Here is a 144,179-nt window from a genome sequence, read left to right as displayed (position 1 = left end):
CTTGCACAAATCATTGCTGAGAAAAAAATAGGTGTTTTTTTGCCACTGCCCAATGGAGCCATGTGTACTTGAATTATGAAATGTTGCCAGTTGAGCTGCATCGTTCTACAACTACTGCTGCATAGCTATAAACAATGTAAAAATGTACAGAAATGCAGAGAAACGGGACCCTGGAGTCATTCTGCAGCTAAGCGTAAATGAAAAATATGTAAGTGTCTTAAACATGGGGTTGATCAGGGATAAAATGATAGCTTGGGTTTTGCTTGCAGGTTTTTGTGTTCTGGTTAACCCTAAGACATCTAAGCACTTTTTTTCTTTCGTCACATTAATCTTTACTTCAAATGACCAGAAGCCCCACTTTGCTTTGTAAATAAACAGAATCCTACCTTTGAAAACAAGAGCAATGATGACAAAACTGTAGGCCTTACAGATAAGAGACTGGTTTTTTGCAGAGCAAAGTAACAATAGCAGGCTTTTGTCCATTTGAAGTAAAAATTGATGTTGTTATGCATGTGCTCATTGACCACATAAATCTGGGCAGAAGTAAGTCTTTACGTTGCAGATCACAGCTGCTGACTGCTCCTATGTTTCCTTCTGAAGCATTCAGATTTGTAATGGTGTTGTGACTACCTTGTTCTGCTATTGCTTGTGCCAAGACCTGAGTATAACACCAAGTAGAAGGTGATGAGACCAAAAAAACCCCAACCCTCAGAAAAAAATCAAAGCTTGCACTGTTGATAAATCTTATCAGTGATGTGGGTCAGGCTTGCTTGCATATCAAGTTGATTAAACAACTTATGTTTGAAGCACCATCTTAAAGTAAATGTGAATAAAAGGGAGAACGTTTTAAGCCCTGGATAGACTGAATTTGCTTTTGGGTCTGTAGATAAACTAATTGATTTTATGTAGATAGCATTTATCTAGAATGTTTTTTTTCCCCCGCTATCTGGTGGGAGTTGCTGTACAATGAGAAACCAGTTCCTTGGACTGGGCCAGCTCCTAGGATACTGGAATGCGCAATCTTGTGGTTCTTTACCAGAAATTTCACTCTGCATCCAAGAAATGTTACAGTTGTGATTTAGGCAGACAGATGCTTTCTTTGTGAAAGGTCTGTTTTAATGTATTTATTTACTCTTTTAAGTTCCATCTACCCAGAAAAAAGGTTATTGATGTTCAGACAGCTCATCAACAGGAAATATGGTCAAGGAACTGTTTTTGCTTATTTTCATGTTACTCGTACTACAGGAAATGAATGTGTCATCATTTGCACCTTTCTGTGAGGTGATGTCATGACCACTTTCATTGCTGTCGTGTTTAGTTTTTTTTATTTGTGGAATTTAAAGGTGAAATTCTTATTAGAATTAGTCAGACTCAGATTGACCACAAGTCAAAGTCTGCTGAGTGATCTTTTTTATGACATGCAAGTTACACAGTGTAGTGATAGGTAGGGAAAAAAACCCCGTAAATTCCATTATTGACCAAGATTGGAGAACTCAGACCAGAGGGCCCCAAGAGTGGGTGAAGTCCTGGCTGAGGAGCAAGGGCTTTATATTTGGATATGTCTAACCACGCTCTTTAGTTTTCTAACCAGTCCCTCTGGGTTAAAATTGTTCATACAATAGAAACAATAGTTCCCTAGGTGCATCCTGTCCTTCAGCTCTGTGGGGTAAGGAATAGAGAGGGAGTTTCCTTGGGGATGGGAGAAGGGCTTTGATCACTTGTGATTGAGGACAAACCATCCCTGTGCTGTACTGAATTGGGCCTGTGGGTGTGTCTTTTCAACAACACAAGCTCTGATGGAGGGATGTAAAATGCTCTACATTATCTTACCTACTTTTCAGTGAGCCAGAGCACTCAAGCTGTGGGCCAGATTTACAAGACAGCCAGCTGAGCATGGCAGATGAAAGGCTGGTGCCCAGCTGTGCAGCCGCATGTGTACACAGCTAAAATAAACCCTAGTCTGCTGTAATTGTCAAAAAGTGTAATTTATTATTGTCGTCAAAGCAGCCAAGAAAGTGCCTTTTGCCTTTTTGGGAATTATGTTCTGCACTGCAATGCTGATGACTGTGTCAGAAATGTTGCTTTTGTTTGATTGTCTTTCTCTAGAGCTTTTTGGAGATTTTCTTTTTTTCCCCCAGAAAAAGTGTATGCTTTACAAGTGAAGCAGTGGTCTGTGTTTGTTGGAGCTACTTATGGCTCCAATCAGTCATCTAGCTTACAGAATCAGTAGTCTTTGGTAGACACTCATGAGCCACAGGGGAGGCAGGTGGTAGGAGTTGTATGTCTGAACTGTAACCACTTGGGTTTGTCCTTGGAGGAAGCAGATTTAGACCAACCCTAAGAGGTATGTGGGGACAGGCTTTATCCAGTTCCTAAGGCTTCTTACAGTTCCTCACCTTCAGCAATATAGTATAACTTCCTGGCACTTCCTCAGACTCTGTTGAGCTCATTCTGCAGTAACGTGAATGCCAGGTAATAGCGGCACTCTGATTAGACAAAGAAATTTGGGCTGATTTTGTGCAATGCATGCGCTAACTTCAATTTAATCATAAAATAGACCACTTTTTCTCCATTTGCTGTACAAGGTGCTTGATGTGTCTTCTACTTAGTCCTAGTCATCAATCAGTACCCAACTCAATCTTTTTTTCAAAACCAAACCTCAATGCAGAATGCTATGCTAAGGTTGTCATTAATGCAAAAAATTAAGCCATGTATTTCAGTGAGTGTTGAGCAGTTTGAAAATTGTTGCAGTCTTCACTTTCCAGAAATATCAGCTGAATCATGGACAACTAGGATTAAACAGCTCAAGAGCTGCATATAAAACAAACAAACAAAAGAGCTGCGTATTAAACAGCTCAAGAGCTGCCATATGCAGTAGCTAGAGATAACTATCCTTTTCAGGCCAGAAAGCTGACAGGAGGTTAGGCAAAGACTGAGAGCAGCTCATACTGCAAAATGGCTCTTTATACCTGTTGGTACAAAGAATAAGACAATTGAGTTCATGGTTGAGAGCTGAAGAAGAAATGATCATTTATCATCAGAAGAAATTCTTATGTTCAGAAAGTTGCCTGTCCACTCTCACTCCTTATTACAGCCTAGGTAATGCAAGGAAAAGGTATGTTTCTTATGTTCTACAGTTACTGTAAAAGGAAAGAGTTGATTATAAAACTTTGTGCCTCAGTGAAATTTAACATCAAAAAATGCCCTCTTCCAGGATGGGCAAACAGTTCCATCTCTGCTCTGCAGGTATGTAGCAATCCATGTTTTCATGTGGATAAGTTGAATTCTTGCAGACTACAAAATTTTGGATCTCTATAGCAGGACCACAACTGCACTAGCAATGAATTAATTTATTATAAAGAAAAAAACAATAAATATTTCATAACTATTACAGCTTTCTAAAAATATACATCTGCTTTTAATATTCTCAAAAATTAGTTCTGAGTTATACAATTATAGACAAAATATACAAAGTTTTTGATAACTGACACTTTACCCTTTAGAGTCTACATTAATACAGCGATTAATTAATGCCCAATTAACAATATCCTGCTAGAGATTTTTGCAGTATTTAAACAGAAATAAACTGAAAATAAAACAAATAATTTACTACTATTTAACAAATGGCCATTCTCCACAGAACTAGCTCTATCCCTATTTTAACAGCTAAGTTTTGGCTACTATTATGAAGAGTCATGTGAGATATGAAGGGCCTCTGCAAAGCTTTCCTCAAGATCATCAAGTTCCTTGTTGGCTTCCAAAACACTGTCACAAGCAATCAAGTTTAAAGTTGCCTCACATGAGGGTGAAGTGTCTGGGTCTTCTTCAGATTTCACACAAGAATCAGACCCTGGCCTAGCATTCATCATTTCAGTGACATCTGAAAAGTCATCCTTGCTCTGTGTCTCCTTTGAATCTCTGCATACTGGTGATTCACATTTGTTTGGTTCCTTTAATAAGTCCATGGTCCCAAAGAATTCTTCACTTTTTGTAGCTTTTCTTTGCCTCTGACTTTTACTGGTAAACTTATGCTCTTCCATCATATCAAACTCTTGCAAATCGAGTGAGTCAGAGGCTTCCCAGCCCGCATGGATTTGCTCCGCACTGCTGCCCGAGCTGCAGCCGAGGTCTGCTTTCAGTACATCCAAGAAGTGACGCATTTTGCTCTAGGGGGTGAAGGAAGAAAGGGGTGACACTTCTCCAGCCCCGTGGCACCTATCTGCCCAGAACCCAGGGCTTAGTCCTGACATAAGGAAAGGGAGGCTGCTTGTAATCAAGTGACTAAATTATACAGCAAGGGTAACCAAACTGAGTTGACTATCGTCCCTTTTTTGTGACTGTGCCATGACTCCTGATCTACCATGATTCATGACTCTGTAAATCTCATTTATGGAGAGAGATGCTCCCTACGGAGCATCCCGGTTACCTTTACCTGCAAGTATACCAGTGCATTTCCACTGTACTTTGGAAACATTGCTGAAGGCATATGCAGAGAGGGAGAATATTATAGAGGCAGCACCTACCTCATCCAAACGGTTCTTATTTTCTTGTATGTGACACTCAAACAGTTGTTCCAGAACTCTACAAATGAACAATTAAATGAATTCACAGGGAGAAAACCAACTTTTAACATATCTACATAAATTAAGTACTTTGGCTTTTCATTTTCATTTCTTGGCTGGATGGGACCACTAAAATTTCTGCCTGGTGGAAAAGGCCCTGGGAGTGCTGGTCGACCGCTGGCTGAATAGGAGCCAGCAGTGTGCCCAGATGGCCAAGAAGGCCAATAGCATCCTGGCTTGTATCAGGAATAGCGTGGCCAGCAGGACGAGGGAAGTGATAATTCCCCTGTACTTGGCACTGGTGAGGCTGCACCTCAAATACTGTCTTCAGTTTTGGGCCCCTCACTACAAGACAGACATTGAGGTGCTGGAGTGCGTCCAGAGAAGGGCAGTGAAGCTGGTGAAGGATCTAGAGCACAAGTCTTGTGAGGAGCAGCTGAGAGAACTGGGGTTGTTTAGCCTGGAGAAAAGGAGGCTCTCTACAACTACCTGAAAGGAGGTTGTAGGGAGGTGGGTATCCGTCTCTTCTCCCAGGTAACAAGTGATAGGACAAGAGGAAATGGCCTTAAGTTGCATCAGGGGAGGTTTAGACTAGATATTAGGAAAAATTCCTCAACGGAGAAGGGGTTGTCAAGCATTGGAACAGGCTGCCCAGGGAAGTGGTTGAGTCACCATTCCCAGAGGTATTTAAAAATCATATAGATGTGGTGCTTAGGGACATGGTTTAGTGGTGGACTTGATAGTGCTACGTTAATGGTTGGACTCGATGATCTTAAAGGTCTTTTCCAACCTAAATGATTCTGTGATCCTAAGATTGTTTCAATTATGCTTTGTCACAAAGAGGGCTACCCCAAGTCAGTATCCCCCTGGACACGTGCTCAGCAAGCAGAGCCAGCTTTGGGCAGCAGATGATAACCATGAGGTGATTGGTAGCACAACTCCAGGTGTGTTTTGCCTGTTGAGTCTATGTGGTGGGAGAAACCAACAATCCAGTGGTGGTTCTACTGACATGCTGAAGTATCCAAAATCTCTTAGGTGCACCATAGTGGCTGATATGCACAAGTGTAAATAAAGTGAAGGAATAAAATCCAGCTTCAGAAAAAAATCCACAGATGTTCTCAGTCATGAGAACTCTCTTCCATTCTTAAGCAGGATGAGAAAAAATTTCAGCACAGAGGAAGTGTTCTGTGACAACTAAGGTACACAGTCACTGGAATAGATTTCCAGAAAGTTGAGTAAATTTAATCTAGCTTACATGAGAAATTATTAAAAAAAGAAAAAAAAACTTAGTACAAGAAGGGTTTTGAGAGAAGACAACATTATTGGTTCTTTTTTACAGAGGGAGACTGCTCTTGAAATTTCTCAAAGATTAATTTTTTGATTTAGTGTGTTTAACATTTTCACTGATAGCCTTGACATGAAAAAAAAATGAGTGCACAGAACAGAAAAACAGCTGGAACATTATCAACCAAGGGGAAGATCAGAATATTATGCTGAAATTAGACTGCCTTGAAAATGGAATTACAAAAATGGGTAAAAATTCTGTATCAGAAATACTGCAGGGGTTTTTTTTTTACTATAAACTGAGAGTTCTTTATCAGAAAGAACTGGTATGGAAAAGAATTTGGGAGTACTACTCAAATACATTAATTGTATCATAACTCAGTGTTTAATTATTGAAAAAATCTGATTTAGCAACTGGTGAACCCTTATCTGAAACAGTATGTAATCCTGACAACTCATGTTGAAGATAGAAATCATAACTGGAGCAGGAACAAGGACAGAAGAGAGATGGAGGATCTACTGTGTGAAAGATTAGTAACTTGGTTTATTTAGCAAAACAGCTGTTGCAGAGTAAAATTATTTCTTCTCAGCATTACTCCACCTAGGGTTCCAGGTCAGTTTCTAACAGAGACTTTACCTCATGGTATAGCAGCAGATCAAAGTAGATGACTCACAGGTCTTTCCTAGTTCCCCTTTCTTACATAAAGCAAAAAAGAAAAGGAAACAAAACAAAAGCAACAGGTAACTGTGTATCTAGATACTCCTAAAGGCAAAGAAATGATTGCTAAACACTACTTCCCTTTCTTACAGAGTCCATGTGTTTCTGACACAGCATTACAAATTTCAAAACAATCCTAACCTACCTGTTAGAAAACAGCCCGAGGCTAAGAATTTCATTTGTTACATCTTCAATGAAAGCTAAATATAAAATCTCTTCTTCTCTGCAGGTAGAACAGAAAATATTTTAAAATAGAGACACCTATTACACAGTGCAGTAGGTCCAATCACCTTAATGGCATTTCCCATAAAGAAGATTGTACAGTTCTTGACACCAGCTGCTATTTTTCAAAAATGTAATTCTATCAGGACAAAGTAAGCCTTTCATTCAATTTGAATAATAATAAAAAAACCTGTGTAAAGTATCAGACTGTTAAAAAGGTCACTATGGTGCTTTGTGTCTATGCTAACTTTCTGTTGTGGTATAAATTAGCAGAGATATTCTGAGTGGGGAATCAGCAAATCTTGGAAAGCATTCAGAACCTGCTTTGCACTCAAGAAGAAAGGGGTGCTAACTGGGAAGAAAGTGTAAATTTTCAGTTTGACGCTCTGAGTAAAGGCTTCCAAAGTTGCTTCTGGAGAATCTGACTACAGCTGAAAATTGCTAGTCCTCAATGGAAGCTCAGAAAAATCTAAGTGCTTATTTGACAGCCTCCATTTCTTTCAAACAACAACTCTTTGATGTACAAAATCCCTGTTAGTGTGAGATGTGGCTTTCATCTCTTTGGTCAAATTTATATCTTCTTGATACCAGTTGCTCTAAATGGGAGACTCTCCCAGTTTGGAGTTCCATTTGGAAAAAAAGAAAGAAAACCCCAGAAGAAAATATTTCAGTGCTGTTTCTCTTGCATAGCATCTTTCTAAATATCCCAAAGTATCCCGTCAAGCTCTATCAAACCATCCTTCAGTCTTAATAAACAGAAAATAAAAAATGGGATACATCTTGCATGACTTTCATTATGTAAAATTTTTCATCCAGCCTGAAGATTGTAATTTTGGTTTCCTCTATAGTCAAGAAAGATATCTATAGCTGATCTTTGATACCTATATTACATCCTTAAAGTTAGCCAAGAACAAGCCTGTCCTAAAGCACAGAGAATTAAATGGCTTTCTCAAGGTCACCCAGTTCAGTGTTTCTGAATATAACGCAAACCTCTTCCAATTCTCATCAAATTTCAGAGCAGGTATGTGGTAAGAATGCCCTTCAACTTGATATTTTATTTTGCCAACATTTGCTTCAGAGATTACAGACAAAAAAAAAAAAAGAAATATTTGAAGTATAGCCACTAGACAAGAAGAGAAGTCTATCTTTCTTCCAAAGTTATAATGAATTTTCTTCACATTTAGATTCACCTGGAAATTTTTAAGTATTATACAACAATTCATAGTCACGTCAATTCTACTATAAATTGTGAACAAGTTTATTCTGAGTCCTCGTTTACTGTTTCAAGTTCATCAGTTTTGAGGAAGAGTTTCTAGTTTAACGTTGCAAACTTACAGAAAAATGGTTTAAGCATACTTACTCAGCCTTGATAGTCCTCCTTGCTGAAGACTGATGAGAATACGTTGATGTGTCTCTAATCAGAAAATCAGAGGGTAAGAAGGAGAGCAACATACTAAAACCCCTTTTTACTACCTTGCATCTCATTTTCTTCTGGGGCCATGCTGTACCATTATCCCACTTCCTCTTGGAAAAAACCCATCAGAACACCCCCAAACCCTGCTCCAATAGCAAAATCCACTGTTTACATTGAAGCCTGAAAGACTATGGTTCAAGAGTATTGTAACACCTAACTAGATGCACTACTCTAATTCCTCAAAGGATCTCAGATGCTATACAGACCTCCACTATCCATAAAGAGTGCTTTTTTTTTCCCTCAGGTAAAAATGCCTTTGTATGAAAAGGCCAGAGAGCAAATCAGCAAGTCATGCATGATACTTAGGTCAGCAATGAGGAGAATCAGCTGGGAGCCCTTGGGTTCTGGCCTGATTTCCAACACTGTTATTGTATTGTAGACAATATTCTAAATCTCAGTGTTACATTTTCAGAAGAAGATGTGGGAAATGCCTCTGGTCTGCAATCCTTGCAGATCAGAGATTCAAAAGTCTGGATGCCTGGAGACCTTTTTTCCTTAAAGAAAATATCAATTGGAATACCAATCCAGTATTTAGTTGTAGTACTGTATAAGAAATACATAGTCTGTAAGCTCAGGTGTATGCTTGGATGTACAGAACTAACAGTTGTATTAATGCGTCATCATTCTTAATCCTGACAAAAATACTCACATATTTCAGAGCTCTCTTTCTTAATTGGTTTCCTAGTAGAACTTTATCATAAGAAAGTAATGAATTTTGAAGTTGGGAAAGGCCATTGATGTAAAAAACCCAACCAAACAAAAGTCCTGTGAGGAGACTTATAAAGAGAAATGGTAGTGAAGGCTTATGGCCTAAGAAGCAGCTGTACAGAAAGCAGAAAGGAATGCTTCAAATACTCCTTTCTGCTGTAAATCAGGCACCTTAGGAAGGAGTATGGAAAAGCAGCTATTCCTCTCTCAGGCTCCGCCACAGTATATCTTCTATCTTCAGCCTACAACACACAGAGAAAATCTTTACTATCAGTGCAAATACAGAGCAAATTTTACCATTAAAATGCACTTCATAACTATCTGTGATTAAGCAGCCCTACAAATTTTATGTATTTTCTCAGAACATTTGGGTAAAGTGAGACATATGGCAGTAAAGGGTAATCAGCTTTGAGATCCAAAATTTTAGTCAGGGGCAACATGAAATGTGAAACATTTCTCCCCTGCCACGTATGTCAAAGATGAATTCTCTAAAAGCTAGAGGGGATCAATGTCACCAACAGGAGTAAAATTTGGTATGCAAAACCAGGAACCAGCACTCTAAATCACATCTCTTGAGCTGCTTGCACAAAACTGACGGAAGGTGAAGTTTCTAACTACCTGCATTTTAAATGATAATAATCTGAAAGTGCCACTGTAAAGCTACATGACTTACTGTTGTCACTTTTACAACAGCCAATGAATAAGTGAGATAAGACAGTCTGAAAATTAAATCAGAAGTTCTTCATGGAACTAGAGTGAAACCTTCAGAATAACCATTTAACCTTTTCTTAACAAGGTCAGCTGCAGATTAATTCAGGTGGTCTCTCCTCTATTTTCAGTAAAGCTATAAATATATATTCTTTCTCATCCCTCTTCTCCAATGAGTAAAGCATAATTATTTGCCCTATTAAGCTAGAGACATGACAAGTCTGACCCTGTAGCCTTAATTCAGGAAGAAAGTCCACAGTTATTCAAGTACTTATGTTTGACAGGGCAGGCTGTTTAAGGACTTGTCTGTATAGTGGCTACAAGATAAAGCACAAAGTAAGAACCTAACTTCTGATCAAACTCTTCCATCCAAATATTAGTACAAATTAAGACAAAATAACTTCAGATTTGAAGTCTTAAGAAATATTTCAGGTCTTTTTCCTGCTTCCCTCTGCCTCCCAAAGATGCTGGTATTCCATTTCATCTTTAAAATGTAATAATCTTAAACCACCACCCACAAAGGCAATTTCTGAAAGATCAAATAATCAAAAAATTAAGTTCAACTGTCACAAACACCTAGCATTTGAAATCAAAATGATGGATGCAAACATTTCTGTGACTATGACAAAAAAATACTAGGAGCTGGTAGAATTTGAAGTGGTGTGATTTTTCATTAAAGCATTCCAGATACATTCAGCAAGACAGAAAGCAAACAGTATCAAGGAAAACTTCACCACCCGCTGGTTTGGGTGCTTCCTCATAGAGGAAGGGATTCCTTAGTTCCAGTTGTTCTATTGAGGTCTTTTTGGAATATGTTGTCCAATGCAAAAATGAAGAAAAAAAAAAATCCTTGCAAAAAAGGTACCTTCTTCTGCTGAAAAATCATGTACCAATTATCTATGTCCTTAACAAATATTTACATGATAGTGCACTTGTAAAAACTGTTGAAGGAAGAAAAAATTAAAATTTTCTAATATCCTAAGATCTCTTCACATGCCTCAATATTTTTTCTTATTGTTTCCACTCATTCTTCTGAAACTCTCTCTCCTCTACCGAAGTAATTAATCTTATGACAGTGAAGAAAATGAAACTTAAATCAGTTGTATACTGCTGTGGCAGAGACGAAGTATATATCCAAAATTATGGTGAAGGGTGTAGTAAGAGTACCCAAATGACTGATAGATGTATTACCTTCAATGTGATCTTCTGCTGTTCAGTCACATCTTTTCTCTCAGACACTTTGTCTGCAGATGGAAAGCTACAAAATTTAGAGATGTATTAGATTTCCAAGAAGTCTACCTTCAAAATATGCAGGATGAGGATACCAGTGCCACAGTGAAAACTTCCCATCAATCTGAACAGGACCTAGTACTAAGATGTCTCTGACAGTTTAGAAAATTTCTGCCAAACTTCCACTCACATAGTAAAACTAAGTTATAGTTCATTTTGAAGGATCACAACAGTCATACATAGGTGATCCAAAATAATTGTTCAGAATTGAGAATGGAGATGATCCTACATATTAAAAGTGCATGAGGAAAACACGTGACCCACATCCAGAAAATCAACAGTTGCAATATGGAGCTGAAACTATCATAATTCCAGCCTTATGAAATTCCTACTTCGTTCTAGGACAGGGAAAAAAAAAAAAAAAAAAAAATAAAAAGGAGAGTTAGACATGCAGGCACTGAGGACACAAAAGAGAAAAAGTTTCTCTATGAGGTAGTATCAGTAAGAACAAAGCTAAATCAAAACTGTTTAAGGAGGAGTTCAATGCAAGAGAAGGACATTAATTTTGTATAAAATATTTCATATAGCATACATCTGAAGGCTTTTAAATTAAAATAATAAGAAGACAAGTGCTGCATTCAAGACTTCTTAAAAAAAAAAAAAGGGGATCGACTATAGGGGCAACAGTGGGGAACTACTTGCATCTTATAGTGGTTAATTCTTTAGAAGACAGAAAGCACAACTATACACCAGAGAGAGCAAAGAAAAGATAGAGAGAATGACTACCCCCAGCAGAGGTGAGATCCCACAGTCTGGATTTAGTGGCAGTTTGTATCCAATTTGTATAGATGAAACCAGTTGCTCCCAAGAGAAGACAACAAAATATGCCAGTGAAAAAATGAAAATCCCATTCTCTTCTAGCTTTTACTAAGGCATAGACAGAATTATTCCACAATAATTATTCTGGTTTTATACAAAAGTAAATGAGAGCAAAACATGTTGCTTTTATGAAGATACTGCTATAATAACATCTAAATTCCATAGGTTCAAAATAAAGTTTTAATCTCTGTACCTGATCACATCAGTCTGCGTTTGAGCTTCCACATGCTGCTTGCAGTGATTTTTCCTTTTCCTTCGAGCAGGAGTGTAATACCTGTACTCTGACAGGAAAGATTTAGCATCTGATATTAAGGTGCGTGGAGTAAAAGGTTTTCGTCTATCAGTAAAGAATTCAGAGTGCGTGTTTAGAAGATCCCCACTGCATACTTTGGAGTTGCTCCCTTGACACCTCTGGGAGTGACTAATGCTCACAAAACTCTCAGTGGAGCAACTGCAGGAAAGTCCAGAGCGTTTTCTTGGTGTACTTGATGCACTGACACTTGAGTTTGAGTTAGATGCGTTCCGAGAATTTTTTCTGGCATATTTTACTGGACTGGCACAACCTAAGCCATGCTTGCCATAAGGAGACAGCGCTCTTGATAGGTACGGTGCCTGTCGAGCACAGGTGGAGAGACTCTCTTTGTCTTCTGCCTCCAAGAAACTCTAGAAAAAATTAAAACAAGATTTGATTGCTTTGCAAGTTAGCAGCTTTGCTCAAGTTGGTACTCCCAGCTATTATTGTTACCAACTTGGAGGTATCTTCTATGTAAAAACTTTCAATTTTTGTAAAATCAAACTGGTTTCAGAGTAGTCCCAATGCTAACAGATTTTAAAACCTAGTCATTGGAAATAAGAGATAGTAAGAAAATGGTTTGCTTCAGTAATAATATACTGGTGCTTTGTTACAGAATGTTGATGGCTACATCAAACCAAGAGTTTTAATCATTTTAGTCGAAAGGCTCAATACATTTTTAAGAGTCAAGGAATCATTGCATTGAGGCAAATTATTTTATCTGGGTATGCTCTGTTCGTACCATCTGGGCAAGGTAAGGTAGACATTGTCCATAATTATCTTACTGACTAGTTCATAATATGTATTCTCTTCAAGTGTGGAGTTGTTGCCTCTCTCGACAAATCCTATTAGCTTCAAAGTGTATCATATGCCGGCGATCTTTGTAAGATGTATATTCTCTAAGGGGCACTGCTCACTGATTCAGCTTAGACCAACATGGAAAATACTGTAATGTGGTTTAGACACCGAATAAGAAGAAAACTATATCTAACTGTGTGACTCTTTTCTTCCTGTAGGTGGGAGATACACATCTTTGGTAGGGCTGTACAAACACATGATGTTCCCTTCTGTAATGGTACCCTGCTCCACGAGAAATGTCCTAATTGCTATGATAATACAAACATTCATAATGTCCTCCAGTAGACACAGTCAAGCTTCTATCCTGTTCTCCTTTGGGTTTCTCAACCCAGCAGGTACATAGGCAGCTGTGAAACTTCCCCTCTAACACTACAGAAAGGCAACACTGCAAGTATACTACAGTTAAACAGGACAAATAACAACATGCTGTGTTTATGAATAGATATGAATATGATTATGAATAGATTTCAGGTGATGGCAGAGAAATGGTATTACTGCTCCTGCTTCTTAACTGTTCAACACATTAGAGTTTAAAAATGTACTTCCATTCTCAGAAGCAAACTCATATTCAATGTTACTTTAAAAGGATACAGTTACAAGGCTACTAGTTAGACAACAACCAAGAGACAAATCAGTAGTACATGGTGGTATGGCTAAGGTAAGATGTAGGCAGTGTGGGGTCAGCTAACTCACTCCTCACCAAAAGCACAATATAAGACTATTTTATATGCAGGTTGCAGTCCAGGCGTCAACTTTAGTTAGTAAGAATGCCTAATTGCTGTTTTCAGTAACCATCTATTTTGTACAGAATCTAGCCAAACAAATCTCATTGAAGACAATCAAAACAAAATGGGAAATCTTACAGCAAAAGCTCATCTATGCATCTTCTTTTTGAGATCTGTAAGGTTATTTTTAAGTCTTGAGTAAGTTAAAAAGTTAGTGAAGCACTGCAACAAATACTAAGAGTAGTTAATAAGGAGGAAGCCAAGTACACCAGAAACTATTGATGACCATGAACATAAATCTGTCCTGTGGAAGGTGATGGGGAATTTTCCAACACATTTAGTTTTAGAAGGGCTGACTCTTATCCGAAACATGATTTTAATGCCAGGGATAAGAAAACAGTTGGTAACCTATAATCAAAATCTGAAAACTAAGTCTATCATTGAGAAAGGTTAAAGAATGAATTATTTAGAAAGACCGTACTATTTTTTCTGCTTTCTGAAAAAAAAACGACTTAATGCTTAAAAATTCAACATTATTCCTGAATTGTATTATGACACTGTGGCAAAAACAAGTGAGACAACTAAATCTAAGTGACATCTTAAGTTATTGTTTGTTTTTTTTTCCAAATGAGAAAGAACAATTCAATACAAATTTTATTTCTGTTATAGAAAGGATTTTGAAAAATTTGCAAACTGGACAGGGTATGTGCACTAGTAAATGTGCTTTACAGTGTGTCTGAAAAGTTAGGAAGCATCTTAGCAAGACAGCGGTTGTACCTTCTTTTCCTGCCTAGGATACAGCCACCCACTGAATATTCTGTCAGACAGTGAAAAGTATGTGCAACTTTTCACAATCTCCAAGGACAGCCACATTGCGGAATTAGAAGATTAAACCAGAAGCCTAACAGCAATCAAATTTTCTATAAACTAACTTATTTCATCCACATGTATAACTATTTATGCAATTCAAGTTCTGTTACACACAACCATACGATGGAGAAGAGATGACCCACACTGTGTGTACTCAGACTACCTTGCAGTACAACTCCCAGAGACAGTGCTTGCACCTAGGTCCTAAAACAGTGAGAAAGACAAGCTGAGGACAGTGTTATTCTGTAAAATCTCATTGCCATACCATGCAATCAGTATAATACAAAGCAAAATAACAGCTAAAACAAAATGACATCTGAGAAAACCCAATTCAAAATCAACAGCTAACAAGCCCAAATTAATTCAGTTTTAACTAACTACCCAGATTAAAAATATTTTACTTTCCTTACACTCAGTTCATAAAGCTCCACATCAACAGCAACTAAACTACAAGACTGAAGAGAATATATACAAGCAGAGGTGTTTCCTAAGAAGAAAATTCAATTTCTAAGGTCAATTAAGAACTAGATTTTTAACAGACCTGAAGTTTAGGTTCAGATAGGCTAACACAGAGATTAACTTCTTGATGTACCTCCACCACCCGAACAAATAACAGGAAGATAAGGAGAAATCTGTACAGGCCATAAAACTCTGCAGTGAAAAAAGGGAGAAAGGGAAGTTGATTTCCATATGTGTTCCATTATCTCTATTATGCTTCTATCAAACAAGTAAAAACTATTACGTAGAAGCATTACATTACTGAAGTCACTGAAGGAATAGCTCCCCTATAGAAAGCCTGAGGAAGAGTGGACTCAGTATGATATGACTTAAACATACGTTGTGATATGCATTTATTTATGACATACAAGCCTAACTGCCAGTTGAGAAGATTCACGGATTCATCCAGAAACCCATCCTCATAATTAACCCAAGTGGAAATTATTTTGAGAGACTAACACTGAAGCGTGCTGCTTCATTGCCTGAGCACAATAGAAACCTGGAGAAAATCCTCAAGAAAGCTTCACTTTTTGAAAATAATCAGATGATTAAGATGTGGACTGAAGGCTGGATGTGTGATTTTCCCCACCAGTAAGTGGCAATGGAATGAATGCCAACAAAAGCAGCAAAATCAACTGTAAAAGAAAGTACCTGTGTCAATTCTTCAAGATACTCATTGTGAAACTTTTGAAGTCTCCTACTGGGGGAGGTAGGGAGGGTGAAAAAAAGAATTGTAAATCCTTATACATTTGTTGAAAATTCATAACATTATAGCCTACTAATGTATAGTATAGTCATATATTACTAGTAATATATAGTATAGCATATTAACCTATGTAATCCATAGTATAGTTTGTAAATATACACAGATTTTCTATTCTATCATTCAAATCCTAAAAAGGCATTCTTAAAAGTTCTAAGCAATATGACTCTTACCGTATAAATGCTGCATTTTCTCATAACACTGCTACTGTTTTGAATCTACACTATTCCATTTTTTCCCTTTCAGACCCACTAATATTTTAAATTAAGACTCAAGGTGATGAATATACATTTTGTGGCATGTAGTAAATGCTATTTAGAGGAATATTAAAAAATGCAGATAGTTTACCATCAAAATTAACTCACAGATCACACTGCTGTTCTACCATATATTTCCTTCACAACAATTCCACACAACCGTTTTCTCCCACATCAGTATGTATCTTACCACATAAAGACCTCTCTATGCTATTCTAGTACTCTAAAATGTCCATAGTTGCTGATGCCTAATGCAAAGAGTTTATTTTTTTTCAGTTAGCTGAGCCAAAATAAGCCCTTCTTGATGGTGTCTCATGTGAGCCAACTGATTTTACTACTACAGCATAATTAAATGCTGAACTGATAACATGCAGTAACAATGCCAAACAAATGCCTGTGTTAGCAAGCAGTATAATGCGGCTTACTGTGGTGGGTTGACCCTGGCTGGATGCCAGGTGCCCACCAAAGCTGCTCTATCACTCCCCTCCTCAGCTGGACAGGGGAGAGAAAATAAAACGAAAGGCTCATGGCTTGAGATAAGGACAGGGAGATCACTCAGCAGTTACTGCCATGGGCAAAACAGACTCGGCTCGGGGAAATTAGTTTAATTTATTACCAATCAAATCAGAGTAGGATAATGAGAAATAAAACCAAATCTTAAAACACCTTCTCCCACCCCTCCCTTCTTCCTGGGCTTAACTTTACTCCTGATTTTCTCACTAGCAGCACAGGGGCATGGGGAATGGGGGTTATGGTCAGCTCATCACAGATTGTCTCTGCTGCTCCTTCCTCTTCAGGGGGAGGACTCCTCACACTCCTCTCCTGCTCCACTGTGGAGCCTCTTGCAGTCTTCCATGAACTCTAAAATGAGTCCTTCCCACAGGCTGCAGCTCTTCACAAACTGCTCCAGCATGGGTCCCTCCCTTCCATGAAGTGCAGTCCTTTGGGAACAGATGGCTCCAGCGTGGGCCCCCCATGGGGTCACAAGTCCTGCCAGAAAACCTGCTCCAGCATGGGCTCCTCTCTCCATAGGTCCACAGGTCCTGCCAGGAGCCTGCTCCAGTGTAAGCTTCCCACGGGGTCACAGCTTCCTTCAGGAGCACCCACCTGCTCCATTGTGGGGTCCTCCCCGGGCTGCAGCTGGAGATCTGCTCCACCGTGGACCTCCATGGGCTGCAGGTGGATCTCTGTTCCACCGTTAACTGACATAGGCTGTGGGGGCACAGCCTGCCTCACCACAGGCTTCACCCCGGGCTGCAGGGGAATCTATGCTCTGGTGTCTGGAGCACCTCCTCCCCCTCCTTGTTCACTACTTGGTGTCTGCAGAGTTGTTTCTCTCCCATATTCTCACTCTTCTCTTTGGCTGCAGTTGCAGTTTGTTTTTTTTTCCCCCATTCTTAAATATGTTATCCCAGAGGCACTACCACTGTCACCGATGGGCTCAGCCTTGGCCAGCAGTGGGTCTGTCTTGGAGCCGGCTGGCATTGGCTCTATCGGACACAGGGGAAGCTTCTAGCAGCTTCTCACAGAAGCCACCCCTGTAGCCCCCTGTCATGGTTTAACCTGGCAGGCAGCTAAACACCACACAGTCATCTGCTCACTACCCCCTGGAGTGGGATGGGGGAGAGAATAAGAAAAAAAAAAGGAAAATTTATGGGTTGAGATAAAGACAGTTTAACAGGACAGAAAAGGAAGGGAAAATAATAATCTATAATAATTATAATAATAATTATATTATCATAATTATATAAATATTGTATTCAAAATAATTATAACTCGAATATACAAAACAAGTGATGCACAACGCAATTGCTTACCGACTGCCGACTGATGTGCAGCCAATTCCCGAGCAGCAGTCCCCAGCCAGCTCTCCCCCTAGCTTATATATTGAGCATGACACCATATGGTATGGAATATCCCTTTGGCCTGTTTGGGTCAGCTGTCCTGGCTGTGTCTCCTTACAACTTCTTGTGCCCCCCAGTTTACTCACTGGCAAGGCAGTATCAGATGCTGAAGAGTCCTTGACCACTGCTTAGCAACAACTAAGACATCAGTGTGTTATCAACAGTATTCTCATCCTAAATTCAAAACACAGCACCATACCAGCTACTAGGAAGAAAATTACCTCTATCCCAGCCAAAACCAGGACATCACCCTGCTACCAAAACCTTGCCATGCAAACCCAATACACTTACCAGTGTGATTATTTGCATAAAAAGTACTTGCAGTGGTAGCTCAGCACTACAGAAAACAGGTAAGACTGAAAAGTTTCAGAATACATCTATGTAGGTGGCTAATTCCATACCCTTCAGTATGTATTATAAACAGCTTAATTTTTCTTGTATACTTTTTACTCTCAGTTCAGTGATTAAAACAGTTCACATAGCTGCAATATAAATCAGATTGTAGAAGCATTTGTGAACATATGATGACTGGTGCCCTGCAATATACCAAATTATAGTAAAAGAAAATATTAAGTGATATTAGCCAATTACATAACTATACCTCATGAAAGCCACTTGTTCTATTCCTTGGAAACGGTTGAGGTAATCCTAAAACAAGACAAAGGTACAGGGTAAATGTGGCAATATCCTAAATTTAAGCATTCCTTATTTATGAGGAAGCTTAGGGCAGTTTGTTCTTCTCCTCAAATGTATCATAAGTAGAACAGACCAAGTAGCTAAGGTGACTAGATAGAACTGCAAACCAAGCCATATTTGTGTCAGTCTTGAGAAGTACTCATTCAAGTACTGAGAAAGAATGTCTTTTGAGGCCCTTATCCTGGGGCAAACCTTTACTGCCCAAATAGGTAGGCAGTTCAGCCTTTGGATATACAAAGAAACAATATCAGGAACAAGGAACTATGTTGGTGGCCTCAAAAGGATTTTAAGGAATGTCAGAGAATGCCGTTTGTCTGCAATTTGTCACCAAGGTTTCAGAAAATTATTTGTACACCTGTGTTGGTATAGGCAAGTTAACTGTAAGCAAGCATGTTCATTTTCTTCTCTAATCTCTATCTATAAAAACATCAGATGTTTAGCTAGGGAAAAAAAAAGAAGACAAAAACATGCCTACAAATATGCAGTGTATATTCCCTGCCCTTCTACTTGACCGTGAGAGATAAACTACTGTCCTTGAAGTAATTTAATTGCTAACAATCCCATCCAAAGACTGCTCCATTGTCCCATTTGAAAATGAGCCTGCTCCTTAGCTTCTTTCTTAGGTTTTCTGCTAAAAGTAGAGGAATGCATGACACCATAAACATCTATCACATCTTCACTCATGGCTCTCTTTGCTTAAAATCACTGATTATTTCAAAAAGTCAGTAATGAAATCTAGGTAACCACAACAGAAATAACTTTCTCAGCTCATTATGTATCATAGCAGATTCTCACATTACAGTAAATTAAAATTTATAAATAGATATAGCAGATAAAGAATTCACTGTTCTTGTGCATTTAAACTCTTGTACAGAACAGTCAAAGAGCAAGTCAGTCAGGTTCAAGACACATTATAGTTATTCAGTTTCATAGTTGGCTCAGTGTATAATAAAATACACTGACTAAATCACAGAGGTTTTAAGAAACGTGTAACACGTATTATATAATTTAAAAGAATTATTTTTACTTCTTTCTGGTTTTACCACGCACAAAGCACAGTCTCAATTGAAAACAGTTACTGTGCTCTATTGCAGCATTAAATAATAATAAACGCAGCTATGTGAAAAATGAAAATTATGAAATAAAGGCACCAGACTTAGCAGAATGCATAAAAAGTGAATGCTAATGAATGAAGCCTTTTGAAAATAGAAAGTCAGGTGCACATATCAAAAGCTGGTTAGCATGTATTGAGCCTATAATCTAGCCAGACATTGACCTTGTCAGAGTTACAAGGGTTATTATATTTTTATATATATATATATATATGTATGTATGTTACTCTTAAATTGATATATATTTTACAAGAGACACATTTTATAGGCAAGAAATTACCCACTATAAAAGTAATTTCTTTAACTTTTGTATTCTTACATTTGAATGTAACAGTGGCAAAGCCAGGAGAATTCTAGTTGTCCCTCTTTCTTACACTCCTTCTGTAATGCTGTAAGATGCTTATTAAGCACAGACCACATTCTACTCTTGCCATTACCTCCTTGGAAACCTTGAGTATTCCAAGGCTGACTGCTTCAAATTTGTTCTGAATCTCATCCCAACCCATGAATTTCCTAATAATTCAACAAAACTATTTTTGGAGCAGTTCCACAAACCGAAGATTTATAATCAGCTTTTTCCTAATGGCAACAGTGACAGCAATAATATGATTACTGTGTGGCAAAAATCCTCTACATTATCACATGCTTTAATAGGCATCCTTAGAATTTGTTTTCCAGCTGTCACCTACTGATATATCCTGATGGCTAGAGAAATACGATTAGAATGGCTAACTCATCCTCACAATGCATTAGAGGACATCCAATCACTGAAGTAGAATTCTCCCTTGGTGTATAAACAAGCATAGGAAATCAATGTATATTGTGGCAAATGAAGTAAAGTTTAAATAGGGCTTTATTTTTAGCACAAAAATATGACAGCCCAATTACTCCAGTGCCTACCCTTCTAACAGAAGGCTCACTTACAGATTTTCACTTTTTACAGACTCATTGGTGCTCATTTATACTACAGTGAAACATATTTTGTAAGTCCAGCAATCAATAATTTGATTAACAAAATGCCAAATAGTATTTTAGTGAAGATTACTCTTTACATTTGTAAAGTTAAAAAAAAACACCTAGAGGCAAAAAAAGCATTCTATCCAAAAATTACTTTTTATGTGCAGTTAAACATTCATTTGGCAACTCTCCCAACATCACTTCCTAAAATATACTTTTCAGTTGATAACTTGAAATTCAGATTCAGACAGTTTGTTGGATTATACCCTGAGGCTGACAAACATAAGGAAAGCTGCAGTTTCTGTTGGCATGATACAGACTACACTTTCAAGACAAATGTTGGTGGGAGCTGATTAGAAGAACTGGGACAGATTATTATTTTAGGAAGACCTTGTTTTGCAAACGATTAAAACAAAGGAAAAAAGCAACAGTCTGTTATTATATTAAAGACCAGAAATGCATCCTTTCATTTTAAAACTGAGAATTTATGCAATGATTAGAGGTACATTTTAAGCACACTTTACTTGGTTTTGCGAGGAAATAATTTAAGGAACTTCTTCTGCCCCCAGTTTGCAGAAAATAACATGGAAGGAAAAAAAAGGTATTCATAAAAACCAAAATTTGGATTTTAAATATATTTCCCCCCTTTCTTATGCATGTCTGCGCTTTCATCCATAACTAAAAGCCATGTGCTGAATTTCAAAGCATTATTTCTCTACACTGCAATAATGTCACACTCAGACTGCCTGCTGCAAAAACCAGTCGCACAGAAAGAAACTAATGGTGAGCTTTCTGTACTACTTGGAAATGTTCTCCAGCTCAACAGATATTTAAACAACATATGAAGTATTTGCTGTTAAAATCAACAGAGTTAAAACATCATTCTCCTTTAAGTTGCAACTGCTCCTTTACAGTGATGAGCAAGAGAATGTAATTTATTAGGCTATTTATTTATTATTTGGAAATATACACCACATATGTAGATGAAATGCCAGCCAAAATAAGTGAACCTATGTATATAGACAGAAAAGCACCTGTTTTGATGGCTTAAGTACTATTTTCACTATCAGTAACTGCAATTTGAGCATGTAGCATATTGCTAGCTATGAAATGTATTTCCAAAGTAGAATTTTGGATACAGGAAAAAAAAAAAATAGAAGATTCTCAATTCTTCCGCTAGGAAGATTAATGGTAACTAGAGTTCTGCCTTAGGAAAGGGTAGAAAGCTCTGGAGTGACAGAGAGGACATGGGAATTTCAGCTGAGATGAAAGTGAGAGAATTCAAGGGTAACTAGAACTTGAATGTACCACAAGCACTCTTCATCCAGATACCTGCCATCTTTGTCAGAAGGCTGAGACATGCATTTGGTGTTGGGCACATGCCAGGAAGACCCTTGTCTATTTTCTGCTGCTTGAAATATGCCAGCCCTCCCTCCAGAGCTGCTGCACAGCAGTGATCAGCTGTTATTACGCTGAGGCAAGTAGACTATGATATCTACTAAACAAAATTAAAATATCTACCTTTCCAAAAGAGGATGGCAGCAGCCTTCCACTCTCTCTTGAGCTGGATCGGGAGGCAGTTTTCCCCACACTCATTTCCTCTTCACACCTGGCTATCTTCTTTTCAAGTTTCTCTCTTCTTTGCTGGTCAGCAACTTAGGAAAGAGACAAAGTTTGTCAGATCCAAACAGAAATATTATTCTTTTTTTGTCCTAAGTGATTTGAAAATGTTATAGGGGTTTCCAACTGCTCAGCAAAGTTCCACTTCCAACACACAGCAATTAAAAAAAAAAAAATCTCTATTCTTACAAGAAAAATATTAAGACTATGCTGTTAGCTGAAGCGGTATCTTAGCTGAAGCTGTTCCTTAGCTTCCCTGAAGTATTCTCATCTTACAACTAATACACCACTATGCAGGGATTCCAGGATCAGTACTGCTAACAGAGCACTCTGCTCAAAAACTCACACATTTGCTCTTAATTTTTTACAGATAGAACTCCTTTGACTGTAGTCTCATCCAGTATTTCAGCAAAAATATGTTTTTACTGTTAGTAAATTTGACATGTAAAAAATCCATGCTCACACCATGGAAAAATAGCAAGTAGTCCCCAAGTACAGAAATTCATGGCAAAACAAGTAGTTCATGTCAAGAATATAAAAAATGAAGGCAGATGCTTTGAAAGGGCCACTGTCAGATTGGGAGGGGAAACTGTCATCAGTCTACATTGGTCTGCAGTCCAAGACCTTGCTCACAGTGTACATGCAGCACAGAAGATGCGTTAGGTATCTATGCCATCAGACAGAGAGGAGCCCAAAACATGGGTAAATTTTCAGTGTTCCAGTTTGCTATCAGTCACCTACATCTGATATCTTGCATAATACAGTCCAAAGAATCATGAGCACCCAGGTGCCACAGATGAAGTTCACAAAGTTGAAAAATCCAGGTGAAGCTGATGAAAAACATTTCCCATTTAGTTTCCAAAAGGGAAAGAAGAGGGTTTATATAAGCAAGCACACTTTTGCAATCTGTGTACACAGTGAAACCTGTTTTAACTCTTGACTGCATTTCTCATTCACTTAACACAGACCCAAGTGTACGAATGGTTTGTTTGATACAGGCACATAGACAGAAAGGCCTTTGGGGATTTCTTCTTCGGTTTCATAACGTATTTGTATCATAGTCTGGCAGACCCCAATCTTGACACACATGACTATACTTAACACATGGAAATATAAAGAACTTCGTGGATTGGTGTGGTACATTCTTCTAGACAGCTGAGAACTACAGCAATTTGAAGACATTTAATCAACCTTTAAAATACATTAATCTGTGTACAGTAACCCTACATACATATTAATTTCTAGGAATTATTTAAGTACATGTATTATTTAAGTACATGTATTCATCTTATTAAACATCTTAGTTCCCCTTTAAACTAGAAATTATTCTTTCAGATGCAAAATCCTTGCTCTTATTCCTAAGGGAAATCCCTCTTTCTCTTTCTTTCAATTCTTACAATTTATATGTAAAATACAAAGTAATTTCTTTTATGGCTGCTGATTTATCCAGCATATTCCATTAGAGTACTTACAACATGAAGTTGCTTTTATTACTGGAAAAAACTAGCTGAAGTTAAGATATGCTAAATTCAACAACTTTGAATTAAAAATATGCCTTGTAACAGGAGGAAAAAATACACTGTACCATTAAATAATTAAAACTCAATATTTTTCTTCCTATGCTATATTACTATTACACGGCTATTCTAAATTAATATTATGTCTAATTGTGTTTGTCTTAAAAGATACAGATGAGCACTCGGAAATTAGATACAGGTCAGAAGTCTTACTTGTTTGAGATAAATAATTACTCATGCTGGGCCAACAGTGTGTGAGTGTGTGCATATGCACGGAAGCTGTGAAAACTCAAGTCTTGCCTACTGCTCAGGTAAAATGGTGATGGCTGAAATGAGTGTTGAATAGATATCTAGGGAAACAATGAATGAATGAGAGATCTACAAAGAAAAGAATGCAAATCATACAGAAGTATGGGTGTCTCATTTTTTAAGGGTGAGTAGATGCCTGAAACTGAAATTTCCTTACACTCAAGTGCTTAGGTGGAAGGTGGGTTTGTTTAAGACAAGACAGGCTTAATAACTTTACTGCATGTTCTACCTGCATGCCATGGCTTAACAGGAGTTTCCAGGCAAAGTGCAAAGCAGTGTGAATAGTATTGCAAAACTGAGTTCTCATGTTGTCCTTATTCTGTCTGCTCTTTACAGGGTACAGTCTGAGATTTAACATATGTGGACAGACTCTGCCTTTACTACTGTCATTGAAAGCTCTAAAAGCCAACTACTACAAACCTCCTCGAGGACTGTGTGCTACAACGCTTCTCAGCCAAAGCACGGCTCGTGCCCATGAGTAAAGAAAGAAAGAATAGTAAGTATGCCAGCTAAGGCTATCTTTGGATGTCAGAATGACCCACTGGGACTACTGTCACCTGCACAGGAAATGTAAAGTCTTTGCCTCGCACCAGTCATATAGTGAGCTTAGCTCAGCTAATCCATTAAGTGCGTTCCAAAAGCTATAAAGTCACTCATGCGTACTGAAAGGCAGAGCAGGCATATGCAAAACAGAAAATCACAGCAGTGTACCCATCCTGTTGCCAAAGTAGGGAATCTTCAGGCTAGATTGGCTGTAAAAGCTTGGAACTGTGAAACCAGCAAAGCAAGAGATATAGAAATCCTTCTTGAAAAGAGTTAATGTAGATGTAAACAGACAGCTAGATGTAAGTTAAGATAACCCTGAGGCAATCAGCAAGTAACACAGAGAAGGGTATGGGTACAGACACAAAAACATGCATGCTGGTTACCTCCCTTTACTTCACATATCCTTTCCCCAAGCAGGGACTGGAGAATCCAGTCTTTCCATTTGACTTTTAGACAGACAGAAAATGGTATCATATAAACGGCCTGAACATTTGAGGCACTAATTATAATATTACAACTGATAAGAGCTGAAGATACTTAAGGCTGCCATACATAACCACTTGTTCTGCAGCTGTGAATGTATTAAATGCAAAAAGAGTGAGACCAGCATTCAGGAAGAAACATGCAGTTTTAAAAGGCAGATTTATCTGTTAATCAGAAAGGTTGCTCACTGCTGAAGATACCTCCTGCTTCAGATCAATCACAGATATAGCTTTGTTAGTTTTCAGTGAGTTTAATAAACTAAATTTGACAAGAGTACCCTTGGCATACTATCATAGACTAGTGGGAAGTAAACATCAACTACATTTGTTAACATATACTTAATAATTTCACTGCTAGTAGCTTTTACTGTACATTGGCTCCAGAAAATACCACATTTGTACAGTTAAATATGGGAAAAGTTCAAGGCAGTAAGTACCTTGTGACAAATAAAAGAAAAAATAAACCACTGGTCTCTTTAAAAAGGGAAAACTAAATGTTTAGGAATCAAAAAAATACAGTCCATAGATCCAAATGACATGAGTTCCTTTTAAAGCTTCATTAGAAACTTTGAGATTAATTATATCTCATTAACTGCTGTGCTCAAAACCACCACAAAGATTTATAGTAAAGAGAAAATTTATTAGAATATAAACAAAGTAGTGATTTTTGTATATCAGATAAATCAGATAAATTGTGAAACTGAATTCCGTAACTTATTGCACCCACCCCATGAATCTGTTCTCTTAATTCTATTGTCAACGAGACGAAGCACAAGAAAGACCATGAATTTTAGAAGTTAAACTGTAGCATTCTCTATAACCAGCTACCTACAAAACTCTGATCAACTTGTCATAGAAGTAACACTTTTGCCTAGGCAAATACCCTTTTCGCAAAGAGTACACCACACTTCCAAAACAGAGATCACATTGTTACATTTCCCTGTTAGAATACTCCCTCTGTAGGCTTGATTCTTTTTTCCTTAAGCCTAGGCTGCACCAGTATTTCAAGACACATGCTTAAAGCTATAAAACAAATGTCATAAACCTGGAAGAAACAAAATAATCATACATACCACACTTCTCGGCAGCTTGAAAGCCCTGTGCTTATAAGGACAGTACGATCTGGAATGCCAGTGGTTGTCCTTTGCTCTGAATTTCCAATCTCTAAATTTATCATATGTCACATCACAGAACGACTGGCAGTTAATCTTCAAGTTATTTCATTTTTGATATAAATAATCCATGGTAGACAATGAAATATTAAGTTAGATTTAAATTGAGTTCAGCTTGCAGAACAATGTATCTCAAAAGAATTGTCCAACACTGAGCATTTCTCCATTGTGTTTTTATATTATTTTTGCAGTTAACAATTATTTCCCTGAAGAATTCTCTTAGATAAACAATGAAAACATCAACATCATTTCTGCTGAGCTTGAAGTGCCTGCAGTGACCATAATTAAAGTGTTCAGCATACCCATCGGTGATATTACTTCTGCAACCAAGCTCCTTCTTCTGTAAGAATTTTTACTATCAGCATCCCAGCTCTACACAAATCCCCAGTACACCATGATTTAAGCACCTGGGGCGAGATCAAATGCAAATTGAATTTTGCCACTGGGTGTGAAGTTCAGGTTTCTAATAAGTCTGAATCTAAATTTCTTAATACAGAAATTTTAATTTTCATAACTCTAAGAGACGATTCTGCAGTCCTTCACATCCATTATCAGTAGTACTGTTTCATCAAATAAGGGAGGAATCACCATTAAAAAAGGTGGCAAAGGATTTATTAAGGGCTTGATACTACAGCCTTGCTTGTATCAAATAATGTTTGTATCAGAGAATATACTTCAGAAATGTGATACTGCTTGGCAAAGATACTAATGGCAAAATTTGGCTGTTGCTAAAGCTTGGAAATAAAGCCTAACAGTGGGGCATGAATCCTTCAGCAGAATTTCAGGAGAGGCTAGAAGCACAGATTATCCCAAATCCGTCCACCTCTGATCCTCATATGGGGTCCTCATCTGACAGACATCTCTTAGATACTTCTGTCAGCTGTATGAAGAATACAGCAGCCTGTGCACAGCCTACTACACAGAGATGCTGCACCAACGCTGAAGAAAACTTCTGAGCTTTCTCAGGTAAACCTCCATCCATCTACCCTACAGAGAGGTTCATCTGACTTCTAGGTGGGCTTGGACAGTGGATTTTGTCTCAAGGTACCACTGGGGCAGCCCCCAAGGGCAATTTAGACATATCGTACTGAGCTAATGCTGAGAATAAGTGGAAAGCATAATTTTATATTCCCGTTCTCTGGTATGCTATAGCTATTTTGTGATCCTCAGTAACAGTAGAAAATAGTATAAAAAAACCTCACCCCCCCCAGGGGACAGATGGTAAAGCTGGTTAAATTCAATTAAAAATCAGGGACACATTTTCAGTAATAATGATGATTAACTACTGAAACAACTACAAAAGGAAATTATGCTTTCTCTGTTTCTTGACCTTTATAGGTCAAGACTGCAGGCTTTTCTTGTTCAGGTACCTTATTTACCATATTCAGTATGGTTGCTGAGTTCCATATCAGCACAACTGGATGAAATTTTTGGTCTACTTAACTCATTATTTCAGACTAGATGATCTAATGTCTTTTCACAACTACAAACTCTGTGAACAATGTATTTCTGATGTACTGAATACGTATCTAAAATGAATTACCTCTCATAAAAAAAAAAAGAAAGAAAACCTTTCTGTAGAAGAAACTTTAACTTACTTCTGCAAAAAGAAAGTTAACTGACTACAGTTAAAAGTATTGTTCATAAAGATTTTTCACACAGTGGGCTTTGCTGCTCTCAAAAAATTCAGACTTAGTAAATATACTAGAACATATTTCCTAAGATATACTTGAACTCTGAAAACATACATGTTAGAATTAGCTGAGCGTTTGACTTTAAAGAAGTTATATTAGTTGTTTATAACTTTCATTTTCAGAAATGCATATGTAAGAACAAGACTCAACAGAAAAGTTAAGAATCAAAGATGGGGAGATATTGTGAAAACTTCCTATAAAACAGCAGCAGCAATAACATAGCTTTTCATAGATCTCTGCTTTTCATAGCATAAAGGGTAGACAGATATAATGTAAAATATGCAATTACATGAAGAATTAAAATTAAAATACAGAATTAGGTAAAGATACATATTTCTTGATATTTCTACTTGAATCTAACCCCCCAAAAAGTAGAACAACATTACCAATCAGACTGAATTGTCCCTCCCCACCTCTCAACCCCACCCCCACCAAGCATTCAAGTTCCATCAGGCTAAAATAGATTTCTGGTGGGTAACTTCTCAGAATACTTTTTTTTTCTTCTTCTTCTTTCCCCCTGCCACCCTTCTCGGTATCAAAGAGCCCTGCATTCCCAAGCACACTAATCACTGGGTTCAGGCTGTACTATCAATATGCCCTGTGGAAAAACCTCTAAACATATGGGTTGAAAAGTTAGTACTGTTAGAAACCAGGCATGTGTAGCAGCAGCTGTCTTATTTGGCATAGCTTTTGTCAAGTTTTCTGGCACAAATTCCACAACCACAGACTTCTAATGGCCACTAGTATCAATCAACATGCTTGGACTAATTCTGAACATAGTAGTTTCACATTTCAAGAAGTTTCACATTTTAACAACTATTTTAAGTCAATAAGGCTGATCTAATATACAAGAACATGCTCACTGCTAGCCCAGTGGCATGGCAGCTTGCCTACTTTGCTGCCAGCTAAGATACCAGGAAAAGAACAGTAGAAACTAAATCCACTTTAAGGACAGAACACATTCAGTTGGCCAGGGAGAATGCCAACTACAGTATCATGTTTAATTCTTAAACACTAATGACTGATTCATGGCAACAACCCCAAAGGGAAATACTCACCTGCTATTTTAGCAGTACATGAAGCATATTTTCAGGGGATTTTTTTTTAACACTATCTGCAGGAATTCTGTTTTGTAACTATGCTATTAATAAATCTTAGCATTTCAAACCGAAAATTTACCCCCCACCCCCCCAATTTCTTTTGAAGTAGGGGTGGAATGGAAACCTTATTTGGGATGCAGTAAGTAATAAGACAAGAAAAAAGTTATAATATGCTTCAGCTGAGGCAGTGACAGGCACAGAACTACTGAAAGAATAGAGCTGTAAACCCCTCAACTACAGAGATTCCCCTGATATTCAGCCATATTGATGTTGCAGCTGTGCCTGGACACATGTGTGAATTCCACCTCCAGCAAGAAAAAAGAAAATGGTTTGAAAATATTCTAAAAATCCTTTTCCTTTATTTTCTTCCTCCGTACATTTTCAATACTCCTACTGCCTGAGCTATTGGCTGTCATCTCCACATAATCTGTTTCATAAAAGACAGGAAGAAAAACTATTCTCCAGTGGATCACCCAGAGACACTACAAATGATACCTTGTACAAAGCTTAACACCTGAACATGTAACACTTGATTGTGCTATGATTACAGTACAGAAACCTGTGGCTCTTGATGAAAAATGCATAAAATAGTTGGAAAAAAACCCAACCACTCTAATTTTAGGTATGAAATGAAATAATTTTCAATTTCATTTTAAACATCTAGAGTTTGTAAGAATAGTGCAGATACTGGACAAGGGATGCCAGAGTAGTCTTAATCTTAAATACCTTGAAGGCAGTGAGACCAATAATGAAGAATTTGAAAGCAGATGTGCCTCATGGAATTATCCCTTTGCTAACCACACAAATCTCAGCCTGTGTGGCAGAGTTTATAATGTTTATAAAGTGATCTCAGAGAGGTGACAAAACATATGAAGAAAACAGGTCAGAAAAAAATATCAGTTACATGCACACATTGAGTATAGATATTAATCATCAAAGATTTTTATTAAGAAAGGATAATCTTAAGAATCTGATACAAATGCCTACATGTAAATCCTGGACCTATTGCAGTTGAGACACTTTTGCTGTTGATCATCGCGAAACAATTTCAACTATGGCATCTAAAACCCTTATATTCCACCATCCAAAATCTGCCTTTTAAAACCAGAATTACCAGGATAAATGCTTTCAAGTAAATTCTGTCCTAATCCTGACAGTGTTTGAATTGGACATGTGGAAAAAATCTTTTAGCTACGTAGATATTGAGACATTGGAACAGGTTACTCAGGTTGCAGAATCTCCATCCCTGGAGGTTTTCAAGACTTGGCTGACTGATTTAGTGTTGGCAGATTCTATCTTGAGCAGGAAGCTCAAGGAGGAGTAAATGACCTCTGAAGGTCCCTTACAACCAACATTTCTGTGATTCCATGAAGGAAGACACGTGACAGAAGTTGAGCTTCCAAAATATTAGGAGAAATGACAATGCAAACAGACAGAGCTGTTGAAGAGAAATCACTAGACAGGAAATCTATCAATCAGTGTGTCTCATCTGTATTGTGTAGAAAGACACTCTTCTGAAGTGGTAAACAGAACCAGCAAGCAAGCTATATAACTTCTAGCCTTGTGTCTGGGGCAAGTGCTGAACTCCAGCAAAATCAGATGTTGAGACGTTTCTCTTGCTCTTGCAGGAAAAGAATGGGGATTCTTCTACTGCAAGAAAAATAAGTGTTTGTACCATTTTATGCAGACAATTTAAGATGAAAATGTAATATGGAACACTTGTCAGCATTGTAAAGTAAAAACACTATGTTGAGGAATATTCTAATAAAAAGATATTGTTTATGTAAGCTTGCTTTATTACTTTGCTTTCTATCTCTCACTTGGTACTCTCATTTTTATTAGAGAACATGAAGCACCTCACAAAATAAAACCTGAAAACTGGGGCAGAGACATAACACTGTCTTGAGAAGCTACTTCCAGGGAAAAAAAAGACAATTATTAATTGCTTTGTTAAACAGATTTTTAAAAATAGCAGATTCGTTGTCATTTTATAATTGCACAATTCCTCTCAGTGCAGAACATCAACCAAACTATATTTTAGAACTTAGCTAAATCTAAGGATAAAAAGCTCTAACCACACTAGATACTCAGCTCTGGGAGATCGAGATGGAAGTCCAACATTTCTTCCAAATGAATCCTGTGCTACTGACAAGGATCCCCATCCTTGAGCTATGATGCTCAGCTTCACTTTACGAGCTAGCTCTATTTTGGGAATATAACAAATTTCAGCTAAGTAACAATTAGCACTCCCAAGTCTTAGGCTAGAATAAAAGTAGGTAAATTGAATTTTTTTTGCAATCAAAGGCTTTATTTTTTTTTCCCCCCAGCTTTAAGTTTTTTTCCTTTCTGAACAGGAAGCATCTTCTAGGGCTGTGTTGGTTGTATGCATGTTCTAGTAAGACAAAACACGCAACAGCTTTTTCCAGCCCAGTTTGGAAACAGGTGAAGGAGCAATTTAGCAAGGATTTAGTGTACCAATTTTATTAAACAGATGGGTAAAACAAAAGCAGCAACAAAGGTGAAATGTTTCCATCACACCCTGTATAGGAGATTAATGTTCTGTCTGTGACCAGGACAGATGTACATAGTCAGACACCAGTCTGAGTAAGATGAATTGAAAGAGAAACATATTGTACAAAGCCTTCCTACCTGAAATGGAAATTTCCTTGAAACAGAGCACACCTGCTAGTGTCATGAAAATTATCTGTTAAAGTTAAAGCACTGTCACTGTCTCCCAAAATTAACTCATTATTCAGGGAAACTCATTTTGCTGTGAAACACGCAAGCTACCAGCTCAGAAGCGTTTTATCTGTAAAGACAGCAGAATCTAAAATAAATGGGCAGTTGTTGGTGTTGAGAAATACCCGAGACCTGAAAAGGTATGGAAGAATAATTGTTAATTAGGGATCTCAAGAAAGATTCTAGCAGATGCAAAAAGAAAAGTTACATGAGGGTTTTATTACACAAAAAAGTAGGTGTAAATTTTCTTCTTACATCAACCCTGTATTTTCATGCTTGTTTCAAAGCAAATCTTGGTAGAGCTGGAGCATGCGAAGGAAGACTTTTTTCAGATGACTTGGCAGAACAGGTGATCTGAAATTCCTACTGCAACCTGCAGACTCTAAGATACCCCTGCCATACTGTTGCTGACTGTGCTGCACCTTTTGAAAGCAGGAAAAGGCAAGCCCACATACATCATCTTTGATCCTGGTGCAGCTTGTTGCTTAATTCAGCCTCAACCCATTATGCAGAAATACTGAAAAAAATTCTAATAAAATTGAGTCTTTCTGCCAAAAGGATGACTGATTTCCTACATCAGCTCTAGTTACTCTGATCATTTTACAAGGCAGTATCACTCTGGTTTGACTGTATTTGAGACTAACCACAAAAATTCTGTCCTCAGAAGATTTATCTTTCCATCCTAAAAGAATACTTTAATTTTTTCCAGTACCTCAGCAGTTGCAACTAAATATTGAATTGGAGAAAAAAAGAACATTCTCTAATTGCATTAGTAAAAAGACAGATAGATAACAGATACACCTCTTATTTTAACAAACCGCTGCTATTTATCCCCTTCGACTAATACACTTCATTTAGTATTCCATAAATCAATAATTTGAAAGTATTGCTCTTCAGCTAACACTATGAAATAAGGCTACAGTACTGATATCTTTAAACAGTGTTAAGAAATGAGACAACTCCCAGAAAAAGTAACTGCAGTTTAATTCAGGCTGTGGGGCTGTGCACTTGTAACTGCCTCTGTCTTCTGTGAAATGGAATGAGAAGTTTCAGTTCCAGTCTCCAGGTGCCCACATTCCCAGAATTCCTCTTGACCTTGCACCAGTAAGCATTCTGCTTGAAAGTTCAAGCTCACATCACATCAGAAAAAAGGAGGAAGAAAACACTGAAATTCTCCTTATGTGCTACATTGACTGTGTGAATGAAAAGAATCCTAAGCAAAATTGTGATCCTAAGCACAACTCATAACAGACCAGGTCCATCTCACTAGCATTACGTTCACTGCAGATTCCTACCAATAGCTGGAGCAGAATGTGAAAAGCTGAAGAAACAAGCAGGTAAATTAATGCTTTATTAAGGGTTATTCTATTGTTACCCTTCTATTCCTCTGGCTCTTTTGTTTTAAGTTCGTTTTACAGAAGCTTTTGCAAAATTAACATCATAGATACTTACATTTGATGCTTGTCAACCTACTTTTGGGCACTGAACAGTCTACAGCTGCTGAAAATAAGAAAGAAATAAATGTGAGTGATTCAATATTTACTTAGTATTTGTGATGGCTAGAAAAAAGTAGCAATAAAACAACACAGAACAAAGACTAATTTAAATAGAACACAGCAATTTTTCTCCATTTTAAAATATGCTAGATACTGTGTATTTAAAGTATTAGATTGATGTTAATACAGTCAGAGAATTTTCAAGATATTAAAGTAAAATATGTATTTGGAGAAAGAATCATTATTTAAATGAAGACTCCTTACAAAAGGTTTCTACACACTTTGTGCTGATGGCATTTAACTGCACACCAGAGGATACTGAGTATGTTACATAGCAGAAAGATGACAGTATATTTGTGAGCATGGACTCTGGCAGAATCTGAAGCCCCAGTGTACTTCTCTTTAAAGCAGACATTAAGAAAAGGAGGAATGATGAAGAGAATCAGCAGAACCACCTCCAAAAAACCTATTTCTGAAGATACCTAGAAAAAGAGTGTACAATGTTTTGGGAGGTGTTCAAAAAACATTTCTCTTGTAACTCATACCCTGCAAACTTTTATGCATTTAATTTAAATATTCAGGACATCCTGCCAAGCCTCAGCATTAATATCTCCAGGACTGAGATCCCTAAGACAAGTTTGTGTCATGAAGAATGAAAATAGGCTATGAACTGTAAACAACATTAACAACTATCCACTAACTTTTCTTAGCTCTGTGCATGATATTAACTTTTTAAACACAGTACTTCATACTCCTTATATGACCTTAAAAAAATAACTTTGGCCATAATACAGTTTGTTTTCAATTGTAGGACCGACAACAGTTACTGTCAGGTACTGTCAGTTCATAGTGGAGTAAACACACATTTCTAAATCTGAAAAATTTTTGATCAGGATCTCACCGTAATTAAGAAACATACAAACATGTACAAGTTCAATGGGCTTTTAAGTTCCAGATTTCACAATATTTGTCTTTTGATAGATGTAAGTACCTTAGATATAAGTACCTTCTAACATTAAACTGTGAAAAAAATCCTATACCTATTTAGTGCTCAACAGTACTGATTAGTAACACAATTTTCTCATTTGCAAACACATGGGGCAATTTGCAAAGTCCTTAAAACTACCTAGTGCCATTGACTGAACTATGAACAAAAGACAATGAACATTTAAAAATTTTAAAAAAAGAAAAAAAGACACAGTGGTCTGAGTTTAACTGAAAATGTTCTGCATTCATTCCTAAAACAAATTCTGTATGCTTGCTGTTGTGACTATCTCCATGATTTTCAGTTCAGCATATTATTTCATCAAAAGCAGAATGAAGAGAATACAGCACAAAGTACCTTAAAATTAAAGTAGTATCTTTGGTAGCACTTACGGAAAATGGTTTTGTACAAAACTTCCCATTCCAATAACACAGAAGTATTATTAAGTAGCAGCCATATCTCCTGGCTGACAACAGTCTGAGTATGAAACAGGAAGAAAACTACACTTTCTACAATCCAATTTATTCCCTCTTGATATATCAGCCTATTTGGAAAGAATGAGCTAAATCTTGGGATAGAAAGTTCATTCATATATGCACATTTTTACCTTTGGCTGAAAGGATTTTGTTATAATGAAACACCATGTGATCTCTGATCAGGTACTGGCTAGTTAGACTTCGGGAGGAGTCAATGCAGAAAGCTGTAAGATTAAAATATATTTAAACATTATAAAGGCAGGCCCTAAAATGCTAAAATTTTAACGGCAATTGAAAGCCACAAACTCTAAACTACTGTGTGCTTAACTTCTTTGCTTAATGAACTCATTTTTCTTTAGCAGCTATCACATGAAATCAACCTGTCTCCTTTGTTTTGTTTTGTTCCCACTGAGCCATTAACTCAGTAAATGGCTACAGAAGTGGCTGCAGTTGGACTATGAAAACATCAGCACGGAAATTTCCTCTTTCTCCATTCTATGCTCTTTTGAAAAAAGCATCCGAGATGGCAGCATGGCACAGAAACATATACTAGCTCATGTAAAGTACTGACTGTAAAGGAATATGTTTAACCTCAAGGGTTCTTTAAAGCAGTAATCATATTTATATTTCAGCTAATATAGATGTGACATCTATATATATTTGGTTATCTTGCTATTTCTAGCTAACAGTACAGTCAAGGCAAAACTCACTCCTTAAACGTATTTTCAGTAACGCATACTAAATGTAAGTACTATTAAACTTCACCAACTGAGCTCAATGCAAAGGTTTTAATTATAAAAACATTTTAGTCGTAAAATCAATGAATTCACATAAAAGGAACCACATCAACCTTCTGATGAAAGCACATGTGTTACTTACCATTACTCTTAATACTCAAGTGTCCTTTAAATGGACTTGCTGGACCACATCTGGGAATGCCAACAGCTGGGTACTCACTCACTTTATTAAAGTGTCAAACAAAACAAAACAAACGTTAGAAAAAAAGAAAGAGTGTCTTTTGACAGATAAGATAAAGCAGAGAATCTTTTTCCAAAGAACTAACAAATGACTGTAGCAGACCTTTTTCATAGAGGAAAAAAATTGTATTTAAACGTTACACTATTACTGAAGTACAACAGTGTAGTCAAGTAAGTTAGTCTAAACATTAAGATAAGATGGTAGTACTTTCACTGGTTCAGGGAGCTAAACAGAAAAGAAACCATTAGATCACTTCAGTCTGAACTTTACACTGGTCATTAAACTGCACAGAGGTATGGCCACAGTTTTGTACCTATGCTAACACCCCATTTGTTTTAAAGTTTTATTGACTGAATTTTATCATTATGTTAAATGACTAATACAAAAAATATCCTGTATGTAGACAATGATTGTGGTTAATATTACACTAAAATGTAAGTTTAATAGATTGAAGGAATCATGCTTGTGTGAAAATCATCCTATCTATGAGAACACACTATTTCAAAAAAATCTATTGTTAATGTAAGAGGAATTTGGTTTGCCATTCAATCTTCTGGCAGATCGATAGACTGCGAACTCTATAGGCAAGTGCAGATGCTGACAAAACTTAAACAACCACTTCTGAAAAATGAAGGAATGTGAATTAAAAGCTCTACATCTCCTGCTTGAAAACAAATGCTGTACTGTCAGGCTCACAACCACTGTCTGTTATGCAGTCTACAATTTAAAAATCTGCACCTGAACTAATTAAGAATCTGCACCATTTTTAGAGCAAATTTTAACAGGAGATATCCTATTACTACAAGTACGAGTGTTTACAAAGCATGCCTTTAAGGTTTTCAAGATCCTCCTTAAAATGTAAAGCAAAACAAACAAGATTTCTTTAACAGAGTAAAATATACCATGCTTTCTTAAATTATAAAACCATGCAGCCAATTTCTACAGATTTATTATTACAATCAAGGTCCATATGGTCTTCCCATTTCCATCCTACTTCTCATCTGTCAGTTCAAGTGTCTGCAATTGCCATGTAAGCATTTCCTAGCAATTGGAGGCACTACAGCTCTACACTTATTGGTCACCTCCAGCTTTCCAGCCTTCATTGGATGAAGCAGCTAGCTGGACCTACCTAAGATGAGTGGGAATCTCTTCTCAGTGGCGTTCAGCTGAGTCAACAAAGGCAGACGTAATTACAAACTGACTGCGGGTGGGGGTGGGGTGTGTGTGTGCAAGAAGCCAAGCCACACAAGCTAAAAGCCCCTTAATTACACCTCTCATGACTTCTTACCTCCTGCATGCCCAGCACCTGGCATTCCAGGCTTTTTTTTTCCTTCTATTTCCCACAGTCAGATAATGACTGTTAAGAGCGCTACTGCAATTACCTACCTAACTACTACATTCTGTAGCTCCACTTTAAGTGCAACAGCATGTTGCAAAAGATGGTTAACACACTGTCTATTAATTAGAAACTGCAGCAAAATAAATCATTCCTTTAATATTTTTTTAATTTAATTTCCCCAGAGGCCTTATAAAAAGACCTTATAAATTTCAAGTGACTAGGATTAGTTGGGGAAGCAACAAAATGTGTCTTAAGAAAACAAATAACATTAAAATCATTAGCATAATGGTAATTTGCAGAGTACTTTCTTGGGACCCCGTTGCAAAATTACACTACATCTGGATCAATAAACTCAATCCCACTCTTACGAAGCCCAACAAATATCAAGGCAATTTTGAATTAGTATGAGGATTTCACACTTCAAAAAGCCAGCCTTTATACAGTATAGGCTTCTGCAGCTTTACAGTATTAGAGGTGGTGTCCGCAATAATAGTGGTCCCACTACTATTTTCTGGGAAGTTGCCAGACCACCAGTAGGAAAGGGACAAGAAAAAAAGAAAAGAATATGCTACTGTAGACTTTTTGAACCCTGTCCTGCAATTGTTTATCTTTATACTGTTTTCCTTAAAGCCAAAGGACAGCATTTCTGCTCATCTGTATCAATTTCAAATGGTTCATTTTAAATTCCCCTCATGGTACAATTCTTCCTAATCTCTATTTGTAATTTAAACATACATAGGGACAAACAACGCTAAATTATTTAAAAAAATATTAAAATTCCAAACATACAGCAAGAATTTATTAAATTTAGAATGACTGCCTCCGCAATGGTTTGAAACCTTTGTCAATAATGGCCTTCTTTCTTGTTTAAGTATTATATTTCTCTACCATGCACTATTACATAGGAGTAGGATTCAGCATCTAGCTGGACACCCACCCTGAAAGTCATGACTTCCTAAAGCTACAATGCTCACGTGTTTAAAGAAAGCAAGTATTTAGGAGGACTTGAATGTTAGATTATAATATTTTAGTAGATAAAAGTTTGTCCTAATGATAACAAAAATAGCATACACCAGAAATCCAGACTACAGCAGAAACTTGAGAATCGGGTTTCATTCACAGTTTTTCAAAATAATCTAAATATTCCAGTACTTTCTGTATTTCAGAGCTAAATTGTAATTCCAGAAGCAGACACAAACTGCTAGATAAATGCTTACAAGACCACCTCTAACTCATTTTTATGTGACAGAATCATAGGCAAGCACGGACATCTCAAAAATGCAGAGACACTGTTATAACTACAGTTGATCCTCTTCAGGTAAGTTAAATGCCTTGGCCCTGAGTTAAAGATGATCAGAGACCTGTTGTTTTTACTGTCTTAAACTGGAGATATGCCTATTCAACACTACAGGAAACCCAGGCAGTTTTGAAATGTTCACTTGCTTTGCATCACCAGCAGATGGCACACGGATAAACTCTAAGGAAAGCACCACCGCGTCCTTTACAATTAATCTCTACCAGGCTTGGGGGTGGGGGGGAAGGGGGAAGAAGAAAAAAAAAAAAAAAATAGTCAGGCCTCCCCCCTCTATATCCTGCATCATTATTATAGGTGAGAAAAATTGTCTACAAAGGGTCAGGAGGGAGAAATATTTTAGAGTTTCCTCTGCCTATTTCGATTATGGACCCACAGACAGTGCAGAAATCACCCCCAATCCATGTAGAAACCCCCAATCTGCAGAAGACCCACCAGAAATTCACCACCATGTGTCAAGAGGTCACAGTCTCTGCACAGGCACCTGCGCTGCCTTCCCAGACCTTGGTTCCTCCTGCATGCTGTAACTCCTATGCCTCAAGAAAAGGTTTCAGGTCCTCAATCCAACCAAACGGATTTCCAATCCAATGCCTGCTAATTGCAGGATAACGACAACACTTAGTCCTTTCACAGTCATCTCTGAACCTCTCTAGGAAATAGCTAGGCCATTATAATATTGAACCACTTTCTGGGAAGTGGAGGACCTTGAATAAAAGTCTTTCTGACTCCTCAGGTTTTAGGATACCCTTGAAATGTCAGGGTTGCAGTCCCACTACCACCTGGACCTGCTGAAAGATTTCATGCCATTAACAAATGACATTTTCTTGCTGTTTAGAACATTTCCTTGCCAGTCAAAAGTTTATGCTGAACAACTCTTTTTTAATAATTAGTTGGATTCTGGGGGGGTCTTATCCTAGCAAACTGTAAATTTTATTACAGCTTCAATTAAAGAATAGAACAGTCTTTAACTTAAATACACTTCCATAAACAGCAGAACTCGTGATGAAGGCTTCCTATGGTCCTCCCATGGTGCTTGCTCCTACACTGACTCTCGTGCCAAAAAAAGGGACCGAGATATTTTTCTAACCTGTTCATCAGTGAGAGCATTTGAGGGTCCCTCTCTGTGAACCACCTGTTTTCGCAAAACATGTAGAAAATTTATCACTTAAAAAGGGTCAAAGGCACTAATTTAGCTGAAATAATGCTTAGGACTACTGAAAACAGAAGAAGCAAAGAATAATAAGTAAACCTTTGTTTTCTTAGGATCCCAGGCTGTTTCACACAGCTGCTCCATCAAACACATTGTTTCTACATCAAATTCAACTTATAATACTCTCCCTATATTTTAGGCCTGAAACTCAAAATCTTTTTATAGTGTCAAATATTTACAATGAAGACGTATGTTGCTAATGTCAGAGGAGAAACTAGAGGATTTGCTGTGTGGAGGATATCTGATGTATTTTACTGTTTCTACGAGGCAACTGAAGTGAGGTAGAAAGTGTTAATATTCAGATGTTTCATGAGTATAATTTCAGGTTGTCTACTGACTTGAACAGGTATTTGTCTAGATTCAGTACATGTTTTCAAAGTTATTTCTACAATAGCAGAAACTAAACTTAAACGGAAGGCTTAGATATGTGAAGAGAATTTTAAAGGAGAAAGGGATTTCCAGCAAATTACATAGTAACCAAATATAAGCCTGACAAAAGGACAATAACTACAAAGCATAATAATTAGAACACCTGGATAGCCACGGGCGTGATGGAAGCTGTACTGGTTTCTCTGTGAGCAGAGTGAAAGTAGTATGCATTTTGGCTACTTTGCCTCTTTTTTTCAAAACCCATGCATGAGAGTGAGAATTTTTTCAGTGAAAAATTTTCTACTGATTTTGATGGTTCTTAAATAATAAATTATTTGGGAATAGGAGCACTTGTCTGAACTGGACTTAGCAGAACTGATCCCAGTATTTGCAGTACTATGGCAGCTTTTGCAATAATTAAGTCTCCTGACCAAAATGCACACTTTCTACTTAGAATAAAAAACTTCCAGTCACAAATTTAAGGTCTCTGTAAACATATTTCCAGAACTGGAAACACTTCAAGATGATTTAATTTCAGTTAAGAAATAATTTTCTGAGGTTTAAACCTCAGAAACTGAGATGTATAATGGACTCCTATCTTTGATATACTATACATGTAAACTATGTGATCTAAACATGCAGATATAAGCAGACTGTACAAACTGAATACAAAACCAGGATTCTCACGCTGTGTGTTCTCCTGAAGTAGAGAGAACAAACAAGTATTTCTAAAAATTAATTAGATCTTTTAGTTCCTTATTAATGCTTCTATGTGCTTGTTGTAGGCTTTCCCTGAAAGTGTGTGACACTACACGACAAAGAAGAGAAAAAATTTAAAAAACCCTTTCTCTCTAATTCTTTCCAGCTGGTATCTGAGGTAAATAATATTATTCCAAAGAGATTTTTAAGATATTTTGTTTAAATTATCTTTTCATTTTAACTTAAAACACATGCTATCTTTATTTCTAATTTTACAGTCTTAAAAATGATGGAAAATGGTGGTTTCTGTTTGTTACTTTGTTTCTTAGTTATTAATGGATATGCAGAATTTATGGAAATTATTTTTCTGCAAAGCCATTTCAGATTTGGAATGTGACCATGTACTGGAAAGAAGCCCAGTCTTTCATTACAGTGTTCTCATAGGAAGGATTTTAAAACAAATATTAGATTTGCTATTTTTACAACAAATCTGCACTTCAGACATTGCAAATCAAAAATACTGAAAAAAATCATTCAGGTTACCCTTAGCCACCAAGACTTGTTATTTAAAAGATAATCCATAAAAAAGTACAGAAACCTTAGGTGTGATGTTGGATATAGGCATCTATATCCAGCACCACAAGCCACAAAACCTCCACTTTGCTGTGTAGAGATCTATGAACACTGTATTTTCCTAAGAGCAGCTCCTAGACCTTAGCTTGGGTTTAAACAACCCTCAGCCCCAGGTGGATGTACACCTCAGGTCTCCCCAGCTGTCCCAGAGGAATGTGCTCATCGGTCAGCCAAGACACCAACCCTTTTGTGCACTGTTTTGTTGGCGCCTCCAGGACTCTTGCATTCTCAGCTGCACAGCGGCCACCTCTCAGCTGAATGTGTAGAAAGCACCTCTGCCTATAATGGACTAGAATTGCAACATCTGCATGAGATGCAAGCATTTGATCTCTCTGAGGCCGATAAGGATACTCAACCCAAGTTAACAAATGCTTTGCAAACACTCTATCCACTGCGTTAATTTATGAAGGTTTGGTGCTGTTGCCTCCTCCACCTCTCACTGCCAGCTCCTTTTCTTCTTCCCTAATCCCTCAATGCTCTAAACTAAAAATAGTTAGAGAGACACCTTTGTCCAAGTGGGTAATTCAGGCAACTACATGCAGAATGGGATTTGTACTGTGAATTTAATATAAATCAAGAATGCTCTATCACTGCCACCTTTGTTCTACTGATTAATTTGGTGATTTTTTTCAGTGGGCTTTCTGCTATGAAGTCATTCTTTTAACTGTACACACTAATAGTACACTACAGGACTAATGCTGCACACACACTGAGGAGGGAACAGAAGTGGTTTAAATAATCTCTGTGAAATCCTAAATGATTTAGGAGTAGTGATGAAAACTCCTTCATGCATCTAATCTAACACTTCTGAAAAGGTCATATTTAAATGAATGAAATTAGGACCTGAAATATAGGTTCCTCCCTTTTTGATAGTATGAGAATTTTTAAATCAAAGTATCCATTAACTCTTCATGCTACAGAAATAACTGTGCATATGAATACAACACAGAAATATAAAGAGTCAACACTGCTATCCCAAAGTAAATTAAGAGATTAACCTGGTTATGAAAATCCACATTGGATTTAAATTTAATTTATCTAAATAAGAAGTAATCACTATCTTTCTTTTATATTTGCATGATGATGTATTTTCATTATTAAGAAAAAAATAATAGGACACTGTATTACTTGTACTACTACTAAGGCTTGCTTTCCTACTGATGTGGCTTACATCTTCCTACCATACTCCCTAAACTCCTTTCAATTTCCTCACTTTGCTGCCTCTTCCCTACCTGCAGTCCTCCCCCCTCACTCTAACACCCCCTTTTTGCTCAGCTGTGGCTGATGAGGTGCTACAGGAGTTATAATCGGTCATGTAATTTAAACTGCTCTGGTTGCTTATCCTTGGCTGACTAGTTGCTCATCCTCTAGTTGCATATGTGGGAATGGACAAAGAACAGAATGACTTTCTCTAAAAAATGTATGTTAATTTGTTGAGTTTTCATCTACTCAGCCACTGACATTTGTACCAGTAAGACTCCTACTTCTTACTCACAGCTGGGTGAAGTTGGCTAATAGATACAGAACGGGAAAGAGGGAAAAGCTGCCAGAGAGCAGTGCCCCACCCACAGACTCCTTCTTTACGAGACGAGGTTAAAACATGGAAAGTCTCCTCTGCTTTTCTGAAGCATCTATGCACCCACAAGACTACTTCAAACATGACTTTAGATTTAGCCGGTTACTGAATGCACCGATAGTGTTCCATTTTATTTGAAAGTTACAGTGGGGCAAAAGCGAGCATTTCATAATCACACCTGGGTTTTTTTCCTGTTCATGCAAGCGAAACAGAAGCCTCTTGGACCCATTTCTGGTTTCAGTGATAACAAAACTCCCATCAATTCTGAGTACAAAGCCTTAGATGTGAAGTCTGCTTTAACAGAATCACATTTAAGATTTATTAAGAAATGGCAGAATCCACCAGAGCACAAAATATAGTTGTTATTTTCTAAATTTTCTGAAGCAAAACTTTATTCATAAAGTCCCAAGAAGCTACAATATCCCAATTTTGAAATAAAGTCCTAAATGTTCCACTTGAATTTTGCATGGGATCATTTGTGTCAGAGGCAAAATATGATGAAAGTGATACAATGTATCACTCCCTGACATATGCGCCATACATAATCTTCTAAGCCATTAATTAGATGGGTGCTATTTATACACTTACTATTCTGGATTACACAAAAGCTCTTCTTCACACCTACTCCTAAAGCCTAAGAGTTAGGTCTCTCAATCCTTTACAACTAATAATCTAACAGTGTTCTGCATAAATGCAAACTGTTCAACCAAAACTGTATTTCAGTTTCAAGACTCAAAACTCCTCTGATAAATTTAAGAAATCTAATTTCTATTTGTATACAATAGCCTTAGAATATGCCAATTAAGTCCTATTTGATGAAGTAAGTCTTGAAAAATGTTTGTGAAAATTTTCCTAGCTACAGGCTTCACATGACCAGTAAGGGAAGTTCTGGATGCAGGTTATTGCCATATTCATACTCCAAAAGCAGAAACAAACAGCTGTGTCTGTCAGCTGCACATTTTTTGATACAAATCGCAGGCAGAAGCAAATTAATTTCAGTCAGTCCCATTACCATTTGCTTGGGCAGCACCTCTACGAAGTTAGCAGTAGCATCAGCAGTTTCCCATTTTCTAGAAGGGTGTGAGAGGGATGGCGTTCCAGAAGTGCTCACAGGCTACTTTTAAGTGATATGTGAACAACTATCAATACTCATATCACAGTTTAGAAACTTCTGGCTTAAGGGGTTACTAACCCGAGTTCACTGAATAGCTGTGCAAGATGGCAAAGAGTAATGCAGGAGCATACGCTACCATGTGCTGTAACAATTCTCCTGTGGGAATGGTGCAAGAACACTAGCTTATGAGAATGTCCTACACGACAAATGTGCTGGCTTCTACCACTACGAGAAACTCAACATTATGCCATCCCATGAACAGGCATTTTGAAGGTGTTTCAGTATCTAGTGTCAAACTGACAAACAGATAAAATACATGGATATGTCTAACTGTATAGACACACTATATTTAAATTCTTCTATATGTATTGAAAATCTTTTTCGTTAGTATAATCTGTGCCTACAAGGAAGCCTCCCCTGCCATTAGTACTATCAGCTCCCACCCTCATATTTCTAACTGAAAATACATTAGCAAAACTAATGCACGGGTGGCCTCATCCAGAATGGAGAGCAGAGAGACCTTGATCCACTGTGCTTCAGAGAAAGTTGCAGGATTTAATCTCGAGGCAAATAGCTAGTAGTGTTAATGATTTGAATCCTGTTTACTTTAGCACATATTTGACTTGAAGCATGCAAGAAATCTTCAGTGAAATAGGACCAATCAGGTACTTAAGTCCTATTACAAGTTTAAATTATTTGCTGAATGGCAATGCGATTAGTCACATTAAGTGACTAAAATCACTTAGTAGACTATTTGACTAATAGTCAAATTAAAGCTGGGTTGAAGTGATTTGCTGAGCCAAGGTTTTAATTTGGTAAAAAGTTAAGGATGGTGATTAACATTTCCCAATTTCAGTTAAAATGTACTATTATGTTTCAAATATAACTCCTAAACACCCTTCCATCCCTGAAGATACAAGTAGATTCTTTCTCAACTTTCCTAGTAGTCAAAGGCAACTTCAGCTTCTGAAAAATCAAATTGGTATTACCAAACTAATTCTTGAGTTTAAAAAGCTGTTTGTTCAAGTAGCAGATGAAGAAATACAGAGGAAAAAGAAAGAAGCTCACAAGTCACAGGTGTGTGTTAACACCCTTCCAGCTCCAGTCAGATTAGTGCAAGGATTTCCTTCAGTGTTGGAAAAATCTAAATAGGAGGGTGTTCTCTGTAAATACGCAAAGCATTTTCATTGTATTTTAGAACTTTTGAAGCCTGTGCAAACTGCCTAAACCTAACAACAGCCTCCATGCAGCAATGATGATGACTTCCCCGTTGTTGTAACGTACCAGTGACACAAATGTGTCATTGATTAACAATAAGCATATAATTTCATTGCTGTTCAGGTATGTGTCAATCACTGCCTGTGGGAATTAAACAGCCAATGCAGAAGACTGGATTTAAACAATAAAGCTGGTTTACAATTACAGTATACAGATTATTTGAGGTCATACTATACATCTGTGACTGTATTAACTGACTCCTGAAATTACTACAGTAAATAACTTGGAGTTTTATACCTGGAATTAGGCAAAGACATAAAGGATTAATTCTTCAGTATTTTTATGGGGGAAAAAAATCTCAGCCTTATTTGAACTTTGAAAAAGACCTACATGCAAATCCTATATAGTCCAATATATTAAAAAAATAATAAAATCAAGTTTTTCTTTTTGCTCAGTATTCTCACTAGACAAAAACAGAGACCCTGATACAAAACAAGTAGAAAATTTTGGTTCCTTCTTTACAATGATGAGGCCAGGTCTGAACCAGAAACTTTGCATGGAGTACACTGGGGCATGAAATAGGGTATTCCACCTCTTCTGTATTAATGTTCTAGATAGGCAGTGAGTGGATACAACTGTCTTCTAGAGAAACCACAGATATGATGTGTTCTGCCTCTTTTATAAACTGTCTGCAAGCAATCCAATGGCTGTTCTGCCAATTTCTAGGTTAGCTCACTGTAAGCATTAGTATCTCTGCCTGTACTAATCCCCGTTGTCTGTAAGGATTCTTCCTGCGTGTCTGAAACTAGACATTGGGCCGTCCGTTCATATACTACTAACTCTGTGATAACCTCCTATACAGACAAGCAACAGCTTCCCATGTAAAAAGACACACATTGATTCTTTCCTACTTTTGAATTATTTTTTTTTAACAAAAATCATACATACAAAGCTTGCTGCAACCTGAATGAAATCTAGTCTTGCATCCTATTTAGTCTCATTCTATGGTCAACTGACAATCAGCATGCTTTCTGATTGTCTATAAAAATATTTTGAGAATAAAAAATATTATGAATAGTCAGAAAAAGCAGAAATTTGTAATAAAATTGCCTTCACACTACATAAGAGAGCATAAAAACCAGATGCACATGATACTAGTTTTTGCTCTCAATTTCATATTCCCATGTAGTATTAGAATCCATGTTCAAACTCTACTTTGATGTCAGACATCTTCTGGAGTGACATCCGTCACTATCTCCAAAGACTGGAACAGACACCAAGATGCAACATGAAAGCATAACGTTATCTCAGAGGATCTGACCTTATGCAGCTATGTATGATTTTGACATTACAGTGCAGCACTGAATAATTCCTACCATTGTTTTATATTATGCATGTCATCCAGTTCAGATCTAAAAATATTTTAGGCATTTTCCAAGAGCCAGAGTTGGCTCATGCAAACATGTTTGCATGTTTATGCCTGTTTTTATCATGAGTGACAAATGCCCCTGTGATTATTCATAGGAACAGAGCACAAGAGCAGCCCACAGCTGGTTAAAGCTGGGTACGGAACCGCTTTATAAGAGCTTCAAGGCTTCTGAGCCTTTTCAACTACACTTGCATTAAAATCCCACCGAACGAAAAAACTTGGATCTACATCCAAACGCCATGCAAGTGATGTTCTACACACAGGGTAAAATCCACTATAGTCTATGAATACCAGCTTTGGAGAAAAAAAAAAAAAAGCTGACTCCAAACGGCACAGACCTTTAGGCCTCAAAACCAAAGCAGCTGATCCCGGCACAGCAGCACTGACGCTGTGAAAAGCCACATGCACGCTTGCGGTGATGGCTGTAAACTGGACCACTGAAGGCCCCGTTTCTAGGAGGATTATAACCATTCCCGGGGTTTATGCATAAGCTTTCGCAGCCCCGGCTGCCAAGCCCGGCTCACTGCGGGCAGGGGCCTGCACTCGGCGATTCTCACCGCCGCACGGGTGGCACAGCAGCGCTGCCTCCAGCCGGGCGCCGGGCCCAGCGCCCCACGCGAGACAAACGGGGGGGACACCCCGTGCGCGGGGAGCCAGCCCCGAGCCCCCTCAGCGCCGGCTGCGACAGCCACGGCGCCTCGCGCGGGCCCCCGCGGCAAGTTCCGTGCGCGGCCCCGCGCCCGACCCCCGCCGCCGTGCCCGCCCGCACACGCCGCGGGGAGGGGGAGGCACCGCCTGCCCCCAGCCCCGGGCAGGACATGGGCCGCGCCCGGCACCCCCGCGCCCGGCAGCCACGGGCCCCGCCCGCAGGCAGACAGGCGGCCCCCGCCCCGCCGCCCCCCGCGCCCCCCGCTCGGCCGCGGAGCCGCCGCCGAGCCCCCCGCACCTTGGCTCCGCCTGCTGCCGCTTTCCATCCTCAGCCCCATGCTCCCGGCGGGGCGGCGCAGGCCGGCGCTCGGCTCGGCGGCAACGGCGGCTCGTCCCCCGCTGCGGGCGGGCGGGCGGGGCGGGGCGCTGGGCCTGGCCCGCCGCGGCCTGGCTCGGCCGCCTCCGGCATTGCCATGGGCACGGGAGAGCGGCGGCGGGCGGGGCGGCCTGAGCCCCGCGGCCCCCGGGCCTCGCCGTGAGGGGCGCCCGCAGTCCCAGCCCCGGGCTGGCGGGGCGGAGGCAGCGCAGGGCGCTGCGGGCGCCCCCTCACCCCTCGGGCTCGGCCCCAGGATGTCTCTTAAGGCGGTGCCTTGCAGCCAAGGGGAAGCTTTGCCTCGTCAGTGAAAGGTGCCCTAATTATTTAAGCCTTTTTCTTGCAACTTGACAGGAAGTCGAAGAATAATGGATGCCAGGGAGTGATTTAAGGCAAATTGCTCATGTTTCAGAGGAGCAAATGACAAGCCGAGAGCCTAGAGCATTCCCAGCGTGTTCCACTGAAGAAATTCATTTTCAGTATCTTGCAAAATAAGCAGCACCTTAGAAATGAACCACAAAAATAAGCTTTTGAAAAGCAGCATTTAATCCTGTCACTGATGAATGTATTCATGTTGATGCGTTGGATTTTAACTTTTTTGAAGAAGCAGTAGGCTCATATTTACTTTTCGTCAGGCTTTTTGTCTGTTTTCCTTAACGAGAAATCTCTGAGAGCTTTTGCAAGAAAACCCTTGGTACATTTTGTGTGAAGCTTTTTCCCACTGATGGGCCAGGGATACTGCAGTCACCTCCATTGCTGGACACCTATGTGTCATCCCAGCTGGAGGGACATCCCCATCGCTAGCTAGAAATTATTATTAATTATAGGCTAAATAGAGTTTTTTATGTGATTTGCTACCCTTCTTTACGTGCTAGAAAAAATAGCTTGCATGTAGTTCAAAATTATAGCAAAATTAAGGGAAACTATTTTTCTTCCTTATTTCTGTCTCATTCATGCTGGATGAAACCTGAGGTATATCTACCCCAGTACTTTGTGTAGACTCTACCAAATACTTCAGAAAACTTTTCAGTAGTTGACTACTGAATGTTAGCTGAAGTGTCTTGCTAACCCCCTGCTGTTGGTGGTAGGCCTGTGATTTACCTTATAATTTTAGATGTTCCCATTAATCATATGAAGTTTGGATATGGCCTTAGTTCTTGTGCTTCACATTGTAGTGATCATTTTGGCAGCCTAATTGTTTTCATCTATAAATGTAGTTGGTGTTAAATTTGTCTGGGAGAGGTTGGGACAGGGAATATATGCCTTGGAAACCCATTGGTCCTTTGTCATCTGGTGGTCCTCTGTCTTTCTGACTGCTGTTTTTATAAAGTGTCTATTTCCATGGCATTTCAACTACTGCCAACTGTGATGCCACAAACACCTTACCTTTTTGTCAGAACAAAGTAATTTGATAGTATTTTGTCATTTTCTCTTATGTCTCTTGGATGTGAGGGCAATGTATTAGTTACCATAGTTTTTGTGTTTCAAGATCTCTGGTTTAGACTTTGCTATAATCCAAATAGTTAAATCTGTAGATTGTAGAAGTAGAGATAGTCTTAAAGCAGTTTCCATTTCAGATACCTGAAGATACTAGAGATAAGTGCATGAGATTCTCACCTCTATGTGATATCCTAACCACTTGCTGTAATACTCTCTATTGACTGCAGAGATCACTGCTCATAGTAATATGTTTATACTTTATAAATACTTTTTTTGTTTCATTATCTGAATTTCAGGTTCACGAATTCTCAGTGTGTGGTACCCAACGTGCAGTAAGTAGGCTGTTCTGTCTGACCCAAGTGATGGATTTCGCATAGTGGCCTCCCTATTATTCCTCTACTTTTTTCCACCATGTAGATAATTAAAACACCCAAATGTAAGTGAGCGTTTTTAGAAGCATATCACAACTATTCCCCTGGTTTCTAGGCAACGCTGAGGGAATGTAGCAATTTCCACTAGTTCCCTCTCAATCAGCAGCCACAGCATCCTAGAGATGTCCTGGTTCTGAAATTTTTGACCTCCAATGGAAACACATACCAAAGCTTTATGTATTTCTAATTGGTCTGACTTATGGTCCTTTGGCCTTTGGCTCACTTTGATCTGTGAGAGTATATAAATTTTAAGTGTAATTAAAAAGTAAGCCAGATGTATAGCTGTGTGCTAACACATTAAGTCCTGTAACATGTACTAAATAAAAATAAGCCTTAACAAAAATTGAATCAGTCATGGACTTTGATCCATCCAAATGAGTACAGACATAAGTAACACAGATTGCTGCAGAGAGCCTACCATTGTCAAAGAAGCAATAACATGACAAAACTGTAAGGTTTGTTCTTTCCCAATTTGAAAAGAGGAAACACAACACTGAATGTTGTTGGCTGTCATTTTCAGCAGGGCATTTTCCCCATTTCCTTGGAATGTGTTACAGCAGAACATGGTTTTAAAATGCACCTACACTGGGAGGGAATGAAAGCAGCAGGAATATATTGAGATTCACATTTGCAAGTGTAGATGGGCTTCTGTCCCTACCCTGACACGGACTTACAGAAATATTGCCTTCTTGTCTACTAACTCTGCCCTGTGTATGATCCATTGTAGACACCTAACTGCTGTGAAAATGTGCAGTTAATAGTATTCGGCAACAAAACAGCATTTTTAAGCCCTGGGTAGTGTTTATTTTTGTGGAAGAAATAATTAGAGAAAAAGATTTCAAAAAAAAGGAAATACCCCATATGATGCCCACTTTCTTTTGCACACAGCTCAGAGACAGAACAAGTTTCCTCTGAAAAAGCCTGCATGTCTGGCAGGACCTCTGTTACCTGCTCACTTGGGACAGGTATCTGTTCATAATGACAGAACTCTGCATTTGTGGGATTTGGCTTTTTTGGAAAAAATTGTATGTACACTGGTGAATTCAGATCTGCAGGTTTTTTGAGAATCTTTGCTTATTTCAAGCCATTGATTTTCTTTCATGCTTGCTTTTCCTTACAGCTGTCTATCAAAGTAAGCCTACATATGCAGGTGGAAAACATCCCAACAACCAGATCTGCACACCGTATTCACAGAGTATTCTAGAAAAGCCCTAAATTCATCATGCTGTGTACTTTATGATGGAAATAAATCTCCAGGTTTACTTGAGTTTTTGTTTGGCATCAGTGCCCTTTCTCAATGCAGGTCTGTCACCTGCCTGTGGCTCAGGGTGTCAGTGTTCCAAGCCCCTCGCTGCTTCTCGCAGCAGGCTGCTGCTGACTTGCAGCAATCCCCAGCTGGCACATTCAGACCATTAACCTTGCAATCCATTCCTCTACAGCTATCCGGAAAGAAAAATGTTTCCCTGAAAGATCAGAAGAGGATGCATTTAAACAGGCTGTCTGAGCAGGTTTTTTTGCTACCTACTTAGGAAATTCTTGTGTCGAAAAACTGCAGTAGCTCTCATGGAGCTGGTGTGAGGGGAAAAAAGCCTTAATAACTACTGAAATATGTCTTTTGTGGGTTTTTTGTTTTTTGGTTTTTTTTTTGTTTGTTTGTTTGTTTGGTTTTTTTGGTTTTTTTTGTTTTTAAAAGGATACTTTTCCAGGAGGAATGGTAGGTTCTTTTCTGCCTCATGTTTGCTGCATGTTCTTTGGTCATATGGTTCTTTGAGTTATTTAGAATAATGTACAGTCTTGAAATATCATTGCAATTTTCTTTTTGTGTTCTGGCAGGGCTGGAAACTCTTTCTTCATGGCAACGCAGTTAGTTGGTTTGTTATTGTCTGTATGGCAGCAGTAGTCAAGAGATTTTTGTAAAGCTAGGGCTCCAGTGGGAAAGATGATGCAAAAACAATTCAGAGGAGATGGTCCATGTCTTAAAAGCTGCAGTTTTTAATACCCTGTAATTTAGAATGCAGTAAGGGTGCTAACCTAAAGTAAAAGTGAATATGCTAAGGAAGATGAGGGGAACTATAGGAATATATAATGACATAAGGTTTCTATGAACACAGTGTCAAACTGCCATACTATTTATCAGCTTAGAAGAAAAAGTCTCCCCTGCAGTATGAATAACTACTACCAAATTCCCTCAGGAAACTGCTGTGCAGACTTGCTCTGTACAACTATTCTTTCTTTGCAGATCTATACAGAGTCTTATAATGCATCTATCCCTGTGATACAAGAGTATTTTTATATGTGGCAAGGAAGAAACCTCTATAAATTGTATACAATGTTATTCTTGGCTGTAATGTAAAACTTAGTAGCTGGGGTGACTCAAGATCTGCTTATATTTATTCTTGTACAGTGTCATTTTCTGTTTATCTACTGTTCCCATGAAAGTTTGCAGACAGGAGGCTTGTACATGAAAATCTGTCCTTTATTAGGGCTGACTGCTGAGGGCTTTTCTCATTACTTTACTTGAACTATTAGGTATTAAAGAATGAAGACTGCAGTAACTACTGGAATAATTGGAATTTTAAAGGGAAAAAACTATGTAAATGTCATAACTCAGTTGTCTAGATCATAAGAAATGATTTATTTTCTAATAGATTTACCTATTGTGCCACATGGAAATGCTTACTCATAGTAATTAGGGAGAAACAGGGTGAAAACATATTTGTAATATTTCAGTCAATATCAGAAGATTAGCACTCAGATTAGACATATATAAATGATACCACTCCATTAAATCCAGTGAAGCTATTCCTTCTTAGACTGAGATGGATCATCTGTGTCTACCCAGCCTGTGGCAGGCAAGAGAGAAGAATGTCAGTGTGGCATTTTGTGTGGCCCATCCACCTTCTACACATCTACTACAGCATGCTCAGGCTTGCCTAACGGTGTATTAATCCATGCATGTGCTTGAACAAATGGGATCCTGAAGAGAGTTCCTCCAGGTTTGCCAAGGTCAAGAAGAGGAATTCTCGAGGGCAGCTTTACAACTGCCAAGAAAAGACAATACAGATATACTACGATTTTCCACAGCACTTCGGTACATTTTCAACATCTGCGTGAATGTGAAATACAGTTTTACTAGAAGTAGGCCGAAATTCCCAACTTGAAGAGTTTTGGGGTTTTATTTTGCTTTAAAAGGTACTGTAATGACATTGCCTGTGTGTTTATGCATACTGAAAGATGAAGAAAAGAGACTGAGAAAATCTCTTGCATGCCGGGTTTCATAAGTAATACCGATTTCAGTCCTCTTATCCACTTGTACCTCTGTGTGAAAGAAAGCAATGGGCAAGAAAATGGCAGGAATCAAAATGGAGTGTGTGAAGTTTAGCTGTTGCAATGAAATCCTCTAAGAGTAATTTTTCTGTGGAATCATTTAATTAATACTAAAAAGAACAATCTTAGGAAGAATTGCTGTAAGTACTTTCTGTTACAGTGTCTAGGACTTTCTTTCAGCTAAAAATTATATTCCAAGGAAAATGTCTGCTACTTACTGAATTTGTATGTTGTTACTGACATCATAAGACTTCAGGAATATCCATGTTCAGATTTAGACAGGACTTGAATTTTACTTTTTTAAAATTTGGTATAAACCCTTTTTTTTCCATTCCTATTAACATGTTACATTCATCAGAAAACAAAGGGACTTCACTTTGATGGATGTTTCACAGTCCCAAGAGTCAGAATGTTCAGGGTCTGTTTGTAGCTTTGTCAGTGACTTGTGTGACCTTGCGTACACCAGTTTGGGTGCCTGAATAGGTTGCAGTGTAAATCACCTTGATGTGATTCATAGTTGATAGTAAAAGTGGAGACATCCAGAGTTAGTGCACTTGTCTGCATTTTTGGGATGATTCTTCTTGCACTGTGCACTAGAAACAATAGAAACAGAAATGACATCTATCCTTTGAATACTAAATATCAAAACTGCAGATTACATGATATGGATGAGACCTAAACATAGACTTATATTTTTCCCTAATCTAATGTCACAGAAGCCAGTAGGGCCAGTGATTTTTAATATTAAACATGAATATCTGTAATGGAGTATAGGAATTCCACACAAGACTAGAAGGGGTTGAATTTACTCTGAGTAAGCAAATCAGTTGTACAATGTAGAAATAAAGGAAAATAGGACTAGGATAGGGAGAAACCTTATGTGTTATCATGGTTTCTTTAATGACAGACAACATCATCATATAAATCTCTTCCATAAGATGTTCAATCTTTGTCTTAAAGTTGTATGCTTTTTTTTTTTGCAGTCCCCATTAAAAGTTGCTCTAAAATTCAGTTCCTTAGATGGCTAGAAACCTTTAAATTCATGATCAGTGTATACTCAGTTAACGTTGTACCAGTATTAGTCTCATGCTCTTCTGTTCACTTCTTGGAAGGTAGGATTCCCATTCCCCCAGTTCATGCTTTTCTTCATATGTTCTAGTAAGATCTGCTAGAAACATTTACCTGATTTGTATGAATTTTATTTTCCAAGACTTCCCGTGTTCAGTTAATATTCCCATGTCTCTTTCCTCCCCTATCATCTACTGCTCATAATAACAATTCTTCTTTATCCTCTAATCCATGCCTTTGTACTTGGTACTACTAATACTAATTGTGTTATAATCCGTACCACACAAATTTGCAGTATTAATAAATACTTTTCAAATTATAATCTCTTCCTTTTCAGTATTGTCAATCCCTTACGATTTCTGTCATTCCCACATCCCATGCATTACAAATATGCACAGTTAGCTATTTTACAAAATGCACTGTGAAAGTATCAAAAGTCTTCCAAGATTGGTCTTCCAGATTCATCACCAGTAACCTCTCTTCAGTTGTTGTAGTTTACCTATTGAGAAAACCTGTTTTGTCTTCCTTTTAGCTAGGTGCATCTCAAGAACCTCTCAGGTTCTATTTGGTTAATAAAACCTATTAGGTTTTATTTTATTTACTAATTACTTCCACATGCCCTTGGTTTCTGCTTCCTTTAAAATATATCCTTGAAGAGTGTTGAGGTCAAACTAGCAGGCCTGTCACTACCTGGATCATATTCCTCCTCTCTAGATTACAGATACTGTGTCTGCAATTTTCCAGTTATTTGGTATCACCTTGAGCTTGGTAGTTTGGTTATGGCTAGTCATGTTCCTCTCCCCCATACAATTGTCTTTCCTTTTTTCCTTTTTTTCAGAACTATTGAAGGATTTCTGGAGAAACTTCATTGTATTGTAAAACTTCATAAGCTTGCTTCGTCTGATAGGTAAGGACCAGTGTCCTCACCTTCATCCATGACAGGCTAAGACACCTAACAACCATAAGGCAACATGCTCTTCAGTAAGTACCCAGTAAATTATATATTAATACCATGAGTTAGAAAATATTAGCAGGTTCTTTCCACCTCAGCAGAAGTTATGGGGAAGGAATTTCTATTCAGTTCACTGGAGGGATAGTAATTTGATTCTCAATGGTGTTTGTCAATCATATCTCTAAGTCTGGGGATTGAGGAGATAGCGATTTCAGACACAAGTTACTTGGTTGATTAAAGCTTAATGCAAGTTTTAAATAACCTCAGTTGTTCTTGGCCTTAACAACATTAGCAATTTTTCAGGTGGAATAAAATATCTGGGAAGGAAGATGACATATATAAAACAAAGCACTCATGATCAAAACAAAATGGAGGTGAATACAAGGCTCCCTGTAAGACCATTGTCTTTAGATTTGCAGATATAGATATATTTTCCTTGTTGCTTTGGAAATGACTGAGGAAAAATTGGTTCTTTTAGTAAAAGTTGAGACAGTAGCAAAAAGCTTTGATTTACAGAGTACAAATGGGGATGAGTGTAGTTCAGCCACGTCAATTCTGCTGCTTTTTCTTTGTGTGTAAAAAAAAATGTGTGTTGTTTCATTTGCTGAAAGTAGAGCTAGACTGCCCTTTTTTTTTTTTTTTTTTTGGCTGCTGATAATTTTATTTTCATTTGAACATTTCACTGGCCATTTCTTTTGGATCTCAGTAGAGGGTTACATTAGTGGTGACTAGCTCATGTTTGCTGTGTTGTGTCTGCTACAGTGTTACTGATCTGAAAACTTGTTTCTCCAAAATAATGAAATGTATAGCTATATTGGTTTACATTTGTCAGTTCCCATGGCAGCCTCTCCAGCTCTAAGGATGCTATGGGCTGTCAGACTGTTGTGTATCCAATGTTTGCAACAGCTGGATTTCCTCCTACCACTATGTGTGAATCAGAAACAACTACTAACAAAAGGAAGTTGACTGCCTTTTATTACTAAACCTTGATTAACGAATAATAAATGTCATGGTAGAGGATAAAGTAGGCCAAAAATAGAAGTTTGTTTTAATGACATCATTCCTAAAGCCAAAACTGAAATATTACTAATTTTGGAAAATTTTGTGACAGTCACAATCTTAGAGAATTTTCATGCACAAAGCACCTATGCCCTGTGTCTCAAAACTTGTTTTGTGTTCATTGTATAAACAAAGAAAAAACCCCACTTCTTTAAATATCCATCCCAAATCAGAGTGAAGCAGAACCCAACCAAGTCCTATCTGCCATGAAGATGCTACACCTCCGAAGCAGAAATAAACCATTGAAGAGTCAGATACCAAATACCACCTGATTTGTTTTGGAGTTTGTCACAGCTTAAATGAGTGCTGATTTCAGTGCTTCAGTGAATTTCATACAAGAAATAGGGAAACAATAGGATCCCAGCTTTTCTGTAGTTTTCCTTGAGTGTATGTCTTTACCCAGTTATGAGAGAAACAAAATGTATTATGATGTTGAAAAGCATGGAAGGTAATGCAAAAAAAGTTTCCTTTGTAATTAAAGTTGCAATAGATCTTTAATGAACATATCTGTGTTTCATTCAGTTTTGGCCACTGCTTCTCAAGACAGTGAAATGAAGATTGAAAAGACAAAGAGAATTACAGAAGTGAGGGAAAGGAGGTTGACATACAAGGATAAATTGACAGGTATAGATTTCTGTGATTACACAAAATGAAAAATTAAAGAGCCTCTGCGATTTATTCTTTTTGGACTGTTACAAAATCAAGAATTAGATATTTATTATAGTTAAAGGATGATGTTATATTGCCAGAAAGTAATATGAAATGCTGATTTATAACCCAAATAGCCAGCATGTGTCATTTATAGATGTTTGTGGTAATTGAGAGGGAGGATGGTTTTATGCAAAGATTTTGTATGGAATAAACTGCTGGAGTAAGAGGTATATTTTTACCAAGCAAAATGATAGTAACAGATATGTATATGTCTTGATTCTTATTTCTTTAACAACAGTATTTTTCAGTATACCAGTCTGGGTTCTTATGTCGTAAAATTACCCTTTCTTTTCTGATTAAGTGGTTGGGCTTTGGAAAATCTCATTTTCATTTTTCACTGTATTCAATATTCTCATGAAATCAGATGAGATGCTAGACCGTCTATATGCCAATTACCTCATCTGTAAATGGCCATAATAATATTTATGCTAAAAGGTTTCCATGATTTACTTTTGCTAGTAGAGTGTTTTCAGATACTCAGCTGGAAGATGCTAAAGAAAATAGAATTAGCCGTATTGTTTCTCCTTGAAATATCAAGTACAGGCATTGGCAAAGGCAAGTTATTGATCTATCTAGCAAGAACCTGCAATAGCAAACTTCCATGCCTGTTGATATATTTAGCGGCATCTAATATTAGTAGGGTAGAATTTCTGTCAACATTTTTATAACCGTAGCTGCTGTGAGTTCCAACTTGGCATTTAGAAAACTTGCACCGTAAATATACAGTTTTGCACTACTTCTGAACTCTGCAATGGAGTCCATTTTTACCACTGTCTGTGCAGATAGCTAATATGATGGTGACAGCCTTCATCCATTCCATCACCTTCCTTTACTCAAAATGCTTGCCAACATAGTTCTGTGCTAAATTATTTTCTTCTTTAATTTCCTTAGTGTGGTTACAATACTGGTGGATTTGGTGGTGTGTGCTTAAAATGAGATCCACAAGATACTTAGGTGCCTAACTGCCATTGACTCAGAGTTGCTTGCCTAAATACCTTTTGGAACTTATGCTATAGTCATTTATAACTATGGATCAGGAGTAATTTGGTTTGGATTCCTGAATTCTTGAGTCATCAACTGGAGATGTTTTAAATGGGCATCTTTTTCTCAGAGTGAATACTCGGCACTGTCTGAAAAGTTTTTTTTTCAAGGTGTCTTCAGCTGGAGATGGAAATCACTTGTCACTTTTGAAAGCTTTGGTTGACAGCTGCTGTAATAAAACAGTCACCAATCCCCAATACTCTTTAGTATTTCAAAGAAGTGTTCTAAATGAGAGGGAGGTCTTTCCCTTTTCCCTTAATAAACACCTTTGTGAAACTATTTCTTTGTGACAATAAAAAAAGAATAAAAGAACAAAGAAAACCAACACCCAGAGTGCTTATCTGAGTTGTACATGCATTTTGTAATACAAGTAATTTTGATCTGACTATTCAACAACCATGTTAAGTCTCTGGGAACTAGAGATGACCTGCATCACATTATTTTTTATAGTAAGGAAGCAGATTAGAACTACTAAATGGGATCTTTACAGACAAATATAATGTAAAGGTATAAAAAATGTATAGTGGTTTATATTGTTCCTTTTAAACAGAAGATCTCAAGGCGTTTCTATGTATTACGTACAGAAGTAACTGTAGCTGTTTTAGAGCTGTAGGGATGAATTCCTGAATTACTCCATAAAAGGCTTAAAGAATGTATGCACTCAAAATGTAAATGTATAAAGGAGGCTGCCTGTAGACAACCTTGCAACCATTACCTTAGGAGGTTAATATACATTATATTTTTCTGTTCTTCAGCATAAAGATATGTTATCTCAGTACAATTCCCAACTCACATAATCTCTTCATTGCCTTTATATTCCCAGAATACATATAGTCCAGAATCTTACTATAATTATATACAGTGACATATTTCTCTTCATTGGTAGCAGAATGAAATGCATGTCACCTGTTGGTCTGTAGGCTGTAGCAGATCTGCTAACAGTGAGAAGCCACTGCCTATGGGTTGATTCACAGTGATCTTCTCACTTTGCTGAGAGTATGCCATGTGTGAATAACACTGCACTCTCTTGCCATGTTGCATCTAAACTGTTGTAATTCCACTACATCTTCTCCCACAAAATACTGTGAAACAGTTAATGAAATGGAGAATGGTAGTTGTAGAAGGTGATGTTATATACTAGGATGAATCTAGTCTTTTCATTGTTTGTTTGGTTTTTTTTTTTTTTTTTTTTACCAAATCCACTAGATTCCACTCAGGTTTTTGTATTTTTATTTATTTTTTATGACTCTATATGTGTGTGCATGTACAATTTGTGTAGAAACTCAAACTGGGATGCACGTACTGTTGGGCTGCACATCTTCAGAAATGAAGGAATAGCTTTTTTCTTGCTAGTTTATTAAGACGTTCAGTCATGAGCTGTTTTCCTGATTGTTATTATAGTGCCTGGCACACTGTGCCTATAATTAATGATTTCTAATTTACACTCAGAACATAGCCTCCACTCTTCCTACAACAGAATAATAATTTATTGATTTGGTTTTGCTTGAAATATCATCCTGTTTCCAAGTCATATTCCCCTGAGAGCTCCAGCACTGAAGGTGCCAGTGGTGTGCAGATACAAAGACCCAGGCAATTCAGAGTGTTAGCCTTTCAAACAACAGCTAAAGTACTGGTTGCAAAAGTTCTACATCTGTGTGGCTGAAAAGACACATGTGCTGGGCTACAAAGTTGTGGGAAGGTGCAGGAGAGTGCTGGGAGTGAAATGAATTGGAAGCCTCACATCATTCCTTATTCCACAGCTCCATACTAAATACTGTTGCTTTCACATTTTGGGAACAGCTTCTTACTAGATGAGCCATGTGAGAAATGTTACCTAATTTAGAAAGTAGTAAAGCTCTCCTAAGTACTGTAAAAGTGATGATGATTAATGCAAGAGTTGTAGTCAGCCCTTTAAACGTTCCTTATAGCTTCTTTCTTCCCCTGCTGTTCAGAGTAGAAAAGAAATATGCACAACTGAAAGCTATGGGAGGACTGGTCACAGTGGATGGTGTCTGTGTAGACTGTTCCTCCCTACTTTAACTATTCTATAGCTGCATTAATGCCCACATTTAATAGGCTGCTGAGACGATATACTGCATTGAAAAACACTGAAGGAACAGCTGCAGTTAGTGGCATACTTGGTTCTAAGAAATGATGAAAATTTTCAGTAAAATGGGTGGTAGGACAATGCTTCTGAGACCAGCATTACCGTCTCTGGTGTGTATGGCCCCTGGCCCTGCCCTACTGGCTGATAAGGCTGCTGTCGTGTCTGTGGGAAGTAAGGTCAGAGTATGACATAAGCATTCTTCCATGTAGCTGAAGTAGTTCTACTAGTCCTGCAGATTAAGAAGGAAAGAGTCAGGCTATGCAACCATACAGAAAATAATCTGAAGTCTTGCCCAAGATCCCTATGTGTTCTAAGTACAAAGCTTTGCAAGTGTATTTCTTACATCTGGAGGCATTAAACAAAAAAGCATTAGAGTGACAAGCATATACATCAAACTATGTTATTTGGCTCTATTTTCCTTGATCTACTCAAGTAGTGCCATTTTATACTACCCCTCGAATGAGTCCTATATGTGCAGGTGTGATTTAGTATGTTTCTGTAGTGCATTAAACACTTCCACTCATTTATCCTCCTTCTGCCTCCAGGCTAGTGTGTCTGTGTCCCACCCATTTACCCTTACCCTTCTCATGGCAAGGCCATCCATTCTCCAATCCCTCATTCATATCACAGGCTTTGGGGTTTTCCCCTTCCCTTTTTACCTTGTCACTAGCACGGTTGCCCAAACTTCTGACAGCGTGTTCCTGATATTGACTGCTCTTCATCCGCTGCCCCTCATCTTCCCTCTCCAGATATTTTGGGTGCTGCTCTTCCCCTGCGCCTGCTGCTGCGTTCTTTCACAAAACCCGCACTGTCGCTGCGCTGACACTGCATTGCCTCGGCGGGCCACGCTCACGTGGGGCCAGGAAGCTCATGCTGCAGGAGGCTCATGCCCACGTTTTCTTGCATCGCTTGTTCCTCCCATCCGGGCGGCCGCCGGGGTCCGTCCAGCCCCGGTGGGTCCCGCCAGCCCCGGTGGGTCCCGCCCAGCCCCGGTGGGTCCCGCCAGCCCCGGTGTGTCCCGCCCAGCCCCGGTGGGTCCGCCCAGCCCCGGTGGGTCCCGCCCAGCCCCGGTGGGTCCCGTCAGCCCCGGTGGGTCCGTCCAGCCCCGGTGGGTCCGCCCAGCCCCGGTGGGTCTCGCCAGCCCCGGTGGGTCCCGCCCATCCTCGGTGGGTCCGTCCAGCCCCGGTGGGTCCCGCCCAGCCCCGGTGTCAGCACGGCCGGCGGGGGTGCGCGGGCAGCAGAGGGCCGCCCGCCGCCTCGGGACTGTCCAGGGTCCTGAACGCCGGTCGCGGGTCGCGCCGGCTTCTGAGCGCACCCTTCCTTTCGTGACTCTGCTACTGGTATGAACGTCAAAGAAACACAGGTATCTCCGAAAGCTAACCCCCAAATTTCCTGTTTAATATAGAGGAAATTTATCAACCCGCTACGGTAAAGCATCGGGTATCTATCTAGTAAGAAATCTTAACAAAACGACGTGAGGGAAGAGAATAGTACTGCTATAAAATGAATCTGGTGGCTTGTTTTTATTAATCAGGCTTGCTATTTTTGTCAGATACCAGCCTTTGATCTTATGACGATTCTTCAGGGGCATAATGGAAAAACTGAGAACCAGATTGTAATTCTCTCATGACTATGATTCAGGAGTAATTGTACTGAAGTCAAATTAAACTAATGTGAAACAGATGTAAGTGGGTTCAGACAGAGACTCAGTACTATGACTCTGGAGTTAGTACATGGCAGATCTTTTACTAAAAAAAATGCTACAATATACTATTACGCTAATAATGTGCATGTACTTTTTCAGATAGAATAAAACAAAGTGAGGTAACTACTTCACTGCAGTTCTTGATGGTCATACAAAGGGATTGATATAACAGGTGTCTGAAAGCTGGAGTCTGGCTAATGAGGAATGGTTACCAGAAAAGAACTGAAGATGAAGAAGATGACTGCAAACTGTGAGCCAGGTACCCTCTCTCCTGTTCTGGCATTTAGAAGGTGGATGCTTAAAGTGGGCCTGAGGATATGAATGATGTGTTAGGATATGAGAGGCAAGATCCATAGCATATTCTCTTTAGTGTCACTGGCCAAAGGAACTTTCAGACAGGCTGTGGTAATTCAAACAGATCAGATCAGAGAAGGTACCATCCTGGAAAAGTTTATTACTAAAGTGTAGATGCCCTAGGTAGACTCACTGATTTCACTGAAACTATTTCTGCCAATAAGTACATTTTCTGTTGTGTGGGTTCATCCCTGAATGAATGAAGACACAGCACTGCATGCTACGACTTAAAAAGTGGTAAGAAACTGCATGTAGTAGAAGACAATAAAAAGAGTAGGTTGCTTTTCCTTGCACAGTACACAGTAGTCCCTCTTCTTAGTTAACTTCTTGATCCCTAACTACACTACAGCTTCTGAAAACTGTCTGAAAAAAGGGTCTTCAAGTTATCCTAGAGAGAAGGCTTTAAATGTCCTCCTAGACAGAGGCTTCCTAGAGAATAAAGAAGTTATAAAAGGATTCTGCACTGGATCCTGTCCAATTTCGTACTACTAAAGGATGGGTTAATAGAATATAAAAAACAGGATGCACTTCACTTGGGTTATTCTCTGGCTCTCTTGGTCTGAGTGTAAATAACAGCACTCCTGTGGCAATAAACTGAATGAAGAATGATCTTCACAATCAGAAATACCAGATTTCAAACAACCATATAGTTAATCATAAACTGCATTGTTATATACACAAATGAGCATATTGCAAAGTGATGACATAAAGACTGTCTAGACTTCCATCTAACTATGTCTCATCTCTTTGGTGCATCAAGACATGGAACATACAGGTTAAAGATGATCTCTATCAACTATCAATGCGTTTTTCCATTCCTGCTCACTGGATTTAAGTAGGTATAAGAACTATTTATTCATCTGTTCTGCTATGGCTTTCTTTGAGTTACATGAGAAGGGCTTCTAAATCACTCATGCCATATTACTAATGAACAGTCAATTCAACAAACAGTCAACAGGGCAATTAGCATTTTATTTTTCTTTCAGTGAGATTTCTTGTAATAGAAAGCCTCTTGTCTATTGTGTTGTGACTGTCACAGGCCCAGTCCTGTAAGGCACTGATCTTCAACTAACACCAACTCTGAGAACATTAAGTCTGAACGACGAGCCCTGAATGAAAAGGAAGGAATTAGTCAGACCAGTTTGATAAACTGCTGATATAAAGTCAAGTCCTGAAAATTCTTATGCAGGTACTAAAATAGATTGATCATGCTATATTTAGTTTTTTTTCTTGGTGGTCTTTCATTTAAATATTAAACATTACTGAATCCACTTAGCTTGTAAAAGTTGACAGAGTAACAGCTTGAAACACTATAGCTTCAAGGCACCAGTTCTCCCTATCGTGAGAATTCGACATCACTGAGGGGTGAAAGGCCTTTCATTTGCATAAGATAATAGTTACGTTTCTATGCAACAGCTGTGCTGTCAGTGAAAGATGTGCTCATTGTGCCAAATCCATCTCTGGAGTAACCCCATTGATTTTAAATGAGTTACTTTGGGAATAAATTGACCCACTAGGTAAAACTGCAGGTCTGAGGCATCAAAATAATTGAGCAAGATTTCCCTGATCATAACATGGTAAAAAATTGCAAAACATTTCATGATGTCATGCATTTAAGTACCTGACAGATCACAATTGATTTGTGACAAGGTTTTTAAACCATATAGCTAAAGCAAATGTTTATGTAGAGCTTACAGACACTTTTGGGGAATATGGGAACATTAAGAGGATACAAGAAACAGGAATATGGTATTGTGTCATTATTTTCTACATAGTGTTACTGTAAGTCAAACAAGTGAGCTGTCTTTCTAAGGTCAGTTTAATAATAAAGGATTCAAATGGCCACAAGAAAATTCCTGTTCTTTGACAGTAACAATCAGGATGTGTTTCCATTGATGAACTACCTGAAACTTTCACCTCTAGTCTATAGACTTCCTGCATATGTTAACAGGAATTTAATGCTGTTGGCCTTTCAGTGGCCTGTTTGAGTTTGGTGATCTTAGGTGAGCTTTCAATGGACAGATGTCTGTGGCACAATACTCACCTCATCAGTTAACTGCTGGTAGTTATGGCACAAAGTCAAAACAGTGCTTGGGTTAGGGTGACACAACTGAGTAATATATGTCTATATGTTAGTTTTTCCCAGTAAGGTACAAGGAAGGTGCCAGTAAACTGGAAACTGTTTTGAATGCTGAGGAAAAGTTATATACATGCATATGTTATATGTGTGTGTGTATAAATACGTAAATAGTTCTTTATTGATACATATTTGATAAGTGATCTTGTGGGGGTTCAGAAGCCTTCTTTGAAGCCTTTTTGGTTATTGGAATCATTAAAAGATTTCCTGACCATGCTTCAGGCAATCACACAGCAGAATTAGCAAAGCCTACTCTCACTTTTGTTTCCATTCAGTTTGCAGAAGGAACAACAGGAATCCTGAAGCCTATTCAGAATGCATCGTGGTTTGCTTGCCAAGGAAATACCTTGTGCTCCTGATGTCATCATTGCAATCATCTCAAATTCAAGTCTGACTGAGCAGGCTCATTATCATTCTCACCATGTTCTCCCTTAGAGCAGCCTCTCCCGCCTCCTCCTGTACAGCACAAAACAAGAGCCACAGGGGTGCTTGGATTAGGGAAAGCAGAAACACCCAGCACCTCCCCCCAAGAAAACTTGCTGCATTACTTCCATCTAGTTTCTTCAAACTACATACTGCTTTATGGGACCTTGCACACCACCACCAAGTGAAGGTGTGGATTCACAAATACTGATTTCCCTTTAGGGTTGAACAAAGACTGGGGACAAGCATGGATGTGTGTATTTATTTAGGCTCTGAATGTGGATATGAAAAGAGTGTGCCAACCTCCACAGTAAGACTTTCCTGAGGAGAGCCACATATTTCAGGCTGTTTTTTTCACTAGGGCAGATTTCTCCCTTTCATCTTACAAGGTTAACTAACATCTGAGCAACAGATAGGAAAGCAAGACAGAGAGGGCAGTTGAGCAAAAGAAGTACAGGGCAAAAAGCAGGGGACAAATTGTCTTAGGCACAGGTTTAGATCACAACCACATTTCCTGAAAATTTAGAAGATCCTGGCTATGGGCCTCAGGACTGTTTCTGATATGGTTCTCTGACCCATGACCCACATGAATTTGTGGATCTCTCCCCTAAACCTTTCCCAGTGAATGATCCCCTTCACACAAGGAGTTGATTTCCATTGTGGAGGAGGCAGGACAGGGTTAACCTCCTGCAGGCCCCCAGAGGGGCTGGGGTTTTGTTTTCCTGGCTAAGGGAGGGGAACTGGGGCACTGTATTGTAACCGGAACTGGAGACCTTTCTGGAGCCTTTTTTGGGGTTTGAGGGAAGCCTGGAGCAGGAGGGAGAGGAGGGAGAATGCAGACTTGGAAAGCAGTGAGTGTCTGGTAATTGCATAAGGTAAAGCCAAGCGTCGTCCATTTCCCTGAAGCCCCCCGAGAGCTGAGGGGGGGGGGGCTCCGAGAGGCCTCCAGCCTCCCTCCCAGCCCCCTGCCCCCTCCCCGCAGCCTGGCCCCATCCCTCAGCTCTGCCGTGCCAGCCTTTGCCTTGACGCGAGGTGTCTGTCCCTGTCCACAGCGCGGAGAGGAGCGGGGACAGAAAGGGGAGCAGGAGTCCCCTGGCTTTCGGGGTGCGCGGTTCTGGTCCCCCAGAGCCTGCGGGGGCTCGGACGATCTCCTGCCCTTCCCCTCCCCCTGCGCTGCAGAGGCTCTGGATGCTGCCGTACTCCTGCCATGTGCTGCCGCCGCCGCTACTGCTGCGCGTAGCTTAGTCGAGCGTGTCTCCGGCTGCAAACTCCGCTAAAGAAGCCTGCATCCTCCTCCAGGGAAGGATACCCAGTAAGTACCAGCCGGGGCCTGCCCCCTCCCTAGGGCAGCCCGCCACCGCCCCTTACAAAGGGACTCGCAGCATCTCCCCACCCCCTTTTTAAGCCAGCGCAGAGGGGCTCCGTGAATTCCCTCCAAAGCTATAGGGTGGCTCCCTCCTCCTCCTCCTCCTCCTCCTGTCCTCCTCCTCCTCCTCCTCCTCTTCCTCCTCCTGCTCCTGCTCCTGCTCCTGTCCTCCTCCTCCTCCTCCTCCTTCTCTTCCTGCTCGGCTCTCCTCGGCGAGCCAGGCTGCTGCTGCATTCAGCCGGGGTGGTCCCCAGCCTCGCCCCGGCCATGCCGCTGCGGCTCACCCCCCGCGGCTGACCTTTGTTACCCCTCTAGTGCCCGGGGCTGAACTGAGGTGGGCTCATTTTTGGGGGGTGGCTGAGGCTAGAGAGTGTGTGCGCGTCTGGGAGGTGTCCCTGGGCGGGGGGGCGGCTGGCTCCCCGATCCTCTCAAGCCTGTGGGCTCGCCGGCCCGGGTGCCCCCTCAGGTGGGCGCAGCAGAGGGGCCGGGCTGCAGCGGGGACCCCGCCACCCTGACATCTGCAGGTGGGCTGGGCGAGCCAGCGGCGGGAGCCTCCCCAGGAGCCAGCAGCACCCTGGACCCGCTGCCCGTCTCAGCCGGCTTCGTTCCCGCTCCCCCCAGACCCTCTTCGGCCCTCACTCCATCCCTCCTCCGCTCTCTCTGCTGGGGTGCCTGCACCCCTCCTCACCTCACCGGTACAAACCCCTCCACTCTACTCCCCTTCCCGCCCCTCCCCACCTTCTTTGATTTATTTGTGTATTTCTTTCCTTGGCAACCACCAGTTCCTCTCAGTCAAACAGCGCAGGCTCCCTATAATTTGAAATTAATTTGTTTGACTGCAGCATTGAGACAGGAAGGTTGGGAATTTATTTAATTCTTTTTCCTCCCCTGTGCAAAAAGGAAGCGATGAAATTTCCAATCGAGACTCCAAGAAAACAGGTGAACTGGGATCCTCAAGGTTGGTGTTTCTCTATTACTATCATTACTATAATATCAACATTTATTATTATTTCTTGTGTCTAGTGACTCGTAGGAGACTATTTGACTCCAAATGGGAGGAGGCGTTGGATGCTTGTCTGCTTCCCATGTGCACTGCTCAGTGTTTCTTGCTCAATCCTCGCAGTGTGTTAGCAAACGCTCCTCAAATGTAGGGTTGGGTGGGTGCGTGGGTGAAACCTCTTCTAGGTGTAAGTTTTATAGTTCTATATTTGATATCTCGCTTCCCTCCCCTCCCCTCCCCTCCCTTTTTCTTGAGTATTTTCATGGCAAACTTGCCTGGGATGGGAGTGATCTCTGGCTCACAGCATTGTTTGTTTTATCTGTGGCTCCTTTGTTGTTTCTAGTGATCATTGTCTCTGCTAAATGGGTGATACAGGAGTGGACACAGATGTGGCTGCTTGCTCAGGGCTCCTCCATAGCAAATGTTTGTTGGCAAGCAACTGGAGCAAAATGCTGCTGCATTATAACCCGTAGTGTGGACGGTCTAAAAAGACGTATTAAATAATGGAGACCAAAGGGACCTTTAGACTCTTTACTCTGTCCTGTTACAATTGATCAGCCCAATTGGATAGTTTGATTAACTCTATGGCTAGGTTTGGAGTCTGTCTTGGAGGCTGTGTTTGTGTGATGGGGGAAGGAGATTTACGCCAGTGCAGTGGTTTTCAATAAAATGATCCAAGTGGTGTTTTAAAATAAACCATAATGAAATGCTCTCCTTTCCTGACATGGGGAGGAGGTCCATCTGCAACCTACAGAAGTGACTGAAAAAAACCCTACTGGTAATTTGTATACTGGTGTGTCATATTTCTGTGCAGTGGTACAGGAGCAGAACAACTTGAAGCCATATGCTCAGGTTTGCAGCAGAACTGCTGGCAGCCAGTCGCTGTACAGCAGTGCTTGCAGGAAATATGAAGTGATAACATGGGCTTTGATTATTCATCTTTATTCTGCAGGTTTGGTTTTAGTGGTCAATTTGTCTGTCATCCTCCATGCCCTCACATCTACAAAATGAAACATTGGAAACAGTTTCTCCCGGTGTAGAAGGAATACAGCAGAACAGACATCTTTCTGCTGAGCAGATCTGATGTGCTCTTTGAATAGTATACCCAATTAAGCTTTAGTTTAAGCTGTACTACATCTTTAATTAGGTGAGGGATGAAATCGACACATCAGACTCCTCCGTCCTCAGCTTCACAACAAACACATGGATGGTAGTTCTAACAGAGATTTGATTATTTTAATAACAGTATATTCCTTATCCTAGGGTCAAAATTCTGTGCTGTGAAAACTTGCTCTTCCCAGGTGCTTTTCTGAATGTATGTTTGCTGTTGCTTCATTTTAATACATTTTATGTGTTGCAAAATGCCTTTTAATGCAAAAAGTCCTTTCCTCCCTTTCCCTGACAAGGCACACAGGAGGCTGTACTGATGGCATTCTGTATGCATCTCCTTTGCTTGGCAATCAGCTTTAAAGCATATGGATCCAACAGGTGGTTGGTCAGAATTTACTAATGTGTCCAAAACTGTAGAGTACCATAACAGGTAAAAGGCCTCTGCCGAGATGAATCCCTGCTAAGGACTGCAGAATCCTACCAGTTATTTCCCCTCAGTGTATTGACTTCATTAGCCAGGCAGCAAGGATGCTAATGTATAGACAGGAAGGAAGCAAAAAATGTTAATTTGTAATTCTCCAAGGGACTCAGGAAACACATAAAATTTGATGGAATGGAAAAAGGCAAATTGGTAAGGAAAAGTTGTCTAAGGGCCAATCCTTTAACCAATAGAAGAACAATGCAATGACACTGTATTCACATAGTCCCACTGAAGAATTAGTGATGTGGGTAGAAGACAAGGTAAATCAGAGTTCTGTTCTTTTTGAAATGAAAAGATATTTATGTAGGTATAAATGTTAGCAAAGATCTACACAAAATCACTTAAAGCCCTAAAATGAGTTTAATTTACAATCACATATGTAGTCTGTTCTCTGCATGTACGTGTGAAGAATGATGTTATGGTTTGCATCCTATGTGCATCCTTGGAGTTAAGAACTAAAGTAGCTTTTCTCAGATACAAAGATCAACATGTAGAAAGCTGGTGGTGCAAGGGTACGAAGAGTCCTAAGTATTAAAACCAGAGCTCACATCCAGTTAATGTTCACTCTCAAATACCAGGCTCATTTCAGTGTGTATTGTACGATCATGCCCTGTTCTGATCATCAGACAGAGAACGTGCAGTTTCCACAGTTTTGTCTAGTAGGAATTGTGCTAACTTGTGCTAACAGTACTTGAAATATATCAACTGATGTTCCTGGCAAGCAAGCTAGCAGTCCAACATTGTCAGTGAGAGCTATGGTATCTCAAAGATTGTTTAGATCTGATTATTCCAGGCAATATTTTCTATAAACTATACACATTTCTAAAGGCCAGGGCCCTTGCTGTGGAGATACGGCTGACTGGGGACTGATGGTGTTGCTGGTTTGAACCCAGGTCAGAATGATAGTCATTGAAAAGAATTAATGCTCAAAGTCCATAACGCTGACTGAAATATAAATATTTACATAGATAAATAGATTAGAATCTTCTGGTAGCTTTCATCTGGCATAAAACTGATATTCTCAGTTCACATCAACAAATACTAATATACCATACAAAGACTTTGTGGAGAGAACAGGTTTAAAATAATAGAATTGTCATGAGGGATGGTGTCTGAAACAGACAGCTAATTTCATAAACCTGGAAGTATAGAGGTTCCAGATTCCTCCAGTGAAGTGCCCTATCATCCCAGGCAATAAATCTATATAATCCCATTAACCAACAGATCAAACTCCAACCCAAAAGTCACTGGGACTTGTCCCTAACAACCCAATGTTAAATATGTCCTAGAATCTCATAAATATTGATTAAAATTCATACTATTTATATACAATCAGTGAAAAGGTTAAAAAATGAGTAAGAAACACAAGCAGGCACCTCAAGAATGTTTTAGGGATGGTTGGACACACTGAGCAGAGATACAGGATCTTACACTACCTGGTCTTACATTTTAAAAAACAAGCCTTGTCTTACTGGTGGAATCAGCCAGGATATACGCAATGATAAAACATTTGATCTGCCTATCACTGATTTTTCCTTCTCGCATTTGGTGCAATTCAGGTAACACAATAATAACTGAAATTAGTGAAAGACCAGATTTTTAGTTTTATACCTCATACAACTTCCCATCTATACTTTTCAGAATATGAGTGGCTTTATGGCAGCATATGAAGACATTAATTCTTGTAATTGTTTTTCTTATCTCTCCTCTTTCCTGCATTCCTCCTGCTGTTTGATATATCCACCTGTTGTCCGTGCTTAAATTGGCTTATAATGTCTTTGCACTTACATTTTTATACAGTGCCTAAACCACAGTGGGTCTCTCATCCTGACTGAGACATCTGGATGTTACAGCAATATCATTTTTTTCCCCTACAAATTATCTGCTTAAAATTGCTGTCTCTTTGTAGAAAAGAAGGATAGATGAGACTGTTTCCAATATGCTCAGAAATTATCCCAAGCATGACTGTCTTGCAGGGTAATGGTGAAATGTCTTTTCCAAGGGAAGGATGTCTATTTTGGTGATGCTCTTAGTAGGCAGAAAATGGAGTTCAGTCTTGTTCCATTTTTGCTGTCATTGCAGTGATATGGATTGTCAAAGCCTTTTGAATTTCCAGGTAGACATTTATCTCTATACCGACCTTTTGGAACTCTGAAGTTTTGATACAAGTTCCTGCGTCTTTTTACAAAGACATTGTTTGTGTAGGATGGCTTTCTGCAGTTTGGAACCCTAAAATCATGCATTTATTATAATCCTTACATTTAGCATGGGAGTTAGTGGTCTGTGGGGAATTCAAGCTGTGGTTGAGAGTCTGGAGTTCCTCTTCAGATTTTGCCACTGACTTACTGTTTACCCTTCAGTAAGCCACTTACCCTTTCTTTTCCTCCTTTTTTCCTTGACTGCAAAACAGGAATATTAATACTTCCCTAATGCACAAGGGTGTTGTGAAATATAATTAACTTGTTTAGAGCAATCTAAGATCTGCTATTGAAAGAAGACCATACGTATTGCAATCAAATGCTAAAGCAATTAGGAGGGAGCAAAACAGCCTGTCATCATACACAGATCACATCAATTAAGAAATAAGGTTATCTCTGCACTTTACAGCTAGAGGAAACTAGTATTACTTGAGCCTCTTTACAGACACTGAAAACTCAATTGAGTTTCCTATTAGAGGTATCTAGAGACGTTTGATATTCCCCAGCTGCTGCTCCAGGGGGGCTCAAGTCTTCCATAGGTTCTGTGTCACCTACCATGGGATTTCTCACTTCACCTGAGACACCTCAAGCAGCAGTGGACGCCTATATGTGGGGCAACTGAGCTGAGTCTCAAATGCCTTCATGCAGGTATCAGGATTGGATCATCCCTTGATGACTGTTTGTTGCAAACATCTTCAACATCAGCTACTCATATAAATTAAACTGATGCTGTCTGCAGAGTGTTACAAACTGCTGCAGTTCCTGCTTTTTCTGTCCTTTCAGAGACCAGTGCAGAAGGCAAACTTAAAGGCATAGATGAGTAGAATGAGAGTGTTCTTTTCTGTCCTCTGTTTTCAAGAAAGTATATGAAAAGAAGTGGAGTGAAACTGTGAGCTAGACTGTCTTTCTGCCCCAGTTCTTAGTAGCTCAGTATAAGAAGACTGCTATGGAAAGCTATAATGTGCAAAAAAGTAGCTCTGATCCCAGCAAATGACCCATGGTCAGCAGGATACTGACCATGTGCTACTTGTATCACAAAATTGTATCGGCTACTGACCCAAAATCATATTGGCTAGTGACCCATCTGATAGACCAGGACTCTGCTGGCTTGCAGACTCTAAGCATGGGTTGCACAACAACTGCAAGGAGTTTATTTTAAAGAGAGATTTGAAAGACAATAGAAATTGAATAAACAGGAGGACACTTCTGAGAGTGCATGGTGTAGGCACAATAGTGCCAAGTACAGTAAGGTGGAAAATCTGAAGAGTTTGGAAAACAAATAGAAGAGAATGAAGAAATCAGAACTTTACTAAAGGCTATGTGGAACTTGCAGGGGAGGCAAATGAATACTTGGACCCTAATGTGATAAGAGATAGGAAGATATGACTGAATTAACAGGAGAGGAAGAAAGACAGCAGAGAGCTATTAGTTTCATCATTGTTGTCTTTACGATGCCCTGGAAATGGAAGAACTAAGGATTCAGAAAAGTAAAATTAGTAATAAGAAAGTGGCAGAGTGAAAGGCTGGACAGCAGCTTTCTTAGTAATAGTGAGGAAAGACTGAACTCTAATCAAGACAAGAAAGATGAAGGGTAGGGTATCATTAAAATGTCATCTGTACTGTGAGAAAAAGGGAATGAAAAGAAACAAAGGCAATATGAAGCTGTAAGTCTAAGACAGGCAAAGCAGTAGAACTATCAGCAGTGGGAGAGGTTAAGACAGAATTATTATTTAAGTGAAGAATACCAATGCTATTTTTTGCCACATATGTACAAGAGTAATCCATTAATAGGCTTTTGGACTGAAAAGTCCCTTGGGCAGCTCTTGAAAACTGATGCTACCTGAAGTGATGGAGTTTGCTTTTGGGAGAAAGATTAACGATATCAATTGTAATTGGGTAGGTTTTGGTTTAGCTTTTGACATTAATGTGGATTTATGTAGCTAGCGTGTGGACTATATCAGCTTCAGACAGAAGAGTGCATATATATGGTGATACAGTTTAATTCCTTCTCTCTTGACTTAATCCAGAGCTAGGAATTTTACCACTCACTTCAGTGCGAGCAACATGAGATTCCTCATTTTAAAAGTATCAGAACTGTGTTGTCCCCACAGGCATTACTGAGTTAAAAGTAAAGAAGTGCCTGGAATCACTGGGAGAACAGGGGGCCTAGATGTTGTGTTGCAAATAGGGTAAGTACCTGGAGTAAAATGGGGATGGAACAATGAGGAGGTCAAGATAAGAAGGGGATAACAAGCACACTAGTATTATAGAATAGAGTATTAGAGAATTCAGTGTGACGGGAATGCCTACCCTTTATTTTGTAATAATCTCAGTGTAACAGCAAAAGCCAAAGTAGAGACTATAAATGCTAAACAGTTGTCTGTTTTTTATAGAATTTTTATGTAAAAGAACTGGCATTCAGCAAAAGACTAAATACTACCGTTTAAAATACCTTGTTATAGGAATACTTCTGGTTTTTCTTTTCTGTAAGAAATTGAAAACATCCTGGGACCTGGCCTTTATCAGACCGGCTGTTCATATTCTGGTTCCTGAGACATAGGTTATACTTCTATTGTTTGTCTATAAAGCATGTATATGAAAAGCATTTTAACTATAATGGGAAATGTGCTCTAAGATGAACCCGCTGACTTCCATAAATAACGTGCCATGCAGTTCTCACTGGTTACCCCAATGAGATAAACTGAGAGAGAACAGCACATATCATATACCCTTGTACTTCAGGGTGGTAGTACCAATCATTATGATTGTGATTATTATTATTATCCCAACATACTTTCTGGGCTGCTTTTCACAGTTACAATCAAACATTACACAGATTATTTAAACAAAATGCTATTTCAAAAGCGAGCTATAAATCTCTTACCATGTTAATGAACCACAGAATTTAAGGGACATTTCCTTGGTCTGGGAATGCTGAGACCAAGAATTCAGATTTCATATTTTCTTTAACTGCTAACACAGTTCTTATGCTATTACAAATCTTATTAGTGGCAAAGTGTCCCAAATGGATGTATTATTATGTGTTATTCAGATGTCCCAAAATACAAGCAAAGGAAATCGCTGGTAAGATTTTGAGGTTAGAGTGGAAGTTTTGGTGTGGCTATATCTCAGTGTTGGAAGTGGAAATGAAAGCGAGTAAGGTGATAGAATCTGTTATGAAAAACTGTATAGAGGGGAGAAAAAAAGATGGAAGAGACTATACAAGCCTGGCTTAATTTTATTTTTCTGGTTTTAAAATGAAAGGGGAAGATCCTCCTGACAGCTGGAGTTGTGACAAGGGGCATGACATGTAAGATATATGAAAGGGATTGAAACTTGTTGCATTTAGGATCTGGAGTCCTGAATAGGGGTAGTGATCAGCTGCAAAGTCTGGGTGTGGGTTCATTTTTTTAAAAAAGTCCAGACATAATTAGGTCTAGCATTTTGTTTGAGTTTGCTGCTTGAAACCTTAGAGGACATTTGAAAAGGAATAAAGTCCTACCAAGGAGAAACAAAGGAAAGCTGCTTCAGGTAATGTAGATTGCAAAAGAATAGACCCAAAGTGTAACCGGGTCTGATCTGCTGCCAGAGGTACAGAAAATGCAGAAAGAAGAGTGTATCTGTAGTAAGGCTGAAAATGCTATGAGAAAAAAATGGGTGGACATAAAGACAAGTTTGGCTGCCTCCAACTAGAATTCACTGTTTTCAAGCACATGATGTTCTTTCTACCTTTCAGAAGTAAGCACACAATCTAGGGCATATTTTTTTAAAAAAGGAGTATCTTTGTGTTCTCTATTGGTTCCTCAGGCGTGTATCAGGGTCTTCCCCTGTGAGCAAAACTAAAGCACAGTATAAATAATCTTATGGACATATTACAAAACATCTTAATCTCATGAAGTATCTTTAATATATGATGATGTCTTTATTTGACTAGTCCTTCACTGGAGAAGCATGCTTATGTTTCTTCTGTTTGTTCCTTAATTCTGCCCCCAAAGAGATGCATTCAATAGATCTTTAAATTGTTTCAGTTCTCTGTCTTTCTGATTACCCATAGATTATGCATGACTGTGTGACCTTTTTCTGCTGAAGATAATAGACTGTTTAAATAATAGGGAATAGCAAAAGTTAACACCCTAAAAACCATCTTCTTACAAAGCAATACAAGTTATTTTGGTACCACTATCCTACAGGATCATCACAGTGCTTTAAGCATCAGGCTTTGAGTACCTAGATTTGTTAGAGCCATATGTTCATATCTCAGCAGGACTGACTCATCTTTTCTTCCCTAGGAAGGAAAAACAACATGTTACTGACTTTACTGGATGAGGATTTTGGATTTTGGCACCTTAAACTTGTGCCACTGAGATTCTTAAGACTTGGTGATATGCTGTTAAAGGGTGCTTGGATGATTTCCCTCTTACTCAATACTGTAATATAATAGTACTGGCATGATTTGAAAACAGCAAATACATATTGACAGCTTGTCTAGGGCTTTTATCCTCTCAAATTTCAGCTTTTCATTTTAAAGAAACAAAAGGCAGTCACTGGCTACTATGTGTGAAAAAGCTCAATGATGGAAGAATTGTAAAAGAAATGGTACTGCAGAAACTCCCAGCTGAAAAAAAGGAAGCAGCTCACACATCTCAAAGACATTCCTCTAGCTTGACTCAGATTCATCACCGAGTACTTAAATGTTAAGACTGCTAAGTTTGGATTGCACAAGAAAGGGTTGTGCAGAGAGGCCTTTGGAAGCAGCAATCATGGCAGCTACAGAAACAACACCAGAGCCACCTCTTCATGATGCTACAGCCACCATATTAATTTGCCTTCATGAGAAGCAGAGTTCATTACTGGGTTACAATGATATACTGACATGTAACCTTGTGACCCAAATTTCTCATTGCTACCAGATGTTATTTGTTGATTCAGTTTTCTAAAAATAGTCATCTGCTGCTGTTTAAGGGACTGTAAGACAGCTGAGACATTTACATAGGCCTGGTATATATGATAATGGACCTAAGGGAGACCGCTGCCCTTCTGGAGCAACAGTTTAAGGCCAATTAGGATATCATAGGACCTCTCACTTGGTCCTATATAACATGGATGTGCATTTAAGTGTGACTTAGTTGGAGAATAAACCACCTAAATATAGGTAGGTATCTGAAATGCAGAGGTATTCTAAGTTTCTAAGGACCTGCTATGGTTAGGTGATATATAGTCAAATATGGTTTCTGGAACCTGGAGAACTTTCAGTGTGTGTCTGGTTCCAGGGTCAGCAGAATCACTCTCCAGGCTGCTCTGACCAATTTGACCATGTCTATATTGACTCTAATGGGATGTATTCCAAGTTACAGCAAAGGAAAGAAATGAGACAAGGCTTGTTCCTGCTCATATTTTGAACTTCAGCTCAAATGACTTTGGGTAGCTTCTCACTAGGAGGATTTAGGGCAGGTATACACCACCTTTTCCTGTTGGATTCATTCTCAGTTTGTGCACGCTTTGGGGTTACAAGAAGTTACACCGTCATGGCTAGTGCAGCTCTGCTGAAAGCGATAACATACTACTTTGATCTTGACATTACTAGCAGTGATTTAATTTGTATTCACCATCTCTGAGTGCAGGAGAATGAGTTCATGTCTACCTGTTATGCACTGTGCAGGCATACTTTTGCTTATGTGAAGCTTAATTGTGGACAAAACTGATTAGAGGGCCATAGCTGTCTCTTTTGTAAGTCTGATCTGTGAACGCATGTAGCTACATGTCAGTGACGCAGTATGGCAACACTGTGAACTACTGCGAGATGTTAGAAGCCATGCCATATCAGCAGATGCCATCCTTGTGTAGCTATAAAGTTTTATCATAGTTCAGATTACAACTATATTTCTATAGTATTATCTGAATAGAAGCTGAGCATGAGATAAGAAAAGTCTTGTGTAATGCAGTTGTTATACCAGACTCCTTATCATCTAAGATACCCTAAATTATATACTAGATAGCAAACTCCAAGCCAGCTTTGAGCAGCCAGAATCAGCCTGGCTTTGACCTGGAGCTCTGTGTGCCCAGCCAGCCTCTCAGTGACACCGTTCATCTGTTTTGTTTATGATATAGTACCGTGAGCAGCATAATGGGTCTGAAGTCTCTTTAACCTACTTCCTTTTGCTTACTTGAGCTCTCTTTGACTCACAGTCACTTTCTAATAATTGTCTTACAGGCAGAATGGACAGGTAGATCATTCTGACTGTGGCAGCTTTACTGGTGTAACTTACACACCAACAGTGTAAAGAAAAGTGTGTATGTTATAAAGAATTTAGAATAAGAGAAAATAAAAATTACCATGCTGAACAAGTGCATTTCAAACATCAACTTTCTCTTCCTTGTGAAAGATCTTTTCTGTACAGAGTAATTTTGTAATAGCTATCTTATATTATATGTTTTCTTCCTCCTGTTCCAGAATAGGTTTTCAAAGTATTGAAAAGCCTTCATTCACTTTAAATAAGACTGTTACTGTATATAGGAACTTAAGAGCGCTAAATAGACTTAATCCTCAGGATATGCAAATAGTATAGCTCCAGTGAACCAAAAAATAGCCCAACTGATGTGCTTCTTACAAGATCTGTGACCATGACCACTTGATGAAAGATCCACTTTTATTGATGTTGCCCAGAAAATTTGAGAAATTAACACTTAATTGAAGTAGTGGATCATTAATGAAGTTTGCTTGAATTCAAAGTATTTTTCTGTAGATTCCAATCATTAGCCAGATTGGGGAAGACACCACTAGACTGATGCAGAAATTCCTACTTCTTGTTTTTACAGTGGAGCTGCAGTGCGAGATCTTTAGGTATGGTCAGTAATGTGCAGATACACCTGTAAGGATGCCCCAAGAAATCTTTGAAGGGGAACAATTAGTGCTAATGCTGTTCTTATTCTGGAGTTAGAGGTTATATTGCGTGTGTTTTTCTGGCCTTATATGTGAAAGATCTGTCCTTGGCTGTTAACCTAAGAGAGTCCTGCAGGAGATATTGTACTGCCACTGCTGAGCTATGTGTTGGCATCTCACAGTTCCAGTCTATACTATAATCAGTGGTGCTGCTAAAGTCCCCTTTGCATAACTGAGGTGATCAAGAGATTCCTTCACTCCACTGTTAGGCTGTAACCCTGGCAGACAGCCAGCATCAATCACATTTCAAATGTAGATTAGATAGCTTCCTGCTAGGAAGGCCAGCATGAATCTTTGCTTTGTAGTTTGTCTCCTCCACTTGCTTGTCTTACCACTAGGTTTCTGTCATTAAGAATGTTCCTTTGTACACAGACCTTCTTATGCTACGTTGCAAGACTTAGGTTTCCTTCACTGGTTGGTCTGGCCATGAGACCACTGGCTGAATTTCTTTTGTGAATCCTTGAGATGATAGGATATTTGGAAGATCCTGGTTCAGCTGGTCTAGCAGAAGGACACCAGCTAAAACCCTGACCCTACATCATCCTATGAGCACTTTGAAGGAAAACACCTTGAACACCTGTGGTGGGAGAATCAGACTCTTCCTAAATGTTACTGGAATCTTGGGACACTTCCTGGTGAGGAAAAGTAATCAACTTGTTTCATCCAATGGCATGTCATGGTGCAATGGAATTTTTAAATCAGTCTTTAAAAAGAAGACTGTTGATAAGCAGCAGCATCACTGCTTCAACCTGTCTGTTGTTCATTGAAGGGTGAAGTTTGCAGAGAACCAGAGAGCAGCTATTTATGCCTTGGTGCTTGTACTTGAGGCTTGTGACATACTGACAAGAAAGCAGTTTTTCTATATATTACCTAATAAGGAAAAACAACAGTATATTCATCTCTTCTGACAGGAACTCTTTTTCACAAAGTCGTATCTATACTCAAAGATCTTGAGCCAAAAACACTTGCTTCCTATTTGGCTCTTGACAGAGCAGACACCTGCATGTATTAGAACTCACAATTTTAGCAAGAGCAAGAAATACTGGATCTAATGCTAGGAAAACCTGTTTTAGTAGTGATCTATTGGTTTTAGTCTTATTGCAGAAAGGGAAAGGTGAGAATTTTTCTTGGGTTTCTCTGTATTCAGTTTCTCTATAAATAGCTTCATAAACCTGATGATAGCACTGCTGCCAGTGAGTGTGTTGGAACAAACACAGTCACCAGTCTTGAAGCAGAAGGGCTCCTTATTTGGGACTTGCCCCTGTCAGTCACTTCTAATCACCCCTCAACTCTTCCTGGTCCTCACTGTAATGCTCTTCTACTCTATTTCCCATTTTCCAATACCTGAAGTTCATTGATGACTCCTGTCACATGTGAGCATGAGCTTGGCTCGTTGCTCTGGGCTCAAGTGTCAGAGGCAACGGGGAGGGTAGCTGAGTGCCGAGAAGAGGAACTGAGCTGGGAGTTACGGGTATGCTGCCTCCCACGCTGCCAGCACGGTTGGAGAGAAGTGAGGGACAAGAGCAGATGGATGGATTGGAGGAGGGCAGGGTGGAAGAGAGGTCAGGAGAGAGAGAAAGCAAAGCAAGGGGAACAAAATTCGAACTGCCCTCCAGCAGTGTACAATCTCACTCCAGCACAAGACAAATCTCCCTCAAGTATTCGTCTGGACTTGGCAGCTCTGTAAGTAGTGCTACAAATGGTGTCAGTAGCAGTGCATCTTCATGTTAATGCCAATAAGTGTTAGCTAGGAACCACCCGAGGACTGCTGTCCTGAAGCCAAACCAGAAAGAAAAAACCGAAGATGCTTTCAGCTGTTCCTGGAGTTCACGTCCTGCCTTAGCACATCCATTCTTTTGACCAGTGAGCTGTCACGTATGCCTTAGAAAAGTGCAGTGCCTGGGAGAGGGAGGAGGGAGGGGAAAGTATCCCAACATCCCATGACCGTGACTTTTGCAGAGATTTTTTTAATGTCAGTGGATAAGTTCTGGCTGAAACCTGTGCAAGCCAGCCTTGGGCTTCCTGTTGTTTCCCTTCCATTAGCATAGCCTCAGTAGGCAGGAACTCTAAGGCTGTGTTTGCAAGAGAGTAACTCTTGGGCAGTCCATTTTAGGTTTGTGGGCAGGCTCTGACTGCGGTTCTGACAGCAGAGAGGCTGGGTCAGAATCTGGAAGTTCTTGTAAATAATCAGCAAGAGCAGCTTACACATAGGTATCATATTTTTCCTTTATAACCAGCAAAAGAAAGGAGTCTGATTTATGGCTGTCTATTAATCTTGTAACAGACAGACCAGCATTTTGTCATGTATAGTGAAAAAGAACATGTCTCCTAAGAGAACTTGAAGATTTGCTAATACATTGATGACAAATCATCGTACCTGCTTGATGCACATATGACAAAGACCTTGTTTTAATCAACTTTCAAAATTACTCTGGAATTTAATTAATTTGCTAACATCTCTGTGGCAGTGTTTGCATGAGACAAACTGTGAACACATACAGTATTGTTTTTCCTCAGTGTCATGGGGGTTTATTTATTATTTGTGAAATGCTTTGAGATATTTAGATAATCATGAAAGATTATTACAGATTTGACACAACTGATGCAAAGAGGTGTTGAGATGTATTTGACTATTTTACACAGAAGGGGAGGGAATTTCAAGAGCATTTTCCTTCTGTGAGGCAAGACTAGAATATCAAGATGAATGATTTTGAATTGTTCTTTTTTTTAATACCCTTAACATTTCACCAGTTTGTTTAGAGATCCTGGATGATGAATACAAGCCTACAACATTAGGCTGTTTTTCTTTGTTACCCTTCACTGACAGCTTTTCTTCTTGGGTCCATAGGAGTGTGCAGGGCACAGATTGAAAACATTGACCTAAATGATTTCTGGCAGATGATTTTATGCACTGTTCTTAGATACTTCCAATGAAGGAGATTTCAGTATCTCTATGTCTGTTCCCATGTTTAGCTATCCCTGTAGCTAGAGTTTTTCCTAATATATAATCATCTACTACTTTGGTACAGATTAATCAGTTATTTCTTGCCCTATTCTTAAGGGATCTAGGAAATAATTCATCACTGTTTTCAGTTAGTCAGTGTCTTCTTATTTTCATTTGTGAGACTACAGTTCACATTTTTACACTTAGTCCAAGCAGTGTTTTCATTTATATTAACATGATACTTTGGGAAGTTGCAATGAAAATCAAAGTGGGTTGTTGAAAAGATAACTGTGTTGATAACCATTTTGTGTCATGGACAAATGACATTTGAATATGTGGTGGAGTTTGATTTACTGTGGTTCAAACCAAGATAAGAGATCAGTCAAAAATGATTGAAGGAAGAGACTGGTATTTCCAGTATTCTTTAAATACAGAACCACTGTTTGCCTCCTGTAGTCTGCTAACTCATTGTCTCCTTCTATATTCCTGTACTCTTAACACTCAATTACAGTGAAGCATGTCAGTACTTAGTCACCATTCGATATTTTGGTGATAAGTGAAGCAGAGAAAGATGTTGAATAGACTAGCCTTTTCTGTGCCATTCAGAGTTTGTTTCCCTTTTCTATTAGCCTGAAGAAAGAAAAACATATCTTCATCCTCACTGGTTGCTAACTATATGCAGTCATTGTGTGGAAGCCAAAAATGGACATAAAGTTAAAGAAATAAAGTACAGATGTCCAAAATAGGAGTGGCGCTTTTTGGATGCATCTTAAAACACACAGGTCTGGGAGCAGGAGAGTGGCTTTCTACTCCAGCCCTGTAGTTGTGTGATTTTCATTAAGCAATTTCATTTTGACTAGGCTATACCTACGCAGTTGTATTCAGCAAGAGTTGAGCGTTGCTGTCTGAGCTAGGCCAGCCCAAGGAGACTGTGGACTTGAACCTATCTGGTACAGCACTGTTTTGAACCAAATATGTCCTGCTAAATGTCTAGGCCTATAAACAGAAGCTCAGCACTATGCTAACAAAGCTACCCAGCTTTTCTTGGCTTGAATCTGTTTTCTGTGCAAATCTTAATAAAAGTTGGATCAGTCTGCAAGAAGGAGCCTAAAAATATTTTGAATTCCTCACATGAAAGATTAAGGAAAATTATTGTTGTTCAGCATCAGATTTTTTCAGAATGAGTTGAAAGACAGATATATGGTAATTATTGCTATTTGTAATATATTCAAGGCAGTGATACTCCTGTTCTAAACACTGCTGATGTTAGGGCCCCTGTTCTGAAGACTTTATTCTCTATGAAATAAATAATTGTAGTATTAATGAGGAAATATATAAAAACTTCTTTAGAATTGGATTTGTTGGCATAGTGAGATTTTCTGATTTTTATATGGTTAAGGGCACCGAGATTTTAGTCCTGCAGACTTTTTATTTTCATAAGCAACCATTGTGAGTTTTTCCTTTCCCTGCTTTGAAAGCTCCTTGTGAGATGGGTGCTTGAACTGCCATTCTTCTGTGTTTTAAAGAACTTACAATTAGAAATGGCAGCACCTTTCAGAAATACAGTAAGTATAAAAATGATATTCAGACCCTCCTCTCTTTCTCACTATAGTTTCTTGACCAGAATTGAATTATCTTGTACACAGTTCTTTTCTATCTCTTTAGGGAGACTAGGTTCAGAATCACTAAAGTGAAATGATAGAATAGCAGAGAGTCTTTCAACAGCCTCACAAAATCTGTTGAAAACAAAGAAAAGGGACATGGCATAGCTCAGGGGAATGGTAATTGCATAGACTTTTTAATCTTTTACACACTTGTTAAACTAATCACAGCTTGATTAATAAGTAATCTAAGCAGTCAAGTTTACCCAGCACCTGATTTCTAGCCGGTTAACATCTGCAAGCAGATTGTGATTTTCTTTTATTTTTTAAAATTGTCAGTCAGATATCACATTGTATTGCTACTTTTTCTTCATTGGTTAAGAGTGTATGCACTTCCCACCAGAATGAAATATTTAATGAATTTGACATTTAGCTTTATGCGAAAATGTATGCTGCTAACATCCATTTTCTTAAATGTGTATAGAAAATGAGTGAAATAAAATGCTTATGTGTGGGAATGAAAAATGAGACTGAAGGATGATAAAAAGTAAAAAAATCAAATCCACTCAACAAGATGAATGTTTTTGTTCCATATTGACCCAACTCCAGTAGAGAGTGGCAAAAAGGCATTATTGTTGGAAGGCTCCTTGCTCTCTCTGTAGCTAACTCATGTTCATCACTGTAGTTTAAGTCCCGATCTATACATTGATATTCTTAGGGCATGATTGCTATGGACTGATAACTTTTTCACCAAAATCCATATGCACTCTGTGACTGGTGAGACTTGAAGGAAAAACAGTGCTGAACAATACATTATGAATTGTGTCCTCATCTTTATTGCCCCTGTGCAAGGTGGGTTGACCTTGCTGTCAGATGCCCACCCAGCCACTCCTCTCACCACTCCTCCTCAACAGGAGAGGTGGAGAAAATAAGATGGAAAAGTTTGTGGGATGAGATAAAGATGGGGAGATCTCTTAGTAATTACCATCATGGGCAAAACAGACTCAATTTGGGGAAAATTAATTTGATTTATTGCCAATTAAAATAGATTTGGATGGTGAGAAACAAAGAAAAAGATTAAAATACCTTCCCCCTCCTTTATTTTTTTCCTAGTCACAACTTCAGTCCTTCACTCCAGACTCTTCTTCCTCCTCCCCACCCCACGAGGTGCAGGGGGGATAGGGAATGGAGGGTTGTGGTAAGTTCATAACAGTTCCTCTAGGCTGCACCTTCCTCCTCACACTTTTCTCTTGCTCCAGCATGGGTCCTTCCTATGGGCTGCAGTCCTTTCGGATAAACCTGCTCCATCATGGTCTCTCCATGGGCAGCAGTCCTTCAGGAAATATCAACTTGTTCTTGTCTGGGGTCCTCCATGTGCTGCAGCGTGGATATCTGCTCTGGTGTGGTCCTCTCCATAGGCTGCAGGGAAATATCCTCCACCATGGTCTCTTCCAAAACTCGTACAGGCTGCAGGAGAACATCTCCCACAGCTTCTGGAACACTTCTTTCTCCTTCACTGACCTTGATATCTTCAGGTTTGTTTCTCACACTTTTTTTCCTCATTCTTCACTGCCTGCACAACATTTTTCCCTTTCTTAACTATGCTTTCACAGAGGTGCTGTCAGCTTCACTGATGGGCTGAGCTATGTCCTGCGGTGGGTCCATTGGAGTCAGCAGGAACTGGCTGCATCTGGCATAGGGCAGCCCTGGCCTTCTCTCAGAGACCACCACTGTAGCCACCCTGCTACCAACACCTTGCCACCTAAACCAGATACACTGTCATGCAGACCAGATAGCCAGGTACTTGGTTTCAGTCAGGCACTTGCTGCACAACTGAAGGAAGCAGTGATACTCTGGTAGTATGGACAGTAGAAATTGGAGAAGTTTGCTACAAGATTTGTCCTTTGGAAGAAACTGCTATCAGATAGGAGTGACAGTGTACTTCAGTGGAAGGCAAGATTCGTTCTGATGACTTACTGCATAGTTAAGTTTCTTGTCTGCCACTAAAGAAGCTCTCCAGGAACAGAGAAGGGGCTTCAGTTCCCCTTAGTTCTTCTGATATCTAGTGCACCAGCATCACCACTCTGTGAAGACTCTCATAGTTGGGAAGCTCTTTCTACAGAAAAAGAGACCTTAACTCAGACCACACTGATTTCTTAATTTATACCATGTTCCAATTTAGGCTGTTTAAGATTTTTTTATTTTTGCCTAAACTATATTTTTCTAATGAAGAAGAACAAAAGCCACATTATAAAACAGTGGTGTTTTTTTGTTTTCTCGTAACAATCACATTCCAAATCAATTAAGCAGTTGGGGTATTCCAAGAGCTATTAATTAGTATGTTTCAATTATAACTGATGAAGCAGGATTATGTAGATTTTTTTCTGAAACTTACCAAGAATCATAATTTTGAGCACTAGCTGGAAATATATGACAGATAATACAAAAACTGCAGAAGCCTTTTATAAGACATTTTCTCCAAAGCTGCTGCCAGGGATGGCAAAGCAAGGGTTAGACATAATTCCTTCTGGTACATATTACTGACATTTCTCTCCCCACCAACAGGGAGAACTCAATATATGAACTTTTACTCTATTTCCCTAGCATTATTCTATAACAGAAAACAAACAGTGACTTTATTCCTTATGCAGTTTTGTAACCTAATGTACTTGTCCCTGCTCTCCACCCCACTCAGGGAAAGGAGCAATTGGGAGCAATCAGTGCTACTTTCTTTCTAACAGCACATTCAATCTTTTTGGTTTAATGTATGTTGCCCTTTCTGCCTTTACGTGTCTCTCTTTCCGTACTTTGTTGAATGCCTTCCCACTGATGACTGCATTTGCAGCAGACTGCTGAGATGTTGCTGAAGTCAGCAGTGCTAATACTGCATTAGAGAATCCACTTCAGGGAAAACAATATTAGATTTAACCAGTGGGGTATGGCTGCAGTAAAGAGCTATATGCTCGGAGGCACTCTGTGCATTTTCCAAACAAACAATATGTCAAGCTTTGCTTTCACGAACAGTAAATGTAATAGTAATGCTTCTCACTTCAATGGCAGTTTGCAGCAAAATGCTGTACAAAGAGTAAGGTGAAATTCCCCTTGTGCAGCAGGCTCGCGATAACTTTCACTGCTCAAGTCATGTAGTTGAACACCTTGGGGATATGCGGAGGGACCAGTGCCAAACCCGTGTAAAATATGTCAGCGCTGAGAGTAGTTTTCTTGATCTGTGGCTGTATGGATCCCATGATCCCCAGACAGTGGTGCTTACTATTATGCCTCAATCCAGAACAACAGCCACAGGGATACTAGTGTTCTGCCCCATATGTAATCATAGCCTGCAGGCAGGATTTTGTTTCCCATTTCTTGATCACAGCTGAAATGTCACCTGTTAATTAGCCCACATCATGCAAAGATGCTGCACAAACACAAAGGCAGACACAATCACTGTCTACTGGGATTTTTGTTCTAAAAGCCAGACTTTGTAAACCAGCATCAGATTTTTGAATGCCCAGTGTGTAAAAATCCAACATTCATTGTGTTGGTTAAATGGATGCTTTCTACTTTACAAAACCTGTTAAAAAAACACAACAGACAGAGATGAAGAATGGGGGTGGGCTGGAATAGCAAGCAAAGCAGGTGGTGGAAATGATTAGGCCTGTCCTCATAATGCAGAATTTTAATGGCTTAATGATTTTTTGGTTACACAAGGACAGAAACTTCCACGTTTCATTACTTCTGTCATGCATATAGCAACCACCCACTTCCTGTTGGACATACAAATTCCCTTCATCCATAAACTCACATGCATTTTCTGTGACATATTCATGAGAGTTCATATAGCTGATAGCTTAATACACTGATTACCTCAGCTTTTCTTCTAACATACCTCTTATCCTTGCTCTGACTTCCAGTCATAGCCCTGCTATCTTAACCCAAGCAGCCAGTAGCTGAAATCACTTTGAGGAGCCTGTGGGAAGCTTGTAGATACCTATATTCCCCAGGAACTTCTGTTTGGAGATGAGCCAGAGCCTTGGAGTGCAAGATCATAAGTTATCCACTGGCACTCTGCCTTTCCACACTGTTCAGTCAGGAAGCCTTTTGATGTTGTCTTCAGTGTGTGGCCATTTCAGAAGAGGGGTGGGGGGGAACCCAAACAACTAGAATACTCTGTCCAGTGAAAATGAAATAAATGAGGCTCCTGCTAGGACACTAAAACAATTATGGCCAGTGGAGTCCCTCCATCCCCCAGTCCTTTATGACCCATTTTAGAGAAGGTAGATCCACCAACTTTTAGTGGCTGGTGCAGGCAAGCTGTAATGGACTTGGCTAGCACCTCACAGACATTTCCAAGCCTTGGTGTGCCAGGTCTCTGTTCTGCAACTTCATACACTTGACAAAATACTGTATTTATAAATTACTTCAAGAAGGAATGCTGGCTTATTAGGTAGTGCTACAGAAAGGATGTACAAGTGCTAATAACCCAATGTAGGATCTTAGAAAACTGTAGGGAGGATGATTTGCTCATGAATTTTCTCAGTGAAACTGGACTGCATGATAAGATTACTTTATAATTCAAACTAAACTTCTATTTTAAAGACAAAGATAAGGAAGAATCCATGGGAAATTTTGAGTGTTTGACTATGTAAATGTTTGAAGAAAGCATAATTTCCTTTCTTTAAAAAAACCTCCCACCGTATTATGAGGATTTTGCAGAAACATGCCAGTACTTACCTTCAGATGCATATCAAAGAACCTTTTTACTTGAGCTGAAAGTACTTTGTTGTCTTCCTTGGAGGGACCCACTAAAACTGGAGATGAAAATGTCCAGTTTCATTTTTGATCAACTCATGTATTAAACTTAAAGTCAGCTGCTGGGTTTATGAATCCATAAGTATATATGGCCTCAATCTAATTCTGTGCTGAATCCTGTGAAAGCAACACTTGCATCAGATGTGTCAAGAATACTCTATTATACTCTTATTAAAATGTACATATATTCCTGTGTGCTCATGTAGCACAGAAACATGGAATAAAATAAAGTACTAAATAAGACACTCCATTAAACCTGACTCATGTTTTTTCACAGATAAAAATTGTGACATCAATACCACAGAGGAGGGTATGTTAATTTAAAAATACTGTATTTGGTTTAAACCAGTTGAGAAACTCTCCTCTAAAACCAGGTTTCTTTGGTATCTCTGTGTTCTTGGCATATTGGATAAGATATTTGCCAGGATATAGGTCAGTGTGGCAAAGCCATGCTTAACGTTTTCATAGTCAAAAGCCAGTTGAACATCCTCTCAGCATTTTGGATCTTATTTGAAGCTATCCTTCTGAGGTGGCTGTACTTTGAACCTCTCTGTCTGGAGATTTTCCCTTTAGAACTATTTTCACAGGTTATCTAGCTCACCCTGCTGCTGTAAAGCAGGGCCAACTATACCTAAATATTCTGGCAGAAATTAGTCTAACCTGTTCTTAGAATCATCAGTCTCCTAAAGCAAAGCAAGCCTGCAGTAATAAAAGAGAATTTTTAACATGAAGCAATGTCTTATGGCGCATCGCTTCAATACGTCCGATGTTTTACATTGCAGTGTTTTGCTTTAGAATAGCATATTTCAGTTGGAAGGAACGTACAATGGTCATCTAGTTCAAATGCTGACTGCTTAAGTTGGGTTAAGCTTTGCCCCAGTCTTCTTGATGGTCAGTGAGTGAGAGTTTTGATTTCTTAATTTTCTTTAATATTAGCAGAAATCTCAGGTATTTAAGCTCCTCACATATCAGTGGAAGGCCTGGCTGTACTGTTTGTCAGTACATCAAATGCAGGTAGTGCAGTACTCTTGGAGGTGAACAACTGTACAGATCCTAACATTTTAATTTGACTTGTAACATCAATATCTTCAGTTGCTTTATTTTGAATCTTATGCAAACAAACAGGAACTCACCTTTCTTTCCCCACTGGCCTCCTCTTCTTGGGGTAAGGCCTGTGTGGAAACACTGGTGTGTTCTTTTGAGGTTACATGTCTATTAATTCAGTGCATGCAAATGAATGGAGATTCATCATTGCTTTCAGTGAGGCAGATTAAGTCTTCTTTGATATGATTTAACAAACACACATGGATGAGACTCTGTTTTGGGAAAAGCCTGTTCTGACAGCAGCTTGTTTTGAAAAAACATGAATAAATAAAGTAGGGATTGTGTTCCACATTTATTGTAAACATATCCTCTTCTCTTTTGCTCTACATTTGTCTTAAACTATAGTCTAAACTATCTCAACAAATTCAAGAATTTATGTAGTCCTTAATTTTCTTAAACTTTGTATACCTCTGCACATTGCTGAATTGCCACTGTAGTTCATTCTTTGATTTTAGTAAAACTTCAGTGTGTTAAACTTCTGAAAATTTATATAGCTTTTATGTTCATATGTTTGTTCAAAAATTGCACAGACATGGATTCTTACAGGACACTTGTGTTAGAAAAGTAAGTACTATTTTATCTTTTTCTAGTTGGTGAAACAATGGATTAAAAGCAAATGGTAGCACTTTCCTGAGAGCACAGGTTCATGGAGGCAGAGTTCCAGTTAGAAATCTGGACTTCTGACTTCTTACCATGTGCTTAAGTCACCAACCCCACTCTCGTGTCATAAAGAGGGAGACAGCTGCTAGATGGAGTATCTACACTGGTTTTCCAATACTTAACTGCTGCTTAAAATCTAGCCTGAAACATCTCTGTGGTATTGACTACAGCTGTGCCTTCTGCTTTGTAAGACTGTCTCTGTTACACATCAGTTGCTCAACTAGCTGCTTTAGTTGAGTCTTCCTGTGTTTTAATTTATATCATATACACCACTTTATACCATTTCTACATGCACTTAAGGTAGGTATTACTAATAGCAGAAAACGAAAGACTTTAACACAGTTCTTAGGAAAAGAGTTATCTTTTATTTTAGAGATAAGCAAGCTGAGCACAATAATCCATTGAGCTGTTTAAGTGATACAATATTTATAAGAACATTTTCTGTTCCCTACCCTGAACTTCCCATCTTGTTCTTGAATCAGTAAAACACATTTTCCTTTGAAGACAGAATCAAACAGGCCATGATTTTACTGTAAAGCTGTTATTAACACTTTGCCAGAAATACGATTTGAATAAGAAACAACATTTATACTAGCAGAGAGAAAAAGAAATCTCACAAAAGCTGTTTTAACTCTACCAGCTCTTGACTTCCTTCCTCTTGACTTACCATTTGTGGGATATCGAAGTCGGGCATTTCTCACCACTGAAAATCTCACCTAGCCTACACTGGACTATGACATTCATGGTAAGGTGGATAGCTGTTTCAAAAAATTGTAGCATGCTGTTTTTGTCATATGAATTCTGCTCTCTTCTTACCATGTGAGTTTCAGATCCTGAGACTATTTTGCTGAATAATCTCAAGTGTACAAAGTCAGCCCTCAGGCTTGCAGGATTTGTGTTGATTCACAATACACACAGTATTTGCTCTAACTAATGTAAATTGGTTGAATTCCATGGAATCCGTGGAAGTTATGTTACACTGATTTACATCAGTTGAGCCACTTCTGGGAATACTCAAATTTATTTAGTTCAGTAAGGAGATGTTGTGACTCAGATTTAAGATATTTGCCTGTAGAGGAAGGGAGGTTCTAACTGCTTCACACAACCTCTTTATCTTATATTTCCTCTGAATACTTTTCTGATATTTCTGCTGAAACTCACTGTATCTATTACAAGAATCCTTTCCTTTCAGGAGATTTAGAGAATGAAATAATTGATCTCCTTTACGAAAAATGTTACTTTTTTCTAATACCATCATTCTTCTCCCTACTGTCACTTCAGGTTCTTAGAACTTATGTGAAATATAGGTGGAAGTAAGAGAAAGTATCCTTTTAAGTTTGGTGTCACTCTATCCTGGCTGATAAGTGTTGGGAACCATAATGACCTTTTGATGGTCAAACTGAGCATCTTGCCACAGGGTGTTGCAAACCTGAGACACAAAGGGGATCAACCACAGAAGCTTTTCCTCTGATCCTGGATCCTTTCTAATCTGTTTAGTATCTGGAGCCTCCAAGTCACATATGAAAAGAAATATTGACTGTAAGCATAAAGCAACTATAGAATTCTGTAGTTATTGGTTAGCAAGTAAGCTAGAAGCTCTATCCTCAATGCAATACTTCAGAGATATATTGCTTCTAGGAAAACGTGACTGTAGTAAACAGCTGAGTTCTTAAATTATTCAGTATCATAAAATGGTTTCTACTGGGAAAGAGTTGTAGCCCACTTCACGCTCAAGGTGTAATCATGTTGTATGTTCAGATTGTATAGAATCAATTTACAGTGCTGCTCTGATCAGATGTGAATCCTTCTGCTTTAATTTCTGAACAAAACAGCAAAGACACTTTGGGAATAAGTTCAGAGAATGCAGTTTAAGTGATTGTATTTTAACTGTAATCTGATTTAGGTCTGATATGAAATAAATCAATCCTGTTTCAAAGAAATTACAGGCCAGTGACAGTTGCACCGTGGTAAGATTACAGCAGGGATTTGGTTTAAAATGAATCCAACATCTTTAAAACCTGCATGTGGTACCATTATACCACTGGATGCTGAGGAACCTGGCCTCATCCCACTATTGCTAACACTGGCAGCAGAGAATGGGGAAGTGTGATGCTGAGACACCTGAAATATTTGGAGGCAAGCCAGCTTTGATTCGGATGCCTTGGTAGCTTGACATAGTGGTCAGGCTAATAAGTCTGGCTGGAAGTCAGGGCTTGTTAGCTCTGATCTACTGCTAAGGTCACATGGGCTGTACAGTGTCTCAGTCCCAAGCTGGGAGGTCCATCGCTCTGCTTGGCGTGAGAGTGACTTTGACCTCAGATATCTAGTATGTTTTGGCTGAAGAACGATTTATGCTAAAATTTTTGAAGCTTCCAGGCTTTAAGAACATTTTCAGAAGTGATAGTTTTGTGAATCCATGTAAATAATATGGGCCTGCTTATGTTGGCGAACCAAACAGCATTGTCGTTTGCAAAGCATTTTCTGTTTTTTTCAATACCAGGCCAGGTAGTGATCACTGATCATTATCAGTTCAATTTCCTGGCACTATTAATGCTATTAGTATTATGGTTTAAGGACATAAATCACTGCCAGGGTCTCTCACCAAACACCACCTTGTGCAATTTATATCCTAACTAGTCAAAATTTTCATGTTCTTACTGGATAAATGGTTTTCTGAATCCTTCTGAAATTTTTGCAGCTGGCCTGTCCAGTTCTAGAGTTAATGGGTGAAGCAAATCCTTGAGGTGGTTTGTGTATAGATGGACAAAACACACATAGAGCCTTCCAGATGAGAAGAATCGCATCTATGTGAATAGCATGGTTTATGCGAGAGTCTTTGAAAATGGTATTTAGGAAAGTTGTGTATGAAGATCAAGGTCATACCCTTAGAGATCTGATTTTGAACAAGATTTTTTTACTTTGTGTTTCAGTGGCTGTTCCTTCACCAGTTCCAGCTTGTGAACCCAAGCCCAAAACTAACGGGCATTACCCAGCTCCACGACTCTCTGTTTCCTCCCGAGCCACTGTCGTTGCTACCATGGAAGCCCCTTCTCAAGGCCTGCAGACAGTCATGAAGTGGAAAACAGTGGTGGCCATCTTTGTCGTGGTGGTAGTTTACCTGGTGACGGGAGGACTCGTCTTCCGTGCCCTGGAGCAGCCCTTTGAAAGCAGGCAGAAGAACACAATCGCCCTAGAGAAGGCTGACTTTCTTCGGGAGCATGTTTGTGTAACCCAGCTAGAGCTGGAGACACTGATTCAGGTAGGCCATGTGAAGAAGAGAGTAATTCTTGGAAGTTAGGATAAATGGCTTGGTAGTTCATTGATCAGCTGGCTCGGTGGGGAACAAAATTGTTCACAAAACCCTTGCAATGGGTAGTGTGAAGAGCAGGCTCTTTCCCAGTCATTTTAAAGTCTGGGAAACAGAAACCATGTCCCCAAAACATTGTAAGTAATGGTTAAATGTATTCACTAGAATAATGAAAAATGTATGCAAAGAAAATCAGAACTTAATATCTGGAAGAAATTTTTGAGAGGTGACAGATTTGCAAGACATTTGCCCAAAGACATTTGCCCTCTGTAAATTTTCAAATGATATTAAGTTCTTAATTCTTCCTCCAAAATTAAACAGAGCAACCAGGAATGAAACAGAAAATGATAGGTGGGACCTTTGAAATAAATATTCAGCCAAGAATTCTGAACATAGTGTTATCTTAATTTATAGGTTTACTACTGTGAATTTTCGGTAGATGAATGATGATGGAGTATACAGATAAAAATGGAAAATAATTGGCATTTAAGAACTACAGAATTTTTAGTCTGGTCTAGTATACAAAGCTTTAGAATCAGTTTTGAAGGAAGTAAATATCAAGTGTGTAGCAATAAGTGGAAAATGAATTAACATGCAAGAAAGGTCTATTAAGGATAGAGTTATCTTTCATTTATTAAAACTCTAGACAAGGAAAGTATTATGGATCTTACAAGACTTCAGTAAAGTATCTTCTAGGATCCCATGTAGAAACCTATCAGCCTGGAGAAAATAGAGATTAGATAAGAAATATGAGATACCTAAGGAATATATTTCAAAAGTGAACTCCAGCCTCATATTTCAGACCTGAATTTGTGTCTGAGCATTCCAAGAGCACAATGTGTTTCCCTCTGGGGTGTCACACCAGAGCCCCATTGTGGTTTCAGGCTGTTTGAAAGAACACAGAGCTATCCCATGGATTCTTGTGTCCATCCACCTGACTGTGTTATAAAACCCTTTGTGTAAGTGAATCAAATTTATAAGCTTAATATTTCTTTTAAGAAGCTGTTGAAGTATCATTGCTGTGATGGAAAAAGCATTCTCCTACTTTTCAGCCTGAACTTGTTCAGTTTCCTTGTAGCTGGTCTTCCACAGACAGTGTCCCATTGCTTAATTAATTCCTCTCCCTTGCCCACACATGTAGACAGCAGTGTGCTTCTGCCTCCCCTAAGCAAAACAAATTCTTTCTGTTTCTTTGCAGATAGATGTGTGCTCTCCCTGTTTATGCTCTGTGTTCACAGAAGACAGGTCAGTTCTGAGTCAGAAGCTGTGTACCTGTAGCTTTGGGCAGCCTGGTACCGTACCTAAGAAGCCAAACCTGCTTCATCAGGAAGTGGTATTGTGCTGATGTGACTATACAGCTTTTGGATCAGGGCTGGCTTGGATCACATCCTTCATCTGTCTGCAAAAGACAGGTGAATGCGTTTGGTTGGCAGAGTGAATTCTGTTCAGGGATATTGGTTCAGATGTGTTTCTCATGGCAGTGTTGCAGAGATCTGTATTTCCCTCAACTCCTTAGGTATAATGTGTGCTGGCTGATTAAAGGATTTTAAAAAGTACTAAAAGCAAGAAGTTTGTATCCCCTTGATGGAAATGTCACTATTAAAAGATATGCAAAATGCTTTCTTTTCTAGCAGAAAGAAGAACACATAATAGGTGCGACAAGCAAAGCACCTCAACAAGATGGTAGACTCCTGCATACCAACTGCAATACAAAGATTTCTAAATAGCCCCTATTCTCTAGCCTATGTACCAGTTTTAGTTCTTTATTTTACACAACATTTTTCCTTCTTTCACCTCAAAAGTGGTGACACTAAAGTAAAAAACAGACATACTGTGTCATTAGAGGGCAGATATTCTGAAGAAATCTTATAATCTCCTGAGATTTCAGTATGTCCTCAGGCATTACACTGGGTAACTGGAAATCATTTTGCAAAGGTAAATTAAACGGGTTTAGCAGCTTAGCATGTGAGTGTCTTAAGTCCAAGTGATGTAAAATATTGAAACAGATTTGTCAATAAAGAGCAAGTTCCTTTGGATTCTTCTGTATGCATGGGAGTGAAACTGACTCCAGGGATGTAGTTGGGTATGCTGGTACAGAAAACTCTGATTGCAACTGACTTGCACAGAACAGTGAACTGCTGCTTGAAAATATTGTCAGGGTGTTAACATTGTGCTTTCATGCCTTCATGTCAATGATCTCAAAAGTGACATCTCCCTGGCTGGAGCAATGCATTTCTGTATTGCACCAAATGTTGCATCTGCCTTTACAACTGTGATTTCAGACTGATGTGGCAACTTCCATGGGTCCTGGCTGCTGTGCTGGGTGCAGTTAGCACCTGACTACTGCTAAGGAGCTATTTATAATTAATGTTATTTGGTTACCTGAAAGCCTTTAGATGAACGCAGATCATACTCTCCAGAATGACTGTGTCGATTCACCTCTGTGCTTTGGAGAATATGAAAAAAATCCAAAAAAAGACACCTTAGAACTGGCTTGTATCCTTTTACTGTGGGGTGGCTCTGGAACAATCTTTTAAGGAGAAGGGGAAAGGAGTGTCATGGTCTTTACAAGGCTAATGGTGGAAAAATTTATCCCTTTGCCTAAATTTCACTCTTTCCAAGGATTCTCCTTTGGAAGACCTATAAGGAAGATGTATGGCACTGTATGAGGAAGCTGTTAAAATTCAGTGTGGATGAGACATCCTTTCCAACTTGATCTCCAATAACCCATTGCAAATGTTAGCACTGGTAGCACAAATGTGAATTGCTGAGTCCGGACTGTGAAGTTCACTCATAGATTTCAGAAGTAATATAGTGATGAAAGCAGTGCAAATCCCTAGGAAGATTCAAAGTGTTTTAAATTTGTATTTATCTCTTGGGTTTTGGTTCAGGTCTGTCTAATACTAACACAATGACAGATAATTTTTTCTTAACAATAACAAATATTTTACAGTGCAGTCATATTGTCCAAAGTTACCTGAAGCGGAAGTTCCTAACTATATTTTTAAAGGCCATTTCTGTCTGAAGACATTTGTTGAAGTGAAGCAAGTTTCTTATTTAATGCCTTATGTGATCTACAGCTTGGCACAATGGCGAATACCAGAATAAGAAAATGACAAAATCGTGTGCTGTATCTCAACATTTTTGAGTTTTCAGAGTTAAGAGAGAAGTGAAATCTAGAATATGTTAAAAGACAATAAAACTTCAGGTGCTGCAAGTGTATTTAGCTGTACTGTATCCATTTGAACAAATAACAGAAGGAAGCAGGACTCAAGTGACTGGACATAAAGTTGAAAAGAAAAATAACATTGGTAGTTACATGTGCTAACATGTTATGAAACTTTTTTGTGTGTTCTTATACATTATGGCATAAACTTATTAGTAGCTAGGGTCAAAAAGAAGTCATCTTGCCTTTGTAATAACACATACTTAGAGTGTATAATGGGGAGGTTATGCCTCTCAGAAGGATCAGATGTTATCTATCATTAGGAGAGACAGGCAGGAAGACCATCAATGTCTTTTTGCAAAGTAATTCCTATGGACCTGATAAGGGTATTCATATTCTGTTTCTATGTAGCCTGTGCACTGTGTATGAGTAAAAACTTTTGTAATGAGCCCTGCTTCCATAATGAGCCCTGCACAATGACGTAAGATAGAGTAGCTTGCTACTGTAGGTTACTTAGGTTATTGGCAGGCTGTTTTCTTCTTCCTTTTCCTTCAGGGTTTAATTTAGGAGTGTGAGTGATTATAGTATAAAAAAAATCACCCACCTGGGAACTAAGTCATATTATCAATGTCCAGTAATGACTACAGCAACTCATTAGAGTTAACCTGTAAGCTGAAAAGGAAGCAGAACTGGAAATAAGCTAGTCGGGCTTTACTGGCTAATTATTTTAGTAAGAGTTCATATTTTGGACAGGCACTTTTTATTAGCGTTCTGAACTACTTTTGTCCTGAAGGTAAGCAAGAAAGGGAACATCCTGTAAAGATGTTTCAGTTTTCAGCTGCTTGACAAGTTCACTTGTGTCATAAGCCAGCTTGTCTTTTCAGGGTGTTTCCTTGTAAAATGAAGAGAACTTGGATGGCTTTCATGTGCTAGAAGAAAGCTCTAGATGGAGCAGAAAAAAAGAAGTATTTTGAGTTAACTATGGGGAAGACTTGCCTGTTGCTGAAGACAGGAAAAGACTATTTGAACTGTGAAGAAAAACAATGGTAAATATCTGATTATTGAATCTTCTGCCTGTGCCTCTGGAGGTTGTCTTCTATATGTCCCAATTCCCCTTCTGCCCCTGTTCTTTATTTTACCTTATTACCGCTAAAAGGTTATGAAAAAACAATTCAGATCTGTTGAGTCCCGTCTAAGTTGGTGCAGGACCCTAGTTTGTAAATTCAGTCCAGAGATACTCCAGTTGTATAGGAGACAGACTGAGCCTAGGATGTTGCAGAAGTCTGCAGCTGTCCTGTAGCTATGTTGCTTCCAGAACTTAGCTAAGAAGTTTGCAGGGAGCTAAACCCTTTGGACTTAGATCTCTGCATGTCCCTTGTTGAATGCTGTAGGTCTGCCCTCAGATACAGTGCATGCACAACAATCAGACCACTGTAAGTGTAGGTAGATCACGATCTGGCTGATTGTCACCTAACGATCTTTATGGGATAGGCGGAAATATTTAAGGGGTGGGCTTTCAAAGCTTATTACTTTTGATTATACCTTGGTCCTTCGAAAATGCTGTGAAAAAGTGAATAAATAGGAATTTATAATGAGGATCCCTTAATTACAGTATGAGGGGTGAGGTAGGGAGTATAGAGGAAAGTTATTAAGGAATTAGTCTTTAAAAGCTGCTTGCTAATGAGAAGCATCCTCATAATTGTAATAGAAAAACATCAGAGGATGAAAGGCAATTGAAACCACTTTTTGTATGCTTGATAGGAATCTGCTTGAAAAAGAATCTTAGAGGGACATAATCATTATTGGATTAGCATGATCTGTGGAGAGGAATTAATGGAATTAGAAAAAAGATTACAAGAATTTTCTTTTCTTATCAAATTCCTATCCTTGATTACACATAGGGTACATCCTTTCAGTAGCTCAGCACTCAAGAAGGGTATTATGCTTGTCCTTGGAAAAGATTTGTCTTCTTCATGCTTGGGATCTTACTGGAGAAATGAAAGAAACATGAACAAGTGAACCAGATAAAAGCCTTTCTTGTCAGAGAAACCAGAAGCGGTCTGTTTGGTTCCTGTCTCCTCATCACCTGAACTAGCTCCCAGCTATCTTGTTTCCTATGGGCATAACTCTAGAATGTTCTTGATATAATTTTCTTAATTAGTGATCAAGGTACCTAATACATTAGTGAAGGCTGACATGTACTCACTCACGCACTGAGGAGGATCAGATATGTCAGTATCTGGGCACAGTGAGGACACCTGCACCCCAGGGGAGAGGGAGCTGAGAGCCGTGGACCCCACCACTGCCAGCCAGGGCATGGTTGGCCAGGGGCAGCCAGGGGCATCCCCCAGCCCAGACTATAAGGCACCTCCCTGGAGAAGTGGATGATCTGAGGCTGGGATGGGACATCAGCCCACAGGTCAGGCCCCAGCTCAATGAAGCCTGTGTCTGGGCAGGGCAGGGCTGTGGGGAGCTGGAGCCTGACACTTGTACAGGGTCTCTGGGGCAGGGAAATGGTGAAACCCCAGTAGTTTCTATTTGGTATAAGGAGAATAACATTGATTTTATCCATAGAGAAGAGATACTATTTCGATCGTATGTTGGGGGAAGGAACCCTTGACACCTGGTGAGACAAGTTAGTGTTCACTATATCTTTCTTTGGTCTTACATGCCTATATGTTAACAACTAGGCAGCCCAGGGTGGGCCCATGCCTCATAGTCTTTAAATATTGCTTCCTGAATATCAACAGGTGGAACTGATAAAGCTTATTCCAGATTGAGATGGAGTCTGGATTGCACTCTCTTTGGGAATACAGGATTCAGTTGTCCCAGTATCACCACATATGCTGGGCTTTTGCTGTGGTGTTTGCCTTCAGTCCCACGCAGATTCACCAGGCCATGTATTTTTGGTTACAGAGGAACTGTAGTGTGCTGATACCAAAGGGGCCAAGAGTAAAATACGCATCTATACAATGATAGGGAACCAAACTGAAAGTTGTGATCAGAAATACATGTTTTGCAAAAAAAAAAATACTGAGTACTTGGATTTACTTTGGTAGTTTTGTCATTTCCCTCACCTCTATCAGCCTATCGGCTTTAGGACACATTCATTACTTGAACAGTAAGTAAGACAATTTCAGCCCTTTGAGGTATTCCAAGTTACTGCCTTACCTGAATGGGTAGCATTTCAAAAGATAAATTACCATAGATTAATAATTATTCATTAAAGAAGAATGCTTTTTAAATTAATAAAAAATATTGAAAAAATGTGCACTGTGCATGTAACTCCTCTTGAGAAGGAAGAAGTAGTAATCAGGAAAGGAATAAGTGTGAAACAACTATGGATACTTTGATGACCTGTTACTTTTGATGATACTTCAACTATAAAAATACCTGAAACTACTAGTTTACAATGTCTTAAATGTGGAAAGTTTGCCCCCAGAGCGGTTAGCACTCTGGAAATTAGTTCTTTTCCTACTCCAAGATAACCCAAAGATGCAGCTCTTCAGATCATGCTGCAAAGACTATCTGAAGTTTCAGAGATGGGAAACTGTTGTAAAATTTCATGGTCTGTGTGAACTGGAAGAGTCTTGCCAGTAATAGTGTCTTTGTTTGAGTTTTGTGTCAGTCCTCATCTAGCAGGATACTTCTGTGTAGGTGGACTGGTGGTGGTGGTGGCATTAAGGCATCCTTTACTTATTGCATGGCCTGAAATTGCATGTTTTAAGTGCTGTTAACTGCAGGGCTGCTGTCTTCTTGCTGCTCCCTTTCTGTCCTCCATTGCTGTATGCAAAATACTATGTATTAAGAGGTAGCATTGGGATAGTTGGATATTTATAAATGAATGATGTCAGTCAAGCTTTAAAGAAAAAAATAATTTGTTCTGGATGAGAAGGTACCCTGAGAAGTTCAAAGCTACCTAAGGCCATGGGATGCTCCTTCACTTCAGGCATTAGTGCTTGGCCCTAAATAGACTTGCTAAACTGTGTAAACTCAAATGTGATTAAAGTGTTGTAATTAGCTTGTTGACATTCGCACACTCAAGGGGAAGGCAAGCAGCATTCCTTGGCAGAAGTAACATGCCGGGGTAGCTGACAGTGTGTCATGGCCTATTTAAACAGGCAACCTGTCTGTTATGCTGATTTACGCTCTTCTGGGTAAACAAACACATGATCTCTGCTTTCACACCACCTGCAATATGCCAGCAACTGGTACAGAAACCCTTTCAAACGGTTTGATCCTAAACACTTCCTTTCTCTATATCCCTATTTCTTGAGGTATGGACAGGTGCTGAGGAACTCTGGCTTTCTGCCCACATGAAATGCAACCAGTCCAGTCTGGAGCTTGGTCATGCTGTAATTTCACAATCAGCTCAGCCTGGCATGCAGCAGCTCTATCATTAAAAAAGGCTGTCCTGGACTGATCTCTTTAGATATACCTGGCCTCTGTTCTTGCCCATGCACCTCTTCTCCTACTCCTTTCCCTTTTTGTGGGGCACTGGGGAGCAGATTAGCTGAAAATGTGGTAGAGGAACATTAGTGACAATGAAGTCAGTTGGAAATACAGGCAAAAAATGAGTGAGGAAAAGTGCAAAATGGAAGGGGAAGAAAAGAAAAAATGTGACAGATGAGCCATCAGAGAGAAGGGGTGAATGAGGAGAAGAGTGTATCATGAAAGCTAGGGATAGGACAGGTGTTAAATGGATGTATTTAAAAGTCAGTGCTAAAAGCACAAGACAATAGGAAGTTATAGAGAAGATCAGGAGAGAAATCATAGACATGAACATGAGAAGTGGAGCAATGGTAAAATAGAATGTTTAACCTTGCTTTTTGCACATGGACTGTATAGAAAAAAGTAAAATAAAAAATCACGGTGACAATTCATAGATCATAAGTCAGAGGGAAAAGAGAAGTGGTTAAAAAAAAAGAATAAGAAAAGTCACAACAAACTTGTATTGATAGGTGGGAATTCTGTGTTGAATAAAGTGAAAGAAAGAGAGGATGTAAGAGGCAGCACTTTGCCTATCCTGTTCAGCCCGGCAATAAGTTCACTGAAATAACCAAGGCTAAAGGCTGGTGACAATGTTTAGGAGGAGGAGCAAACGTCAGAGAGAGAGAGTAGGGGAAGATCTGGCAGTAGTGTGAGTAGCATGATAACAGCAACATGAAGTGATCTTGGAACAGAACGGGAGAAAGGCAAAGAGCTGGAAATTGTAAGAGGCAGAAAGAGAGAAGCTTGGTTCCTTTGCATTGGTTTTATGGAAATTAATCACATCTGGGAATATTTGAGGAGGAGAGGTTTACTTTGAAAGGCAATCATTTTAGCTGCTCTTCCAGAGTGAGGTCTGAATTTCCCTACAACAGGCAATAGATTGCATGAGATCTACAAGCAACTAGAGAATATGTGCCAAAGGGCATCTCAAAAGTGAACTTAGAGCAATTCAGCTGAATGTGCCAGCTTCTGGCGAGAGATATATTTCTGTGCTTTGGAGGCTGATGTATTTAGCTCTATCTTCCTTTGGACTGTGAAGCTTCAATGAAAGGTAAATGTGTATGTCCCCATGATACAATATGGTGCACTTTTAGAAACTCCCAAGCAAACTTTTAGCAGGCTGATATGTCTGCCTGGTTCGATTCAGTGCTGTGTGAGACACAGCACAGTGACCTGGAAGCAGTATAGCTACCTCAGCTTCTGTTCTGGATTTAGTTCATTCAAGCACTAGCTGGGAGTCTCTCTACCATGCTATATATGTGGACATGCGGCCATGTCCAGTGTGACAACTGGGAAGTTCTAGCTGATCACAAAGATGTTTCATGATGTTTCCATAGCTATCCTATTTGTTAATTTCAAATGAGATATATATATATCTCCTATTTTTTCTTCCGTTAGCATAAAATATAAATACCTTAATTATTAATTGTCTGGCAATTAAAATCCTTGGCTGACTGGCTTCAGTTGACTTCATGAACACTATTTGTATTTACCACCCTTCTTGCTGCTTCTAACATCAGCTGTTCTCATTGGAGATTTTTTTTCTTTGACAGTTATTGCTACAAGAACAATATTTATGGATCTCTTTGTGATGTTGGTGCTCTACTTCTCAACTGCTTTGTATCTTTTGTCATTTGTCTATGCATTGTATCTTTCTTCCACCTTAATAGCTATTTAGTTCAGTCATATATTCAGCTCTTGTCTACAGGGGATGTTACTATACTTTGAGCAGATATTTAGAAGTTTAAACCTAAGCTGTTCCCATGGTCATAGAAATTTCCCTTTGGAGCCTATACTGACTTGCATAGGGTATGGTATGGTATGCATAAGGCTGATTTGTTGTCGCTTTCTTTGCAGCATGCTATTGATGCTGATAATGCAGGAGTCAGTCCCATAGGAAATTCCTCTAACAACAGCAGTCATTGGGACCTTGGAAGTGCCTTTTTCTTTGCTGGAACAGTCATCACAACTATAGGTATGTTTATCTTTTAAAATACATAGTCACACTGAGAACTGGATAATGCAATAAATTTGATGCAGGTAGATCACAAAGAAATAAAGTGGCAGAACTGTATTTCTCTCAGTTCTTAGAAGGCATGCCTCTGGTATGTGTCAAGGGCATTGAGTATCCTGGTAAAGATCAGAAACTGTTCACATAACTAGGGTAGAATAGCAATGCCGAACTGCAACCAAGTAGCACTGATGTAGCTAAGGCTTTATAACCCTGTTGATGCAAGTGGTTTTAATTTTTGCTAAAAAGATCAAGAACCAGTACCCAATGAGATAACTATTGTATAGCTGTTGGTACCTTAGATTTTATTATTATAGATTAATTTACCCATAAGGGTAACTTTCTTTCGAAGTACATCAATTAATTTTGGCTTATGCTCTGAACCTACTCCTTGTAACTGGAAATGTGTTCACATAAGTATCACAAGATTTTTAAAATCCTTCGTCACTTTCATACTAATAATTGGAAGGAATTTCATGAATTGTACATTGTGTAAAAAAACCCCACGATTTTTTTTTCCATTCTAGAATTCATGGCCTTGAAATATTGACACATTTCTCTGTATTAGAAGAAGGGTATACTGAACTGCTCCATTTACTTTTCTTGAACCATTAATTTTAGTAAGTTCATTATTCAGGCCCTTGTGTCTGTGTCCCCTATATATTGTATCCAATGTACTTAGTCTCTTGATCTCTGAATGCTGGCCTTAGATATGCTAAGGATTTTATCCTCTCCTCTGTGAGCCAGTTCCTCTGTTGAAGATTGTTCAGGCAACTGGGATTTCAGAAGGTGGTCTGAGGGGAAAAAATGATAAAATGATAACAGTGATAATAAGGTTAAACTGCTGATAGTTATATAGTGGTTTGACAATTTTAAGCTTGATTTCATTGCTGTCACATTTAGAAGATTATTTGGAACCTACTGGCAAATTGCTAGTTTTTATTTGCATTGGCTTTGAGTATTCTTCTGATTTAAATACGGAATACGGTTCTTTTCCATATTATGACTGAGATACACACACTAGTGACTGTATAGACAAATAATCTGACAATCATGCAATCCTTCATTAAAGTGTGAGAATCTGATTGAATTCTGGAAGTTCTTTATGCAGCTAATAATAGAACAAAAAATCCTGTGGCAGTTACGAGGCTTGTTGTGGTGATCATCTCAAACAGTGGAGTCTGTGCCTTTGGCTCTGCCTTTTCTGTGTTGTCAGAGTGATTGTATAGAGTGTACTCTTCTCTATATTCCTCTACATACTAAGCTACGTTATCATGTATTTTTAATGGCAACATGATACCAGGGTGTGGAGAGAAAGAAAACATTTCTAAATCAAATGTAAGAAAACCCTCCCTTAATATTTGTTCACTCAATAGACCCAAGTGACAAGCTTTTAAATTGCTCATTAAAATAAATGCCACTATGTAGGCATAGTTTATGTAGGCATATTCATTGACATCTGCTATTTAAATAACTTATTGAAAAGAGCTTGGATTTTTGCCCATATTTGCTTTAAATTCTTCATGAATGAGATTTTTGTAGGCTGCATAAAGTCTATGTATTGTGTCTGGGCATGAAAATTATTTTATTTCATCCACCAGAGCCATGTTAGAGTTCCTTTTAGGCGGACACTCAGCAGACTACCTGGTCAACCTCAGTCCACTGGCCTGTGTACCCTGGATTTTCTTGGACTTTAAGGAGAAGCCTGGAATCACAGATACAGCCATGAAAAGGACTGTGGGTTGGGAGTAGGCAGTGTTGTATGTCAGCATAGTCCTTTCACCATCCCATGACAGACAGATGCATCCAGTGCCAGTGTCACAGACCTAACAGGATTAGGACCTTGGAGCCCAGCCTTAATTCCCAAGGACCAGGAGTAATTGCTGTAGATGAAGCAGGCACTTTCTTAGATCGCCACCTCTCTGGATGCTCTGTGTTTCCACTTTATCTCTTCAGTGATCTGTATGTGATCATTTTTAATTTCCAAATAATTATGTATAGTCAAGATACAAATCTCTGTAACATTTCAGTAAAGATACCTGATCTTAAATAACAAGGTGCAAAGACTGCTGTGACAGTTCCTGGTTTTGCTTTTTAACATTAATATTTTAACAGTTACTAGAGTCATAATGCTCTACATAGATTCCTACAGTTAAATTCACATGGGTGGTGCAGGGAAGAGAAGTGCCTCAAAAAACTGTGGTGACTGAATGTAGTTTACTGCATGGGACAGGTGGAGAACTTCCCTGTGCATTCATCAGCATGTTTGACTTTTAAGAATACCACAGAGGAGTGCTCCAAACAAGATTCCTGCTACCTTTCAGGGTGAGAAGGGCCCATTAAGTATGCTTTCTACTTCCTTCTCTCTAGATTGCCTGATCAGCTGCCTATTTACATGTTGGCTATAGAAAAGGCAAGGTAAAGAGGATTTTGGAATAGTTAGCAGAAAACCATGATGGACTCAGGCACCTAAAAGATAGATGGACTTTTAGGTAACCTGTGCTGATAATTAGACCTTTTTTCTGCCAGTATCAGAGGTTCCCAATATCTTATCTGGAGTTACAAGGCTGGGAATGGAAATTAAATGTGACCAAACATGCCTGAGCCAAAAATAGTTTTCAGTCAGGATATGCAGCTGGATAATTATGTCTTGGTCAGAATCTCATCTTTTCAACAGCTCTGAGTTACCCTAACAGAGGGTGGAAGGAAGGTATGTATGTGCCTTTATTACAGGATCAATGATTTTAAAATATAAATGCAGTAGGATCTTCAGAGGGGAGGTTTAAAAACTTCCTTGTTAAAACCTATTAAAAAACCTCATGAAATACAAATGTTAGGCTCTTTATTGTCAAACTGAAAGGGGAACTGAATGAAGAGTTCAAGCACAGATTTGTGTAGTGTGGGTATAGTTTGGAGGCTGTGGTGTAACTAGTCAGTGTGATGAGTGGCTGAGGAAATTATGAGCTAACTGCTGAAAATGAGACTTGTCAAGTGAGTCATACTCCTGCCAGGAAGTCATTGGCATGGCCTGAGAGGAGCAGCAGCACACAGGCAACAGGCCAGGATGGAGTGATTTTTGTGCCATGATAAATTAAACTGGATTAATTCATCTAACAACAACTTTATATAGGGCCTGAATCTATAGAAAATATGGGTAACTGAGACTACAAGAAGAACTAAATCACAAAGGGTAGCTTGCTGGGAAATGACATCATGCCATGGAAAGTCTGTAAATAGGAATTACATGTTGAAGAAAGGTATCCCTGCAGGAACAGCCCATTAGTTTTTCTAAAAAGCCATGTATAAATTCTGAGAGTCTGGCAATTGTTTTTCTCCTCAGGATATGGGAACATTGCTCCAAGCACTGTTGGAGGAAAGGTTTTCTGCATTTTGTATGCCATCTTTGGGATTCCACTGTTTGGCTTCTTGCTGGCTGGGATTGGAGACCAACTTGGAACCATCTTTGGGAAGGGTATCGCAAGGGTGGAAAAAGTTTTCAGAGTAAGCTCACTGTCAATTTTTTGCTTGTGTTCTATAACTTGCTTTTAATTCTGTTGCTATTACCTGCCGTCCTTTTTACATGTTGAGCACCATGAAATATTTACATGTCTAGTTGAGATGATGCTTAATCTCCTTAGGGGCCTCTGTAGTCAGTGGAGAGAAATAGACTTCTGTAGATGGTGATTGCAGGGATTATAGATCAGGCTCTGAATTTCCTTCTTGAGGCTGTCTCTGGGGAATGTATCTCCTAAGCTATGTTCCTTACAATGACAGTAAAACAACCTTCAGGTTGATCTGGACGTGTATGTCCATTCACTGAAAATAGAGAAAGCAGTATAACTTCTGGATGAACAGGGATACAGAGTAGGTTTGATGTATTACTAATAAAGCCTAAAAAACTTGGAAAGCAGGGTTACTGGAGTGAATGTGAACTTGGGAAGAGAGATGGTTGAGTGGTATACTTTCACTGCAAGAGGACAGATGTGTTGAAGTAGATCTACAGCTGCAAAAACTGGCATAATGCCACTAACTGGAATCATCTTTATGGTGTTTACCTGCCCTGCCTACCATCTTACACTAGATTTCTGTATAGATTTTCTCATATGCATTTTCCCTTCATGTTGCCAGTACCCTCTATTTTTGAGTCTGTATCACTGTAAGCAATTCTTTTGCAAGCAGTGCTGCAGACCTGGCAAATGCTATTTTGCTAATTTGCTGATGGTTCACTTCAGGGATTCTCTCTTTGAAGCAGAACTTCTAGAGGTGACCTGTGTGATGGTTCCCTTGGAGGCAGTGTAACTGGAGGTAAATCTTTCCAGGGGTGGAGTGGATGAGAAGCTGTCCAAGCTGGTTAGTTTAATAGGCATCTATTTCTAAAACATTCCCACAAATGAGAACAAATTACTTGTAACTGTTTTTGAAAGGAAGTAATTGAGTATTAGACTGGAGTATGAGCAATTTCCCTTTTGATTAAATTACTGTGAAGTGTCCCAGACGAGCCATAAGGAGTCTCTCAGGCTAAATGTGGAGAAAGGTGACTAGTGATTGTGGGTGAGTAAGCATTTACATGCCTGACTGGATTTTCATGAAATGAAAATAAGGTTATTAAAAGCTGGATCAGATTGGGCCTGAAAAAACAGAAGTAGCTAAGATCCCTAGTTTCTTTCTTACCTAACTTCTTATTGTACCTGCTTCACCTCGAAGGAATATCTGAACCTTCCAGCCTGCTTCTGCCCAAGAAAAACTACAGTCTCATAGTCATGATATGAATTCAGAGTCAGAGACTCTTTGATTAATTGTCAGCTATACTGTTGGCTTTCTGGGTGACGTGGTCAAGACCATTAAACTGTCGCATGATAGTTTATGAATAAAATAATACATGTCTACTTGAAGTTTTTTTAGATTCATAGATGAATGCTGATACTAATTTTTTATACAGAATATAGCCCTTTGGCATGTAATGGGAGTTATTTTGGTATTCAAAGTACTCCTTCCTTTTCTTGACTTAATGCAGTTGCTTGTTTATAACTGTCTAAACTATTTCCTTTCCTCCTTGGTATTTTGTCAGCTTCCAAAGCAATTTAGAGATCTGTGGTCCCCTTGTTTAGCCAAGATATATGTTTATTCCTTTGATTTTGATTCTCATAAATCCATTATATCCATTCTTTTGTGATTTGGTGGACAGGGTTATACATAATTTCCTTCAATATTCCTAACAATGAGGTTCAGCTATTTGAAATATTCATGACATAGTTTACAGTTTACATGCATCTTAGTAAGTAGTCTTAATATCAGTGGTTTCATTTTATACGATTACATAGTATTTGACATATATATGATCATTAATATATTATACATGTTATATACTTTATACTTTTAGCTAATGCAGAATATAATAATCAGAATTCTAGTAATTATGTAAAGTATTATCACACTGTGTTTATGTTGTTAAACTCCATAGATGTTTGGACCTAATCAGAGAATCCACAAATGGAGTAACAGTTCTTGATTTAATCCTGAGCAGTAAATAAAATTTAGTTCAATGTGTAACTCTTGTTTCTTAATTTGTAATTGTCTCCATAATTCAAATTCAGCATGTTTGTGGGTGTAAAGCAACCTGCTACAACCTTTAAAGGGAGGGCATAAAAGTTAGGAGAATAGTTAGGAGGAAAGTAAAAGAAACAAATGTAGGCTAAAATGACATTGACAGGGTAATAAAATGTTGTGTGGTGTGCCTCAAAAGTCTTTTGGAGCTAGCTGAGGTGTCACTGAATGTGTATCAATGATCTAGTGATATAACAAACTGAATTTCCAGAAAGCTTTTGACAAGTTTTCTCATCAAAGTCTGTAAGGAAATGAAACTGTGATGAGGTAAGAGAGAAGGTCTCACGTATCAGTACATGTTTAAAGGGTAAATGAAGATTAGGAATAGATGGTAGCGTTATCAGTGTGATTCTACTGGAGTCCTCCTGGGATCTTACTGTTTTAACAGAAATGGCCTGGAATGGTTCAGACAAGAAGATGAATATGTGGGTGACAAAGTCTGCAAATTACATCTCTAGGTGTTTCAGGATAGATAAAATGGAAGCTGCAAAAGGACGGTAGATGACAAATGGAATCTGGTATTGGCAATACAAAATAATGGATATTTCTTGAATTTGAGGAAAGAAATCCTACTATATTCATACAGGAATGATATCAAATTTCACTTTTCCAAAAGGGACCTGGGATTACTATGGATGGTTCTCTGAAAACACTGTGAAATTTAGCATCGCTTAAAAAGGGAAAAAAGAGTGTCAGCAAAGGGGCTGAAAACCAAAAGACCATTTTACCACTGCACAAATCCATGGTGTGCTTGCACCATGAATATCACATGCAGTTTTAATCCCATTTTGAAAAGCAATTAACAGAAATGAAAATAAATTCTGGGTCTGCCCCCACAGGCCTTGTAGCTTAGTCTCTAAAGTGTCATTCACTATCCACCTGTATTATTTGCCTTCTAGTGGGTTCTCAAGGGCAATTTGGGCGAGTCCATCTTGTACCCTTGGGGAAGGGAATGGGAAGAAACTTTGCATGTGTCCTGGACGTTATAATGTATCAAGTTTTCACCTGCATATGCCTCAACACTGCTTCTGTCTGTCTCCAGTTGCCTCTGTTTATCCTGTTTACCCTTAGGGATGTTTCAGGGCAGCCCAGAGTTCCTGAAATCCTTGCAACTTTGTGATCATCGGTGCAGGTGGATGGGATTTGAAGGCAACTTGATCTTGCGTTGTGGTTAGGCTAATTTCTGAAGCTATGTAAGAGGCAGTATGCATACACTGGCAGGTGAGGAGAGGAAGGTTTCTCTGTCGGCACAGCAGTCTTTTCACCAAACACATGTTCTTAACAGGTCTCTTGCTCCACCCAACAGTGTACGTGTGAGCATGAGCCCACACCCGGAAGGGACAGCTTGCCCCTGGCATCCCCCAGCATAGCTGGCAAGATGAAAGGAGGATTCCTCCCAGAGGAGTTGTGCTACTGCACTTCTGCTGCCTCTGACATGACCTGTGCAGAGCCCCACCAAACCTACATTAATTAGCAGCACAAATTAAAGCCTAAGAATGCCACATTTAGCTATTGCAGGCATCAGCCCACGCACTCTGTGGGAATTTTAAGAGCAATTTGAACTCCATAAAGGGGGAAAGAGATCTGTTCGTATCAAATACACACTACCCCCACAGTATTGACAGAATATTTCAGCAGAGCAGCTGGACACATGCCACTGCTCATCTTGTAATCCAAAATGTTGCCAATATTTCGGTGTGTAGATACCCAGGAAAACAACTATTCATTTGTGACTAGGTAGGGCTGGAAGTATTTAATTGCAAAATAATGCTTTGTAAAACCAGGAATTTTTATGTACCATTTTAGGAAAGGGAGGCACTGGCAAAGTGACACTGCCTGGCACATGGGGAGGTATCCCAAACACCACGCATTGGCTAGTCTATGCCATCTGTCCTACTGGAGTAATCATGTTTGGTACAAGTAAATAAACATCAACCAGGTCAGAGATGTAAACCAAAGCATCCCACACGCAAGCCCTACCTACTCAGCTACTGATTATTCCTATATGTCCCATCTTCAATAATCTGGGGCAGAACCTGGCTGCTAGTCTGTTCTCGCATGCATACAAGTGTGGTTCCCCAGAAAAAAGGATATGTAGAGGGTCACCAGATTTGCTGTATAAGCACTGGTTACAAGCACTGAATATCTGGGTTCAGTGATCAATCAGTCCTCCCAGACTATCTGAGAAAATCACATACAAACTCAAAATGTAATTAAAAATTTGACAATTCTTGTAAGCTTTCCAGACACTACAGAAATGGAATATACATTCCAAGGTGGCATAAAACTATAAAAGTACTATTGCTATCTTACATATGTGAGGGATCTTATGAACGACCTGAGACTGTTTCTATAATAAACAGCAGAACAAACCCCATTCTTTTGGCTTGCCCTGTACACACAGAGGCTGCAAGCATCTAAAGATAGAAAGGAAAGCACTCCACAGGCAGAGTTCACAGTTACAGAATGCAGCAACTGTCATTATCATGAGTTAAATATAGGCTAAATTCAGATAGTCTTTATTCAAACCTTGTAACAAGTGTTTAGATTCTCACTGGAAGTAGAAGGAATGAGCTTAAACCAACAGATCTTCTCTCATCTTGCAGTTGGAATTCAGGACAGATGAAGGTGTTCAGCCTGGGCACAACATGCTTCTGAGAGTGCTCCAGGATTTTCTGGCTTCTGAGGAGAAGCCACTGTGAGCAGTTCCTGGACTTGGTTACTGCTTTCACTCTCTTGGTTTACAGCATGAGGCTGAGGACAGGTCTGGCAACACAGCTGGTAGGGTGTGAATTGCAATACAGGGATTGCAAGCAGCCAGAGACATGGACGGTGGCAAGGCTGCACCCCTGAAGTTCACATCTCAAGAAAATACACTACTTTGTGCAGAAACACAAAGCCTCTGTAAACAACTCACACTTCACTGAACCAGGGACTTGTCAGAACAGACACATATACTACCTGTCTTTTTCAGTTCAGAGAACCTGTTTGCCTGTTGATCTCTTTGGAAATAGTGTGCTCTAGATTTAAGAGATGTGTAAGTGTTATGAAAATGCTATACACCTTTTCTTTCTTTTTCTTTCTTTCTTTCTTTCTTTCTTTCTTTCTTTCTTTCTTTCTTTCTTTCTTTCTTTCTTTCTTTCTTTCTTTCTTTCTTTTCTTTTCTTTTCTTTTCTTTTCTTTTCTTTTCTTTTCTTTTCTTTTCTTTTCTTTTCTTTTCTTTTCTTTTCTTTTCTTTTCTTTTCTTTTCTTTTCTTTCCTTTTCTTTTCTTTCCTTTCTTTTTTTTTTTTTCTTCTTTTCTGAAAGACAGCAGTAGGCATTACCTTAACCTTGAAACAGTCCTAGAAAAAGTAGTTCTTAGTTGGAAGACGAGGCTGGAGCTGGGGCAGGAGTAAGACAGGTCCCACTGAGCTGGTGGAAAGCTTACTTTTAGCAACTGCCAAAGCTCTACCTTTCCTAAACTTTGTCTGTCCGAATACATCAGATATACCCTAGCTACTCTTTCTCTTAAAAATTCGACTTATTTTTAGAGATTTTTGGCTTCTCTGATGTCTTTTGTTACTGTACAAATGACAAATTGTCTACAAATTCCTTATCCAAAAATGAATGGAAAATAGCTCATGGGAAAAAACTTTCTATAGGAAGGTATCTGCAGGGGAGGAACACTTAAAAATACAGCCCTTTTTTTGGTCTCCCTTCTGTCTTTCCATTTGCTCTATTATCTGTCCCCTTGCTCTATCTTATCCTCTTCTTTCCCTTTGCTCACATCAAACCCGTAGCATTATACCTGACACCATTGCAGGACTGGTGAGTGAGTCCTCAGCAAAGTTTGCCGTTCAAAGAGCTGTTCAAGGTTTCCATGCTGTACTACCTTTACCTCTTCTTCACTAGGGTAATGCCATATCCAGGGACCCCATCTGCTTCCTGCCAGGCAGCCCCCACCCTGCTCTTTCTCATCCTGTCCCATATCAGCATTGATTCTTCTCATTTTTGGCAGTGGAATCAAACTTTCAGATAAGACCATTCCCAAAACCAAAAATTCAAAACAAGATCACTGCTTAGGCAAACTAGTGAAATCATTCTGGATTTGCACTGTTACTGAATTCAAAATTTGGCACATGGTTAATAGATAAATGTATTATAATCTAAGTGATACATTAGCTAGTAAGAGCCTATTTGTAGTTCTAAATATATGACGTGACACGTGTGCTTTTGAACAGATAAAGTTGATGGAATACTGACGGAAAAGTTTTCTCTCCACTTCCTGACAGATAATCAAAATATACCAAAAATCAACATAATTTATTTTGTTTTATTGCATTTTTTTTCTAGCCAGCATCAGTGTGTTATTACACTGGCTGTTATTACACCCACTGTAGGTATTAACATCCTATCTTTTCTTTTTTAATGTAGTGTTATTCACTATAGTAACTCAAGAATTTCCACAGGGTAACAGTCCAGTACAATGATCAATCTGCCATCTGCTGGCATCCTGTCTCTGGACAGAGCTGTCAGGACAGGGTGTGAAATTCAACTGACTGGTGCACGTACACAATATTATTCCAGAATGACACAAGATTTATGAGCTGAAATGTCAGTGTTCTGAAACTGAAACTGAAAGCTTAGCCTAACAGTTTCCTGGGTCATTTCAACCAAAACAAAATGGCTGAGAAGCATAAAAAATCAGTCACCAGAAAGGAATGCTACATTTCCATAATCTAGTAAGAATTTCTTATTGCTGCAGTAAAGACAGTAGATCTAATTACATACTGTTATTGGTTATTAGCACTTTGATACCATAGAAGCCAGACAGGAACAGAGCCTCAGTGTACTAAGAGTGTGGAAACACTGGTTTGTAAACAATGTTTTTAAATGGACAGGAAAATATATAGAGAAAAGGATGCGATAGTAGCAAACGGCGGGGTGATTCTGAGGCAGGAAGTTTTGGAGGGAAGAAGCCAGGTGGAAATTAGAGACGAAGTAGGGCTGGCTGAGAGGCTGGAAGAAGTGGTTAGGGATAATAGAAACTAAGTGAAGCTTATGTGAAGATACTGCTAGAATAATGGAAAAGTAAGAGCAAACAGCCACTCACTACATGGCAGAGGAAACTTTCCCTCATAATTCCCAGAATTCCCTCTCACCAACAAAAGTAATGTTTCATCTGAGCTTTGTAAGTTACCTGCAGGAAAACTTTGAGGAAGAAATGATGCAAATGCTTTCCTCACACAAGATCTCCTTGTTACAGGAAGACGAAAGCTGATGTAGCCCCGGGGAGAAGCATTATGCAGAGCATAGAGTATTTGACTTGAAGCATTATTCATTTGATTCCTGTGATTCTGTGCTTCTCTCACTAGTTGGGAATTTGGTTCTTTGAAACTGCTTCTGATTTGCTCCCCACACAGCAAAATAGCTTGCTCAGGAAAAGAAGTTATCTGTGTGGTGAGAGGTTATACAGATAAAAGGAAGTGTTTTAGAGCACTGACTTACAAATCCAGAGTAAATGAATGTAAGCACCTGTTCTTTTGCCTGTAACACCTTAAAGGTCCATCTGAGAGTCACAGTTCCCTGAGCAAGGTTACAAAAGGGGTGCTTGCATGTCAGCAAAGGGTTGGTTTATGTATGTAGATATTTACGTGATATTTATTTCAAGTAGCTATGCACCTGAATGTACATTTCAAATCTGAGCATCCTGAAATTTAAGGGCGATTTAAAACAAAACCTAGACCCAGATCTGAATTTTGCAGTTAGTTATCACTAAGTTTATGGATGCACTCATAGTCAAATACCATCAGAAGAGATCTGCAGGCAATGCGTTATCGTTTATAATCCTCATAAAGCATATTTGGCTAAAAATGGACTTTATAACATAAGAATAATAAAAAAATCTACATTCTAGTGCTTGCCAGCAATATATCCATAGCATTTTATGAATCTGGTGAGTATTTTAATTTCATTTTCAGTTCCTCTGTTTAAAATCTGCAGACATGCTTTTTGTAAATTAGCTAATGATAGAAGTGAAATTAAGGAATGCAGGTACTGTAAGAATCTGTAACTTGCAGTATCTGCATTGGCACTATACAGAACATGGCAGAAAGAGCAGCTTGGAAGAGCTACAGCAGCTAGCATACTGAGCATGGACACACCAGAGTTGGCAGATGCTCTCCCTCTGTTTATTTCAGCTTGACTTCCTCATCAAACTTTGTTTAGACCAAAAGTAACTGTCTAAAAACACAGTCTTTGCTGAGATGTTAGACTGTTCTGAATCATTTGTCTGTAGCAATTTAAGGCTGATGTGCTGTCCTCAGGCAAATAAGACCTCAGCACAATGACTTTTTTAAGCATATGGAATTCAAACAGTGTATCTCCCACCACACTGGAGTGGGTTGTGAACTACTTCTGGTGGGTATACTCCTCAATCCATCCTCTTGAAAAGGAGTTTCACTATGCAGAAAACAAGAAGGAGCGGTGAGGAAGCCTATTTCAATCCTTCTGTCAAAAAATGTTGTCTGACAACTGTTTAAGTGAAAATGCAGGAACGTTCCTGAAATCCAGAACTTCATTGACAAAACAAGTGCTCCACTTTAGAAAACTCTGAGTGCATTCTCCTCTAGTTCATCAGTAATTTATCTGTTACAAAGAGGACTGTTAGTCTCTTGGTACTCTACAAATGCATTCCTCTCTCTGCTCATTCCTGCCTGGACTCCTTCAATGCGCTTCTTAACAAGAGTAGTTGTAATTGCTTTTCTCGGATGTAAAGCAGTCCAGACCCAGGGCCATCTGGACACTTCACTGTAGTATGTCTACCAGAAGTGTGACCATAGACTCTTACAAAGTTGAACTGGAGGATGAAAGGCATGAGTGGTAAATTTACAATGCCTGTCTCTGAAATACCTTTCTCCTTGAGATGCTGCAGGCCACATCTTTTAGTTTCTAACTGGTGCTTTAATTATGGTGATGGAAAGATAGAAGGAAGTTTTATTTTTGCTTTTGATCATCACCTGCTTTAGTAGTCCTCGTGCTCCACTGCTCAATAGCAGATACAGGCAAATGATAATCCTATGGGTGAACTAAACAACTAATGGTGTGGGCTGTGAAATCATTACATGCAGTGACTCTTCATCCACCAGAGCCAAATTTGTCTCTGGATTCTATTTTAGGTTCAGCCACTGGCTTGTGGTATGGTCTTGAATATGTTGGTTTTACTCTATGGATCACTTTCCCCCACCATTATATTTGAGATGAAGTAAATTACCTTTTTCTGCACAATGCTCAGATAGTATGCTGGTATTAAAAAATTCATGACAAAATCTATGGATCCCAGCTTTCGGCACTTTATTTCCTCTAACTGGGTATTTAATTCAGTTAGTGATGCTTACAGCTAATCTGCTTCAGGGAAAGTAATTTAAGTAAGTGCAGCAAACCTTTGCTGATTTGTTCTTATCCACTGGTCTTTGTTTCTGTGTATGAGTTTAGTCTAAAGCTTACATGGGCTGGCTGTGAACTTATAAGTCAATAACCTCTTGCAAATTGGCATATAATTTAAGGGTTAATATTAACCTGAACAGTTAAATTCAGATCTTGACATCTCTGCAAGATCTTTTAAATGTTTCGGTTTTATCAATGAAGGTCTTGAAGTGAATCTGCCTTTAAAGAAAGCCCCACCAGGTGTTGAGTCTGGTGATAGTTGAAAGGGCATTCCTGGAATTGCTAGAAAGAGAAGGCAGCAGCTCTAAGAAGGGAGAATATGCTGACACCAGGAAGAGATAATAATTGCTCCAATTTTAGAATCAAATCAGTCGCACTAAAAAAGATGAGCATATAACCAGAGGAGAAAAGCCTATTCTAAAACCAGGCTTTAAAGCTGGCTTAAACCTATAGTGTTATCTGGAAATCTCATCAGCTCCAGTGCACCAAAACTGAAACCCAGTATGCACTGAAGTCCATCCCCCCAAGTAATTATCACTGGTATTACTGTAACACTTCTTTCTGTGAGTGTTAGGCATAGTGTAGCTGTTGACTACAGGGCACTTCAGAGGAAATCTTATACTCTTTTGCCTGCTTATGTGAGACCTTTTAATGTCTTTTCATTATTTTTTTCTTCATTATTTAGAATTATTAGAGGTTCATACCTTCAATAATTCTTCTTACTGGAGTCATACTCTTGTCCCTGAACTGCAGCGCCCATAAAATTTTACAGCTCTTAAAACCAGAATATTGTACAAAAACTAGTCAGGAATCCATGATTAATACAAAGGCTTTGTTTATTGCTGTTCAGGTATCTGACTGTATTACATTAAATTGTAATAGTTCACTTTTCATTTGGGAAGAAATTTTCATTACATTGCTTTCTGACTGTGGATAGACTGAAGCTATTGTAGTATATGAACCTAAGATCCTCTGTTATCTTCAGGGTTTTTCTTCATCTACTTCAGTTTTTTTCTGTAGGGTGCCAAATATTTTAGCACCTGTTTGAATGTTTACACAGAATTAATTAATAAAACAAAGACGGGTGTAGTAGGCAATTAGTGGCTAAAAAACTGATTTTAGTGCAAGGTAAGAGTATTTGGCAATTGACGCTGAGTAGAAGGGTTTCCAAACCCTTCTATGGATGATGGATTGATCTATTGTTAATGATTTATCATCCTTAAAGAAGAACATAAAAACAATAGAGTAAAGATGAAGTAAGTTTTCAAGAAGGGTTTTTCTTCCACTGTTAATTTGAATGTACTCAGGCTATTTTTTACATACATCAGGGACAATTTCTGGAATATGATATCTGTTCTCTTGCCAGCTATTGTTACCTCTATCTGCTTCTTTTCTGTTTTCTACGGTGAAAAAAGATGAGCACTATTTCTTTCTCTATATCAAAGTCCAATCTTTGCCACCTCTCATTTGGTTTGAAACCAGGTTAGTATTCAGAGTGATCTCAGGATAAGCAGTGGCAAAGAGTTGTATTTCCATGCAGATCCTGAATCCCAATTTTCTTGTTAAGGAAGTAGGTTAAATGGTCCTTCTTTATGGTTTGAAATGTTCAGGAACCACTATTGTAAACAGTAAAACTATACCTGCCTACCTCCTGCTAAAATTAGTATTAGTCACATAACTTTTAATTGCAGTGAAGTGCACTGGAAGTAAACCCCATGAGTCTCAAGCAATTATCTGTCATGAAACACAAGACAAACAGGAGCTGAAAGCATGATTAACACTTTACTGAGCAGCTAGGGTTTCTTAGATACTCTGTGTGAAGCTTAAAAAATAAGATACTTCAGTGGAAGCTGCTGATTAATGCCAAAGAACATGTGACCATCAGCCTGAAAGTTAAACTCTTTCCTAAGCACTAATGGTGAATATCCTCCTTTTGTTATTTCCTTGAGTTTTGGTCATATCGCTGTGGAAACTTCTCTGTGTGCCTGATCGTGCAGGGTTGAAATACCAAATCCTATGTGCCAGAGTTTTGATGTAGGTGTTGCCATCTCTGAAAACCTGATTTATATCCTAAAGAAAATTCTAAACTCAAGATTGTTTAAGTTTGTAATGCAGGGAGTAAAGGAAAAGTAAGACAGAAATGCAACTGCAACACAAAATCACTCATAATACAGTAAGTGTTGATCCACCCTCTCCCCCAACAAATACGTAGACACATTTTTGTTAGTGTTTATCAGAATGTTCTCCAAAACTCCTGTGGGAAACCTTCAGGGAAGCATCAAAAGCTAAGTGTGAGGGGGTGGTGGATCCTGAAAGGCAATACATAGAAATTACTTCATGAGGGTACCTGTACATGGTGCCTCATCCCAGGCATGAGGACTGAGCTACTTTCCCACTCAAGAGATGCTACTTCAAGGTTATCTACAGGCTGGATGAAGATGGTGAATTTAGTGTTATGTTGCTTTACATATTCAACCTTCACCTTTCAGGACTGCCAAACTATCATATTAACCACTCTAATGTAACTTAACTGTTCATATTTTCCCTTGGCACATACACATGTCATTGTGGCAATAAGAACTATTTTGAGCCATGGGACAAAGTATTTGATGCACTCTTCACCCTATGCCAGACCTTTCCTTTTGAAGGTGCTCCCTGCTCTCCTTTTACCTTTGCAGGTAAGCAGGGGCAGCTCCTGCAAAATGTTGGAGAAGGCTGGGAGGAGCAAGGGGAGCAGGGGGAGAGCTGTGGCATGTAGGGACACTTCTAGGGATGGCACATTTTGCACTTTCCATGTTTTTGCCTGAGGGGAGCTGCTCTGTCTTCCTCTTTGTACTTTTCTTCTGCTTTTCTGGGATCTGTATCCCACCTAGAGTAAAATTCACTCTCTGTGGGCTTGTTACCTGGGAGAATGCTCTTTGGTTATTGGCTAGTCACAAATAGTGTTTTTCTCCAGAAAGACTGCAATACTGCAATCTTTATAGTGTTAGTATCTATAAGAAATCTTATGGTAAATACAAAATATGCTTTGTAGGCTTCTGCAAGAATTTCTTGCAGAGAATGATGTATGCTATTGTACCTGAGAAGGGGAAGGCTGATTAGCCAGTTATTCCAAACTAAGCAGAAATTGAAAACTGCTAGCTAGAAACACATAGTGATAGTCTAGCCTGAAGATCTACTCCCTGTTTCAAAAGGTCACTGTTTAACCTTTCATTGTCTAGTCCAACAAAATATGCACTTTAGCCTTACCAATGCTGATGGTGTTACATTCCTAATGACTAGGGAAATGTTCTGAAAACTCAATAGTACGAAGGAATCTGGATGCTTTATTCCACTGTAGAGGAAGAAAACAAAACAAAATAAAAAAATGAAAGCTCAAAGGAAGCTAAAAAAAGGAATATTGGATTTCTCCACCCTGCTAAGAGGAGATAATTCCAACATGAAGTTCAATTTTCTTTTTCTTGCTAAGTCTTTGAAAGCAGCCATGTCATGCAACAGATAACTAAATCTCTCATTGATCTAGCTACACTAATTGTCTTTATCTGTCTCAGTGCATTTCTTAATTAGATGCTGAGCATATACTCACAAATCTTGCCTTGCTGCTGCATGGCACTATCATAACTGCATTTTATTTTTTCCCCTGAATTGCACTGATGAACAAGATGAAAGCATTGACTCAACACTGATCAGAATCAGGGTTACTAGGAATGGCAAGGTAAAATCCATTCAGGTACAGGGAATTGATGTGGAACAACCATTATTAACCCATTCTTGCACTCCCTGGGAGAGGGGAATATAGGTGTAACTCAGAAGGGAGTAGAAAGAAGGAAGAAGCAATGCATTCCTAATTCGGCCTCTGTGAGCATCCTTGAAATGTGCCACGAGCCTCTCTTGTCCTTTGTCTGGTCCAATGTCTGAGAAAAGCATATATATACATGGATCTCTCTTCAACTTTTTTTTTTTTTTTCCCCTTGGACTGAACACATCTTAGCAAGAACAGAGGTTTGGGCACATGATTGTTATTTTTGTTTCTTCAGTAACATAATAAACAATGTGCAGAAATTGGTGCATATCGGAAAGCCCTATGTGTGCTTTCTAGAGAGAGGAAGAAGGCTGAAAATAGGTATACCAAGCCTAGAAAATTTCTGAGCCAGGGTTTCTGTATTTTCATAACACAGTATCAGTACTCACATTATGACTGCAGCAAGATCCATGCCTAGAGCTTTACAAAAATATCATTAGAGAAAGCTTCTGCTTTGTGAGAAGCTTGCTGCATATTCCATCTGGCTCTAGACAAACACCCCGCAGAAGTGTGGTTTTATGGGGAAAAACAGCGATGTAAAAAAAATCCTTCTTTACTCTGACCTGTGCCTTGCATGTATTCAGGACTGTCTCTCCCAAGCTTAGTAACAAATGTGAGTGCTTACAGCTTTTTATATCTGTCTCCCCTATGGTACTTACTACAGTTAAGAAATAGGGGATGGATTTTGCATCTTCTTGTGCAGCAATAACATCATTCTTTATAAAACATGAGAATTAAAATAGCACTGAGGCACCAAAAGAGCTGGTTAGACAGAATGGGGGAAGCCCGTCTCTAGTGGAATGGTTCAAACCACTGTTCTTAACCCATGGAGGTGTCTGAAATGTCATATGTATTTAAAAATATGTTATTTAGAATTCTGCTGTTAAGCTTTCAAGGAGCGTTGCCTTCTTCATTAACATGGTGAGTAGGCCCTGACTGGCAGCAAGCACCCACACAGCCTCTTGCTCACTCCCCTCCCTGCAGCAGGACAGGGAGAAAATATGAAGAACAAGAGTGAGAAAACTTGTGGGTCAAAATAAAGACAGCGAAATCACTTACCAAGTACTGTCAGGGGCAAAACAGACTGGATCTGGGGAATTTAATTTATTGCCAATTAGTATAAATTTTTAATTACTGAGTTGGGTATTTGGAAATAAAAAAAAAAAAAAAGAAGAAGAAAACATTCAAATTGCCTTTCCTTCCCCTTTCACTCCCAGGCTCACTTCACTCCAGACACATCTCCTCCACTCATGTTATTGCCTCAGGTCACAATCCATCCCTCCAGCGTGGCAGTGAACAGCACAGGGGTTGGAGTCAGGACACAGTGGTTTCTCTCTGCCAGTCCTTCCTTCTCAACTCTTTTCCTCTGCTCTGCGCTGGTCATCCATGGGCCACAGTCCCTCCAGGGAAGTACCTGCTCTGCCATCGAGCACCTGCACCTCCCCTGACCTTGTTAGTCCCTCCTCTGTTCCCTCTTCCTCTGCCTGTCCAGCATTTCTGCCCTTTCCCAGAGGTGCTGAGGGGCTCAGTGGTGTCCTGCAGTGGGGTCTGTTGGAGCTGGCTGGTACTGGCTGTGTTCAGAGAACACAGAAGAACAAAAGATTTGTATATTGTTCTCAGATGTTATCTCCAATACAGTGATATTTGATTTCATTTCAGTCTCATTTTGAATGTGAAGGAGCTAGGACAAGTTAGAAAGAAATCCACAATGCCAGGTATAGGCAGCGGTGAGGTTAATGTGACCGTACCAGTGATCACTGAGGAGCCCTGTGAGCCCAGTGCTGTGCCGGTCTTTCCATACATCCTGTTGAGATGGGCATCACACTTTACTGAAGTATGTGCCAGTCTCTGGACCAGGGCTGGATTGCATTTGACTGACCTGAAGGGCAAGCTGAGTGAATCTGTGTCTATCTGCACTGTCTACAGTAGCCTAGCAAAAATGTTTTGACTAAAGACATACCTAATGTTTGTGGCAGAGAGAAAAATAGAACCAATATAGCTGATATTCTGTTTTACACTTTAAGTACAAAGACTAGCTTTCCTCTTGTTAAAATATTTTGATCTGGAGAAAGTGATTTATAAGACAAGCTGTTTAATTAGTGCATGGGCAGAGACAATCTGTTCCAAGAATAGTTGGCAGGATGGGAGAGGGCATAAAGTTAAGAGCACATGAAGGGGACAAAAGAAATGTTGAAGAAATGTCTTTTCTTTGGAGGAGTGCTCCAAAATGCAGAGCCTTGCAGACAGATGAGGACAGCATGTTGCATGAAGGCACAGTATACTAGCACTGAAATATGCCATTGGTCATTTAGCAAAAAAGGTAAACAACTTGCTTGGAGTCTTGGGGATATTTGTCAGGAATTCAGAAAAGAAAATGTTTGGAAGACAGAGGAACCATCTGAGCTCACTGTGAAGCAGCAAATGTTCCAGTGCTATTTTTGGTTGTGTAGTACTGTATATTGGCAGAGTTTCTGTGAAATGGGAGGTGACACTACAAAATCTTGGAATATGCATGTTTGAAATGTGCTGTTCGTGGAAAAAAGATATATTCCATATATTTAGCATTTAGTCTAGTCCAAAAAGTGGATGTACCATCTTTTTATTCCATGCTTAATGTCTTCTACTTGGAAAAAACAATATCTACTCTGTTTTGGAAGGAATATATATCATCCTGGTTGCCTCAGCTTGGAAACAGTTTGGTCCTTTTGTGGTCAACAGTTAGGTCAGAAAAATTATGCCTGAGTTAATGACCAGAGAGAGAGAAAAAAAAGGAAAAAGGGATTTCTTTTAACTCTTGAAATAATTGAATAAGACAAAAATCCGTAAGACCCCAGTGTATGTAATAGAAAAGGAAAAAGCAAAGTCACACACATTGATGGAAAAGATGCATAAGAACTGAATTCCACTGATAAGGGCATTTCCATGAGAATGTCTGTCCTCACCCTTCTTGGCACTGGAGCAGATTGACATTAGGTTGTTTGAATTAATATGAGCAAGATGGTGTCATATCAGTGATGTTGCCTATTTAGCACTTAACCACCTTCAGAGTAAAATCAGCACCTTAGTAAATGGAAATAACCCCTCATAGATTGTTATATGATCAAAAACTCTCCATCTTTTCTTCTTAGATTCCTCCTTTAATCTTTTCCAGATTATCTCTAGGTGGATTTAAATTAAAACCTCTCTCATTAGCAGCTACTAATTTATTTATATTTGATGAATGTCTCACAAATTATCTGCTTCATCAATGTGGATGTTGGTAAGACAAAATTAAAAGTAGAAATCATTGATTTCAAAAATGTTTCCATTTTACTTAAACCACTATCAATTGAACTACTATTCATGGAGAAAGGCCTCTCTTACTATTTCATTTTGACACCTATAGAAAATTCTGTATTTATGCCACAAAATGGGCTCAGAGGATGTGTAGCCTGGCTGGAGTTGCTCAGCTATTTGCCAGTGTTTGGTTTCAGATTGCAAATACTATTTAAAACAAAAAGTTCCTTAGTTGTTAGAATCCTAAATGCAATTCTTGTTTGTTAGCAAAGCCAGTGTAGAGCTGGAGAGCATTTTCTGCAAAGCTGTTAGAAGTTTGTATACTGTGGGAACACTGGATGTATCTAAATTTATTTGACAGACTGATCTATTACACTGCAATGACCTGCAGTACTTGACGAGTTTATCTGGAGTCCTATTACATGGTAAGACAAGGCCAGGTAGGAGGAGCAAGGAGAGGTGGCAAGGAGAGCACGCAAGTGGGAAACCAATTCTATACCGTGGTGATCAGGGCATTAGGCTAGAAAAAGAGAGCAAAAGTATCAAAAAGGCATAAAATGGCTGTTGCCATGAAATATATTGTCCTGAGGAAAAAAAACTTCTTTTGAAGGATTTATGGGTATTTTTTCTCTTCTTGTGAGAGTACCAACCTAGTTTTTCAGACTCTGTAAGTCAAAGGTCTGAGGTATGAACCTTTTCAGATTTCTCAGCCAGATTTTTTTTAGTATATATTTCTTTTAATAATGACTTCGTACAGTGTAATACTGGAGTGGTTTAGGCTAATCTAGTCTTGTCTTAATACAGCTATGACAAAACTGGAATGTAAAAGCTGTGTTTCCTTATTCCTGAGAAACTGGGCAGCATAAAATTATGTTCTTCATAGGAAAATAGCAAAGCCAACTCCATCCACAAAGGAAAACATGCAAGGCAACCTTTTTGTAATGTGTGATTACTACAATGTACATATTCCCTGAATAATGACATTTATGCCTTAGCATTTTTTGGATCTATAGCATTTATACTCTACTGTGAATGTCCCCAGAATGCATATCTAACTGGAGAAAGAACCCCTTTTTACCTGTATCTTGAATTTCATGTGTCATTGTCCAGTAATTCATTCTGCTTTTGTGCTCTTTCCAGTAGCTCTAAAAATGCTGTGCTTGATTGACCATTACTTTCTGACTTCCTTTGCACCAGTGGAAGAGTAAGGAAAAACAGACCCTCAGCTGCTCCGCTTTTCTGGGAGTGACTGAGGTGCACAATAACCAAGAGTCAGGCCTTTCTGAAGAGCCTCTCATTAACATTGTTACCATTTTTACTTAAAAAAACCAACAACCTTTGGCTGAAATTATCACTCATGAATGAGTGGATGTCCTGAACATTTGGTACTGATTTGTAGGCCATTCATTGAGCTCTTGTCTCTACCATGAGACAAGACTATCCTGACACATACTGAAATGCATTTTAATGTTGCTGTATGGGGACTGGAGGAAGGTTGAGTATGCATAACTTTGCTTTACTAGTAGTGCTTGGCAGCTCCAAAGTACTTTTTGTTCAAGGGTTCCCAGTACTATACAGCACTGCATGTGCCTTGTAACTTCCACTGTAGCGAGGTGTCTGACATTTCATTTTTATGTACCAGGAAGCTGAAGCATTTAGTAGAAGTGAATAAATCACCTTGGCCAAAACAGTAAATAAATAAGAACTTAGTTAAATTCTGGTCCTCCATGACAAAAAGCAAGTGTGCCAATCCAAGACACCATGTAGCATCTGTGTGATCAGTTGCTTTCCCTTCACTACACATGAGTAAATCTGAAATCCTGCCATTGTGAATGTGTGTCCATAACTCTTAAAGAAGCTAGATCATCCTTTAGTACCTTCGCAGACTTCTCAAAATGGTTCTCCAGGAAAAGAGGAAATAAGAAGTCAAGTCAGATTTTATATTGTGTTGTTTTTCTCTTTGGTACTTCAGTGGCAGTTTTTTCCATGTTTTGTATTTGATTAATCTTATTTATGGCATTGTATTACTAATCCTATTTAACTGTTTTTGTTCAGCCAGACACAGAAAACAATGCCCACACACAAAAAGAAAAAAAATTAAGCACTGAGATGATCTCAAACAGTTTCAGTTCTAAAACTCTTTCTGAAATATGGTGTATTTATTCTGCTACCTGGGTTCTAAATGCAGAGCATACTAGGTCAGATGAGTGCTTAATGAGGGTCAGACATTGCACCTCTAAAATAAATGCTCATGCTTTAATAGAAGCAGTAGTACTGCTCACAATCTGGTTAGATATTAACCAGTTCAGGCAATATCCTGTCTGTATATTATAAAGATAACTTCTGAGACCTTATTTCCTGTCTAGGCAATGTCCTAATCTGAAACGAGATCTCATTTCTGGGTTAAGGGAGATGCCTAGTTTGGAAAACTAATTTGGAAATATGCGATTTACAGTGACCTCCACATTCCTTTTGCAGAATTTACACTGCCACTGTAATTAATCCACAGTAAGATTTCTAGTAATTTCCAGGTTTCTCATGAAACTCTACTGAATTTTGAGATTATTTACAGCACAGAAAATCTGAAATAAATCCATCAGTTGTGTTAATCCAGGCTTGTATCAGTATTACTGGAAACAAAAATCTAACTTTGTATTAAATAAAGTGAGAGTTTATATGATCTAGGTGTATAAAATGTTGCAATTACACTGCTCATGTTTGTATTCAGTTTATAGCAACCAGTAACACCCATACTCTTTGTTAAAGAGCTTTCCATTATGGATTTGCATAGGCAATTTTATCTCAGGTTGTTTGGTATTTGACATAAATCCTTTATTTCTGGAGTGAACCAATAGTATAGCTATCTATTTTTAAAAAGGAGATTTAACCTTCGTATTTGTGAATGAAAGCTGGAAATCCTGAGTCAAAGAAAGTCTAGAAAACCTGAAGCATGAATTATTTCTACATAAAATCTCAGGGTTTTAGAAGAAAAAAGGGTTTGTTTTCATTTCAGTCTTGGTCTTGCTTGTTGAATGCCTGGGGCTGGTGAAACAATGTAGGTACACATACATGTGTATGGAGATGTGAATGTGCACTTTTTCTTGCACATAGAACCCAAACTGGAGGGTACTGGAGACTTTCTGAGGCTCAGGACTGTTTTTCCAGACTGTGTTTCTGGTAGGTTAGTAACTGCCTAGTGCATGGAAAATGGGAATCACCATTTTTCTGGGGCCAGACGTAGAGGTTCACTATTATCCAGGGAGGGCTCTCACTAATGGGGAGGGAGGGTTGTTTTCTACCTAATAAGCTCACAAAAGACAGAAAGAGAAACACCAGGTGACACCAGCATGATCAGTCTGCCATTCAAAAGGTACTCACAGTCCCAGAAATCCACTAAAAATACTTGTTTTATTTTGTTGTTTATTTTTTCTAGAAAAAGCAAGTGAGTCAAACAAAGATCCGGGTGATCTCTACCATCCTCTTCATCCTGGCAGGCTGCATTGTCTTTGTGACCATTCCTGCAGTTATCTTCAAACACATCGAGGGATGGACAGCCTTGGAGTCCATCTACTTTGTGGTTGTCACTCTGACTACTGTTGGCTTTGGTGACTTTGTAGCAGGTGAGCAGCTTTGAGCCTAGGTGCCGTGCATGAGGGCCTTGGCTCTTATAATTTGTTTTCTGGTGTAGAGAGGAGGCTTTTCACAGTGTATTATATTCCAGTGAAATGATGCCAGGTGTTTCTGTTGGGGTTACTGTGCAATAGGACACCAGGTTGATTTAAGATCCAGGTGTCTTGCCATCTGCAGATTGCAAGCTTTCAGAAGTGTAGATAATGTGAGCCTGGGAAGTCCTGATTATCCTTTGTCGTGCAATGAATTATGCACAAGTCAAATGACTTTCCCATTGAATTAAAGATTTGTATTAGTCCATTAGGGCTCAATCTGAGGCTGATAGCTGAAGCAAGTTGCCAAAATGATGAATAGATGAAGCTTTTACAAAGTAGGGCTGAGCCATAAGGCTGGAGAAATCTCTGGTTGGATGCAGTAGTGGGCTGCTACTACAAGAGCTGCAGCATTTCAGAAGCTTCTCTAACCTTTGCAGAATTTTAGACATTGCAGTTGCCCTGTTAAGGAAAACAGATGTAGACAGAGAAGGATTAATGGGGTATGCATCTCAGTGCTAGGAGGATACTCTCCAATATTAATACAGTACTATCAGGAACTATAAATATCCATCTTTATCAATTTCCAAAGAGGGAGTCAAGACTGTTGTATGGAGGTTGTTTTTTGTTGGTTTTTTTGTTTGTTTGTTTGTTTTGGTTTTTTTTTCCACTTTATTGCTTTGCTAACAAAAAGTGGTTAAAATAAGTGGATTTTTTTTTTCCATTGGTGCATGACCCCTACACTTCATTCCTATTAGTGGTCCTAATTAAAGGCATTAAGATACCCGTGTTACAAACAGCTATATTATGCTACTGTTTTGTTACTTTCCATAAATCAGTGAAATATGAATGTGTTAAAAACATCAAATGAAACTACAGGGATATGTAACATTTTCTTTGCTGAAGAGCTGTAGACAAGTCTTTTTGTAGACAAGACTGTGATCTTCTGTTTTTTTATGACATAGTGATATAGAAGACATGAATTACTGAGGAAAAAAGGCACCCAACAAAGAGAGCCCCAGATATGAAAAAGAAGCATTTTATAAGCAGATACAAAAGTGATTGTATGAGCTTGGTCTGTTTTAACCACAGAATGTGAAGAGAGGTCCACTGATATTCTGTCTTTGTGGTATCACAGTGTGAAATAAAAATAATTCACAATATTTTTCTTAAGCATATCACACTTTGGTATTGTTTTCTTTAATAATATAATAGTAAAAAAGACCTGAATATTAAATTGTTCTAAATCCAACATGATTAGAAGAATATAATCCACAGCTGGGTGGTTACTACAACCAGGATTTTTCAAAAATCAAATGGAGGACCCTGAATGAGAAAACTTCAGAGGTGATCTTCATGATAAGAGTTTAAGGCAGGTGATCACCAGGAGATTTGGGTCTCATTGCTGGTTACTGGACAGATTTTCTATCACTTTTATGCTCTGTCACTTTAAACTCTCTGTATCTCTGTCCCTTTGACATCAAAGGGAAAATACTACATTGCATTCAGTAAAACTGCATCAATGGAGCTATGCTGATTTATTCTACTGGAACATGTCCCAGCTCATGCCAAACTGGGAAAGTTTTTGTATTACTGTTAGAAATACAACTGTGGATGGAGCCTGAAAAACCAGAATATCTGATAGGCTGAAAAAAGTGGTCTCATAATTTCTCAGTCGCCTGATTACTCCATCAGACAGACCTCGACAATCTACTTCATCGCAAGCTTCCTCAGGGACATGTATGATCAGAAGAGCCTCATTGTACCATAGCAACAGCAGTCCCCACCTCCCATTGTTTCCCAGTCTTAAAGACTGGAAAAAAGAGATTGATTCATGTGGTGTATGGGGAGTGATTAATATCAACACCAATATTCGGGTTCCTGCCAATTCTCAAATGTCTGAGCTTCCACAGGGATATTCAATCACTGTACATACACTCATACTGAGTCTGGATAAAATTAAAGAGTTGTAGGAATGTCTCAAATTGCAAAAAGCTCCAGGAGATATGCTGAACTGTGTTGTCTGGTTATTTCAATGGGGGAAAATCATAAAGATCTCTGTAAACAAACAGAGGTACAATCTGGTGTCTAGCTCTTGTCTAACCAAGACTGGAGTCCAGGTATTATGCAACCTTCTGCCCAAGTCCCCTGGTAGGCTTGCTCTTCAGGCAGAGATTTAAACAGGTACCACCAAGGGTGATGTTTCTTCACCTGCACTGAAGGATGTGGCTGTGCAGCCTCTTTGCCACTCTCTCTTCATCTCAGGGCTGTGCCTGCCTCTCACTGTGTCTCATCAGTGCATGTAGCATTGTCATAGGACTAGGAGTCTCAAACGTGAGATTGTGGTTGCTTTCTTTTGGAAAAGTTTATTCTATTCTGTGGTAGGTAGCAGCCTGGCTGCTACTGCATTTATTTTAGGCTCTTCATAGTTCACTGAAGTTGCCAAATGTCTCACATACTTGTTTTACAAGCTCATCCTAAAACTTGCATGAAATCAATATAGGGTTTTTGTTGCTTCATTTGATTGGTACCTCCTCTCAAGTCGCTGATCAGATAATGCATCCCTATAACTGATACCCAAGCAAATGGTATATCCTTATTATCAAGCTGATGTGTGGTTGGCTTCCTGTCAGATAGCCTAATCTGGAGGGGAAGACAAAGCTAGTTTTCTTTCTCCTGCACATAGGTCTCTGAATCCTGTAGTTAAAACCAAAAAAACCTGGAAACTGTATAACGTGAGGGGATTGAACTGTAAAGTTTCTCAACTACCAGGCTGCAGGCAGTTCTGAATAAGGAAGACTAGCTGTATTGAACTTTTTTCTTGGAAATGTGTTCATGCTGTTGCAAGTACTGTCAAAGCAGGAATTTCAGACTTACTTCAGAGTATGAGTGTTTACTATGTGCTCTGACAGGTCACATAGCAGCAGAACAATAGGTAATTTTAAAGAGTCTTAAATTAAGAACAGACTGTGTTCTTCCCATTCTGACAGGCCTCCCATCTATTGTTAGAACTACAGTGGTGTTGGCAAGAGTCAAGAAATACTTTCAGGAATTTATCAGAATTGCAGATATTTTGTCATAATTTTGGCATCTCATGATTCCTAAGCATAAGTATATGCTTATTTCAGGAGGAAATGCTGACATCCATTACCGAGAGTGGTATAAACCCTTAGTGTGGTTCTGGATCCTTGTTGGCCTTGCCTATTTTGCTGCTGTCCTGAGTATGATTGGAGACTGGCTAAGAGTCCTGTCCAAGAAGACAAAAGAAGAGGTATGACTAGTAATTTCTCAGTGGTTTGCCATTTTATAAGAGAGCTTTAAGTGCCTGGTTCCTGCTTTTCTAAAGAAGGTTGCTCCTCTGCATGACAAATGCTCAGTATTCCCCATGGTTTGCTCCCCTGGCTGCCTTTGGTATCCAGTTAGCTCTGCTCCTTCACAAAGGGAGGAAAAAAAGCAACTGATGCAACCTAGGTTGTTACACCTCTATCAGTACTACCAAATAACAGAACATATCTGTAGGATTGCAATTATGGAATAAGAAAGGCCAGCCTTCACTCTAACACTAGCTACAAAATTGTGATAAAAATTTCAGTGTTCTCTCTTTAAAAACTGGAGATGCATAGGTTTTGAAGACATTGCTTGGCTCTCTTCATTATGAAACAAGAATCTGCCTTTAAACCAGGGGTTTCTATTGAGTTGAGTTTTCCTACCTTTCCCTATGTCAGGGAAAATAGTTCTGAATAAGAGTTTAAATTCAGGCCCCTTACTGAGTACCATATTATTAAAAATTGAAGAAACTTAGTCAGCATCAGGGAGAACATGATTAAATTCACTCAGAACATGCCCTCCATGACTCAAAGACAGTATCGCTAATGCTTCACTCAAATAAGAGTGGAAAATAGAAGTAAATTACCACAACTCTAGAGCTGAAGCCTGTTGTGCAGGACATTACAAATATAATTTCAATTTTTAAGGCAATCTCATCCTGCATTATAGCAAAGCTAACCTGGCAGAGTTAGCCAAAGAGCAGGCATAGACAAAGTTTGGCAGAGGGATACTGCTCTGTATCATTTATGAAAGGATCTGTGCTACCTGAGGCCCAGTGCATGCCCTGTGCATCTCCATGAATAAAAGGGGCTTCACAGAAAGTCTGGCTGTCAGGTTGATCATCAGCAGGCACCTATAGGTGGGAATCTGATCTCTCATGGTGAATGTGAGATGCCTGCTGCCACAAGTAATACAGTTCTAAATGGAGACCTGCTCATCTGGCCTGAGGAACCAAAGATGACTTTCTTGTGGATCACTGAATGCAGAAACTACAGCAGCCCAAGAAAACTATTGACCTTGGTGAGCTCTTCCAGATATTGTATTCCTGAATCTGTTCTCCTTTAGCTGAACTTTGGAAAAGGCCTGTGTTGACTGAGATATTGATTGGTCATTTATCTTCTTTTTTCTCATTTTGGAAGAAATATTTATTCAATACAGCAGCCATGTAGGTGCTTTATTAGCCATTATTCTGCTCTCAGGTGCAAAGGAGTAAAACAGAGCAAAGCAGTGAGACATTTAAGGACATGCTGATGGTGCCCACACAGAATATGTGTTGACAACTCCTCCAGCTGGCTTGAGAGGGTGGTATTTGGACAGTTATGCAATGGAAACCTCCATTAAAGATGGCTACATTTGTCCCTGAGAATGAACCCTAAACTGGATCAGTGAGAGGTCCACTTGAAATTATCTAATAGGTATTGTGGCACTGAACAGAACTTTCAGTGGAACTGAACAGCTCCAACCATAAGCAATATGGGAAAATGCATTACTGTATTGCTACACTGGTTATTGTGCTGTTCTGGGGCATATTGGTATAACTATATGTAATTAATTTTGCTCACTCCTGACCATCTATCACTGACATTATAAGTCAGGAATTTGGTTTTTAACCAAGGAGGGATTAGCATGAACACCTCCCATCGTGTAGCACAGCTGTAAAATGTGCAGGGTGGCAAAATGTGAAATAGGCAAACAGGTTATATGCCACACAAGCCATTAGTTAGTCACTAGTTGGTGTATTTAGAGCTTGCCCAGTATAGCCACTTTCCTGCTGAAGCTTGGGTCCAGATGGATGCACTGGAGCTGTGGTCTCTGATTCTACACCAGACGAGAAAGTGTTTGTGCTACTCTTCCATAGGAAAGATTGTCACTTCATTTTGCTTTTTCTTTTTTGACATTCATTTCTCTTTCTTGTTGTTGTAAAGGTTGGAGAAATAAAAGCCCATGCAGCTGAGTGGAAAGCGAATGTGACGGCTGAGTTCAGAGAGACACGGAGGCGGCTCAGTGTGGAAATCCACGACAAGCTTCAGCGGGCAGCCACCATCCGGAGCATGGAGCGCAGGCGCCTGGGCCTGGACCAGCGAGCCCACTCCTTAGACATGCTCTCTCCAGAGAAGCGCTCTGTCTTTACTGCCTTGGAAACAGGACGCTTCAAGGCCTCATCTCAGGAAAGCATCAACAACAGGCCTAACAACCTGCGCCTTAAAGGGTCAGATCAGCTCAACAAGCATGGGCAGGGAGCATCTGAGGACAACATCATTAACAAGTTTGGATCATCTGCTAAGATGACCAAAAGGAAAAACAAAGACCTCAAAAAGACCATCCCTGAAGACGTGCGTAAAATTTATGAGACCTTCCGAAACTACTCTTTGGATGAAGAAAAAAAGGAAGAGGAGACGGAGAAGATGTGTAATTCTGAGAACTCTTCTAGCACTGCAGTCCTGACCAACTGCATCCAGCAGCACTCAGACCTGGAGAATGGAGTGATCCCCAATGAAACCAAAGAAAGGGAACATGAAAACAAAGCGTTACTTGAAGACAGAAATTAAATGTAAAAGATGCTTGACTTGAATTAACAATGTTAGTGGTTTTATATACATATATATATTGAGACACGTGCCTTATACAGACTCCTTATTCAGTCTGAATTATATAGCATCGAAGAATATTTCACTGTGCCATAAAGACTCAAGCTTGCTCTGCCAAAACAATTCAGGAACACAGCACTGCAGAATGGCAACAGAAAGCTACGCACATGGAATTTTCAGCCTGTATAAGATTACCAGGGCAAGACACAAAGGAAGAGACTGAAGCATGGCAATATTGCCAGAGTGCTCCTACCATCGCATAATATTAGACAAAGGGCAGCTATGTAAGAAGAGCGTTTGAAAGGGATGAAAAAGAGTGTATCTTTGTAATGGAGTATGCATTCACAAAGCCTTCCCCTGGTGATTAAAAAGAGGAGAAATGATTGGAGTGAACTAGAAACTTTCAGTAAGGCTTAGTTTACGTTTTGGCACGTGATCCAAGCTAGATTTTTTTTTTTTTTTCCATTTTTGAATCAGATGCATTATCTTTCTAAACTCCAAAAGAATGTCCATGGACACAGCCACCAGCTAGGTGCTGGTTTGAAAAATCAATACAGACATATTTAAGGGTCGGATTGCTCTTTTCATTAAAAAAAAAAAAAAAAAGAAAAAAACTCTGTGGGTATTTATCTTAACCAGTGACAAAAAAAAAAGGAAAAGAAACAAATGGATTTTTTTTTCTCATGTAGGAAATATTCAATGTAAACTCACAGCAAGAAAGTGCATATGAAGAAAATGCAACATCTCATGCTATGGTGTTTAAAAGAAGAGAAACATTAATTTAATGGTATTTGGCTAGGTGTATAAAACAGTGGGCCAACTGTTTTTTAAAAAGAATTTCTCATTCACACTTTCTACCACTGAAAAAAACCCTTCAATATTAATGCTGTAAGACTATGAAGACAGAAGGAAAGCTATAGCTTTTGCATGTCAGCAAACTGCTGTTCTCTGTAGCTGAATCTGAATTTTTAAAAATAGACATAAGAGTATATACACTATTCAGTTGAGGGCCAGGGCAACCATAGAATCTCAGGGCTCTCTACCCCTTTTGATGGGTTTGGGTTTAGACATGATCTGCAGTCATAATATCAGAAAAAAAAAAGAAATTTAGGAAAAGAAGTTGAGAAAAATATGGTGGTAATCTTTTAAGTGCTTATAGCTTTAAGTGCCATTAATGCTGTCATATTTTGTAACTTTTTAAAGAAATATTTTGAATTATTTGTTTTATTTCCTTTCAGGTACTATCTTTGTTTGACATTTGCTATCTCTTTTCTTGATAAAATCTAAACATGAGCTCTCTGCATTTCTAGACTAAAGTGAAATGTAACCAAACTGTGGGCATTTTTAAAAAATATTTTGTGGTGTCTGGACATATGGCTGTAAGAAGTACAAATGTCCCTAGACTTCACAGTAAATATTCAAGGAAAAGGCTGCAAAATAATTAATGGGCATTGCAAAACACACTAAATTTTGGTAGCCTCAGCCTGTGGGCTACTGTGTTCGTCATTGCAGATACAAGATTTTGCATGCTGGAAATGAGATACACAGTTGCACCAGTGATGCTTTCCCTGCGCCTTCGCAAAGTCCTAAATATACTGCAATTCAAACTGTAGGCTTATAGGTAAAGTAAGCATGGATGCAGATGGCAGAGACATAATGATTCTTACAAGCTAGTCAAACATACAGACACTAACAGGTCATACAGTCACAGACTTTTGGAATTGCATGCCCATGTCTGTGTACACAGAAATGCACGCTTCATTTTCTGTGGTAGTTTCTGAGATTTTATGCCCAATGAGCCAGCTCAAAATCTAACTGGTCACTGCAATACGTTTGCCATGGCTATGAATAGAAGCATGGCAATGCAAATGAAAATTTTGAGTATGCATATTTGCATATCTAATTGACTGCACAATTTGCAGGAGTGAGCCCAATACCACTAGTTGAGAGAAGGAAAGAAGTTCTGTCTGCTGGTTCACTTCACTTGAAATATCATATCATCTTTCTAATTTCATCATCTGTCTGAAAATTAAGGATGAAAAAAAAATGTTGGAAAAATTTCAAGTCATTTGGGATTGCTTTAACTCAATAAGATCCAACAGAAATTGAATTCTGCTTCGCTCACCAGAGAATCTCTTAAGGTGCAGGGCAGTGCTCTGGCTTTAGCTTACTGGAGGCATGGCAGTAAGCCCAGTGCCAGGAAAGGTTTCATGACTCAGGAGCTGCCATGGCTTCTGGAGGCTTTTTTGCCATGCAGCCCTGTGCTCTGCTTCACAGTGATGCAGAGGGCAGTGCAGCTTGTGGCCTTCCTCAGAGCCTGTCCTTGAGCTGCAGGCAGGCACCAGCAGGAAGCAGGTCTGTTCGAGCATGGGAGTCCTTTAGCCCTCCTGTTGCTCCTGGTTTTGGGCAGGCCTGAGATAAAGTTCAGCCTTTTGTGCCACACGTGAGCAAATCTTCTGAAGTCTCACTCAGAAATACAGTAAATCATGTTGTGCTAATTCTGTAGTGCCAGGATACATGAAGCATACTTGGATGTACCAAAGTTTTATGTTGTTCAGATCTGGGGTTTTACTGTGGACTGGTGGGAAGTTAGGCGATAAAGCCACAATTTAGATTTGCTTTTGAATTCCAAACAAGGTTCAGAAGAGCTCAGACATCTGATCTGGGTCCTGAGAATTAAAGTACTGCCTGGTTACACTGTCCTGTGCTTTGCTTGTATGAAGGATCAGGCACATGAAAGCATCTCATCTGACTCTGAAAGCATGCAATACATACAGATTGTGATAACAATTCTCCTTGGTTATCAAATGCCAAAACCAATATAATGTTATTTGTTCCTCAACCAAGTTATTCTTGCAAGAAATGCTTGCCTGTAATGGAAAAATCCTGCACAGATGCACAGGCAGCTGTAAGGATATGGGAGATGCATTTCCTGTATGTGAAATGTAAGGCTTAGAGCACTTTTACTGATTGGGGTCAGGGAAACAAAAGTCTATCCTGTAGGACTTGTCTGTGTGAGCAGAGTTGGACAGTGGGCAAATCATGGTGAGGAGGCAAAGTTTAGTGGCCAAATTCAGAACTGGTTGCTCTGGTGTGATAGAAGGACAATGAAATCTTGGCATATTCATCTCTGAACTTTCTGAGTTCTCAGTCTGTCCCCTGTCCAGCTTCTAGCTGATGGGGTGTGTGTCTCAAATGGCCATGCCATGCAGGGGGCCCTGGCTGACATTTTATCAGCTGTGTCTTCAGCAGCTGCTGGTTTGGGATATGATAGTTTCAGGAACAAAGGGTGGCACTGAATAAATTCCCAGTGAGATACTGAACAGAGCATTTGATGTCCTTTTACATGAAAGCAAAATGCTCTCTTTCATTCCCGCTCATTTCTGTGTCTGTGAAACTTGCTGAGAAAGCTGCCAGTCTGCTACTGGAGTATATACTTTCTCCTATATGATCGACTATTAAATACCTCAATATACATAATTTTTATTATAATATGGGAAGTGCAAATGGTGTATTGCATAGGGAGCCAGACAGACATGTCTGACAATGAAAATGATATTGTTATGTCCTAAATTGCTTCTTCCCTAGTCAAGGCTAACCCTTGGTTTTAGTTGTAGGCAACAGCTTGGGAGAGAATCTCAGTTCAAACATGAAGTGTTTTTATTGCTAAAATTCTCATCCTTTGGCATTTAATAACACTTATAAAAAACTTGTGATGTTATTTCTAGTGAGGCAGTTCCACCATTATTGAAAGTTTAAGCAAAAGGTAGCCTGAACCATATTCAAAACTCCTTGCTCTAAATTATATGCTTTCACAGCAGCCTGAAAATAGAAAGTCAGATAAAAGGGTGACTTACTGACTTTAACTCTTAGATCCTGCCCTGAGCACAACGTGACTTGACATGGGAATTGGGACCTGAAAGAACAAAGGAAACATGGATTTTCTGTAGCCGCAGTCCTCACACATAGAGGACAACTCAGCTTCTGTTTTCCTACAGCTTTCAGCTCTGCATTCCCACTTTCTACTATCTTGTGCAGGAGTATTCTAGCATGCTCCCTTGGGGATCCTCCTGAATCACTGACCATTACTGAACTTGTGCAGATTTTGCATGAGTAGTTTTGAAAAGGTTTGTAACTTCATCCATGTGACAGTCTATGAACTGCATTATTCATTAACAGAGAACATTATTTCTAATAAATTCTATTAGAAATAATAGTAAATAAACCCCCCAGTGGTTTATATTCATGAAATGTGATTTTGGTTGTTGCTGTGAAATTATAAATCATCAGAGCTTCTGTCATCTGGCTTTATGATGTCTCTAGTACAAGTCTACTTCTGCCAAAGCCATTAATAGGCTATGCTACAGACTTTCTGCAAAATTCTCTAACCCACAATAAATGAAAGTATGTCTGTGAGTTCAGGGTGTTAAAAACCCCGTCCTTACAATTCGGCATTTTCCTGAAAAATTTGTGTTTATGTTGTACATGGGGTTTTTTTTGCCAACTTTGGTTTTCTCAGGGGCTTATTTGTGTTGTCAGGTTGTATGATGTCCACTAGTCTCACTTTCCCCATCATCTACTAAAAATAAATAACAGGCAAAAAGCAAGCTTTATATTATGTTGCATACTAACCTAGAACAAGAAGTCTTCTACTAAACAGATATGAATTTAAGAAGTGTCTGGGAACTGCTTTAGTCTTCCTGAACATCTATTTGTTCTGAACTATGTTTTGTCTAATCTAAGGCCAAAATCTGCCCCCTTCAAGTCAGTGCAGTAAAGTGGAGTTAGCTTGTTATATTAAGCTTTTTAGAGCAAAGACCTGCTGCTTTAACTCATCTCTACAGTGCCATTTACACTTACTGGGATGGCATTATATCAATACTAAATACAAATAAGCCCAGCTTCAGAAACAGTTCCTTAGGCAATTAAATATCAGTGAAAATACAAATGCAAATCAACAAAATTCTATGAAACTCAAATAAAGGCTTGTAGATTAATGTGTGAAACTAGTTGCCTGAAATATATCATCAAAAAAATGCAGATCTAAAAATTCTTCTAGGTCGCCTAATTCTTCCCGAGGTCCTCATCTCCTTTGCTACCTGTGGCAGTTATCCTCCTTAATACTATTGCTGATCTGGACCATATTTTTTTCCTCCTGCTAGTGCAACTGAAGACATAATGATGTTAGACTCTGTTGACTCATGCTGTTGAAATCAAACACTGAGGAAGCAGTTGCAAAAGCTAATTTGGGGGTGTCCTGGTATAGCCAGCACATGCTCAGTGAGCTAGATCATGCTGGGTTGAGCAGGTCACTCTAAAGGCAGGTCTTACCCACAACACTGGTGAGTTCTCAGGAATCAGTTGAAAAAAGGCCCCATGTGAACATGTGCGCATGCCCACCCTCTACACCGAACATGGAATTGCTTCTTGGACAGAGATTTAGTGATGTCCCCCCCACCTCCATGTGAACTTCTGTGCTCCCTCATCTCTGGTTACAGGTCATGTCTGAGCCAAGGCCTATCACCAGGAAATACTAGTGCTGCTGCTTTTGGGGGAAAGCAGATATTTCTCTAGCAGGTGGCCTTTTGAGGCAAATAGAATTTGCTTTCCTTGGCTGAACTCCTTGTGAGCAAATCCCAGGCAGGTGATATTTGGCATGTGAGAGAGAATATTTTAGTCTCCCAAATATATTCCACCCACACACTCTTTATTTCTTGTGAGAGCTGGGTGCTTAAAAAGGAAAGCTTACGGTGTCTATTGTGAGATGTAAGCCAAATATACCAGCTTTCTGCCTACCATTTAGCAGTTTCTCAAATCCTGGAGTCAGGTAGTAGCTATAATTAGAAAAAGGTGGGATTTGTATCTGGATCACAGCTTCCCCAAAATTTGAATATATTCAGGCCAGTGTTCCAATGTAGTTTGAGACTGAATTTTTTCAGGTTCTAATAGAATTTGATCTGGACCTTGGGGACAGTGCTGAGAAACCATGATTAGTCATTTTCAGCCTTGCATTTGAAACAAACTTTCTTAAAATTTGGGGAAACATTTCAGTGGGATGCTGATCTACTATTTTTCCCAATTAACTTCAAATTATAGTATGAGCAATCAGTAAAACCACTTGCAAGGATGTTCTATCTACACTCTATTTTCTCTGTCTCTCTCTCTCTGTAAGATTTATGGTGCTTTAGAAAGGCATTTTCAGAAAAGAAACAATTTCATAAATGTCATTACAAGGGTACAGAGCAGAATGTGCTTGTACCATCTTGGTAAGTTTTTCTGCTATTGCCTTTATTTCATGATGTAACATTTTACAAAAATGGAAAAAAAAAATGCAACAAAGACCTTCTGGATGATGAAAACATTGCTTTCCTGTTGTTTTTTTCTCTGTCTGATGTCCTATCATCCAGCAAGGGCAGAGGGGCTGTAATTAGTCTTCCCTTTTGCATATCCCTGTGGAAAACAGCACATTGCTGGTAATCTCATTGTTGCCAAATTTTTGTGCTAGTTTTTGCCCCTCCTACTTTTTCTCTTTGGTTGACAATCCAGATTGCAGTGTTTTCTGGGTCTCTAATTTGGGAGGCAGTGGTGCTGGGCTGGTTTCAAAGAGAGGCACAAAATTCCAGCCATACCTCTACTCGTACCCAGCCATGTTTCTGCATCTCTCTTTCCTAGTTTCTCTCCATAGAAATTATTTACCAGAATGTCTGGAAGAAGTTACTAATGCAGACAGGAGGGAGGAGGTGAAGGTTTTTGAGCCTGGGAAGCACAGACAAGTTGGGGTTTTCTTTTACTCTGAATTCTTTTGCCTTTTTGCAGCTTTTTTGGTATCTCCATGTTGGCTACCTTCTATGTGAGGCCTCAGTTTCCCCTGCTGCCTTGTGGTTTTTCCATCAACTTGGGAAAATGCAACACAGGCCAGTCATAGTGCACTCACAGAGGCTGCAAACTCTTGAACTATGGTTCCTTTGTCAGCAAACAGGGGTGACAAAAAATTCCTGCAAGCATGGTTGATACTTCTGTATAGTGTATATAGAGACCTCTCATGGCTGAGCCTTCCCCTGAGTTTGAGAAAGAAAAAAAAAGCAAGCCTTCTCTGAGCAAAAAAATCTCCCCTGTTTTTGTGCTACTCTTTATATGCTGTTTATGCTACACAGTCCATACTGATTCTTGCTACTTGTGTATTACCTGTGTAAGTCAAGACATATTTCTTGAAACCCCACTCTCTATTTCCAAACTACCTCTTTTCCCCTGTGAGCACGTGTCTCTTAATCAGACGTGCTTTAGCTACTCTGTATCACTCTGGTTTTTTTCTTGCAAAAATGGTTGTTTGCATTTTCTGGTTTGTGCATATTCTCATTCTTCTTGTTCACTTGATTTCCATTTCCAGGGCATGACCTTATCTAGCTACAGCTGTTTGCTCTGACTTTGTGACCTATTGCCTAGGATATAGAGATGGCTACTTCATTTTTAGAGTCCTCCAGCAAGCTGATTTATCTAGCTATCTGACCCAATTGTGCCTAGAAGTGACTGAGAAAGATGGCAAAAAAAAAAGCAAAAGGGTGGATGTGTGACAAGTTGTGAAATACTTTTTTTCCACTCCAAATGCTGTATGTGGAATGCTAAGGGTTGCAGTATGATTCCTGCTGAAACATGATTTTTCTCAGTGCAGTCTGCTGCTTGGCATAACACTATTTTTGAAACAAATTGGTACACAGTAGAATAAAGTTGCATTAAAAAGTAATAAATTCAGAACTAACTTACTAAAATTGAATAGTGCAGGAAGGAGGATCCCACACAGATTTCACAGCACATTGCTTAGGCTAGCAGGTATCAAGCTGCTTTCCAGCAAAGCTTTAGATCATTTCCACAGAGGATACTGGAGACTTTCTCCACTGTCAGAGACTGCCTCTGTGTCATCCCTTCCTTCCCTTCTGGCACAAGGTGCTGATGTTTTTCTTGATGGTGGTCTCTTGATGGTGCCAGCTACCTGCTCTCTTTTGGGAAAATGTCATTCCTGAACCAAATTTAAACAGGATGGATGTACACGATAGGTTTGACCTGAAGCAGTTAGCTAAATGGACTACTAGTGCCACTATTTCCTTCTAAGGATTATTGTGTGACTAGGAAGAATAAAGCAGCAAAATAAGGTTGTATTATGTTCCAGAGCATGCTGGGACTGTGAGTCTTGGTTGTGCACATGAAGAACTTGTTTATGATATCCACTCTATTAAACTGAACTGCAGTGTGCCAAGCAGGTTAATTGGTAGAGGTCCCAAACGGCAGAACCATGAGAATCATTTATAAAAAGGAAGAGCATAAAATGAGAAACACAGTCCTGTTTTTTAGCAGAAATCTGAATATTTCTTGAGGTGGATAGTTAACTTTCGTGTTCAACCAAAAGAAGGAAAAACATGAATATTGTAATTCATGTGGGAAAAGAGAAAAACAACCAACCAACAAAAAACCCCAGACCAAAATCTTTTCCCTAAGCCATTATCACACTGAACATATCTGGACTTCTGTGCATTTCATGCTTTTGCAGGTGGCATCAATGAAAATAAAGACATGCACACTGCATTTTGCTCTTGTTCACCTTTCAAAGCTAATCCAGCAAGGAGAAAGTCAGCTAGCTGGCTATTAATCCCTTGTATGCACTATATACAGATGTAACAATTGCAAGTTAATTGCTTCCCCTCTCACGAATATCTGGGCATAAAAAGAGACACAGAAAATTCCACAAAGGACAGAGTTTGGCCTGCAAATCTCTTCTTCCTGTGAGGGTTTGTGGGAAAGAAAGTATCCAGCATGTTCCAGAACACAAGTTGGGAATGCAAGGATTGAAAAAGAAACAAAACAGCACGTAAACTGAGGCGGTTTTGAAAAGAATCATTAAAGACACACAGGAACCTCACAAGGTCATCCTCATGAGGTCATTTCTATGATGTCACATTACAGGCCTGGGGATGACTTTAAGATGTTGTAGCAGGACAAACAAGAGCTCCAGCAATCATTGTCACAGCTGTTAAAGTGTGTTGAGAGGTTGGAGCCAGGCAAAGTGATACTCCTCCACAGTGTGAATACAGCAGCAGGCTTCTGAGGGATTAAGTTCAAACAAATAATGATGGTGTGTTTTGTTACAAGGGAAATAAGCACTATCTGAGTAACAACAAGACTTCCAGTGAGCCTCAGATGCAGAAAGATACCAGTTGTGCTGTCAGATTCACGCTGAAATGTTTAATCCTCCAGCTGGGGGGGTCTCAAAGAGAACAGACTACTCAGCTGTTCAGCCCAGACTCTTTCCTAGAGCAGGTCCATCTTCAGGGGAATGCATGCTGTGCTGTGAAGCCAATTATATTGTTTTATTTCCATTTCTCATTCTGATGTAGCTCAAGTTGATAAACTAAACATAGTTTGTCAGGTTAAGAAAAAAAAGGAAAATAACAGCAAAAATCTTGTAGGCTGCAGTTGTCACTTTTTCCCTTGAATCCCTTCTGCACAGCTGCCTGCTCGGAATGATTTATAACAAACAGCACAGTCTTTGTGTTTGAGGGAAGTTGTATGACTGAGAAGGAAAAGAGGTGGAATCTCCCTGAAGTCTAGGCTTGTCTTAAAATAAACTGGAAAATAAAATTTTTGGTATCTCACCCTGCAAATATGAATTCCTTTTTATCAGGAAGTTATTTTATCCTTCACATCTTAACAGGAGCTTTAAATGAGTAATTTCATTCCTGCTTTACATCGCTTAAGTTTTCTGCCTTGTTAAGTCTGCTCTGATGTATTAAAATAGGTGGTTTCCTCTCTGTAGACTGGACCCCCCTCACTCAGGCTGAGCACTAATAAATCAGCCATGCCCACTTGCAATTCTGCATGAAGCAATCTGATCTCATTAGCTCTTATTTGACAGTTCCCAAATGAGTCAATTTAATGCAACAGCAAAACAGGTTCAGGCTGTGCTTGGCAATTTCTCTTGTCCATCATCAGTGACAAATCCCTCCTTGGGCTTCCTATTCCTGCTCTTTGCTCCTCATTAACATCCCTAGCAAGGGTGTACTTCAAAGTTTACTTAGAGTAAATTTAATCCAACTTCTCTGCAAGGTAGTTACTGATGTATGTTTTTTGCGTGTGAGGGGAAGCTATGAAGGCCAAGAAAACTGAGGTACTTTCTATAAATACTGTAGTGACCATCATATTCATGGTCCTGAGGCTGTTTTAAGCAACCACCATTCAGCCACTGCGTGGGTCTCTACATAAAGGTCTAGACAGACTTAAGTAAATTTCCATCAAGCGTCCAGATTATGGGAAAAGGAGTACACTGGGGGTGCCCTCAGGTGCTGAAAGAAGTTTCAAAGAAACATAGTGTTATATGTGCAAAAAGGTAGCTCAATAAGAGAAAATAGTTAAGTCTTTTCCTTTCTGTGTGCACTAGTGTTGCTTAGTTATTTAGACAGTTTACTGGTCAGCTTGTACTAAAAATTAAAAGGAAATCTACAGTTGTTTATGGACCCAGAAAAAGACCTTTGTTTAACAGCCCTGTGAGCTTTGGAAAGGAAGACAGGCTTGTAGAGAGAACCTGCAGACTCTTTGGAGGAAGTTTTAATGTCTGTTAATGTGATCATTAGTAGCTTGTGTTGCAATCAATACGTTTCCGGAGTGCAGAAGGTCAGAAAACATTGGTTGAAATGTCAACCTGTTAAGCAGTAAACTCAGATACGTCAGTGTCCCTTGTCTAGGCAAAAATTTGAACATGTTATTGGCTATGAAACAGGTGGATGTTAGGATACTGCAGTGCCAGCATTAAATGAGAAATAGTGCAGAGTAGACAGATGTGGGGTTTCTTCTTCTACTGTGTTGAGGGGCCTTCTTTGGCATCTCTGCTCCACTATAGGGCAGAAATACTCACTTTCTTTCTGAGTATTTTAATGACCATAATGACTGAAGTCTTACCGGTTTTTCATTGTAACAAAAATTCTATTATATCTTGACAGGTACTAGAAATAGTTTTCCAGAGAGGCAAACTCTGATAATGAATAAGTTGATTTTTAATTTTTTATTTTTATTTTCAATTTTAGGAAAGTAAAATGGGAGTGGATTGGATTAAGGGATACTATGTTTGGATCAGACTTTAAACAGGGGTTTGATCAAGCATTAGGTGCAAAATTGCACAAGGCTAGCAAAATACTATGGAAAAACCTCATTCCCTGAGCTAAGAACAGACTGGGAAAGAGATGAAATCTTGATAAAACTGATGTTCAGAATTACTGATCTTTCAGTTCAGAGGTAAACTCTGGAAGACAAAAAAGTAATTTGTGGGTCAAACCAAAATGAAATATTATCTTCTCAGTGAAATACAAAATCAGTAAAAAACTCCAGCCACACTCCATTTGCATTAAATATCTTTTCAACCTGAACCAAAATGTCACTTTTCCATTTAAAATTAACTTTTCCCTGAAATTAAAGGAACCATCTATTGCTTCAAATGAAAAAAAAATTGGCTTACAATGTCTTTTTTTTTTTTTTTTTTCCCTTCCAGATGATGTAAATCAACATATTATTGAACTGAATCTGGTTTGTCAATCCAAATGAGAAGTAAGAGTCAAATTGTTTAGCCAGCAGGAGGCATATATGGTTCAAGTAGGAGAAGACTGCTTATTTCCTGTTGTACACCAAATCTCTGAGCAGTGCTGAAGCCTGCTCTCACCAGTATGCATTTAACAAAATCACTAGAAAAGACAAGCTAAGGTTTGGGAAATGTATTTTTTTTCCCCATAGGAGTTTAATGTAACAATCCAATCTTCATGTGAGCAGCCAATGATAAGGTAAGGGCACATATGAAATCTTAATAATTTAAATTATTTGATAGCATAGTAAATTCTACCTGATTATTAACTTCAGCTCTTCAGCCCAACAGCACTCAGGATCTCTGTCTTCCCTTCCCAAGCTGGGACTGAAGGATGCAAATGGTAAAGTCACTAATGAATAGAGGAAAAGCAAAATTTCCTAGGGGGGCGGAATTGGGGTTGCCACCAGCTCTCCAGGTTTCCATAGCCAAGTAGAAGCTGCAGAGCAGATGCAGTAAAATATGCTTGGTCCAGGGGAAATACTGCTCTAAGCTGTTGTACAAAGCCAGGCTGTGCAATAGCGACAGAAACCTCTGGGCTGCACAGCAGATGTTTTCTTCCTTGAGGTACTTGATTCAGCTTCATGTTTAATATACTGAATTGTATTTTAATAGTTACAGAGTTACCGTGAAGCACTAGAAATATGGGGAAATGGGAAGTGTAGGACAAATTGTAGTGTTGTTAGTGACATGATGATTAATATTTATTTACATTTTGCATTTTTTTTATAGTTTTTTAAATGGAACACTTCCTTGCCAGATCTCATGTGCCAGGAAGTAAAAATTAATTCTTGTCACAGATACCTAGGAAATATCATTAATCTTACTTTATAGCATAGGAAATGAACTATCTGAGGTTACACAAAAACCTGTGCCCGAGCCAGGGTTTCAACTCTGACTTGCTACTATGTGCTCTAATAGCAGGCCAGTTTTCCTCTCTTGATTATACCATGACTTTCTCATAGGCACAACTTGCCCTATAAATAAACTGCTAGATTAAACTTTGATAGTATTCCATGTACTGTTCTTGTTGGTTTTGGTTTGTTGTGTTGTTGTTTTGGTTGTGGGTTGTTTTGTTTTGTTTTGTTTTTAAATTAATTGTTAGATTTGTAATCAGGCACTCACAAAACTAGAAAATGCCAGAATTAAGATTGTCCATGCACCTTAATTCCTCTTATGT

General features: G+C 39.1%; 2 protein-coding genes across 2 annotated transcripts; one reads left to right on the top strand and one right to left on the bottom strand.

Moving 5' to 3' along the window:
* Positions 1–3,330: 3,330 nt before the first annotated feature.
* SPATA7 (spermatogenesis associated 7) lies at positions 3,331–47,774 on the bottom strand. Its single transcript, XM_074868557.1, has 12 exons — positions 47,677–47,774; positions 35,733–35,813; positions 34,985–35,077; positions 33,349–33,396; positions 22,239–22,372; positions 11,979–12,448; positions 10,868–10,934; positions 9,140–9,210; positions 8,147–8,200; positions 6,710–6,787; positions 4,524–4,581; positions 3,331–4,166 (listed from the first exon to the last, which is right to left on the bottom strand). Exons 1-12 carry the CDS (start codon positions 47,714–47,716, stop codon positions 3,684–3,686), a joined length of 1,677 nt encoding a protein of 558 aa, XP_074724658.1. The 5' UTR covers positions 47,717–47,774; the 3' UTR covers positions 3,331–3,683.
* An 18,019-nt stretch (positions 47,775–65,793) lies between these two features.
* Positions 65,794–131,491, top strand: KCNK10 (potassium two pore domain channel subfamily K member 10). Its single transcript, XM_074865224.1, has 8 exons — positions 65,794–65,818; positions 66,773–66,830; positions 91,653–91,981; positions 101,544–101,661; positions 105,038–105,198; positions 125,239–125,425; positions 128,596–128,738; positions 130,720–131,491. Exons 2-8 carry the CDS (start codon positions 66,779–66,781, stop codon positions 131,341–131,343), a joined length of 1,614 nt encoding a protein of 537 aa, XP_074721325.1. The 5' UTR covers positions 65,794–65,818; positions 66,773–66,778; the 3' UTR covers positions 131,344–131,491.
* Positions 131,492–144,179: the final 12,688 nt, after the last annotated feature.

The sequence above is a fragment of the Strix uralensis genome, chromosome 4, assembly GCF_047716275.1.
Source record: "Strix uralensis isolate ZFMK-TIS-50842 chromosome 4, bStrUra1, whole genome shotgun sequence".
Classification (NCBI taxonomy): domain Eukaryota; kingdom Metazoa; phylum Chordata; class Aves; order Strigiformes; family Strigidae; genus Strix; species Strix uralensis.
The sequence above is the reverse complement of the archived record's forward strand: the minus strand, read 5'-3'. Positions and strand labels throughout refer to the sequence as shown.

Excerpts from the sequence above, each read along its gene's own strand:
- SPATA7 (XM_074868557.1), bottom strand. The coding sequence starts at position 47,716 with ATGGGGCTGAGGATGGAAAGCGGCAGCAGGCGGAGCCAAG. Across the intron at positions 35,814-47,676 it reads CGGCAGCAGGCGGAGCCAAG|TGAGTGAGTACCCAGCTGTT; the intron begins GTGCGGGGGGCT and ends ACTTTAATAAAG. Across the intron at positions 10,935-11,978 it reads ACGCAGACTGATGTGATCAG|CTTTCCATCTGCAGACAAAG; the intron begins GTACAGAGATTA and ends TAAATTTTGTAG.
- KCNK10 (XM_074865224.1), top strand. The coding sequence starts at position 66,779 with ATGAAATTTCCAATCGAGACTCCAAGAAAACAGGTGAACTGGGATCCT. Across the intron at positions 66,831-91,652 it reads GGTGAACTGGGATCCTCAAG|TGGCTGTTCCTTCACCAGTT; the intron begins GTTGGTGTTTCT and ends TTTGTGTTTCAG. Across the intron at positions 101,662-105,037 it reads AACAGTCATCACAACTATAG|GATATGGGAACATTGCTCCA; the intron begins GTATGTTTATCT and ends TTTTCTCCTCAG.